The sequence below is a fragment of the Caloenas nicobarica genome, chromosome 1, assembly GCF_036013445.1.
Source record: "Caloenas nicobarica isolate bCalNic1 chromosome 1, bCalNic1.hap1, whole genome shotgun sequence".
In the NCBI taxonomy this organism is placed as follows: domain Eukaryota; kingdom Metazoa; phylum Chordata; class Aves; order Columbiformes; family Columbidae; genus Caloenas; species Caloenas nicobarica.
The window spans coordinates 96,977,873-97,122,051 of NC_088245.1; the positions used below are offsets into that span (position 1 = coordinate 96,977,873).

General features: G+C 38.6%; 1 protein-coding gene across 6 annotated transcripts; it reads right to left on the reverse strand.

Annotated features, from left to right (window-relative positions):
- Positions 1-251: 251 nt before the first annotated feature.
- Positions 252-118,208, reverse strand: HERC2 (HECT and RLD domain containing E3 ubiquitin protein ligase 2). 6 transcript variants are annotated; one of them, XM_065646229.1, is made up of 93 exons: positions 118,103-118,208; positions 117,160-117,276; positions 104,761-104,875; positions 97,648-97,785; positions 85,123-85,342; positions 83,367-83,467; positions 82,444-82,585; positions 81,568-81,678; positions 81,082-81,253; positions 80,314-80,487; positions 79,507-79,695; positions 78,690-78,841; positions 77,712-77,869; positions 77,110-77,223; positions 75,208-75,459; positions 74,071-74,264; positions 73,307-73,507; positions 72,432-72,660; positions 72,233-72,357; positions 70,798-70,976; positions 69,604-69,788; positions 69,081-69,236; positions 68,622-68,807; positions 67,330-67,500; positions 67,105-67,208; positions 66,840-66,990; positions 66,001-66,215; positions 64,808-64,940; positions 64,571-64,698; positions 64,250-64,445; positions 63,514-63,650; positions 62,813-62,986; positions 62,599-62,735; positions 62,366-62,517; positions 61,770-61,961; positions 60,736-60,923; positions 60,041-60,233; positions 59,243-59,425; positions 58,479-58,663; positions 56,690-56,837; positions 56,399-56,595; positions 55,933-56,163; positions 55,121-55,256; positions 54,345-54,488; positions 52,743-52,885; positions 52,262-52,529; positions 51,962-52,104; positions 50,459-50,557; positions 50,195-50,363; positions 49,956-50,081; positions 49,078-49,186; positions 48,801-48,940; positions 46,943-47,133; positions 44,981-45,086; positions 44,719-44,810; positions 43,965-44,140; positions 43,359-43,470; positions 42,403-42,484; positions 42,161-42,304; positions 41,468-41,558; positions 39,830-40,007; positions 39,301-39,382; positions 39,047-39,218; positions 36,964-37,108; positions 36,029-36,254; positions 34,955-35,126; positions 34,197-34,383; positions 33,279-33,419; positions 32,744-32,935; positions 29,926-30,079; positions 29,126-29,233; positions 27,844-27,975; positions 27,185-27,343; positions 26,975-27,093; positions 26,466-26,591; positions 25,418-25,573; positions 25,155-25,270; positions 24,831-25,029; positions 23,356-23,570; positions 22,446-22,623; positions 20,645-20,806; positions 19,363-19,454; positions 18,347-18,486; positions 17,131-17,318; positions 16,274-16,471; positions 14,290-14,373; positions 6,833-6,974; positions 5,766-5,960; positions 5,551-5,663; positions 4,510-4,700; positions 2,565-2,670; positions 1,817-2,029; positions 252-1,225 (listed from the first exon to the last, which is right to left on the reverse strand). In XM_065646229.1, the coding sequence occupies exons 2-93, from the start codon at positions 117,229-117,231 to the stop codon at positions 953-955; spliced, it is 14,505 nt and encodes a 4,834-aa protein (XP_065502301.1). In that variant the 5' UTR covers positions 117,232-117,276; positions 118,103-118,208; the 3' UTR covers positions 252-952. The 6 variants fall into 6 exon arrangements, with proteins under 6 accessions (XP_065502301.1, XP_065502293.1, XP_065502319.1 ...); XM_065646221.1 differs by having other exon boundaries at positions 82,429-82,585; XM_065646247.1 differs by lacking the exon at positions 118,103-118,208 and adding an exon at positions 117,803-118,006 and having other exon boundaries at positions 82,429-82,585.
- Positions 118,209-144,179: the final 25,971 nt, after the last annotated feature.

Sequence of the window (144,179 nt, forward strand, 5' to 3'; positions counted from 1 at the left end):
AGGAACAACTGCATAAAATAGGTGTACCTAATCACTACCATTCACATGTTGTGTAGACTTGCTCCGAGTTTACTACAGCTCATGCTCTGTCTACCACACCTACCACAGCTACATGTTGGTGGAGCAGCACGAGCAACATTTGGTCAAGAGGTGAAAATTGCAGAAACATTTCTCAGTAGAGCCACTGCAACGTTCATCCCATATAACAGCTGCATTACCACTAAAAACTACATTTTTTTTTCTGTGGTAGAACTTTTATTCGGAGGGAAATTATAACTTTTGCATTTACATGGCACAAATTATATACAGTACACTTTCCATGATAAGAATTATGATGCTGTTCACAGAAAGGTATCAAATTTGAGATAAATAATGCAGAAGCTAAAATATACAAACCAGGGGTGGAGGTGAAACTATTGACCATTTTTATTATCTATAGAATTTCAAGGAATAATGTTAATTCAATGTTCAAAAATTTTTAACAAACTTCTAGTAAAGTTAATTGAAATATTTATAATACTATTCAGTGGTTGCACAGTATTTCCAATATACAATCAAGAAGATGCACAGAACACAACACTTAATATGAAAAAAAATCTATTGCACCCACAATTTAAAAGGTTTCACCGCCTTTTGGATGCTGCACTACCATATTTATATAAACATTTACAACACTTCAGTAAACACAAAGGTTCTAAATGTAGTGCAGCATTACGGGGGGCCACTTTCAGCTCTTAAAATAAATGTTACATGCCCATACACTGTGCCATTTATTCTAAGACAATGGTTTAAGCTGTAACCCTTAATTCCTACTGTGAGTAGCAAACACGCTTTCCCCATGTTCGGAAGATTACCATCCTCTATTTCCTCAGACCTAAACTGTCCTTGGCTTCATTGTCGTTTTGGCTTTTTGCCTCAGTGCTTGTGACAACTATCCCTTATACTGTTTTTTTTAATGTCCTGTTAAGTAGTCCTGCGTAGAATCTGAAGCAAAAGAATCTGCATCTTCATTATCAGAATCATCACTGCTGTCATCAGCCGCTGGCTCCCCTGTCAGCGCTATCCGGGCATAATCGTCAGTGTCTATAGACTTGCAGAAGTGAATGGCGTACTTCAGTTTTTCCTCTAGCACTTGCTTACAGGAATACCTGGGCAGCTTCAGGAGAAAGAAGCAAGTGTATGACTCAGGAAGGAAGTGGTCTGGAGGATTGTATTTATCCAATACCTGTTGAAAACAAAAAGCATCATATTTTTCATTCACTGTCCAAACTACAAATAAATATCAGAATAATACTTGAGAAATTTTTTAACAGCATGTTAGATTTGTCATTCCAATGTTGAAGTATTTTAAAAGCACAAGGGAAAGACCAAATGCATTTTCCCTACACTAAGTAAATAGATAAAAACAGACGTATGTGAACTACTTTGACTACAAATATGTGGTTGGGAACAATCTAAAAAAACATCGTGTTACTTCAGCGAATATCAACATATGATTTGAAGATTGTGTTTTTTTAATTTAGCTGAAATGACGACTGAGCAAAATGCTTAATAAATGCCAGAAAAAGCAGTTGATGACTGACAGTAGAAAACAACCAAAATCCAGAGAAGCAAATGGCTGGGAAATGAAATGAATATCCACTTGCTCAAATCAAGAGAAAAAAAGATTTAAACACATTACAGGTCTCTGTTGCGCTGTTGAATCTACAATGTAATGTTGCATAAACAGTTTAATGAAATCAGCTGTTCTCTTGTTATATCATGCTACTACTTCTCCACTACCATATTTCTAAAATAAAAATCCCACACCCCTCACCTGAATAACGAAGTCCCTCCCTCTGAAGTCTGCGATCGTCCTGGGCAGCCTCGTTCTGCCCCACACAAACCGCAGGAAGAGCGACCGCTCCGTGTTGGAGAAGGACTCCATCACTTCCCAGAACCACTGTATCAAGGAAGCAGTTGGCTCAATGCCTTTGTAAGTTGCTACAGATTTCAGAAGGTGAAGTGGAATATCTGGGCTTCCACATACCTGAAAAAGAAAATACAGTGATATGCTACAGAAATCTGATCAAGTCAATTACAGGTGATTTGTTCCCTCCGTTCTGATAAAATATTTAATCAGCTTTTACACCGACAAAATGAACATTCAAGTATTTCAAGTGCTGTGCATAGTCTTCTATTACAATAATACTAAATATACGTCTTCCCATCGGGGAACAATAATGAACCTTCTTTCACGTTCCTGAATAACAAAGAATTAAACATTTTACTTGGGACGAATATCTCTAATTCGCCTCCTATGTCCCTGTTTTGTAGGGGGTTCTTTGGCTTTGTTTATTTCTTCCAGAAATAATTCATTACATCACTGCTCAGCTATATCAAAATAACCTTATTAACACCAAGGGGGCAATTAAACATTTTCTAGTCTTTCTTTGGACAAAATGTTTGCGATCACAGAGCGAGCACTGTAAATAGTGTTTAACACGAATTTTGTATTGTAAGATGTAAGTGCAGAATCTCACTCCAAGTCAGTCTGACAGAGGTAGCAAAACAGAAACTGGTACCATAGTTTCCAGTTCATATCCTGTAAAGAGCGAAAGCAGAGGGACTGGAACAACACGGGCCATCCCCTCACGAACTGCTGCAACTTGTTCATCAAATTCATGAAGTCTGCAGAGACAAATATTCAGAGTTTCTATGAAGGCCATTTCTAGCAATTATTTCTAGCAATTACTATAATATCAAGGAAACTCTAAGCAATTCTCCTGAAGTCCCCAGCTATGTGCCAAGGAACATTAATAAACATTTATCGCACAAGATACTTATACCAGTTTCTACAGCAATTGCACAGCCAGCTCAATAAGGAGAGATGCCTCCCAATGTTTAGGATATTTTATTTCTAGTATTATTCCTGTGCTGTGCCTGGCAAGAACAAACCAATACCCCGTTTGGAAAGAACATGCCCTTGGGAAAGGAATGTCTGTGCTTTGAAACTCTGCTGTCAAACATTCCCAGTAGTAGACAGACATTATGGTAAAAAAAAAAAAGGGGGGGGGGGGTCTGAAATAAAACATGATGTCTGAAGACAGGAGTTACTGTATTTCAAGACAGACACAGATAAGTCTAACACTTTGCTGCTTCTGCTGCCACCCCTGATTTGCGTTTTGCATCTTTTCCCCTGTCAAATCACATCTGAGATGTTTTACAGAGTTCTCCAGAGCAAAGATTCGTATAATTGACAAGTCCTGTCCTCAGGCTTGTCATTGCCAAAATAAACAAAGATGTCAGGACAAACTTAGTCTCATGTGTCCACTTTTTCACATGTATTCTCTTCAGGTGCTAGTTTTTCTCTTAAGGGCTTCATATAAATAAAAAAACTTCATACTTAATCTAACCATTTAAATGGTTCTCCCAAAGGACTTTTAACTGTAAAATGCTTTATAACTGGCGAGGGAACAAAACAATTTCTTCAAAGGAATGTAACATTTTATATAGACATACCATTTATCCATTTCATATGAAATTTTTGCTGTCAAAAATAGGTTTAAGTATGAGTTCATAACCATTTATACAAAACAAACAAACGACCAACCCCACAAAAACCAAACCACCACCACCGACTGTAATTCAAGTAGTTGTTGGCAGACACTATAACTACAAACTAAGAGGCAAGTATATGGTGTATATGATACAGCCTTGCCCAAGCACCCTCTAAAACATTTAACCATGGCAGAAAGAATAAAACAACTAGGAATCACTTTCTTGTCCAAATTATCTAAATTTCCATCATTCAACAGGCACTAGGCTCACTGCATCACGTAACAACATATGGTTCCTTCTTAGATGTACATGTCTAGATTAGTTACCTAGGCATTTAAGCAACCAAAGGCCTGTCTTCTCAAATACTGAACAACTATTTCCCACTGATTTCAGTGCAATGTTCGGCTTTGGGCACCCGTGGGTGAATTTGCTTGTCTGCACACAGGTGTCGGACCTATTTTATGGTATTCAGGGAACGAATACTTCGGTTTGTATGTTCCAACTTAACTCTATCCCAGCCAAAACCAGGACAGAATATAATAAGAACTCATCTGGGACTGCTCTTGATTGCAACTGATGACACAGACAACTGTGGGAGCAGCAGTACTATAATACATCTAAGGTCTCTTCACAAAGAACCTAATGATCAAGCCTACTTCTTTATTGCATAGGAAGAACTACACAGACAGGGCATTTCTCCACCTGTTAAACTGGCTGCCAAAACTGCTCTGTCAGGACAGCTATTAAAATCCAGAGCCATACCTGCTAGTTTGTTTCCTGAAAATTAAGTTTAATCTTTTCTCCTTGGAGAGATTAAGAGAAATCAGAAAATCAACACTGTAATCACATGAAAATATTAAAATACTTATACATAGGAGATTGAGGTAGTATATTGTGTAAAAGCTTCTACATATTTGTAAAAGAAAATGCTTACTCATGTCAGTAATTTGAATGACTTATTCAACAAACCTGTAGTTTATTGCCATCCTCACGTATTCGGCTCTATTATCCAGCGTAATATGGGTGTACTTGGAACTCAACTGAATATCCTGACCACTTGCATTAGGCACCGTGAATGGGAGGCTCATAGCTTCAAACTCTTCTGAAGTAGCTTCGTTGTCTCGAATGTACATAAGCCCAGGAATAAAATCTTTATCAACCTTTTTAAAACAAGCCCGAGGTAAAGTCAGTTTACTAACACTATACAACAGCGTCTCTTGCATTCCAAAGGCAGTGCGTCATGTGTCATCTACCAAAAGCATTGTCAAATGTCTGACTATAACCCACCCAATTGAACTGCAAAGCCATAAGATACGTTAGTATTTTACACAAAATTTCATTATGCTGGGATGCATTTGCCAAGAAACTGTATTATATAAGAAAATTGACTTAGAGCTTAAACACATAATAACGCCTACAAAGTCCAGTGCTGGTTTCGGTACAAAAGGAATCTCCTTACTGACAAGAAAATAACTCAATGCCCTTACAGTAAGTACATTTCTACGTGATAGTATGTGAGAGGAAACTCTTCTCTGTACTGAAAACCTCTTCCTCCACATTTACTGAGCTCAGTAAAAAGAAATTTGTCATGTTTAGTATCTGGGCACAAACTATTTTCAGTAGTAGTTTGAACTCATTTTCTTTTCCTTCAAAACAGTGTAGGTGTGTGCACCCCATCAGTTACTGCATCTAGGCACAACACACAGTAACAGCTACAAAAAGGTCTCCTGGAAAGTAGGAGTTCGACCACAAACATTCATCTAGTCTAACCCATGGGAAGGTTTGAGAATGCTCTACAATTCAAATAGCTTATTTAACTACTTTTGAATGACTTACATTTACGGTTTTAACAGACACCGCAAGTCGTCCTTATATACCAGCTCAAAGTGGAAGAGGCCAGTCAAAATACAGGTATATAGAAACCAGGGAAGCCAATCACTGCAGAAAAACTTATGCTATAGTCTTCTTGTCTTCTGTAAGTTATATCCTACTCAGAAACTTCCCGCTTACCTCACTGAGATCAGCAATTGTTAGATTCATTCCTGCAAGCTGTTTCCATACTGGCTCAGCCAGGTTGAGGCTCAGAGGGCTGCCAGTCCGGATAGCAATGCCCAAAAGTACCCCTGTAAGTTAAAACATAATATTTTAAAATTTCTTTTTGTTAGATTCCCAATATTCTGATCATGTAACAGAAGTAGAATGGCACAATGTTGCTGAGAAATTACCAAGAAAACGAAACATGTTCATATGCAAGAGTGACTTGGCAGCAGGATTTAATAGGAAACAATCTCTGTTTGCTCCAGATTCATCTCGTCCATTTGGTGTCACAATTAACAGAGGGGTCAGCCCATTCTGAAGCTCCTCACACATTTCTGCTATTGATTCACTATAACCTCCACCGCAATCATCCACAGATTCACCTTGAAGAAGGAAAAAAAAAAAAAAGGCTCCAAGTTAAATGTTCTTCCAAAAATAAACGAAGTATTGAAATAAACTGTATTTCCTTCCACAGGGATGACTGAGTAAACAGCAGTTTCCTAAAAGCTACGCTGTCACATCTGTTCATATGAAAACCCTTCATGTTTTGCTTTATATTTCACAGAATCACAGAATGTTAGGGATTGGAAGGGACCTCAAAAGATCATCTAGTCCAATCCGCCTGCCGGAGCAGGAACACCAGTTCATTGTATTAGTATTAGTATTTAGCCAGTTCATTGTAAACTATATTATCCAGAAGATGATAGAACATATCACAGTGTCAAAAATGCTATTTTGCCAGAGTATAACTAACATTTTTGTGTTATACACTAATCAAAATACAATAGAGGTTGAAAGTCAAGGCACCGTGATTCCTAAGTGACATTTTAAAGTAGATACATTTTATATAGCTTGAATACAGTAGATAGAATGGCTCTTCAATCCAAAATATTTTTCACCAAAAAGCTCAAAGTAATACATGAATTGTAAAAACAGTCCTATCAGTAAAACCACCTAGCCAGGATTACTTGCCAGTTTGGACAGCTGAAAAACAGGTTTAGGTTTGGCAGGATGTTTGTTGTAAGCAAGAGTTGCCCCTGGTATTTGAGGACAGACACATTTCCACTAATCTTGAGGTTTCTTAAAAATTCATTTAAAAAGGCTTTTTTACCTAACATTTTAAGCACCCTCCTCTGCCTACACACATACATTGTTTTCCTATATGCCTGCCTTCCTTCAGGTATTCCAAAAAAGTAAATCTGAAGAAAATTGTAAAATTAAGTGTGAAACATATTGGGGTGGAGAATCCACTTACCAACAAACTTGACTTTCCAAACACGATGAGGAAGCAGAAGGCTGTCAGGGCTGAAGGAACTCATTTTAGCGCACATCTGTCCAAACACTGACTTTGTCCCATCAGGCCCAGCCAGTCCTCCTTTGCTCCTAGAACGTTTTACCTATTGAGTAAGCACATTTTAGAAGTCACTGTAAAAACATATTTCAGGTGGCATCGCTGTGCAGATCAGACAATAAGATCACTGTTTATAAAATACTAACATGTTTAGTGCAACATTTGCAGAGATACATAGTGTATCTTGTATATATGTGACATATACAGAGGTAGAACCAAATTTCAAATTACAGTACTACAGTATTTTTCAGTACCATGTAATATCCATCTCTACAGATATCACAGACTCCTATCACATATTCCAATCCTCTCCAGGAGGATGAAAGCACTTTAAATCTCAGGCTATTAGGAATGCAGAATTATTTCATAATCACATGATGGATGAGGTCAGAAGGCACCTCTGGAGGTCATCTGGTCCAACCTCCCTGTTCAAGCAGGGCCACCTAGAGACAGCTGCCCAGGACTGTGTTCAGACAGCTTTTGAATATCACCACGGATGGAGACTCCACAGTCTCCCTGGGCAACCTGTGCCAGTGCTGGGTCACCCTCACAGTGAAAAAGTGTTTCCCAATGGTCAGAGGAAACCTTCTGTGTTTCTGTTTGTGCCCATTGCACAAATATACATTAGTGAGGTGCCCCTTGAGCTGCTTCTTCTCCAGGCCCTTCACTGGACCCTCTCCAGTATGTCCATGTCTCTCTTGTACTGAGTAGCCCAGAACTAGGCAGTATTCCAGGTGTGGCCTCAACATGCTGAGCTGAGGGGAAGGCTCACCTCCCTTGACCTGCTGGCAACACTCCTCCTAATGCAGCCCAGGACACTAATTAACCTTCTTTGTGGCAAGAGCACGTTGGTGGCTCATGTTCAACTTGGTGTCCACCAGGACCCCCAGGTTCTTTTCTGCAAAGCCGCTTTCCAATTGGGTGACCCCCAGTATGTATTGGTTCACGGGTTTGTTCCTCCCCAGGTGCAGGACTTTGCACTTCTGGTTGAACTCAATGAGATTCCTGTCAGCCTGCTCTCTCCAGCCTGTTGAGGTCCCTCTGTATGGCAGCATGACACTCTGGTGTATCAGCCACCCCTCCCAGTTTTGTATCATCAGCAAACTTGCCAAGGGTACACCGTGCCCCATCATCTAGATCATTAACAAAGATTGTTGACCAGGACTGGACCCAGTATTGAACCATGGGGTACACCACTAGTTAATGGCCAAACAACTAGACTTCATGCCTTTGATCACCACCCTCCGGACCCAGCTGTTCATCCAGTTTTCAAACCATTTCACTGTTTGTTCATCCAGCCCATACTTTGTCAGCTTGTTTCTTGATATAAAAACAGGACATACCTACACACTATGGAGAGTTATTGGCTCCAGGATAGGCTACACTGCAACTTCTCCAAGAGGTCCTATCTCTGCGACACAGCTGTTTACCTGTCAGTGACTACTACGATTATCACCATGTGTAAGCAATGCAAAATCCAGCACTTCTGTTACAGAAGAAATTTTTCAACTAATGCTTGGATTGGTACAAACATGAAAAACAGTATCTGGTTATGCAGATGCTTCCACTACATGTCCTGACCTGACAATGCTGAAAGACTGTTCTATATCATTCCTATGACCTAACATAGTTACAGCTACTAGAGACAATCTTAGTTCAAACACGGTTGACCACAATCATGGTGGTAATTTTTTTAAATGAGACTAAAAATTTGGAGGTTGATTAGACCTTAGTGATTTTACTGTTAGAGCTGGAAACATGCAAAACCAATAGGTGTGTTCACTGCAGCTAGAGAGAATGATTCTTACCACTTCAGCTAACAACTCTGTGGGCTTCCTTCACGAGATAAGGAATTTTACATTCCCCCAACCACAAAAAGCTTACTTTAAATTCAAACAGTTCATTGTTTATCTGTCTCTACTCAGCATTATATCTGTCCAGCTTTAATGGAAACTGGAAAGACAGAAGGGTAGCAATGATAAAATTTGTTGATAAAAGAAGTTTTCTTCCCCTGTTCCTGAAGAAGCAGCCAATTCCTTAGTAAATTCATTTTTTTCTGGATTGCAATCCACTTAGCTAATGCATCCTATCTCTACTCATACATTCGATTGTCAAATCTGGGTAAGTTTTTCATTCATAAGACAGATCAGAGGCTGTGGTGTTGGCCATAAAACTGCATACCTGTTTTTCTTATATTCATTAATGATAATATTTAAATATGTATCTATGGTACTTACTAGGAGCCTCTAAAAATGAGTAAACACTACTAAAATACATGTGTGTACACAACACACCCAGAGTGATGTGTTTCTTAGGCACCTACAGAAAAAGTGTATCTTAGGATTTGATGAAGATCCATAAGAAATGGCATACAAGGAAAATCTCACATGTTTTCCTGCAAAAGGTACACACAAAGTTGCTAAGAATACAAAAAGCATTTTGCCAGTATAGAGAAGAAAGAAATGGAAAGCACACAGAAGGCTGGAGAAACCCAAGGTATTTTTTTCCCACCTCGGTGTTCTGCAATTTGTATTCGCAACCTGCCCTGACTGCAAAGAGACTCCTACAGTGCACATAGCTCTACCAATATCCAGAGACTGTTCATTCAGAAATAACCCAGACTCATCCCACTGATCTGTATTTGGTCCCACTCCAAGGTACAGTGCATCTCAAAATGCAGTTGTTCTGATGCTGCATGCTTCTGACACTTTGGATAAAACATCCACCAGATTTCTTTCAGGTTTTATTGAAAGGCTGACACACTCAAGTCCTCCTCATGTGTAAGATATTCAGTGTCAACACAAGTTGGTTTTAATTCAATGGATTTCTAAGAAATTTGGATGCCCAGAAATTTCTAAGTTGAGAAATCACTGAGTCTTATCTTAAAAAGAGGAAAGCATGATTAGAAGGTCTGCGAAAGCAGTAATTAATTCACTGTTTTTTCAAACCCCAGACCTAAAACACAAATTAATCAAGTGACAATAAAAATGCAAGCAATCCTGCCTGAACTGAATAGGATGGCATGCACATTTGCTATTACACAATTAATTTAGTATTTATTTACAAGCAACACAGAATTTTCATGTAATCTGAGCATTTAGATGCAGGAATGGTTACAATCTGACTGTTAACAAAGCAATGTACCACAAAGGATTATTGGCATTTCTGCCAGTACCTTAATACATTGCTTGCTGACAAAGACAGATGCCCACATTAAAATTTATTAGGTCATTAGCAAAGAATAAAACACTTCGCTGAAAAATGGCAAAAAAAGAATCATACAAATGTGTTTAGGCCACAATCCACCACAGATGTTTTAGGTTTTTAGTGCACATGCCTAGAACACAGCTGTTGCTCATGTGTACAAATCATCCCCTTTAGAGACACAGTAAGTATTCCATGAAAGCTATTTTACTGAATAGGGTCAGATATAACCCTCATTAAATACACACCTTATTAAACACAGATAATGCAGCATTTCAAGTTTTTAAAATACATTTCCAGCCTTCTTGCTGATAACTTTCTAGCATAAAACAAGTTACTATGTTGGTTAGAACCCAAGAAGGATTTTCATAAAACAGTCTGCCATCAGAAGATATCACCTCCTGGAAAACCAACTTGTCTTGGACCAGAGAGAAACGCAGTTGCTCAAAAGCAGCATACAGTGAATTGTGGATGAATTGAGTCCAGGAACTTGCCTCAGTGAATAATCACTTACTGGGAGGAGAACCATTGCAACAAAGGGGCAGAGGCACTCAAGTCAATCTGTAATCTGGTTAAAGCATGTTGAAGTAAGAAAGACCAAAATTTAAGTTCTTACTCTGAATCTGAAGAACAAAACTTTGTCTCAAGCAGCCTGAGAGGACCCACTGAAATACTGGCAATCCTGTGGGAACTCTCTCCAACCCACTAAAACCTGGGAGAAATGCAGTACATAAAGGCATGTACTCAGAGCCTAATAAAGAAGTTTACAAAAAGTTGACAGCTTATTAGCTGGAATCAGCTAAGAAAGAAATATGTACATAGAAATATGTACCTAGAAGACAGATCCATGAAGAAAACAAATACGGTTCAAAGATATGCCAGGAAATGCATCTCCAGAAGAGGCAGAGAAGTATCAGTGTGATAGCTACAAGAGCTCAGCCACAGTCTCACCTGTACCTTGAGGTTTCAGTTATCTATGCTCAGACTGAAATGCTACAAAAAAAATACTGTATAAAAAGTTGAAGATTAGAGAAAGACTATTCTACACAAGCAGACAAAAACAGCTCTGCCTGATCAGTGTAGGAAAAATGAAGGCTGTCATAAAATGAGTGTTCTTCAAAAGCACATTTGATAAGGCAGAAGACAATAACCAGGAAGGAGTAATGTTATTTAAACTGAAGTATAAGACTCATAAAAGAACAAATAATTAATTCATTGATATGCTGTGCCTACTTTAAGATCAGATAATTTTTAATCATCATGCTAGTAAGATTTAATACACATTTAATAAGGAGCTCTAGTGAGGAGGAAGAAACTGTTCTTAAAGTGGGGTTTTGTATATCCATAAGCGTGCCATTCCTCTCATGACAGTAGAGATCATTGAACCAGGAGATCCTTTGCAATATTACATTCCTGAAAGTAGACATTCTCCTTAATAACTGAAAGTTGCTTCCCTTTTAAGAGGAAGAAATTCCTTTCAACTGTTGTGATAATCTCTTTCATCCAAAGGCAAGATACAATTTAACAGCATGAATGTGTTTGCCTATAGGTCATAACACACTGTCCATTTGACACCACATGAGCTACACTGGTACTTAAGTACTAGGTAAATCTGACCTGCTAGTAAGAGGGTCAGTAAGCAAACTTGAGCACTGGAGTCCTGTCTAGACATGTCACTGTTCACTTTCTGGGTCAGTCTTCGACTGCTTCCATTACACCTTTCCAGAACAAGGCCCAGGTGCTGTTTTGGAACATTTAGTGATCATTCCAAAAAAGTTATATGGATAAAACCTTCATTAAATTTGCTTTCTTCTGTCCTACGCAGACTTCCAACAGTGTCCCAGACTATCTCTGTGCATTCAAGCTTGTCCTCATACTACACCTTAAACCATAAAATGTCTACCCTCAATTTTACGCTACAGAAATACCAGGCTGGCACTTGGGTGAGTTGCAGTTACAGCCATGACGTTATTTCACACACCTTGAGCTAGAAAACTACATAAAACTACCGTGTCCTACTATCACAAGGCTCCCAACAGAAAAGATCCAGGGCCAAGTAGCTTGTAAGGTGAATGTGATCTATTCTACAGGAATCTGGTCCATGTAAAACTTGACCACAGGACAAACGAGTGACGTTTGGCTTGCTTTTACACCACAAGTTAGACAGCTGTTATGTCCAGTCCTGGTACTTCCAAAGAAACCACTGAACAAAAAGTTAATCTGAGGAAATATTTTTAAAAACAAATCAGTATCTGGAAAACAACTTTAAGCTAAAAACTCATCTGTTTATTTTATACCAGGGAAGATGAAGTGAAATGACTGCACCATATAATCTGCAAACTATAAGAAGAGTCTTGTGAAAGGTAAGGGATCATAAAGCCTAGCTGCAGTTAAACTCAACTGCAAATAAGATTTAAGTTCTTAACACTGACAATTAGCTGTTTGAGACTATGTAAAGCAGTTTCAATTCTTCAATTAAATATTATAAAGGATTGCACAGTTTAAGAATCTGCACTTTCATTCTCTGCAAAAGCTAACTGAAGAAATTGGGACCCATGCTTGGTACTGTGTAATCAGGCCAGATCAAGAATGTGGTCTTTTTCAGCCTTCATTTAGCTAAACCTAGGACCGACTTGTGTTACAGCAATATTTCATTTTCCCCAGAAGCTATGAAGAAGGGAAGCCCTGCAGCTACCAGTTCTTTTATAGATTTCAAGACAGATTCAAGTAATGAACAGGAATACAAGAAAAAGCCTATCTTAATTAAATGAGCCCTGAACCTATTCACTAGTTCCCTGCTCTAAAGTTAAATACGTGCACTGTTTTACTGGATTTTCTGAATTCACACACACGCACACAAAATAATGAGAAAACCTGTGGCACTCTCTTCAGCTTCAACTTCCCAAATAATAAACTAAAGCAACACATTTTAATCAAAGAGTCATGGAACAGTTTGGGTTGGAAGGGACCTTAAAGATCATCTAGTCCCAAATCCCCTGCTAGGGGCAGGGACACCTTTCACCAGACCAGGTTGCTCAAAGCCCTGTCCAGCCTGGCCCTGAAAACTACCAGGGATTTTGGGCATCCACAGCTTCTCTGGGCAGCCTCATCATCCTCATGGTGAAGAATTTCTTCTTTAGATCTAATCTAAATCTACCCTCTTTTGGATTAAAGCCATTACCCCCTGTCCTATCACTACACACCCTTGTAAAAAGTCTCTCTCCAGCTTTCTTAGGAGCCCCCTTCAAGTGCTGGAAGGCTGCTGTAAGCTCTCCCCAGAGACCTAACATTACCACAAGAAATGTTAAGTGCCCATAGGAAATTGCAAAGAAGAAAAAACAGGGTCCAGCCACAACAGGATGTGCTTCTGTTCACTAATTAGTCGAAATTTTCACAATTTTTCCATTCTAGCCTTAGAAAGAGTAGGTTTTCTTACTTTTTACAATAAAGAAAAAAACCCACCACTAAAGGAAATAAATGCATGAGGACTCTTTAAGACCAGGCTTCAGTCTATTTAAAGGAAAACAATGTTTTACTATTCTATGTTACAGAAATATCTATGGAAAAAACACATAAGGCACAACATTACATTTTCTAACATCAATGATAAGGAAAAAAACCCTTTTGTATCAAACAGTTCTGCGATCAATATGACCACATGACCGCATGACCAGTAAAAGATAAGACCTTATCAGCCTGATTTTTATTACATTCAAGGACTTTTTTTTTTTCCTTGCCCTTTTGCTTTTCCTTCACGTGGTCTGTTACGAAAGCAACAGCTGAATAATTCATGTGACCATTTGGAAAGGTAAGAAAGGCATCAGAATCACTACTCTCAAGTTATCTAATGTAGCAAGTTTTGAAAAGGTGGTCCTTTGTTAAACAGGACATACTTTGCTCATTAGAGCCTAAATCATTCACTTAATATTTCAAGAAGTGTCTCCCTCCCCCAAACAACTACAGTGTGGATGAAAACATACTGAAAAGAAAATGAGCAGCCGTTCCTGCATTCACTTCTTCATTGTTTGATTCTCTGATAAAAATCCAACTCTTCAGTACTCAGATACCAAACAGCTGAAACATAAAGGGACTTGACAAATGTATAGGACTGTGGACTAAACATACAGATAGTAAAATCAAAACTTGAGCTTAAGTACCTGTATTCTGTTGAGCTCTACGACTGGCCCATGCTGACGATCTCTCACCATAGTTGCTTGCACAACTTTTCTGAAAGCTGCCTCCTAAAAAAGGAAAACACAAAAAAAATCCAGATAGTGGCAAAACCACAAGCAAATAAGCAAGCTGCACATATTTCACAGATAAAATAGATACTTAGTTCAAATAAGGAAAAGAAAGACTCTTCAGCAGAATAGAGAAACTGATCCTGCAACACTATCCTTCAGCAACCTCCTTCTGAGTGTATCACAAAACACTACAAAAGGCATAACACTTCTGAGTCTGTCTTTAGAAGAAATGGAAATAAGTAAGTATCAAATACTTTTGAAATACTAAAAATAAACAAAACCAACAGAAGATAAAGCTGTGAGGCGTTAGTTAAGGATCATGTTATTTGTGCTAATACAACCCAACTCTGAAACAGATGGGATACTAAAAAAGTAAAGAAAGTCTCTCCTATGTCACTCAAAATCAGGGCTTGAAAAGTTGTACTGCACCCAGATTCAGTTATCACTAAGCGACCAACATGCCACTGAGCACAGGTATAAATTAATTTATAACAGAATAATATATGTATATGAAGAATAATTACTGTCAGAGAAAAACAAGCAAAAAAGCCAAAGATGAGACTATCTTGCTATGGAAGACCATGAATAAACAACAAATAAAAATAAATTTAAAAATAAGACTTTTCATGCAAATTCAAGTGTCTGAGGTTCTCTCACTAAATGTTTGAATCAAATGTTACACTGTCAGTTTCAAGCAAGCTTTAAAAAGGTTTTTAAGTCTTTAGAATCTCTGAAGGTAAGCCTGATTTAAATGCCTAGATATGAATACAGCATCGCAACTTCTGGTGTCTCTGCTGAATGCTTTTGACATAAAATATGCCTGATACCACATTTTGTCTTGTATCTGAAGCCTTTCTGTAACTGTTATGCAGACTCTTAATTATGCAAAATGTGCCTCCTGCGCACCCGTTCCTATACTTAACATAATATACCTATCAATAACGCTGACATATAGGAGTGTAATGAACAGAATAGCTAGGATTTCTTTCCTTTTTTTCCAGTTTAGGTTTTGATGAAAAGTGTGCAGTCTTCTCTTGGTCTGTGAAGCATGTATTCTGCTGGATTGCTTTACTAAACTATTTTACTGGAGTCTAGAGAAACCTTGAGACAACACATGCTAAGGAGCCTAGTTACAGGCCATGTGTCTCATTTAAGGACACAGAACAGCACTGCAAAGGGAAACTTAACTGCTTCTCTTTCCAAATGTGTCTCCCAGCAGACTTTGTCTGTTTATATAAGGTTATCATTTTTGTTAGACAAGTTACTATGACAGTGAGAAAATTCAGATCCAAAACTGATGATCATACTGAAGGCAAGTAATGTTTTTAAAGGCTTTCCACATCTGAAGCTTTGAATAAGCGTTACAGCCTCTAAGCATTATAATTATCTGGATTTTCTCATGACTGAGTTTACTTAAAACTATAAAAATCCACTTCCTTTACTGATTTGAAATTGGACTCCTCTGTATTCTGTCTTCACTTTTAGCCCAGTCTAAAACAAGTCTGTACCTGCGCAGAGCTTTAGATCGACTAGTATACCTGATCACAACAACTAAAACAGGAAAAGCAGACAATGACCATTTCATATCTATCTTACTTTTTTTTTCCAGGATACCATCTACTGAATACTCCACAATTCAGCTATACTACAAACTGAAGATTTACAGCATACAGTTATTTTAGGATGAACACACAGCAAAACTATGATGAAGAACTGAGGAAAACAATAAAAATAACACGTTCACAAAAAGAAGTTTGCATAATCAGAATGCAAATATTTGATATACAACTTACAGAACAAATTGAGATACATAGCTCTGTTTTCTTCAGAAACAGTTTAAACAGTACATTTCACTTACAGCTACAAATCATTCCCTTAAAAACATTCTGATAAATACCTTTCCCTGCGATATCAGAATTCCCCGTAATGTGTCAAAACCAATTGAGGGTCCTTGGCCAGTTTCATCAAGTCTTCCTTCAAGATCAAACATTGGAATGCACGGACAGAAGAGTTCAGAAATGTGATGCAGCAGCAGAAGCCTATTTCTCAATGAAATGATGGGAATTTCCTGTAGATGATTGTACTCCATAGGAACCTATAATAAGGCAATGATATCCAAATGCAATTTAGAATTATTATATACTTTATTTTATTAAATAGAATAACCATTTATAAGATTTGTAGGTAAATTTGTATTAGAAATTCAGATATTTGCTTATTCGCACTGTCAAAACTTAATTCATGGAGTTCAGCTGTTTATAAAAAAATACTAATAGTATCCATCTCAACCGAAACAAGTATTAGAAACATGACATTGAGACTACTCTTGCTAGTCCTTATTTTACAATTCTCTTTATTCATGAACAGACACATTTTACATCCCATCATCACTACTCTCAGGCATTACAGCTGAAAAAATATTCAAAAACTAAACTTCTCAACATAAAGCAAGCAATGAAGAACTCCCTTGGAAGACATGATTTTCATAGCTGGAATCCAGAATTAAAATTCCTGCCAATTTGCAAACTGATTTACTGTTCTGCATTGGATTAACACTGAATGAAGAGTCTTTCTCACCTCAGAAAATCTGAATCCTTCTTTGGAAACATGGAAGTAAAGCAAAGTAACTCAAAGCCAAATCAAAGCACACTGAGCGTATGCAGGGATTTAGAAAGGAAATAGGCCTACTGAAAGATCAGCAATACACATACTAAGTATGTTTAAAATATGAATGCAATAAGCCAGAAATATTACCTGTGTAGGGAGCTTGCCAGCATTAGCAGGTTTACTGGTTGACCAAGCTAACGTATGTGCTGAGCCACATGCTACTCTGTTGATCTTTTTACCCTGAAGTGCTGCAACCAAGCGTGGTCTCTGGATAGCATTAGTTGTTCCATCTCCAAGCTGCCCTTCGTCATTATCTCCCCATGTATACACTTCCCCTAAACCAACAAAAATAATTAATTGTTCTGAAGCTAAGACAGAAACTTTTTGTGCCCCGCCCTTTTTTTAAAAATCAGGATTTATAAATCATTTAACCAAAGGAGGCCTTGGACAGTAATTAAGATTTTTAGGACTGACGGCCATCCTGAAATCCACTATCTAATGCAGATAAATCTTGAACAACACAGTTAAGCCATGGTCTATGTCAAGCAGCTAGGGTAAGATGCATTTATTTCCTCACAATTTGTATAACCTTAAAAGTTCTTTTCCAGCACAGGAGGAAATGGTGGATCAGAAGAATAACAGGTACACCAGAAACAGCATATATTTGATAGTTTCATAGCAAAAAAAGCTGATATTGAAACAAAAAATAATTAGAAAAGGCTTGACATCTCGTATAAGAAAGATCCTGTAATAGGTTGTATTACTAGCCAGGACATTAAAATGGCTGCTTACTGCTGCAAGATAATTGGAAAATACTTTTAAAATAGCAATCTCACTTCTGAGCATTCATTATCTGCAGCTATATCCTATTTCAATAGCACCTATAACACATTCAGTTATTGTGCAGACTTGTTAATCAGATGTGGGAGTCTGCTACGAAGAATATTGAGCATCTCAACCTGCTCGGTAAGAAGCAATATTGTTTATGCAGTGCTTCATTTAGCAAGTTAAACACCTCAGCAGGATCAGAAGACCCTGTAAAAAAGAAAAAGCCAAATCCACTCATTCTACTGCTTGACCTATCTATAATTACTTTTAGAGCTATATATTTTGCTCTGACCATCAGCGTTTATGAAGCTTAAAGTCTCTATTTTTTTGAAAACCTTCAGCTGGTTTTATGTGATCATTTTAAATCAATGACATGCTTGCTGCTCAAGAAATATGCAACATCTGTAAACACAAAATATGTCCACGCACATAAGAGGATCATTTTTAGTAAGGACAACCTAGCAAAAACTGACTATAAGGTTTCCTTTTTCTTAATTCAGTACTGAGAACTAAGTAAATTATTTGATTTTTATACCATCTTCAGTGCAGCACACACAGTGCAAAGACCCAGTAGCAATAGCGATGACTTTCTTTCCTTGCAGTCCCTGCACTTGTCGTGGTCTTCTAACATGGTCATCAGATCCGTGGCCTAGCCGATGATAATCTCCTTTGCCCCTGCATAGAGAAGGTAAAACATTTCAAAACTGTGTTTTAATCGTGGAAAAAATGGAATGACAGACTGTGTCTGACATTTGGCCTGGAGATGTATTTATAAACAGTTCAATACCAAAATATTCTCTATATATTCAACATTATTCATCACTAGCTCGTATGACATGGATGTGATTCTGCTGATATAGTAAAAGTTCTTAAACCTCCAATATGCTGTTCCTACTCATTCTGTGTTGGTCCTTTTACCACTTTTGCAGAGAGTTGTTTGTTTTTTTCCTATTAAAATGGTAAAGTATCCCAAGCATTCATCTGCAAAAACAGTACATTTACTGAACACAGACAATGAAACTTTGTACAGTTTAGGGATCTCCCTAATGCTGTACAAACGAGGGGGAAGAAGGATGCTGGGAAGATATTTTTAGTCTTTTTAGACACTTCAGTCTAGTAGTTTAAATCAAAAATTTGGAATGGCATAGGAAGATTAAAGCAATGAACTTATATCAAATTTTGGACTACAGCCACCATAAGCTAGACACAATTTTGCTAACATACGAGAATGCTATTTATCCTCTCATCTTCCACCCTGCATGACACTTCAGGCTTACACTTTTATTGACCTTGGAACTTGTGCATCTTATAGTGGTCAATGCCTGGAATGACAACTCCATGCTTAGGTTTCCAAGACGAAATACTTCGATTCTTCACGCAAATAGCACTACAAGATGTTCCTCAAAGTAGTAGATTTTATTACTAATCAAGACACAGGAGCTCAAGTTTTTGATGGCGGGGCAAATCAAAACTGTGAAGGCAGTATACTGCTAGTACCTATTGTAGACAGGCTTACATCTAACACTGTCAAAATTAATACAAAATACTTGCCATGTATATACTGCTCCAGATTTTGTAAGAGCCACAGAAAATTGTGATCCACATTCGACTTTAACCACTCCAAGGCCTGTGAGGGAATCAATCTAGGAAAATAATATAAAATGAAATTGAAGTTAATTAAGGAGGTTCTAGTTTCATAGACTGCACTGTCTTAAGTAAAATATAATGTGCAAGTGTGTGTCTATATGTATATTTAGAAATTAAAATGCGTATGTAGATCATTTAGCAGAATGCTACTCCTTTCATCTTTCTACATTTTACTACTTAAACATTAAAAAGAAGCTCAGATTTGGTAAACTGTTGAAGATCACCTCTAGTATGTTTCGCCAATAGTAACTGAGCAACTGCTCCTTAACAGAAAGGGTAAGGCTCTGTCTTCAAATTCTCAACATCAATCATCCCTGGTTCGTATGACATGGATGTGATTCTCCCAACACAGTAAAAACGTTTAAACCTCCAGTACACTCTTCCTATTTATTCTGTGTAGGTCATTATGCCACTTTAGCATCAATCCTATGAGACTGATGATCGATGAAACGCGAACAAACTACTTTCATATTGTGTTACATCATGTAATAAAAAACTGATATTTGGGATAGGCTGGTAGACTTTGTCCATTTGGAAACAGAACTGGGACACCTGTATCCAGGTAATAAAGTGTGATTCTGGACTAAGAATCTAAAATCCACTGCGTATACCTATACACAGTGACACGCTTCTCAAACACAAACAATGCTCATCTTTATAACAAGTGCTGTAATTCAAATTAGATGGCTACATGGATTTCATTTGTAACATATGAAGAAATTCCAAGTCAACCATGGGATTTCATTTGTAACATATAAATAAATTCCAGGTCAACCATGCATTCACCTGCAAGGTTTAATATAAAGTAAGATTATTTTTCAATCACTGAACATCCCTTTCTGGAATTAAGGTATGACTTCAGCAGTATTATGGAAATGTATTAACGTATGGAAATATGAAGATTTCTTGGCAAAATCTAACATTTTGACAGGAACCAAAATTAAAATTATAAATATTGCTGGAACTAGCAATGTTCTCCAAAGAAAAAAACCTTCAAGTGCAACTTTAAGAATCAGCACAAAATTTAAAGACTCATTGTAGCCTGAAAAGTTCTTTCTCAACAACAATCAGAAGGATCCTGATGTCCTAGGATGGGTGGAAGTTTGCAAATATTGACAGATCTGTCTTCAGCATTCTCCATCAACCTCATGGTTTCTAAAACAATGAAAAAATTACATTCGAATACCTTCATTGGTACTTTACAGCCGTCACTGCCTCCTCTCCCAAGTTTTCCATAATCTCCATCACCCCAGGACCAGACTGTATCATCATCAGTCAGGCACAATGTCTGTGCGTCTCCGCTGCCACAGGCTATGTCAATCACACGGTAGCCCTGGAGAGCTTCCACCTGTAAAGACATCGCCCATTTTTGTTCACAATAAAAGACTCAGTCATTCAGTTTCAGAAGAGACGACAAACCCAACTTGGCAAGGCGCTTCAGTGGAACTACAACTCTGAAAGACCACAGGAACAAGTCAAAGGGCTTTGTTCTTTTCAAACCAGAAAAATGAAAACTAACTATTCATTTTAAATACTGGATTATTCTTTTCAGTTGGTGAACTAGTTAAATCTTTTTGACCTAAAGAGTCAGGGAAAACAATTCATACGAAACACCTAAGGTTATTAAAGGCTCTATTCTGTTAAAATAATTTCAGTTTCTCTGGGTGAGTACTGTATACAGTAAGTCTTATTTTCAAATAGTCTTCTACTAGTTTACGATTTTCTAGTACTTGCATCATAATCTGATTTTAATCAACATCTTTTGAAATGCTGCCATCTAGTGATGAAGTATGGTGTTTGGATTTAAAAAGTAAAAGGATGGTGACCCGCATGTATCGCACCCTCTCCATCCTCACCCCTACTTGAAATAGATTGCAGGTTGCACAATCCATCATCCAAAGCATCAGGAAACTTCACATACTTCAACTCATCTACAGATTATCTATGCTCATACTAACCAAGAACAGGGAATGGGGAAAGATGTATAGACCTAGGTAGACCTTGTTTTTTGGACGGCAGGGAAACGAGAACAACTGGAGACAGGTGACAGAGTACCAGAATTGACTAAGAATGTATGATACCTCATCCCACAAATTCAAGCACTGAAAAGAGTTAATGTTTGCACAGAGCTACAAATAAAAATAACAAGCTAGCATTCAGTTTGATTCAACTAATGTAATCTTTGCTGTATTTTCAGCAAGAGAAAACAGATAGCAAAATGCGTTCTCATTTGAAAGGCCAGGCAGTCTTCTTAAGAGCACTATTCTAACTTTAGGCTCTTACAGTCTAGTTGACAGGAATACAACAGTCTGAATTACAACTTGTCAGCTAATCAGTATACTCATTCTTTCCATATTCAGTACTGTCCAGGTTCTCAGATTTACCACTTAAGAATCAAATGGGAACAACTATCTTCATAAATAATTGCTTAACTCAAATTTCTTTAGCAAATAGCAATTAAATGCTCCATAATTACTTAGGTGTTCTTACTAACTTAGTATATACTTCAGCAACATCTCAGGGTTCAATCACGGGAATTAAGAGTATAATTACTGTGTCAGGAAATAAACAGCAGTTTGCAAGTGACTAAGGGGCTATCACAGTCATCACTCTTATATTTTCCAGGACGTGAACAATGAGGGAACCCAGGAGACAAGGAGCTCCTTTGGTACTTTTCGGTGCAAACTACTCTCGTGAAGGGGTGGAATTTACTTCCTGGCAGGTGGAGTGTTTGACTTGGGGTTTTCTTTTAATCTTCTCTAAGACGAATTCCTTAAAAACTGTTTAGTGACCTCCAGCAAAGTTTTACAGCTCCACTTTTCGCTTTATTCCTCCAATCCATTCCTGTTTTCTAAAGCAACTGTTCATTTCTTACAAACACATGCCACCACTTTGCCGCTGCATTCTTAACACGCAGAAATGCAAAAAGTTATGAATCAGAAGGGAAGAACAGGACAAAGGCTGTAAAAACTCCAAAGGTTTCTTACCAGTTTAGGTTTTAGCTGGTCCTCACTATCTCCATGGCCCAGGCGTCCGTATCTTCCCTTACCCCACGTGAAAAGGTCTCCTGCAGCTGTAATGCAGGCGCTGTGGGCTCCCCCAGCCGCAACGTCAACCACTTCTATGCCTCTCAGAGATTCAATTACACGGGGACGATCACAAGGGCTGAAAAGAAAATATTTGCCTTGACAAAACTTTTAGAGGAGACCATTCACATTCACCAGTCTATGGAGCAAGGTTTGTAAAATGACTACAAGGACATGTAAAATAACTGAGTATTTGCTTTTGCTCCAGCTTAATGTCCTAAAGATATATGTTTAATTAGTCATCTAGAAATGTTTTAGAGGCCTGTAAAAGCTTGAAGTATTTTACTGGACTTTATACTACAGCATTACAGGTAAGCTGAAACTACAAAACCACTTCCATTAAAATCTACCCATTTACCCTGGAAAGATCAGTCCAATTTAAGATACATTATGAAAATTTCTAGCATAAAATGCAGTGTTGCATCCCATGGACTTTTTCTTTTTGGATTCAAACATTGTTATCTTAAACACAACAGAACTTTTCCTTTAATACAGGCAGCAATGCATATGGAGATCAGAAGCAGAATGGCAGTTCTGCTCCCTAAAGTTCAAGACAGATCTCAAAGGAAAGCCACTGGACTTCAGCATCCATAGATGTGTTAGAACACAAAATCTAATTACAGAAATGAGAGTAACTGTTTATCTGAAAAATATTTTGTGGTTCTCCAACTTAAAAATGTATATTTCCACATCACTACTTGACACTAATTTCTCCATGTAGGCAGTGCTCATGCAACGTTTCAAATACATAGCAACTATAATAAGTAGCCATTAATAGGTTTTAAAAACAGTATTTCAAAGTGTTATTTACCTTCTGTTTCCGTGACCAAGTTTACCATCTTCTGCTTCACCCCAAGAATAAACTTCTCCCTCAGAAGACAACGCCAAACAGTGCTTTCCTCCTGAGTTCACTGCAACTTTCTTTATAAACACATGTTGAATGGATTCCAGTAAAGTTGGAGTAGAAACTGACTCTGTTCCTCCAATTCCAAGCCTACCACCTGCTCCATATCCAGTGGCATAAAGCTTTAAAATGAAGATTAACATTATTTTTTTTTCTCTTGAATAACATGCACTAGACCTATAGAGAAGAATTCTTAATGAATGTATACTAGAATAGTGTTAAAGGAAAGCCTGAGAAACCAGTGTCTTGCATACCTCTATACCCTCTTCCGGAAAATAAGAAGTATTTTGAAATATTTCACATAAAAACAAGTGAAAATATGGCTACATATAAGTCAATGAGATACTTCATTTTCAACTCTTAAGGCTGGCTTTGTAAAAGTATCAAGAAATCACAGCTCTGTGTGATGAAGTTACAGAATCATTTATCACTTGTAGGTTTCTTTCAAGCAGCACTATTCCAGTTTTCTTTCTTCTGTGGAATATACACACCTGAACTCAGTTTCTTCTTCCTCTCCCATCCCATAAATACAGTTTTAAGTACTGCTTTTCACTCTCCCTTCATCTGAAAGTAATTTCTCTCAACAGAATGATGCCAACCAAGATCATTAATCTGTCCCTTATCCTTCTGTGGCTCATTAAGAAGGATGATACTGACTGCTGAGGACAAAAATCATTAAAGTATCTCACTACATGAAATGTAAATTACAAAAAGTTCTAGCTAAAATTCTCAATTACATTCTTTACACAGAGCCGCCATCTGTATAAAAATAAGGACTTTTTCCAATTTGTGAACTTATTTTTTTCTCCTGTACCTTGCACTAAACCTCTGCACGGTGCTCCTTTTCTCTCAGGATTTCAGCATCTGCTAATTAGATCCTGCAATATCTAACTTACAGGCATTTAGCCAACTGTGAACAATCTGAGATTCCAATTACACCTCTCCCCTGTTTGAGAGACATCATCACCGTAACATTTTACTGTCTGTCCTGTTTTATGAGACTGTGAGCATGCTACGTGTATTCAGCTTTGTTTTCCCAAATCTGATCTCAGTTTTGAAATGAGAACTAAAATACATATGTAGTTCCATGCATTTAATGGTACAGTACACTGAATTTTTAGACTGTACTGGTAGAGTTGGTATAGTTCTGTTTCTTTAAAAAACAAAACCAACCAATAGTAGTAGTAGTAGTAGTAGTAGTAGTAATAATAATAATAATAATAATAATAATAATAATAATAATAATAATAATAATAATAATAATAATAATAAATCCGTGCTATGCACATTATTTTTCGTTAAGCCGAATCCATTTTGACTGAGAATGAAATATTTCAAGGGAGTCTAACAAACAACTATGCAATTATGTGTTGTATCCTTACTTTCCCATCAGCAGTCACTGCAAACAGAGTCTGTTCACCACCGATTAACTGCACTGGTCTAAGTGTAGCAAGAGCTTCACATGGAGTTGGGACTTTGACTTTTGCCCCTTCAATCCCACCAAGTTGTCCTCTGTGGTTATGACCCCAACCATAAATCGTGCCACTGCCTCCAGCTGAAAGTGTCCAATCATCAGGCCGTCTGCGGAAAATGCAAAACAAACAAAATTTTAAAAGAGCTTTTAAGAAATCACAAAAAATGCATTTTATGAATGTAGAACAACGCAGCATCACAAGACCAAACCAATAACAGTTGAAAGAAATAACCTATTCATCCACTGGACAAGCTGCTCATCCTGTTCTCTCTTAAAGACATCATGGCACTCATGAAGAACATCCATATTTTCATTATCTGCCATTAATTCTCGGATTTTCTTTGCCACCTGTAAAATATTTTGAATTAAACAACATTATTCAAACTACCAGTTCCTTGTACCACAGTTGGCATAAAATACTTCAAACTCAGTATATCTTTTTAAATGAAACACTTTTGTATGTTCCATAAACCATTTAAAATATTCCTGCAGTACCTCATCAAGGAAAAGGCGAGGTAACGGTGTCCTTTTATCAAGAGCCACAGCAACCCTGGATGCCATACAGTATCTCCTGAACCAGGCCCATTTGTGGGTCTCTGCACAGCAAGGAAGAGTGTCCAACTCCAGATCACAAGCAAGAGCCACAAGCACCTGCAGATAATCAAAAAACATTTCAGACATGTATCAAAAATGTATAATAAAACGTAATACACTTTTCATGTAGCTGAACAACTCATAGACCAGTAAGGCCTAACATAGTCTCAAAGACATGTAAAGTGCAAGGGACATTAAAAGCCATCTTCATTACTGTAATTGATGGGGCAGCATCTAATGTACCCACAGTATTTCACGTGGTTATGTATCTAATTTCCTTTTTTGATCAAGAAATTTTCACAACCCACCTGTGATAAACACTCCTAGATTAATTAACTTTTCTATACCAAATGCCACGTGCCGAACTTTTAACCTTCCATTTCTAAAATCAACTTGCAATTTGATTCAATTTCAAATCGATGTTACTGATGGAAGATTGTGAACAAAGGATGTCTTCTTCTCTGTATGAATTTTTACATATTTTAAGAATTTATTTTCCTTAATATAGATAAGTCCTCTTAGTTTAACTTTTACTACATACGAGGCTTTTTCAGCCTTTTATTCTTGTTACTCTTCTCTAGACTTCCTCAGTTTGTTTCTTTTGACTTTGAGGTACAGGGTCCAAAACTGAACAGTCTTCCTTTCAAGACATTCTTATTTGTTCCAACTAGATGTAAACAAAACCTTCAAAGTATTTAAATAAATAAAAATACACAACACCGCTATCAGGACAACTCAGAAATCACTTATCAAAAAGTGTAGTCTACTGTACTTCCAAGATATTTTTCTGACATACCTATCTTTGCCTAGCTAGGTACTCCTTTTGGAAGTAATATTCTGATTTTGTCAGAAAATGTTTCTAATATAGGACTAGGTGACCTTACCACATCTCACAAAAAAAAGCGCCAGAACTACGCTAATCAATTATTTACTGATTGTACCCCATTACCTTAAAGAAAGGGCTGTGGAGCAATTGTTTGCCACCTCTCACAATGGGGTCTTCGTAGTCAAACTGTCGCTGCAAAGCTTCTGGAAGACCTTTAACCAAAGCGGCTAAAGCGCTCCCTGTGAAACTCTAGAGAAACCACAGAACTAGAAAAGTTAGTCTTACTGTATGTATTTTAAAAAGTACATTACTTAGATGACCATGACAAAACTTAATTAACTTCCCAAACTGCAGTTAGCTATGTGAAGTATCATTTACATCTATTTCCTAATACAAAAGTATTTCTATCACTTTTTGGCAATTCCAAAATGACATCCACACATTATTGGAATTTTTCTCTAAAATGGAGTACCTTCGCAGACTTGCAGACCTGTGCAAGAAAACTAATCATTTGCACATTTCTTTTTTTACCATTAATAACAAAAATGTTGTACTCCAGGGCTAGCATTTTAATGCTTCACATACATCTTAGTATGAAAAACGTGAAGAGGGGAGCACCACTGCCTTCTTACCAAAGCTCGTGTTTCTCCATCGTTATCCCCTAGAATCCGGTTGATGTTAATAGACTGGCCAAACTCTGATGTGAGCAGTTTTCGTAGCCTCTGCAAGGCCCACATTCTGTGGCCAGCAGCTAAGGAAATGTAAGCACACAAAGAACGTGATTACTTAAAACAATCATTTTAGCTTCAAACAAACCAACTTCAGTTTAAGACAACACCTACCTAAGGCACTCAGTTGAGCACAAGCTGCAAGAGAAGCTGCCAAGCGAGGAACTATACTCCTGTTAGAGGCAAAATTCAGGCGAAAATCCAACAAACACGTAACCAAATCCATTGAGGGACATGAAAGAATGCAACGATCTGAGAGAAGGTCTTTAGGGCCTGCAAGAAACAAAAAGCAAAAACAATAAAACAAAAAGTGGGGAAGATTTAACCTCAGACTAGAATAAGAACAGAACATAGGCAGGATTTAGCTGACGAAACACAGCAGTCTAGAGTACCTGTCTGCATCTGCATTGGTCCATTCCACCTCCCTTTGAAGGGACTGGAAGAAAGACGCACTTTCATAACATAATTCACCTAATTCCAAAATAGATGCATTACAAAAAAAAAAAATTTAAAAAAATCAGATTAAACGTGCCTCAAAAGTATCCTCTCTTCACTGATGAAGAGGAAAAACAGAGTGATCACAAAATATTTTAATCTCTTCCCTATGTACAAGCACACCTCTCAGGACTTTATTGAAAATGTTTTCTTAGTAGGAATGAAAATGTACTATTGAACTTGGGCATGTAAATATCTTGCAATAAATGCAACTGTAATAAACAGACGTGTAAATCTACTCTCTCATCCTTCTGTAAACACCATATATGATACCTTACCTGCAGCTGGCATGATAGGGTAAACAGTGAATCGCCATCCCCATCCATTCACAGAGCCATCACTGATGAACTTCCACTTCAGTTCATCGCCTGGAATTCGCAACTCACTCGACCAATCTGACCACTCACGACCTGTTACAGTAGGTAATATGAACATATTCATTACACTGTTTGAGCCAATGCCAGCCCCTGATCAATAGAAACTTTTCTCCATGGTTGTATATTATAAACATCACATAAACGTATTCAAGAACAAGAAAAAAAGCTATGTCAAGCACACGAACATTAACTATAAGGATGTTACACTAACGCAACTTAAGTCTTAAACAGTTCGATTCACACTGCTAACAGATACCCTCACTACTTTTAATAGCACATTCAAAAGACAGCTATGAGATCTTACTGAAATCCATTGTCCTACTTTCAAATTATCTTTTGATATAACAAAAAAGCATAACAACATATACATTAAATTAAGCTTTACAGCTTTTTCCAACCAGAAATCCAATCAGAAATATCTCAATAATGAGACACATGTGCATCTGAAACAGTCTGGAGAAAATTAGTCAACAGTAAAAGCCCAGAAATGTTAAGCACAGGCAGTAACTACCAAGACTCTTGCACATGATGCAATCTATGAGTAGTACAATGTAAAATTTGATGAGATTAAAAACATTCCTCTAAAAATCTACTGCAAATTAATAGTGCTTGAAACTTAAATCAGAGATAACAGGATAAAAGATGGGAAGACTTCTTGGAGTGTCACGTACATAGGCCAGAGTACAGAACAGAAAGAGAGAGCCTAGATAATATTTTGGGCATTCGACAGCAGAAGAGCATTTGTCTTGACTGTATGAAAGCTCAAATTTCTCTAAGTATTACCCAAAAAAGAAAAAAAAAAAAAAAGGCTAGCAAAAGAAGTATCCTTTTCCGATTGTGTTCCAGTTTGCTAAAATGTACTTTGGTTATACAGAAATTCACACGTGTTGGCAGGAGTGCTAAACACTGATTCATTACACTCTAACTGCTCTTAACAAGAGCACGACAACATGCTCTTCTGATAGATTCTTTATATTCAAAGATGCAAGATCACTCTTACATGTCTGTGCCTAGACCCTACATCTTTTTTAGGTTAAAACAGAATATCAATTTACATAGATTTTCCTCTTCTTTTCTTGGCATATCCCTCACAGTAAATCAGTCACAGACAAGTGGTACGTTTTATTCAGCACTTAGCAGTAAATCACACAAAACATTTTTGAAAAGCACTAGTTCTCATAACCTGATCGGACGGAAACAATTCTGTTGACACCATCCATTATGGTGAGTGGATCGTGCCGCCGCTCTGTAGAACACTGGCGATCAAATTCTACCCTCAGTCCCTCAGCACCTAAACAGCAACAAAGAATTTACACACTTCTACTGCGCAATCAATGCCATGAACAAATGCAGTATTTTAGAAATCCACATGAAATCAAACACAGTTGTCTGGAAGCCATAGCGCTCATTAATAAAGATAACTTCCTTTGGTTTAATGACATTATTTGTCTGTAATTTCCTCTCTTTGAAAGGCTTACATTGTAGCAAGCTCATGTGAGTAAAGGCTAGCAGACAGAAGACTATATTCAGAACATTCCCGACTAAAGTTGCAACAGACAAAAAATGTCTATTTACAGTGAAGGCAAATAGCTCTTTGTTGCCTGTACCTTTTTTTAAGTACTAGGTAACTTAGTGAAGGAAGCACAAAATGAAAAGGCAGCATTAAAACAAATTATTTCCCTAATACTAAAGACAGGTGTTCAATTACTGACCCTGAAAAAGACTCAGTCCTTCTCAGCTTCACAACTGAACAGAAAACAGCAAGGATATACAGCTGCACTCACAGCCAGCAAACCCAAAAATGTGCATTTCACAGGATCAAGATGCTCATGCAGTAAGTGTTTTAACAAGTAACTTCTTATAGCAAGAGGACATGTAACATTGCTTTAGAAGTTCAATAGACAGTTTTGCAAGCTAAGGAAAAATTTTGTGCATGCAGGCTTGAAAAATTAACTGAATTTTAGTACCACAAGAATTCCATACCTGGTATTTTAACTGTGCCACTAGAAGACGTATCATCAGTATATGGATGGCTGCTTTCTACCACAACCGGTTGTGAAGAGAGGCGACCACTTTGTGAATCAGTTGCCACATCTTCTAGTTCAGTAACACACAGCTCCAACAACATATCAGCAACCTAAGAAAAAAAAAACATACACTTTACGAAAAGTTTGATTAGTCCAAGAAATCCAAGCCAGCTACCACTCTTCCCAAATTTAAAATAAATAAATAAATAGATCACTTGGTTTTGGAATTCTGATTCAGAAACAATCATATTCATTCAAAAGTACTTTTTTCGGTGGTGTTAAAGCTAGAAAAACTCCTAAAAGCCAAACAATTTAAGTTTGCAGTAAGTACTTAAACTGTGAAGCATAGGCTGAGAGCTTAATGAAAGGTGTGAGTCTCCCACTGTAGTCCGCCTTGGTGCAGCCCCACTTCAAGCACCATGTGCAGTTCTGGGCTCCACAATTTAAGTAGGGTGTGAAGGTCCTTGAATGCCTCCAGAGGAGGCAACAAAGCTGGTGAAAGGGCTGGAAGGCAAGTCCTGGGAGGAGCAGCTGAGGACTCTGGGCTTGTCTAGTTCAGAGAGCAGGAGGCTGAGGGGCGACCTCATGGCTCTGCAGCTCTGAGGAGGGGAAGAGGAGAGGGAGGTGCTGAGCTCTGCTCCCCGGGATCCAGTGATGGGACCCGTGGGAATGGCTCGAAGCTGCATCAGGGGACATTTAGACTGAACATGAGGAAGCATTTCTTCTCTGAGAAGATGGTCAAACACTGGAACAGGCTTCCTAGAGATGTGGTCAATGCCCCAAGCCTGTCAGTGTTCAAGACATATTTACACAAGGTCCTTAATAATATGCTGTAACTTTTGGTCAGCTCTGAAGTGGTCAGGCAGTTGGACTAGATGATCGTTGTAGGTCCCTTCTCACTGATATGGTCTATTCTATTCTAAATGTTTAAACAATACATAATACTGCAAAGCATTTTTAGAGAGAAAATTCCAATAGTACCCATTTTTAAAGAGCAGTTTCAAATAAAAATTCTGACTCTGGAGGTAAAATAACTAAGCAAAAAAATCACCACCAACAACAAAAAAAACCCCAAACAAACCACAACAAACACCCACAAAGTTGTTCAGCTACTCACTATTAATGCTAGAAGCAAAAAAACCAGACATAAAGTTTAAGTGTATATATAGTGTGCATCTAATTGTTATGGGAGGGGTGTATACCCAGAACATGGGTATACACAACCAATTAATGTAAGGAGTTTGAAAACTGGGGTGGGAGCAAGTAATAATTTGAGAAATGCCACTGAAATGCCTCTACACGAATAGCATCAACTAGGCTCTCTCACAATCCTAGTTTACTTGGACACAGACACCATAAGATTTCATTGTTTAAAACTGAAGCTGTTCTTGTCATTTATAGCATTAATAAATAAAATTTCTCTCAATTCAATGCGTACTCCTTAGCAAAGTCATTATGCATCCTTCTGGTCACTGAAGCCAAGTTTTATAAAAGAACACAAAAATCAGCTTTGTATAATCACTTCCAATGTTTCAAATCAGTCTTTAAGCAGTGCAAAGCCATAAATTAACTACATCATATGATTATATCAAAAGAAATGCACTGTTACTCACTGGAAAAAAAATATTCAAAGGGTAAAACTACAAGAAACATTAGGCAACTTTCAATACATTATTATAGGCAGATATTATATAAATAATTTGTGATTGGTAATATTCTTTCATACAGCTGTTGGTAACCAGTATTATAGCATTTTGACTTGTTTGTCAGTTGTCCCAAAAAACTCCACACCCATGGACACTTTGTAAATAGTTACAAAGTTCAGCGCATCAAAATTAAGAAAAATTACTATATTGTTAACAACATACTAACAGCATTTTTAGCTAACAATAATGACTGCATTAATTGGAGAAATGAACTCGGATGCAAAACAAAACCAGCATGGAAGTTTTTAAACTAACATTCCACTGATCCAGGAAATAGGGCTTAGTTTAATTCAGCTTCATTCCAACAAACAAAGCCACTTGTCCAATATATAGATACAGTTCATTAAGCTTCTATTTTAATGTCTAACTGCATCATGACAAATCAAGGAAATTGTCTATTACTGACATTTGTAGCACATGCATGTATTCATGTAACAGAATCATAGAATCATTTTGGTTGGAAGAGACCCTCAGGATCACTGAGTCCAACCGTAACCTAACTCTAGCACTAAACCATGTCCCTAAGAACCTTGTCTATATCTGTTTTAAACACCTCCAGGGCTGGTGACTCCACGACTTCCCTGGGCAGCCTGTTCCAATGCCTGACAACCCTTTCCGTGAAGAATTTCTTCCTCATATCCAATCTAAACCTTCCGTGGTGCAACTCGAAGGCCATTTCCAGTTGTCCTGTCACTTGCTACGTGGGAGAAGAGCCCAACACCCATCTCACTACAACCTCCTTTCAGGTAGTTGCAGAGAGCGATAAAGTCTCCCCTCAGCCTCCTTTTCTCCAGGCTAAACAGCCCCAGTTCCCTCAGCCGCTCCTCATTAGACTTGTGCTCCAGACTCCTCAGCAGCTTCGCCACCCTCCTCTGCACTCTCTCTAGTACTTCAATATCCATCTTATGATGAGGGCATCATTAAGGCTCACAAGCATTTAAGTTCAACTCGAATTTTTTTTTATTAAGTTTCTCAGTATGTTGAACAGCACTTCAAAAACAAGAAAATAGCCTAGTAAGCTACTACTAAGAAGGACGTAGTTAAAATGCAAGAGTAACAAAAGCTGACCTGTGGGTAAGCTGTGCCCATACCAGACAGAACAGCCGAAAGAACGTCTCTTCCCTTTTCGCCTGCTCGGTTGGACACAGCGAGCTTTAGCAGGTCAACCATGACTCGTGTGTCGTCTGGTACCAACAGACTCGTAAACTCATCCAAGTACTGCGGTTCTGGGCCAGATACTTTACTCTGACTTTCTACATCCTACAAAACAAATGGAAGAAATATTTAGGCAGTGAAGATGAAAGGAGTATCTCACTGAATCTGAACAAGTTAACTTGTCTGAAGAAGTTTAGAGGTAGTTTAAAACACAGTTCATAAATCTGGGATTATATGGCCCCATAATTAACCTACATTTCTCAAGTGAAAAAGTTCTTCTAAAACTTTAACTTCAGAAAAAAAAAATCCATTTGTCTTTGGATAGATTTTCAAAATGCGATCATATCCAGAATAACTTTAAAAGCATTAAAAAAAAAAAAAAAGGCAAAACTGCTTGATATAAGCATGGTAAGGACTTCATTTTTAAGGAAGGTATTAACAACATTACTTCTTTGGTTTTTGTCATGGTTTCTGCGATGATACTGGCAGCTCCAGGATCGTCTGTGACTGGAATGAAAGGACGGGAAGAGGCAGCAGCAGCTGAGGGAGTTACAGCAGACGGTGTCACAGCATCTTCAGAAGAAACAACCTAACCAAAACAAATAATAATTAACAAAAGCTGCAGCAAGATACTGTAAAACCTTTAAGAATCTAGTTATTTATTAGAAGGACTTATGTTCAAAGACAGAAGCAATGTAGCAACAGACATAAATTGAAAGCGAATAGATTCGCTCGTTGTACTTTTAGCTTCTATTTTTTGTTCCTTGGCAAACCAGCCAACACCTCGCTCAATGCCAGCTGCTACAAAACCATACAATAAAACATCAGTGCCTGCAGAAAAGCCTACAATGTACAAGATAAGCCCTAACAACGCATGTCAAATTAATAGTCTGTTAAAGGAAAAGATCTCTTCAGTAGCAAGCCTTTTTTCTGCTTCTGTTTGCAGTAGAGAATCAACATAATAGAATTCCATTCAGGTCCTCCTGTGTACATTAGTTGATATAAGTTCACAATTACATATCTTTAAATAACTGTCAAATTTTCGCTTAGACATGACTTTTTTTATTTAAAGATCACTCCTGTAAAATGAATTTCATACCTGGTCAAATGGTTAATATTTTCTTGTTAATTCTAAAATACTATTAGAAATCACCACAATTGCATTTAAATGACACAGTGCATTTTGAAAGTTCAAAACTGATTTCACACTAAAACTTCAGTTTTTCCAAATCTAAAACACGCAGAGTACCCACTCCTAACATTAGAGCAAAGAACTGTTTAATCTCTGCTATTATCAGACTAAACAGGACAGCATTTTTCAGCTTTACTGTTAAATACTGACGGAAAAATTCACTCGACCCTTTACCTCCCCTCTCCTGTCCTGCCATGGGTTTGGGCTCAGCCTCTCTTCTATATCTCCTCCAAGCACACAGTCATCTCCATTGGCAGGGCTTCCTGCAGAAGCAGCATCTGATGGGGGGGCTGGTGATGAAGAGGGACATTCTACTGGTGCAATCATACTTGCAGGCATCAATGCGCCAACAACTGCATCCCTGAAATAATTCAGGACAGATTAACATAAAGCTAATTATACTCCCTTGTTGAACTTAGAAAAAATATGCTAGCTTGTCTTAATAAAATAAGGAAAGGTTTCCAAGCTCTGAAATGAGAGACTAGTTTTATCTCCATTCTCCTTTGGGCCTGATGCTTAAATATGGTGTTTTAAGGCCACTATTTTACATGAGTTCCTCTTCATAAACTTTAGCACAAATACTCTGTTCTCTACCAACAAGGAGGGCACTATAAAGTTTTGTTGTTCTTTCCACCCTGGCCTCCACTGCTTCCTCCATGTCATCTATCGTGATTTACTTACACTCCTTTTACGTGATTTACTTGAGCATTCCTAAATAAACATTTTTTCCCCCCAGGCACTGGGAGCTTTTGTAAAGAAAACGTTAACAGCATAAAGCTAAAATCAATATAAAAAAAAATTAAATTGAGCTTAGGCCTATCCTGAAGAGTCCATATTTGTGAAACAATTTCTAGCTGAATCAGAAGACCCTACTAGATAGTAAGTTATGTCATGTTTCACTCTGCAAAAGACAGGAAAGTTTGTGTGCCTACCTGGCATACATGATTTGTAATGCCATCAGTATATGAGATAACGCCTGCTGCTTGGCAACATTCCCATCAAGCGACAGGAGAATCTTTGCAAGGGAAGGGCGATTCGGCTTGGAACTGTTTGCCCCACTAATTTTGTTACTGGCAGCAGAAGAATCTGCATCTGAAGGAACACCTGGAATGAGGGGGAAAAAAGGCGAGAGCTTTTTTTAATGGTGTAATACATAACTGGAACTGATTTATCTAATTTTTTGTTTAGTCAGAAAGATGACTGTAAACTACAGTAGATTCTTAAACTGCAGTGTCTACAGTTACAACATTAAAGTCAATACTGAGGCTTTGGAGCAAAGGCTTTCATAAAATAGTGTTCCTCCTTGTTACTTACTCAGGAAGATTAAAGTAACACAGAGATTAATATTTTTGTGATCAGCATCTAAAACAAGTTTTACTTACACAGAAGTTTCTCAAATAACAAGAATATTAGGTAGTCTTAAAAATACTAATCAAATAATCTATATATATAGTTCTTGCTCTTTTTTAATTACGTTGCCTCATTCACGAAGGCTTAATTAGCAAAATGTTCAGTGCTTTTATATTCAACACAAAAAACCTCCTGTTTTGCCTCCCTAATTCTTAAGTCACCTTAGAAACAAAAGGTTAACAGTAGCATCAAGAATTATAGCAAGTGGTAACATGTAAGACCACCAATACTACAGTAGCATCCATCTACAATTACCTTCATAAAGCTCTATCCCATATTAAATACAAAGTCTTCAGGGCATTTCATAAAGCATGTTGCATTTTAATTTCCTGAAGCACAACAGAAGTTCAAACTAATGATACTTCTGATTAAAGTCCTTTACAACTTCTACTTTCAGGCAGAGATTTTGTTGGGATTTTTGTAGAGGTGTGTATGTTTCCTGTTGGGTTTTTTGTGGTGTTTTTTTTAAAAGACAGTTTTCTTTTTGCGCTCTTCTGTCACCTATTAAACTATACACACAACTAACTCTCTAATGGGATTAAACACAAAACAAAACAAAAAAAAACAAACAACAATGTAAGGCAATAAATACCAACCAAGATAAGATGCACCTAAAGGGTCCCTCGCTGTCTGGAAAAGCACTGGCTCATGAACAGCTGGTGTAGCTACATCCACTGTTGTCCACGCTACACTGTGGGAAGACCCACAAGCAACCCGGGTGATTTTCTGGCCTTCCAAGCCCTGGACGAGAGTGGGCTTTCTATTGACTGTAGTAGTTCCATTGCCTTGTTGCCCATGGTCATTGTCACCCCAAGCGTAAACCTGCCAGTAAACATTTCCACACATTACTTTGCTTCATGAGTTGCTTCATTTAATTGTTTTCTTAAAAATTCCAACAAAGGAATCTTAGCCATTTGTATTTTTAATCTAGGACACTTTAGAGAACCTATTGCTGGCACTTTTTCTTTTTCCCCTGTTAAATAATGCAGGCATTATCATACTTTAAAAGAAAAAAAAACAATAAAAAAATCAAAGCAGCACTTTATCCGATGATTCATAAATTACTGCCAATTCAGAAATCATATGTTGACTCATAAATTATTCAATGGTCACAGTGAACAGTAAGTCAGTAAGTTAGAAGAATTAGGTGCATAGTATTTACACTGGGGAACTGAATCAATACCAGGTAATGATAATGCTGGATCACAGGAGAAATACCTGTCCAGAATACTATGACTGCTCTTGCATTTCAAGAGTGAGAAGCAGGAAATTGATCATGAGATAATAAACAAACTAGAAAATATTTAAAAAGCTACTATGATAACATTTAAACTCCAATAATAACATGAAAGCTAATAAATTTTAAATTACAATCATGCTTATATTTATTCAGGACTCTAAAAAGCAAATAAATACCAATAGAAATTTTTATTCCATTTTATCAGCACCGATGCTATGGCACTCTTCTTCCTCAGCAGTTTAGTTTATTCCTTTCTGGATCAAGGAAAAAGGTGGGTGATGCCCAACGTACCTGTCCTGTGTCAGTGACCGCTAGACAATGGAGTGCACCTACAGCCACGTGCACGATCTTTTTACCCCTCAGTCCTTCCACAACTTGTGGCTTTCGTACATGTACATCTGTGCCGTGGCCCAGCCTGAAGTAGTCACCTTTACCCCTGTAACAGATAGTAAATGTAAAATTCAAAACAATTATATTGTTTACACATTCCTCTGTCAATGCAGCTTCCTAAATGAAAACGCTTCGTTTATCACTGGGATTAAACACAAGCACCAACTAGTAATTCTTCAAATCTGAATCACAAAGGCCTAAAAATGAGGATAACCACAGTTCTGCGACCCTGTAACTTCTCACCTTAGTAAAGAACAGATATCATTATGACTATTTTTTGTACATAGTGCAACTGTGATTACACTGAATATCCTGTTGCAGAAACACTGCAATTATAAATACTTACAAAATTGATGTGTTTTGATAGACTTGGACAGATTTATATGACTTAGGATAAACCTAACAGTAACAGACCCTCTGACAAGTTAACTCACATGAAAAAAGATATGTGAACTAACATGTTTTCCGAAATGAATTTTTCCACACTGTTGCAAGCCTCAGTGTAGGTTTTCAAGTCTCTATGGCTTAAATTCTTCAAAAATTGTTATACACAAACCACACTAAAAGTATACCATATGCAAAAGTAATGTAAACATCTTAAAATGCCTCTAAGAATGTCAGTAAAGAAGAAAAACAAACAAACAAAAAAACCCTGAGATTTCTTCCACTGTGTTTTTAGCAACTATTCGCTCAGTTCTGCGGCTCACCCCAGCAACACCAATTTTTCTGAAGAAAGGTTATATTACGCTGGAGGTGAACGTGATATATGCAATGCTATTGCCTAAAGTTTTAACAGAAGCTGCGATGTTTCCCTCAATCCAGTGCAAATACAAGAAGAGTAAAAGTTTAGAAGCGACGCAGCCATGCACAGCTGAAACAGCTCAAATAAGTCTCCTTGAAGACTTGTAATGTCATGAAATAGCTATAGATTTTATGACTAGATGTAACAGTGTAAAGACAAACTGGGGGAAGGAAGGAATAAGCAAGAATTTCGCCGAGTTCTTAAAGACTGCCAGATTCCCTTTCCTCTTAGTCCTTTTGTCACTACAAAAAAAAGAATTTAAAAGATGGGTGAAAGTGAGAGAGAGATACAGTTTCTTGTGGCCACTCTGAGAAATGACATCTCTGCCAAAATCTCATCTCCCTTTTTCAAATAGAAGTAACTTATAAAACCAGAAGTTTTGTGGATTTCTTTTCATATCATTCATCAATTGCTGACAAATAATACAACAAAAATGACCATTTTAAGACTTCTTAGCTTTGATATACATCAAACAGGTCATAGTCCTATTATACAAGGATAGGGTAAGACTTTGATCTTGTTAGAGCTCTGAAGCTGATGTGCCACACAGCAAGTTCTCAAATTTTACAGAAAGGTTTATAAACTCAAAAAACCACGTTTGTGTTCAAAACAAAGCAGAAGCAAGCAGACAGAAGAAAAATAAAACAGGTTTCTGAATAGCTCTCAGTGATCATTCTCATACCAGCTGTTGTTTTGAGGCATCATTACTGACAACTCAGTGGCCCTCTGAGCCTGTGTTTCCAAGGAAGTTCTTCCCATCTCTTCTGCATTTTAGCTTACTTCCCTATCTACTACATCCTTACTCTCCATCTCTGCTTCAGCTGTAGGTTACATACTCTGAACTATAATTCTCAGGTTCTCTTTTTCCCACTCCACTCCAAAGTCTTGAATTAACATTCCTTCCCACACCCCATTGCTCCAAAGAGAGGGAATGATCCTCCCCCTCCTCCACTGATTCAGTAAGACCCCGGCACCCTAACAGAGTACCATACACAACTGAGCGTGCCACAAGACACAGTGTTAGAGTAATTGAAAAGATCAAAGCTTGTCTGAAGAGCTGCCAGTTTAAAAGATAAAGCACATAAATAAGGCACAGATTCAAGTTAAGATAGTCAAGCAGTAATAAATACAACACATACTTAGCAATTGCTTTGTTAATGCTTTCTGGCAGATGTAACGTACCATGTCCACACCACTCCCGACTTGGTCAGTGCCAACGAGAACTGTGCACCACACTCGATCTGACAAACGCCTTGGCCGTTCAGCCTTTCAATGTTCTGAGGAATGTTGCATCCTTCACTTCCTCCTCGGCCCAGTTTTCCAAAATCACCATCACCCCAAGAAAACACCAAACCTAACAAACACCAAATGGCAGGTCAAACGACAATCACAGTACTCCTATGCGCTACAAACCTTCTCGAACAAGATATTCCTACCTTCATCTGTCAGAGCAAGAGTCTGAGCATCTCTGCTTCCACAAGCAACCTGAATGACTCTGTGACCCAGGAGCACTTTAACCTACAAACCAGAAAAAGTGAGAAAGGTGTTTCAAAAAAATTATGTTTTAAAACTTCACAGACATTTTCAAGCTCTTATGACTGATCTTGCTTATTGTGCCCAGCCTGAGCACACCATTTAGCAAAGGATTATCAAGCCTTGCTCACTCAGGACCCAATATTGCTTCATGACAGTGGCAGCTTCCAGCTGTGTATCAGTCGATGCAGACACGAATGTTCAAAACGGCACAAGCCATTCCACACCACTTCCCAAGAAAAAGAGACTGGATCTTTTTGGCCTTTCTGAAACAGCTTGCCTATTATTAGAGGTATGTGTACCAAAATCTAATTTAGATCACTCCAAAAGGATGTCTTCATGCTTTCATGAGTTTTGTCTTTACTTTAGCTTTATCATTTATTAAACTAACAAACACATTCACATTTCAGAGACAAGAAACATTTCTTTTACCATCTTAGGCTTCAGCTGTGTGGTATTATCTCCATGTCCCAGCCTTCCATATTCTCCAAGACCCCACGTATACAGTTCACCACTGGAGGTAATGGCAGCACTGTGGGAGCTGCCACAAGCAATATCACGGATGCGTTTGGTTTTCAACGCTTCTATCAGTCTGGGTTTATCACAGTTCCTACAGAAAATGAATAAAGAATTCATTGCAATAATTATGAAAGAGTTGCACAATATACTCCAATCTTCACAATACAAAAAACTTTGTGTAATAGCTAACAGTAACCTAAAGATAAAATAAGATGCAATGTTATTATTATTACAAGACACACACTTTAGTAGCACCATAAATCTAAAGTTTACACTATTTTAACATATTTTGAAGTTTGTTTGAAGAAATATTTTATGCATATACTGCAAAACTCAGGTGACAAAGCCAAAATACCAAAGTGATGAATCAATTAAAAAGTGTATAAAACAAAGTGAAAACTGATATCCTGCCATTGCCCAAAGTTGAGCGATTTGTTAGAAGTATTTCTTCACTCCGTGGACACAGAGACAGACAGTAAGATTAAGAGGTGACACTCCCATCCCAACTTTGCTCTTTACGAGAGAGAAATTAGAACTGGAATTTACTGTTAGGCTTCCATGACAGCACTGGAAACTTCTTCTATTTATATGGTTAGAATATTCTCTAAATAGAGGGAAGAGTTTCAACTCAAGTTTTTCTAATATTGACTGTGTATCAGAGCCACTATTAATGTTTTATAAAATTATGCATGGCCTCTGGAAAATCTGCTCCTGTGAAATGCCGGAGAGTTCCAAGTCTCACTTTTAATAAAATTACAGGAAACACGAGGCAGTTGAACAATAAACAATAGTGCTCTAATCTGGACTTCCCTTTTCATTATCTGAAACACATACCCCTATGAATGCCCAGCTGAGTTGGGCACTGTAATTTTTTGTGTATTCTGAGCAGATCTTCAAAATATATCAGAATGACAAACAAAGATTTCCCCATGGGCTATGTTTATCTTTTTTTTCTTTCAAAGGATTATTCTGTGGTGCATACAAAGAAAAATCCTGAGAATTCAAATTTTCCTCAAAACTGTCATGTGAAGGATTAAACTACGTATTACTGAAAAGCGTAAGAAATGTATTTCTGGCTAACAAGTTTGTGAACAGAAGTCTAAAGAAAAGGGCTGCAAAATACTCTTTGAGGCTTGCAGTATGAACTGTTACAGCTCAAGAATGTAAAACTGGTACAGTTTTACACCTCAAGGCTCCTCTGTACACCTTACCTTATAAAAGTAACCAAAAGCTCTAATGTCCAGAAATGTGCCATTTCAATGACATTCAAAAATACTATTCCATGACAGTCAAAAATACTCTTAAAGACTCTATCCACTGTATTTCCATGTATTACATTAATTGAACCCCTCCTTTTTAAATGACTGAAGACCACTACAAACGCTGCACCATAAATTGACATATACTGCTGAAAAAATACTTTCACGACACAATTTTGTATTCCCATTGTATTAAAAATCCTGTCATTGTCAACAGAGGTGGTCAGCTAATGTTATAACATGCAATACAAATGTTCTCTTAATGAAATACAGACAAATTTGGTATCCTTACATTCGACTGAAGTGACCAAGTTTTCCATCATCTCCTTCGCCCCATGAAAATACCTTTCCATCAACAGTTAATGCCATAGCATGCCGGCCACCTAAAAGTGTAAATATAAATCTAAATTCTCAAGCTTTCAAGCAGGCAGCAGGTCCAGCAAAAATCTCAGAAATTTGACACTATTGTACTTCTACAATATTATTGCATCGTCTTTTCAGCCCAATACATATTACTTATTTTGAGTTTTTATGTGACTTAATTTAAAACACAAAACTTTTGACAGAGTAGGTTTCCTGGCACACTAAAAAAAAAAAAAAACAAAAAAAAACCAAAAAACCACTCAATTTGCTATTTTCAATGCTGCAGGAAAAAGAAAAAATAAATGTACCATTTAGCGATATCCAAAAACGAAAACACATTCTTTGGAACAGACTGAAAAACTGTTCGGGAGTTACCATATTTAACTTCCAGCAAGTAAGAAACTGCATATGGTCTAAATTCACAGATTTTAACAACAGAACCATTAGATTCAATCTGACATTTTATGCAACAGGCAGAATTTCATAACTTCTATTTATTTAAAAAAACTTTTTTAAAATTGAATATGCTTAGGGCATCACAACACCCAAGAAAATTGCAAACCAACTCTTTTCAGGCTTAATATGTTATGTTTATGAATATAAGAACAGCAATAGTCAGTACCTGAGTGAACAGCCACCTTCTTTACCACATAGTTACTGAGAGCTGTAATCTGGCGGGGAATAGGCACAGTTCCACTAGATATTCCTAAGCCCAGCCTTCCATTTGTGGCTTCTCCACAGGCATATACTTTACCCTCTACAGTCACTGAAGTGAAGAAGCAAGAGTTTGAAACACCATTAATGGTTCACAACTAGAAATTTGTTTCTGCTCTTAAATAATTATATTTATTTAAAACATGTTACCTGCAAAAAGGCTTTTGGACCCTCCAGCTACTTGTACGACGTTCAAAGCAGATAGGGTTTCAGAAAAGGAAGGAACCTTTATCTAGAGTGGACAGGGAATATGACAATACACTTTAAAGTTTTATGCTTTCAAAAGAAGAGCTATTCTTAAGTGATAAACCAGTCAATCTAACAGGTACTTTTTTTTTTTCCCCAAATACATGAAACTCCCTGTATTATTCAGATGAAGCAAGAATGAACTGAAATCTGCATTTCTGCACTGAGGCCTTGATGGCTTTACATACCGAAAAAATACAGGACAGAGAAGACAGTAATGGTTAACTTTTTGTTTCTTGAAAGGCATTCTACGTATACAATATTATATTTTATTTACAACATGAATTAAAGAAATGCTCTCTTAATATACTTTTCAGATTAATTATACCTTAAATTGATTAAACATTTGTCATGTATCTCCCATCTTGCATTGTATTAAAAATTATGTATAAATTGCTGCACAGAGGGCCGAAATTCCTCTCAAATTACACTGAATTCTAATCAAGTTACACCAATCAAAAGATCAGAATTCAACTTTTTTTTCTGCTTACTGCACCAGCTCCAGGTACAAGACATACATAGAAAAGTTCAAAATCTTAATTTCATGCACATAAACTCAAAAGGAACAAAATACGCATAGTGCTGCACATTTTTAGAACAATTAGTTCACTATCATCTAAAACAAATGGTTAAATGGCTTTTAAAAATCAAACTGGATTTCAGCGTAACAACCAATTTTCCACCCGGCAGACATCCATGTCTTAACAGTAAAAAGCCATTAAAACCTACTCTTCATAGCTCTTGATAATAAACTTTAAAATTCTGAATAAATTTGAATTAATTTTGAGTTGTACAAGACTTGCACATTTTATTTTTAGCTCTGTCTGTTTTGTTCTGTAGTGTGAAAACAACAAACATACCTTGGAACCTTTTAGCCCTCCCAACTGGTCTTTGTCATTCAGTCCCCAAACAAAAACTTTGGTTCTTATTGTAGCTGCCGATTCAAGCCCAGCTGCCTTCTTTCTAACAAGACTGAACATACAGAGGAAAAAAAAAAACAGTCAGGTTAGCAACCTGCATACTATATAGCACAGGCACCTTTTTACTCTATTTATTGATTTCACATTTTGGAACAGTTTCAGTATTCAGATTACACCACCACAGTTAAGTGGTGGCTGTAACAAATAAAAACCAAAAAACCCAGAATGTTTTGCTGAGCAGTGGTAAATATACACACGCCACACACGAAATATAAACACATCAAGTTTTTAGCTAGGCTTCAAACTCCAAGTATACTGCAGAAGCAGAAGAGTTGTACAAAATGCTACCACCTCACCAGTGTGACAGTCTTAAAGAAGTTATTTGTTAACAAATGACCTACTTACAATTCTGACAAACTAAGATGCTGATTTCTCTTTACTACCATCCAACCTAATTAAGTTGCTGATCTTACAAGAATCTCCTGATTAGAATATATAGACACTGCAGTTCTTTATGATTTCCCCCCCACTCCTGCAGTTTCCTACCTGCCGGTGTTGGCTTTATCATCATCCTCTTCCTCGTTATCAGAAGCAAGGAAAGGGACTGCAGCCAAATCTTCATCCTCTGCACGTATACGTCCCAGTATGCTGAGGCCGTGTATCTTGCAATCAATGCCAGAGCTTCTGCATTGCTTGATTGCAACCTCAATATACCTGTGGTACTAAGAAGAAAAAACTGAATTGCCACCTTTTGGGTCTTATGTAACTTTATAAAATATAGGAAAGAATTAGAACTTCTGCTTCACTTTGTCACCCTAACAAAATGAATCCTAACTTAAATTATTTGGCTTTTCAGCCCTATATAATTCACACTTTAAGATAAACACATGGCCTCATTAATTTCAGATTGTTTTCACTTCCAATTTTCTAAAAATTCATTATGCGCTCCTCCTTGCTGTTACTGAAAAAGATCAGAACTACTATTCAAAATAAGCTTTATCACTCACCAAAATTATCCCCAAATTTAAGGTTATTGAGGTGTCTTTTTGGTTCATTTGGTCTTTTTTTCACCAAAAAAACCTAAAATATCTTTACTACTAAGGCTAGTATAGAGTTTGCTGTGATTATGATAAAATTTATCAGGAAAATTAACTTTACTAAACTCCGAGAAATAGTGCTAAATTAGAAGAAAAAGTAAATAACATGCTTTAATAATCACAACAGGGCTCCTCAGTCTTCTCTTGCAGCAAAATATTTTTCTTTTGCATACAAGAGTAATTCTCACACAAACTTCACTTACTTCCGTACAATCACTGAGAAGAGGCACTGTGGTGTCTGTAGGATTTATATTGATTGTCTTTAGCTCTATAAGGTTATTTAAGGAATTCCCCCCTAGAAAACAAAACATGGAAAGAAAAATATTTTAAGATACGGTGTTTGTTTCATAAACAGGTACTGTGCACATTAAACAGATGACTACGTTAACTGAAACCAGAAAAATATCTATCATTGAATGTACAAAAAAAAGTATTTTTCAGACTTCTCAGAGAACACACACATACCTGAAACTACCACTAAAGAGGGCATGTAACTGCTGTCTGCAGGGTCCACTATCATCTTTAGTCTGTGAACAAGAACATCTGGAAAAATCTCCAAGCGAATCCAGTGCTAGGGAAAACACACAGGATTTCATTTTCAGACAGTATTGATAGGACTACCGTACAGTTAACAAGAATAAAATGTGTGCTGATTTTGGAAAAAGCATGAAAAACACTTATGAACAGCACACAACAGCTGCAATGCATGGGAACTGGCCAAAGGAAAATGACCTTGTGAACTTCTTACCTGTTCAACCTCCAAATACAAGAGAAAGAGATGCAGCAGATTATTTATTTCACCCGAGAGCAACGTCATCGAGAAGATGGAGAAAGCACAATACCATAGTGAGGTCAAGAAATGGGACATAATGTAAATCTTTGACTGGTTACAGTCTGTAGTCGACCCAAAGAAAAGGTACTTGGGGATACACATTCTCAACATGGTCATCAACAGAACATCAAAACACACTGAACAGAAGTCTTGCCACAAATCCCAGTGCCTAGGCTGGCCACAAAGCAGTGCTGTGGGCAAATAAAAACTGGCAACCACAAACTAAGGAACAACACTTAGATGTTTTTATAAACTATCTGGGCACAGAAGTTGAATGTACATTGAGCAAGTTTGCTGATTACACTAAACTAGGAAGAGCTGTGGACTCCCTTGAGGGTAAAGAGACCTTACAGGGAGAATCTGGATAGACTAGAGAGCTGGGCAATCACCAACCATATGAAATTTAACAAGAGCAAATGCTGGATTCTTCACTTGGGATGGGGTAATCCTGCTCATACATACAAAGTGGGGGACGAGAGGCTGGAGAGCAACCCTGAGGAAACAGACCTGAGGGTCTGGGTTGATGGCAAGTTGCACATGAGCCAACAGTGTGCCCTGGCAGCCAAGAGGGCCACCCGTGTCATGGCTGCATCAAGCACAGCATTGCCAGCCGGGCAGGGAGGTGATTGTCCCGCTCTGCTCTGCACTGGTGCAGCCTCACCTGAAGCACTGTGTGCAGTTCTGGGCACCTCAATATAAGAAAGATGTCAAACTACTAAAGTGTGTACAGAGGAGGGCAACCAAGATGGTGAAAGGTCTCGAGGGCAAGACTTATAAGGTCACTTGGTTTGTTCAGTTTGGAGAACAGAAGGCTGAAGGGCGACCTCATCACCACCTACACCTTCCTCAAAGGGGGCAGTGGAGGGGGAGGTGCTGATCTCCTCTCTGTGATGACCAATGATAGGACAAGAGGAAATGGAATGAGGCTACATCAGGAGAAATTCAGATCAGACATTGGGGAAGGATTTTTCACTCAGAGGGTGGACAGTCACTGGAACAGGCTCCCCAGGGAAGTGGTCACAGCACTAAGCCTATCAGAGTTCAAGGAGTGTCTAGAAGACATTCTTAGTCATATGATTTAGTTTTAGGTAGTCCTGTGAGCAGCAGGGAGTTGGACTTGATCCTTATGGGTCCCCGTTTCCACTTGAGATATTGTATGATTCTATGCAACTAAGGGAGTTCATGGAGGCAGTTTTAGCTAGTAAGAACATAGATGGTTTTTGTATTGCAAAGTACATTTTATATTTTACCTAAGTAAAATATAATCAATGTGTCTGTTAAGAACAACTGCCACCAGTTATTATTCTACTGAAAAGGTAATTGAAACCATATAACCAACCACAGAATAGACTACCCTGTATTCCAAAAATCACACAAGTTCCTTATGATTCACATAAAATAATTAGAAAGATGAAGCAAAACTTAAAAAAATAGGCATATTTACTATGAAGACACAGTTTTGTACTTCAGATGCCTGTTTTTACTACTCTTCTATCTTACACAAAGGTAACAGACAAATATATTTCACCAAGGTAAGTACTTATCCTCTTAAGAAGAAAGTATGCCAGAATCAACCAGTTGTGGCTTACAGTTACCTTTCCTTGTGAGCCAGAAGACTGCCAGCACTGCTCACTACCATCAATGAGACGTGAAGCTTGATTCACGGAGGATGAGACATTCAGATTCTTAACTATTCTTGACCAATCATCCAGTAACATTCCCCGCTGGCTGCTGTGCCGTCTCTTCAGCTGCTTTCCAGAACGTCCACAAAACACCGGAGACTGACCTGCAGGGTTAAATGAAATGTTAAGCATGTACCTCTCAAAGAAAATTGCTTTTATTAAAACCATCAGCAATGTGAAAGGAAATATAACAAAGATTTCAAGTATCTAGTCTAAAAGTTGACTACAGAAGCACATCACATAGGTACGGTAATACTACTCATGCTTGAAGGGCATAACTCAAGATTTATTTTTTTTCTTAAAGCAGTTTCAAGCATTTTACCTGACTGCAAGTTGTCACACCTGTCACTTGGGATAGTCGCACTTTCTATTCTTACACTTATAATTGATTTGTACCAACAAATGAAGCATAATTTAATAAAAAATAAACATTAAAAAAGTAAGGAAAATTACTCTCTTCAGGAACATAAGACACTAAGACTAATTCCTAAAACTGAATGATAAAACATTACAGGGGCATGAGAACCTTAAACTGACAAAATCCTTAAAAGACTAACATTCTTGACAAAGTAGCCACTTCAAAGGGTCCTTCCTTTTGAAATTCAAATCAAAATTTACAATGATATATACTTCAAAATAAAGGCCCACAGCACATTAATTTTGTACACAACCAAAGCATAGAAAAACATGCAACTAACCCTCGAAAGAAATCACTTCTAGAAACAGCCATGGCTAAGTTACAGCACTCAAAACTTCCCAATATTGTTCAAGAACGAGGTGGTTTAATGAGTTGTTGATTTCCTCCCTGCAAAACCTCACTTCTACTTCCCTTCACTGATCTTTGTAGCTTCTACGAAGCCTGACTAAAAGCCTCTACCCTATCCAGGGCAACAGGAAGGATTACAGATTCACACCATATTAGCAGTACAGCCATATTAACTGATTTATTAATGGAAAGTCTTTCTTGCCCTTCGGACAAACCATCATATAGACACAATGCATGTTCATGATTCCTAGTAGGGAATCAGTTTTACTCATTTTCCAAATGAATTAATCTGGCTACATGTAAATATGAAGAGGTTTATTCCAGAAGTCAGCACCATCTTGCAAATACTAGGGATCACACTGATTTTTAGACAGGTGGAAAGAAGAGGGGGGGAAGCTAGTGTCAAGTAAGTTTTGCATAATGATGCAAAACCCAAAAGTTTTGGACTTAAAATGGCTGCACCTGTTCTTGCCGTAAAAACAAGAAGTTCTGATTACGAGCCTTTCAAAAGGCTTCCCTGTCCTACCTCACCTCTTTGGAGTCTCCACATCCTGGGGAAAAAAGAGGCAACAGCCATTACACATCAACAGGCAAAACTGTTGAAGAGCAATTCAGGTGTGAGAAGGTATCTTATGTATTTCAAGCTGCACTTGCAGTCACCAGGATTCCATCCAACTACATTTAGACTGATAGCAAAAGGCAGGTGGATTAAAGAACTGTATGTTCTACTCTTGGTACAGCTGAAAACTCAGTTCTGACAAAGAGTTACTGTCAAGTAGTCGCATTTTTTCAACTTTATCACTATGAAGAAAGCTTAAAGGTTGTTGTTTTGGTGTAGTCCAATTGTAGCATTGCTATGATCTCCTAAAAATGTTTTGTTGTCTAGAGGGTCAGTAGGAACATTAATTTCATTATGTTAAGGAGCCAAAATTTAAGACTTATTTTAAAAAACAAACTAAAAGCATTTAAAATTAATCTAAGAAACACTTAGATCCTGAAACGTACCTGGTTCATTTATTCTGCCAAAAGTATGTCGGGTGTTATGCTTCCTGGTTTTAAAACAGGTCTCACAAAAGTCAAAATCATCACAGTTTCTGCATTTGAATCTAGGCCCGTTGATAGGAAACATCTGACAGCCATCACACCTGATTTCACAAAGGAATGACAAGTAAATATACTCGTGGTACATCTTAATTGTAACACAAGTCAAGATAATGGAATCAAGACGATAAAGCTAAAGGATAACCCATATACATTAAGAAAAATATAGATCATCACTTACGTGACTCCAGGGTGAATGCTGGGGACCAGTTCCATTTCCGACAACAAGCCAGTCCAATGAGACTGCTGAGGAAAGTCTACAATGACATCTTTTCCATTGGCACTAAAAGCTGTGACAAAAATATGCAGAAAATACAACACGTTGCAAATCTCTATAAAAGGAAGCAGAAAGCGTCCAGTGCAACAACAAAGCAGAAACACATAATAAAAGTGATTTTCAAAAGGCATCTTTTATTTTAATTGAACTATGTATTAACCTAATCAGATAACATGAAATGAGGCAGAGGGAAGGGCAGTTCTAAAGAATTTTTAAAGATATATATTTATTCTATTTAAATTCCTTCACTCTGAATTTTTCTTTTATTTTTTAAGAACAGTTCCCAAAGAAAGAGAGTACTTCTAAGTACAAGGACAGTATGACCAAAATCTGTACCTCTTCACAGAATCTATGCCTGACAGATTACTTCTGTAACATCGCTTACAGCTTGACACTAGTGCATCCTAGTTTCTCCTCCCTTCCATAAGAAGTCTTCAAGTCAGATTTGCTTCTTAAAAACCATTTGTGGTTCATCTCAAGTATAAATGAGAACTACTACAGGAAGCTGCACAGATTCTTTGAGATCTTTACTGTATGTGAATGGAGTGGCTCAAATAGCAGATGAACACACTAATGAAATGGGCTGTCATGGAGTACACGTCTATAAAATCATCACAGACATCAAATGCATTCTACGCTCTCTTATCATCACACAATATTCCACAAAACAGTGTGAATTCCAAGTGTGTCTAGAAGATTCTCTCCTCAAACACCGCAGAAAGCCTACGTGATTTCCAGTTTTATTACTTCCCCACACCCCATTTTGAACATACACACATTACCTTTGACAACTCCCACGCTTCGGTGAGTAACTGATCCCCATTTGTATTTGGGTGTGGTAACAGAGCTTTTCACACGCACTTTGTCACCTATCTTGATATGAGAGGCAGAACTCTGCGGTGGGAATCCTGGCAGTTGCAAGAATAAATGCACGGTGAGTGGGTTTTCACCCCCCCAAAAATAAATCTCCCTTAGTGTATCATTCAGTTTTTCATTAAAAAGCAGTTAGCAGTGAACTTACCTAAAAGTTCAACATGGATATATCTGACCCAGTAAGTACCACCCTTTTGTTGCCAATCACACTGTACGTTCAGGTCATGCAATCCATCTCGATCTAATTTAATAACTTTGCCTACATCTCCTTCACAAACCTCCTCATAGGTTCTGCAGCACCTAACCATCATCCCCACCTAGGGAAAAAGGAGAATTGGATGTCATAACTATGCAAAGACTTTTGTACCAGGAGGAGAATAGTTTCAATATAGCTTTTCGTCATCATGCTTACCTGAATATTCTCCCTCACATATACAGCATAGTCATCATTACTTAGGAAATCAGCTCGTTTCTTATAGGTCTGACTCTCTGTTACAACAGCACCGCTTGACTGGAAAAAAATCCAAAATAAACACGTAACAGTTACAAAATTTGTTTTCAAGTCAGATGAATAAAATCATTAGCAGAGAGTGAAGACAACCCAGCCAAAAAAAACCATATAATATCCAAATTGCATGCCAAAATGAGAAAACAAAAATCTGCAACAGGTCAACTGACTATAGGCTAACATTCATGATCTACTTCACTTTAAACTAAAGTTTAGTTTCCAAAATGACTTGCCAAGAAATGTAGCTGCAAATTTTCAAAATGTATGAAACAAGCTGCAAGTTGCTTTCATGAAATCTGCTTGCCAAAGAAAATCAAAACAAAGACGATTTGTAAGTAATCTACTTAGTCTTCAGATCACATATTCACATTCTACTGCCTAGGCTACTTGTCTGGAGAGGAAAACAACAAAAACACAGTGGTGAATGCTAATTTTCTGCCTAAAGTATACTATTAATTTTTCTGTTCTGTAATACAATGGGATTTTGAGTATTCCCTTAGAAAAACAGGCTGGTGAAAAAGATAAGATTGTAGCTATCAGAAATCATTCCTTTGAATACTTGATTAACTGAAAAAAAAATTAAGAGAATTATTGCATCCCAGCTGTAGTGAGAACTTTCAGAAAACTTTGTCTTGTTTAGAGCATTAATTTTTTTTTTCCCCATTTGAGGCCAATATATAGTGCAGTTTCTCACTGCAATATTGATAATGATATCAGAACTCGATGTCAAGTTAATTTCCTTCAAAATATAATGCATTTCTTTCAATTACAAAATCTCATATGTGCCAGAAAACTCAACATAACTCCTTAACAAATAAATAGAAATACAGATTTCATTTCATTTTATTGGCAAATCCTTACTGAAACAGCTCCTGGAAGCTAACAGAAGCTTAATATAAATTCACGTTAAAGCCATCACACTCAGTAGGCATTGTAAAGGTTATTTTATCACCAATAAGTGAAAATAGTTTTTATGATTTTCGTGATTTGCTTACTAATTCCTCAGTCACTCCTTGTAGCTAACATACTTTTGTTTTTCAAACCAATGGAAGGAAGGCAGGGGAAAAAAGTTTAAAAAAAAGAGTCCTTTACAAATATTACACTATAATATTGACTATTTTAGATGAAACCAAGACCAACTATCAGGGATACTTACAGCTATGACTAGTGAAACATCTACCTGTATTCTACTCTCCTCCTGTACTACTCATACATAAATATTTATAGATTATTCTTGAGTTCTTTCATGACATGCCTTAACAAGATACCGCAAACGTGGTCCTGGTTACAGTCTTGAAAGCTTGGGTGAGCAGAATGGCTTTATACTCTAACCAAGTTTGCAAAAGGAAAGAGTTACAAAATTTCAGCCAGCTAGCATGATGTAGGTTTTAGTAAGTTGATTCTTACCACAGGGCAAGCAGCTTCAGCTTCCTCCACTTCCTCCGCTATTTCCTCATCCGAATATTCATCAGAGAGAGTATCAGCATCAGAGAGATCCGTAATTTGAACATCAGGGTGATCCAACAACCAGCCAACCAAGGCTTCCACTCCTAATACAGAAAACAAACTTTGTCTCTACGGGATTCTCTGACATTCTTAAGATAGTATCCAAAAAGCAAATAACAATTGCATCCTTGGAAGTAGCATTTAATCTGCTCGCGACTTTCCTTCTTCTTCTAACATCATTAATTTAACTAAATGAAATACCTGGTAATCCAGAAGCACTTCCAGAGGACCCAGACAGAGATTTTAGAGCAAATTCTATGTTCTTCCTAGGAAATCCCATTTCCATAAGCTGAACTACAATGGGGAGGGGTGGAATTGGAGACTGTTTGCGCTTCTTCACTTTTGTGGGTCGGATATGTTGCACTGTGACGGGTGTTGTAGCTTCACTAGAGCTGCAGTCTTCAAACACTGGAGTTGAAGGATGTGTGGACTCTACAGCCAGATACTGGCACACTGCCAAAGCAGCAGCCTAAATGAGAACAAATAAATCAGCCCCAGTACAGCAAGCATATTTAGTATGTTTTGTGCATTTGTGTGCCTGAAATGAAAGGTTATTTGCCAAAAAAGGGTTCGGTGTCAGGTTTTTTTATTTAAACGTCTAGATTAACAAGTTTCAACTGGAACGTGAATTACAAACACTTATTTTATTAGGTTACTTATTAGTGGAAAACACAGACTTTACCTCAAGCTCTTGTTTATCAAATATTGCTTTCACGGGTGATGGCTGTGTAGCAGCTGTCAAAAGCTGCTGTAAAAGAATCATGGGAGGCTGAGGTCCTTCAGGAGACATATCTCCTATGTCGGGAGAGGCAACCGCTCCATCCTCTTGAAAAAAAAACATTATTTTAACCAAAATCATGTAATATAAGTCAATCAGGAGACTTATTCTGAGGCCTACTGGTTGATCAAATACATCATTTCTCACATATTTCTTCTCCACAGGAATCATGCATTTAAGACTAAATCATGTGTGCCACAATCTCCATACAAAAAAGTAAATGAGAAATTTGTAGGTAAACAACGATTTTACTAAAATACACCTAGAACATGTCTGGCAGAAACTGCTCAGAAGACAGTAAAACTGCACAAAGACCTTCTCAGTTCACCTTGTTATAGTAAGATTATTATACAGAGGTCCTTCCAGGATAAAACACTTTATAAAGACAACCAACAATCTCATTGATCCCCAAAACCATGGTGCATACTTTCTGGATTGAGTCATTTTCCTCTCTAATATCCCTCTTGGGAGGAGCTCCCTATAGGTATTCACTGCCCCTTCAAAAGACTATATCTTTTTTGAACCAACTGGCTCATGATTCTGAAACTTTTATATTTGATTTGGTATTCTCACTGGCATAAGTGTTCATGTTTCCTAGGTATTTACTGTGGCTATCTCAGGAAAGTATCCTCACTCTTCGTTTAATTCCAACAAAAGGAAGTTCCCATATTTGGAACAGTAAGAGAACAGTTAATAGTCCTCATGTACTTAATGCTGTTTGGGTTAAAAAAAAAAAGTTGAGTGTTTCGTTTTTTCCCCTTAAAAACTGATGGTAAAAGTAAAACCATGTCCTATTCTTGGGAAAAAAACCTGATGATTCTGTTGACTTAAAATTTGGCAACTGACAAAAAAAACCCAGAAATATACAAATAAACCAAATATATTAATATATTTAAAGACTATGTATGTGTGTGTGTACATACGTATATATTTTAAGACTTCATAAATGCCCAAAGACTTAATATAAACTATAAGGGCATCAATAGCTATCCTGAAAGCTGACAGATCTATTTTCTTTATCTTGAAACATAGAAGGAAAGTATTTAGAGAATGAATTCAAATTATTAAAACTAAAATTCCTTAAACTTCTTTTAAGATTATTCTTAAGACACTGAATCCCGGTACTTGTTTCGCTGGAAACTGCAAAACATTCAAAGTAAAAGGAACAGCCAACTGAGAACTCATAGTTTAAGTTCTAAAACAGAAAAAGAAACCACTGCAAAAAAACCCACAAGTTTTTTTCAAATTACTTACAAAGTTTACTAACTATAGAAGACTTACAAATTTAGCTAACTCCAATATTTCAAGCTTCAAACACTTGATCCACTTAGTCTTCAAACCTGAGTTAAAAAGTCAAAATGCTTTTAATATATAAAGATAAAACATTCCTGAATTTTAATTTTTAGTTGTCGGAAGGCAAATCTAATTTCTAGCCTCCAACTGCCACTAGCAAGAGTTATAGTCACATACTCTACCATCTGAACAAACAGTAGCATTTCGGAATACCTGAAGGATTTATTGTACACTCCTGAACAGCTGGCTGAGACAGGATCTGCCTTAGTGTATCCTGGTGAGAAAGTAGAGCTCGGCCTGCTTTCAGTATATACAGCTTTAATTGCTGGCATCGCAGCAGATCCAAATCCACTTGACCTATCAGAAATATTAAGCAGCAATTAATGATAGAAATATATTATGCTAAAGAAAGGCTATTATTCATACAACCTCAGCCCAAAACCAGTTCACATCTTATCTCACTGTGTGAAAGCTTCTGAAATACTGATGGTTTGAAGTAGCTCGAACAGCACCTGGATAAAAAGTCCACATACATTCTATGACCCACGATATTAAAAACACCGCCTTCCTAGTTTTCACACCCTAGGCAATCACATAGATGATATATAGCACAGTAAGTGCAGTTAACGTGTTACATGCATCCAATATTTTAAACTATTCAGTAAGAAAAGTCCAGACTCAAACCTTATTTACATTTTCTCGAAATAAAAATGGCATTCCACTTACAGCGCAGAGCAATTAATCTCCTAGCTAAACTTGTCTCATAAGTGCCTACTAGTCAGTGTTGACTAAGAAAAAATTGTAAAGTTCCAGAAAACCCCTTTTCTTATATACATATATCCAGCTATTTAAAAGTAAAACAAAACCAAATGACAACCACAAAACAAACACACACCACAAAAACCAAAACAAACCAACCAAGCAAAACAAATAAAACCCCAAAAACACACACACAAAAAACCCCCACAAACACACAACAACAACTGTACCTGAAAGACCCTGATTGGGAGACTTCATTCTTTGTTTTTCTACTTTACTTCCAGCTAGATTTACTAACTGAGCCCAAATGGATAGCATAGGTTCACTGAAAGGCAAGTTGTTCACATTGAAAGCCACAACTGGAAGCTAGACAGTGCAGGAAGAAAAAGAAAACAAAAAACATACGGATAAGCATTTTCCAAAATTTTACAAAATCATTCAAAAGTTTCAATGGTTACTAACTGAAGAAGAGTAAGAATAGCATTTGTCTTCTTGCTCCTGACCAGGAACAACTGGAGAGGATTTCTATTCCCTGCGTAGCTCCTAAGCCTGTATTTGTATCACACAGTTGCAGGTCTACTTGGTGAAAAAGCCAGAGTTGGAGCAAGGAAGAGCTGCAGTCCCTGAAACAGACCAGGCACTTTGACTGTGCTTTCACTAAATCCATATTAACCAACTTGAGATTAAGATTCAAATAAAAACACCCAAGCTTTTCTACATGAGTTAGCAAATCAAGTTAAACACAAATAAATAAGCTCCTCTCACGTAAGAGCTACAAATCACACTGCTGTGACTTGGGATTTTACGTCAAGTCAAAGGACTTCAGCTCAAATCCCTTCTCCTTTCACCTCCTCAACAAATGAGGATGGGCATTAGAGGCCCTATAGAGGTTTGTGTGAGCATCACTTTAGATTTGCATTCAGAGCATTGTATTTGTTAAATATCAGTGTTTTCATCCCATGAAGAACAAACATTTTCTTTGCATATCAGAGCATTTAAACATATCCTTCCCTGTCTTAAAGCCTCAATGAAATTAACTTACTGGTTTTAGCTGATTCAGAGGGCACACTCTACACGTTCGCATGTCATAGAACTGGACAGTGATTTTTCCTTTGGGGGTGATGCGTGTCACTGTGCCTTCTCCAAATTCATCGTGAACTACTTGTCCACCCAGTCTCAAGCGACTGTCTATGCCCCCAATCACCGCTAACACGGCCATGAGGCCTCCCACCTCTGGGTTCTCAGTGTCAGGAAAGTAGTCATCCAACATGGCCTAACAAAGAACAATAAAATTAACTGTAGGGAGAAAACATATACTTCTATCTGCATTGAAATACAAAGTTAATCACGCATACTTCAATTTAAAAATTACAACACATAAATACACATATATAAATACAAAAATGGTTTCAAAATTAGGCTTAATATTGTTTACAAGTATTTAATATTTATAATTGCAAAAGAAATATTGCTATAAAAATGAGCTTATTTTAAAACGTGGAAACTACCCCTTCTGACTGTTTTCCTGCAAAGATGTGGGTGATGGAGGTTAGCTGAGAGTTGATGTACTTGTTTATGAGTCCATTCCACTGGCTGAGCGAATGGAGCGTCCTCAGCAGTGCCACTATCTCTTCTGCTAATGTACTACTGTGAGTGGCAGTTAGAGATGCTTGGGGCCTGGCCTTTCTCCTCCTCAGAGTAGATTCTAGAAAGACAAAGCAATTGCACAACAGTTGACACTTTAACACATACATTTTCTATACCCGAAAATAAGACACTTGATGGGAAAATTCCTCTACCTCTGAGTAGTGGGATATCTGAAGAGCAAGTACTAAGCAGGCTGCCTAAAAATCCAAACAGTTTTTCCACAAGAAACTTCATATCTCTTGACCTTTCAGTTTTATCCCAAGATGGAAGTACTGCTTTCAATAAATGTACAGCAAGGATCTAAAGAGAGAACAAAACTTGCGTTATTCCATTTTAGGGCACCAAATATTAAAGAAATTCTCAAACATATAAAGTATAGAAGAAAGACATTTTAAAGGTCAGCGTTCCTTTGTAGTTCTTTCTAAAATGCTGATTTCTTTACAGCTGTGGAAATTACAGTGCTACTGATGTTCTGTTCAGCTTGCTAAGAAATATTCTTTAAAATGTTGTGCCAGTTCAAAGTCAGTAACAATTTTGTTGGCACATTATATTAGTGAATCCAATCTTTTCAATACTCAAGACATGAGACAAACACACTCTGGGAAACAGTGCAAATGACTAAAACACATCAGAAAAATAGGAATACAGAACGGGAAGGATTGTTCAAGATTCCAGCCTCAGAACTGAGTCCTAAGATGCATTTCAGAATGGATGTTTCCAAGTGTTCTGCAATGAAGGTAGGATAATTAAAAATCACAAGATACAAAGCTGAATGATATAAGAAGGCAAAAAGCAACCACGGTGACACCCAAAAGTAGTTACATGAAACTAAGGCCTCCAATAGAGTACAGGAGGAACAGGCCGGCAGCTCCACACTGAGACACTCAGCGCAGGACTGACGAGGAGCAGGGGAAGGCGCAAGTGCTGCCATATCAGAGAGCAGGTAGGGTGGCACATTCTGAACAGGAACATTTCAGGTTTTGAGCTTCCTCATCTTCCACCCAGAAAACCAATACAATAAAAACAACCAATAACGGTGAAAAGATCTCTCTTGTAAACCTCTGTCAATAACACGTCTTGCTAAAACTTCAAGGTCTCCTCTTTTTCTTGTTATTAATTTAGATGCCGGCACATGAGGAATGCGCATTTCTCTCCAGTATTCCCTGAACAACACAGATGACTTTAATGCACTAAGTCCCACATGATGACAGAAGTCTCATCATATTAAATATAAATTTGCTGGAAGATCACACAGGAATGCACAGGCCTTTACGATACAAGGCTTTAGTTAAAAACTGTTGATGTTTTATCAGGGAAAAGATTAAGATCTTTTTATCCCTGATCCTTAAAACTTGGAAGAGTTATTCGATAATAAGGTTGCTTTTCAATCTCATGAAAAAGGCACTATAAGATGCCGAGGAAAGCAATAAAAAAGGGAAAAGGAGAAATGGGACAAGAGAAACACAACACCAAAATAATATAAAGATGCAGCTTCTTAAGAGAGACTGTAATTAAAACAATAATAACAGTTCACTGTGGAAGGAGTGACAGTAGATAATACACGATTTGGTAACTTTAAAACAAAATTGCACATTTTTCCTAACTATCTTTTTGTTATTCTTTTCTTTATTCAACGTCTAGGAAATATTAAATGGGAGTTTCCAGAACATCTTTGTGCAACACTTTTGACCTCTCTGTACAAAACTTTCAGGTTTTCAACAGAACAAGGAAGTCTGTAGTGTCCTGAAGGGTGAAAAACTCACAGCTGTGTATTTAAAATAATGAATCCTAAATATAAGAAGGTGTTATCTTTTCTCCAACTAATTAAAGAATGATTTAAGAACATCTGGTTTTTAAAATACTTTTTTTTTTTCTTTTTAAGACAGCTAAAGTCTACTAAATTCATTGCCTATCAAAGTAATTTGGAAATACACACATTACCTGTCTCTGTAGTGAAGCAGCAGTGAAAGATTCATGCCCCTCAACAATTTTCATTAGCAAAGTTATCCACTGAGATGTACTAAGAGTGCTGCACATCTGAGGCATGAGTGCTATACTTCGAATGAATCCCAACGTGCACCAACTCCTATGCTGTTCCTTATAAACTAATTTATTTGGCAAGGAAGCTAAAAACAAAAAGATATATACATGTAACAGTTGACTTTTTCACCAGCTACATATTTCTCTATACACTACACAGGGCTTTTCTGGACAAATCATAACACTGAGCTACTCCACTGTCTTTACGTGAACTATTAACTTCAATTTTAGAGCCTGTAATTAATTTTATTAAATATGCCTTTAAAACAATTCTCACCCTTATCCTGTTTCCTCATTTCAAAGTAGTTACCAGCATTAGTTCTGAAATTACAAAGCAGCTATGGAAATGAATATGACATACCCAGTCAATACTGTTCTCCCCAAAAAGACTGCTAACAAATTCATTATCTAAGCTGACCATACACATCTTGATGCTCCTTATCTCATGCATTTCTCCCGCTTTTACTGCTTATGTTCTAAGAATGCTCAAGATCACTTATGTTGCTTTTGCTAACACTTCAGATTTTAAAAGCACTGAAAGTGCATTTTCTAGCCTTTGGCCTTAAAGGATTAGACACTAATACCAAAATATTTACAAAGTTACAAGACAACAAAGCACAAAACAGCAGCACACAGCTGAATCAGACTGTTTCTACATAACGTACCTGATTTATCTATTGTTCCACTCTCCACAAGCATACGGAGTAGGCCACACAACGTCCTAGTAGCATCACTTTGCATGACTTCAGCATGGATGCCAGCAGAGAGACACAGTGTCTGCAACAGGTTCACGGTACTTGTCAGCATCATGGAAGTGGGGTGGAGGTTCCTTTCAACTTGTTCTGCTTCTGAAGGGAGACACAAAAGCCAAAGGAATACATTAATACTGAGATAATCTAGTTCACAAAGAATTCTGAAACAAACATGATCCAAGAAATTTGTTGTAAATATTTTCTCTAAGATGATTTCACATGAAGAAAATTCCTTATTTCCAACTGCAAGAACAAAACATAAACCAGATATTTTGTGCAGATATTTTCAAGTTTTTCTCAGCAGTACACAAAAGAAATTCCAAATGCAGTGCAAAGAATAGGGAAGCAGTGTGACTAGATGTATAATTAGACCACTAAAAAAACCACATTTTAGAATGGCATTAACATATGTTAAAATGTACACCTCCTGGTATCTTTAACTAAAACTATTTCAGCTAGATAATACTGTTTTCTTTGGCCCATTTGCAACAAATGTGATACTGTCCTTTCTATCCTCCCTTCTCACAGTAAAGCTACCTTAAGAAAGATTCTGGTTAGAAATGTACACCTATTGAATTAATCTTCTTTGATGAAGCATTTTCTCCTGTGAAAGAAACTTTCTCATATTACAAGAGATCAATTTTGGAATTCAACTAAAAGCCTGCCTCCAGTTCTACCAAAAAAATTGGTTTGTTTTGGTTTTTTTTTTACCGGAATCATCCTCAGTGTCCGAATCCTCTGTTGTGGGCTGCGTTGCCGGCGGTGGCTCAGCTAGTTTGAGATCATATTTTCCCTCCTTCCCCATTCTGTAGGAATTTGTACTTCCGGTGTCCCACTGCACTCTGATCCAGCCATCTTCTCCCAACTCTCCAATCACACGACCCAAACCTGGAGGGGGTCCATCCTGACAGAAGAGAAGCTCAAGTTACACGATCAACAACACTAATTCATATCCAAAGTTCATAAAATGATAATGCATTTGCTCCTCTTTGCTGCTAACCTAATGGTTAGGTAGTAAACATTCAATAATATTTCAAAATTCTGCATAAAATTGGAAAGCATTTCACAATCTTCAAAAGAAATCACCCCAGTGAACTGCAGCACCCAAGTTTAGATCTATTTTACTATGTAGTACATAAGTGCTGTAAGTGCCAACTAGTTGGAAGTGTATAATATTGTAGCAAATAAGTGATCCAATTTCCCGTTAAATCGTGAGTCAGAACAGTCTCACTAAAAAAGAATTTTCATCCCCCATAATGAAGACAAACAAATAATTGATGTATTTTATGTTAATTCTCCAAGTCTTTGAAATGTAAAATGACCTTCAAAGTTTGAGCATAAAATTCACAGACAGTCCACTGAACAGAGATTTTAACACACCCAAATCTGTACGAAAGAAGTTGTACCTGATCACCCCATTTCCAGTCTACCCCTCTCACCACTCTGGTACCAATTTTCATCATGGCTGCCAGCTCTGGTCCAGAAACAGGGAGCTGAACAGGCGTTGTTTCCTTTCTTGACTCTTCTAGGACTGTGGCAGAAGCTCCACAAGAAGAGGCAATCATATCTTCTTCAATGTTGTCAGAACTAGGTCCTGAAGAGGTAAAAACACGAAAAAAATTAAAACCAGCTATAAGTTTTTCTACGTACCTTTGTCACACTCAAAACTTTAAGGCACACATCTTTTGCAACATAAAAGCAATAACAAATAGGACAGCTGACTTAACAGGTGATAGAGTCAGATGAGCTTTTAGGAAACTAGGATAAAATGGTTTTCAATGCACAGGGCTTTAAATACTTAGTTTTGAACAAAAATAAGTGAAAAATAATAGGGACATTATAATGATGAGTCCAGTGGCTAAATGGTTTTACTAAAAGAATGCTTTTGGAAAAACTTCTTATGAGCACTCTGGTTAAGTACAAGTTACGAGAACAAACATTTGCTGTTATCTAAGAAAAACAAGAAAGAAAAAGCAGGAGAACGTGAATCACAGCAAAAAACATCACAGAGCTTCTTATAACAGAACAAAGGAAGACTACAGCTTAAAAATGCAGACTGGGAAGAGTTTTAATACGTAGAACATGTGAAACTGAATGAGTATGGAGTTGGCAGCTCAATGTTTTCATTTAAAATTTTCCATTTTTAATTTATTTGTAATGTTTCCACCAAAACTACACTATCACTCCTGAATTCTAGCGAAGGATAGCCTAAGCAAAGGCTTAGGAGAAAAATTATTAAAGAATAAAGGCTACAGTCAACTTCTTTCTCACTCATGCTTGAAGACATGGGTTTTGTATTGAGGGTAAAGGTGAATAGCATTAAGTACCATCTTTAAGCAGCGAAGTCATTCTATATTTTGGGTACAACAACAATTAAAACACACAGGAGATTTACAAAACATGTGCTTTCTTCCAAACAAGAAAGCAGAAGATCCCATACCTATCAGCCGCAGTGCTGTTTGCGTCAATGCCAGCATGCCAGAGTTCAGGAGGAGGCTCAAGGTATTGGCACCGTGCTGCAGTGTCAACATGTTGAGCATGACCAACAGAAAGCGTGCTTGTGGAATAGTCCCCAGGCTTGGTCCTGCTGGATTCTCATTAGTAATTGTTTGAAGTGGAACAGGCTGCACACCTAATCCACAAGTAATAAAAATAACAAAGTCAGTTCACACTGGCGAGCTGCAATAAAATAGGTTCTAGATTTGTTCAATGGTTTAAAATATTTTTTATTCCCTGCTAGGCTTTAAGAACTTACATGCTCAAGTCCCCAGAAACTTTTTAATGGGAAATGTTACTAAAGAGTAATCAATGACCTGTTGCTAGGACATCAGCAAGATTCTCTTAAACACCAAAAAGTGAGGTTAGGGAGGATCACGATGAGAGGGTAAAATGATACATGGATGGACAGAAAGTCAAAGTATTTCTCAGCACAAACCAAGGGAATTGATTTTAGGATCCCAATTACTGAGAACTTTAAAAAATGCAATAATTTAAAACAGTTTTGTCCCGAGCCAACAGCAACAAAATGAGGTTCACCTAGTTCTTTAAATTTTGCATTAGCATCTAGCAAGATGTTCCGGACATTCTGAATAGCCCATGCATACAACTTTCCAAAAGTTACTTCTAGCAGCATTCTGTTAAACGGTGGGATCAGATCAACATCCTTCAAGCAGTCGGTAAGAGGTTCCCTTCATAAAAAAACAACAACACAAATAAGTATTTCTTTCTTACCGAAGAACTATGGAAGCAAAAACAACAAAAAGTTTTACCCTATATTGGCTCCTTCTGGAATAAGCCTCTGCCACCCACAGAACATTGCGTACTGGACAGACGGGAGCAAAAAATTTTTTGCTGCTAATTTCAGAATAGTATCTATGCCCTCCAGACGAACTTCTGCTCTTTCCAACTGCAAAAGAGAAAAAAAAAAATTGTCATACCTATGTAAACTTCTAATACACGCCAGCCCATTTTATTCCATTTTACCTGTTTTAATAAACATTTTCTCATTTTTTCTACATCCACTGGCTCTTCTTTAAGTGCAAATTCAACAATGGTATTGAGGAGGGCAGACTGTGGATACAAGCCTTGGACATTTTGCTTCAGCCATTTGTATTTGTGGACACCTGTAACTGTACTCAAAAGTGGTTGCCACTTATCCTACAAAACAGGAAGGCAGTATGTTAAAACATATTTTAAATTACTGAAAATATATTCTTTCATGTAAAAACATGTCCAAATTTAAAATACTAAGAGGGAACAAAAAAGGAAGCTTCTTCAAAGCCAGGAAAGAGCTTGGTATTATTCGTAATTCATTACCTTATTTAAAATTACTACATAAAATTTCAAATGTATTAATATTCAAAAAATACGTAGTAACTCATCACAACCTTTTATTTTGAAATGAAGCTTTATCTGAACACTTCTAAGATTACCAATAATCTAAAAATTAAAGAAGGTACCTTTACATATTCTAAATATGCAGTACACAAGCTTATTTTTAAAAATTATTCCATTATTCTTATTATTAAGAATTATTCACCAAAACAATGCACCATACTCCATTATATATCTCAAACACCATTACCAGACTATTACATGTCAAGTTACAGCAATCCTGCTTTAGCTAATATTTTTTCCTCTTGTTATTCTTATTCACAAGGTTGATTCCAAATCTAATATCCTACCTTGGGCGATTTGATCGGTATGGGCCTTTTATCTATAGGCACAGGACTGTGAGGTACTACACAGGATTCTTCTAAATCACCCTCTTCGTTTCCAATTTTGGGTTCTTCCACATCAGCAGATTCAGATTTTTTTGGCACTAGAAAGAAAAAAAATCATTATTTCATGTAATCTGATAACATTTTACAGTGTCACACTTTTAAGTTTTCATGATAACCTAAGCACACAGAACTCTTAAGATCTGCCTGTAATAAAATGGAAATGTACTTTTGGTGAACTCTATGTCCAATTATTATCAAATTAGCTCTAGTAGAATCTCAATATGCTTTTATCTTTAAAGACCAATCTCAAAAGCACTTTGAGGTTTGTCCATCACATTATTTCCAGTTAAACAGTTCTTTGACTACACTGCTTAATAAAACATATGTTTTTAGTAAGATGCCACTTCTAGTTAAACTTTATTAAAACTAGTTCAGAAGGACTGATATTGATGGATCATTTTTAATACGCTGGAAGACAAAGCAGCACATCTCACCTGAACTTGACCTTCTTGTCTGCCTGTTCTTGCTGTAGGAACTGACATGTAACCATTCATTTAGAAAACCTTGTGAAAATGCAGCAGAAGGCAAATGGCTTTGATGCTTTAGCTAATGAGAGTCTCAACTACAGAGCAACAGACCTCGAAATGAGATTGATTTTCATTGTTTCAAAGAAAATAAAATATTAATGCTGCCTTACCTCTTTTTTTCCTTTTTTCTCTAATTATTTTCTGAGCTACCCTCCTCCATCGGGGCAAGGAACTCATAAGTTTAAATTTAGACATTATAGAGAGATCATTGCAAACTGCAGGACGTAATTCATTGAATAAGAATCTCAAACGTTCAATGACAGGAGCACAAACTTCCTTGTAAGAACGTCCTTGCTCTTGATGAGTCTAGAAAAGGCATTGAAAGATGAGGTTACTCTTTAATATATAATAAAATGAACAATATATAACTTCTTAATTAAAACTTCAAATGAAAAATAATCTGAACTTCAGCAAGTAAGAAAGAGCCTTACCTTAATCAGTGAGCATTTTGCTTGGTAGACAACACGACACACATCCACAACAGACTTTGGTAAGGTTTTGTGCTTTACTTGGTCAACTCCAAGGGCACCAGGATGAACAAGAGACAGTGCTACATGACCTAAATGGGAAAAGACAAACTCTGAATACGCATTTCCAAAATCATCCATAGCAGAGTTAAAACTGGTCCAAAACATATTCTTGGTCAGCTACACCACAAGCCTACCTACCCAAATCTTCATGTTTCAGAAGACAGCACAATAACAAACGTCCCACTTCTTCCACAGGATGCTCAGGAGGGAATGTGATTGGTGTTGTTAAGTGACACTGTTTACAGTATCTCTCTATTTGACACAAGAAGTCCTACAAAAACACACAACAGCCTCTATTCAACTTTGGGTTTAAATGTAATGAAAAGACCCAAAATACTGCAGCCAGCATTTAAATAATACTGAATAACCTCTACAATCTGAACTAACATTCGGAAGTGAGATACACGATGCAGTATGTGCTATTTAATACACAACGATTACGAACCAACACCACAAAGAATGCCCCGTATCATTCCTCTTGTATGAAAAGCAACAGGGTTCATGGAACAAAGCTACTACTGCTTTTATCTCTTCCTGAAATAGCCAGGTCACCTCACACAATTTTTAATTGTCTTCTCCTGACTCGTCATTACTGCTATCCTATCATCCCAAGGACTTCTTTGGGTTTTTTTGGTGTTTGTTTGTTTGGGGTTTTTTTGTTTGGTTTTTGGGTTTTCTGATTGGTTGGTCGGTTGGGGGTTTTGTTGTTGTTTTTTGTTTGGTTGGTTGTTTGAGGTTTTTTTTTTTGTTTGGGGGTGGGGTTTTTTTGGTGGGGGGGCTGTTTTGGGGGGGTTTGTTTTGATAAAGCAGCTGAACTCAAAGGGTTATAATATCTGAAGGTATTACAGAAGCCAGCGATCAACATAAATCTTAGGGGTTTTCATAATATCCATAATTCCAACTGGGTGAAACCTGAAACTCAAGGCACAAATGGGCTTTAAGACAGAGGCATCCATGCACCTACCCAAAAAAATACATTTACGCTTTAACAGAGAAAACTCCATCTTAGTTCAACCAGAAGTGAACACGGCCTGTCAATACTAGTAAAACTTGACAGGGAAAGTAATGCATTTTTTATTTTTCTGGTTAGCACACATTTAAATTTTTTAGTTCACCCGCTCAAAAATTCAAAAGAAAAAACTGTATGTGAAATACACAAAGTTTATCCATTAGTAGGACTCAACCACTCCTTTCACAAAAAGTAATTCTGAAATAACTTTTTCAATTGTTTTGTTGTAACTTTCGGAGAATTTCAATGAACAAAACTGTTTCAGGCTGCCACTGTCACCCTTCAGCAACAATTTTTGTGAACATAACTACTGAGGGCTTACCTTCACAGTGTGATCCTGAATATTATTATCTGCAATAGCTTGGAGAAAAGGTTGTGAATGGTCACTCAAAGTTAATCGATGTGTATATAGTTTTGATTTATTTGGGGTAGTATTACCAGGTGAACTGCAATGATCTTCATCTTTTTCCTCATTGTAACTGTAATGAATCTGACTAGTTTGCAAGCCTCCAGAAAAGATAGACGACTTCAACCATTCTAAAAGGAAGAAAATGCAAATGTATATTCCAATGAAAGACTAAGCTATCAAGACTCAAACAATTCCCTCAAATAAAATACATACACAGCTTCAAACAAGGTTTAGCAGCTCTTCCATTTGCTGAAACTTTTTCACAGGAAAAAAATAGCATTTTGCAAATAAGAAGCAGTAAAGTAACATGGTAATCATCATCTGTTTAGAGATAAGAGGGCCTTAGCCATTTTTATGTGATTAATACTGAATTATACTCTATTCACCAAATTACGACACCCAACAAGACAGAATCCAACAGCAGATGTTTCAGGCATTCTTAACTGAACACAAATGAGTGAGATAACTGGGCTATGCATAGTTTCCTTTCTCTTTCAATATTCTATCTTGTATATTACAAAATTCTGGATACTTAACTGTTCAAAGTTATCTAATCCCCATTTAAATCTTGCTAAATTATTGGACCTTGTTGAATGCAGTAATTAATGTTAAGAATAATGAACTTCTTCAGAAGACAGCAAAACTAAGGAGGTGCAAGATTTCCAAGATAATTTATTCCACCTGTGTCTTTTTCTTGCATACTTCAAGAAGTATTTATCCCTTAATTAAATTCAAAATGAAGTTCTGCTTACTGGCACATTCAACTTCCAGAGGAGAGAGTGGTGTGCTCATTGCCAGGTAGGAAGCATGGAGTCCAAGGAGAAGACCCAAATTCCTTTCTGTATCTATTAGAGGTGATGACAAAGTACTGATATCTGGTGTTGTAATCACTTCCTGGTCAGGCTAGTTAAAAGAAATAGGAATTGAAAGCTAGAACTGAGCTCCAACAAGAATTTTGAAAGCAAAGCAATACTTTACTTTAGAAAGCGTATATCCGTTAATACATGACATTTTTACCTCCATATACTGGCCCACACAGAAGGCATGCATTGACTCTCGTGTGTCTTCAAACTGCAAAGCAGCTTCCAAAGCAACAACTGGGTCCTCACCTGCAAACTGAGCTAATGAAAGAATGAGGTGATCAGTATAATATCTAAAACCTTGCTTATGCCATCTAGTTTTGAAACAGAATTAATCTGTATCTGTAGTTCAGATTAATTTAATTCAGATGCTGACTCTCACCAAGTATGCTATTGCCAGTTAAAGACTGGGTTTGGAAGTCCTTTATATCATACACCTTCCCATCAATCACTGTCCAAAATCCTCCATCCTTGTTGTGGTTCTCTAGATCCGCTTTACGTATAAGTGTCACCTCTTCATTATTTCTGCAACTCTGGCCAGTAAAAAATGAACCTACAGGTAATAAAACAGAACACTGAATTTAACAACAGAAAACCAGAAAGTTAAGTTTTTTCTGAACATTCTTTTAATAGTTGCCTAAGCAAATTCTTCACTTCTACTCAAAGGTCACTTGTCTTTCGATATGCTCAAAAGTCAAAATGGCTATTTATATGCTCCTGTCCACATATTACACAACTAAACTGGCTGTATGCTGTATTCTTTTATGCAATAATCTCCAATGTCACACTGTCAAAGACCTAGCATTGCCCAACTACACAGCTGTTTTGTTTGGAGGTGCAGCAGAACCACCAATGTTCTGGCAAATCACTGCTCTAGTCAGTTCTCCCTCAAAATTACTTTGGTCTTATTACATGTGTGCCTGCAAGGCATTGGTTGTATATTTAATTTCAGTCTAAATCATTTTTTTTTAATAAAAGAAGCAAGGTTACATACAACTTGTGACTCTTCCAATTTACGTATCAGTGACCTGTTTCAAACTAAAGGTATTTTCATCCAGGCAAGAAAGATCAAAGTAATGTTCGCACACATGAGCCTTCATCTCAGTTTGCTCTATTAGACCAGTAACTCAATTTTCACATGGTTTTTCTCTCACCCCAAGACACTACTGTCTAGCAGTGTGACCTTTAGCCAAACATGTTTCATTCCTCCCTCCACCAGTAAAATGCTCACAGTCAGAAATGCAAATTTTCTGTTTCCTTTCACCCCAGACACAGCCCACAAAGTTCCCTGGAAAAAGAAAACTTCCTTATTTCAAAGCTTTTGCATCATTCTCCCTTTATGTTACGGATAGAATTTAGTAACAAAGCACGTAGATGTACTACTCATGTTTTCACTGCAACTTTTCACACTCAAAATGCAAAATGATGTGAACTACTTCTTGAAAAAGCTGCATCTCTAATCTGCTTAACCCTACCTCTACACATAACTTCCAAAGAATTTACTGACAGAAGTAAATACTGCCATATAACCACCATATGAACTGGTTTATAAAAAATTGTACTATAAAGTAGAACTCCCTTCCTGAAAGTAGTTCGTGAATAGTCAACTATTTTTGTATAGCTACTTTATGAAAACATAAATAAAAAAATAGTCCAGATGCTACTAGTACATACCCATTATTCCTGGCCATGCTAAATCCTCATTGTCATCCCTTTCCTTTCCGGGAGCTAAATGATTAAATCTGTCTAGATGTTCTAACAAGCCAGCCAACAGAGGGATGGCACCAGCTTCCTGCATTAACCCAGCATTTTTACTGAGGAGTAGCACTATAGAAACCACCAATTCTGGAAGAAGAATGCCTGAAACACAGAAAACACAGAAGACATTCAGATTTAATTCAAGACCTACGTTTATAGCATCACAGAAGTAAATCACAAAACAACGCATTCTGCCTTCTATTACCACTTTAGTACAAAGCTCTTGCTTTTGCCATCAAATTTGCCCTCCTCCTTTCCTATCAATTGGAAGATTAAATTGACTCTTTTTTAGTTATTTAGAACTTTCAAGAACATCTACAACATAACTCTATAATTTCCTGGAAGGGGTGGAAAGGAGGGCAAAGCAAAACCTACCTGTTAAATCTCCATCCACAACACGAGATACTTCTGCAAAATGCCTGTGACTAGTAGAAGCAATGCTGGTTGCCACAGGAAGGATATCACCAATGTGCGTGCACAGCAGAGCAGTGTATTTCTTCAGTAACGAGCCAACGCCTAAGAGGTCTGGACCTGCATAAAAAGCAGGAAGAGAACAGAAAACCATCACATAGCCATATTTAAGAAACAGATCTCAAAAGCTGCCAACATCTGAAATGCAGCCACTCAGTACTAGCACTGAATTAAGAAGCCCTATCTTTTTAAAAGTTTATTAAAAAAAAATGTGTTATCTAGATCCTGTTGCCTTCCAAAAAGAAATTTTCCTTTACAGAAAACAATTTAAAGAAAACAGTTTCAAACACTTTTCAGACAGACTCTGCAATTAAGCTGATAAATGAGACAAGAGGATAAATTAAAATAAGAAACTGCTGTCCTGTAAAAAAGGTATTACAGAAATACTTGTGGGAGGTGGGGCTTATTTTTTTTTACAATAACTTACTGTATGTATTAGGGACCTGCCCAACACAATCTCCTGGGTAAAGTTTACTAACAAGAAGACGTTGAAAACGGAGCAACAGGTCTAGAGAAGCAGATCTCTCTTTGTTATAATGTTCTTGGTCCATGCAGGAAGAAATGCGACGAGCAACATCTTTTAGTTTGGCTATTGTCTGCGAAGCGATGTTCCTAATTGATATAAAAGTATTATAAAGTACTTAAAGGGGGCTGATAATAAAGATAGTACACAGAAATAGAGCTAAGCTTTTGCCAAAATTCACACAAATATATAGGAAACCTATGCAAAGTTCCTTCATAGGATGTTCCCTTGTTTGCACCATAGTACCCAAAAAGTCAATGTTTTTTTATTATAGAGGCATTTTGTTTAACAGGATTCATAAAATACATCAGTTTATTTCTCATCATCACTCACTACAACAAAAATAGCCTGACAATTTTAACTGAAAGGCTGCAATGAAAGTCATGACACTGTAGTACAAAAGAGTCTCAGTACTGATTAAATTACATGGTTACTATCGCAAGTAAGTGAAAAAGCACAATAATTTTTTTCTTCGTAATCTCGTAATTACTTCCTGCTACACATGCTACATATTAAATACTGCTGTAGCTGCCAAAGCAGCTTTGTTCTCAGCACCCTATCAATCACACATTCACAATTCTCAGTGTCAAAAATTTAAAGTTCAGGTTTCTCCTCCACTTACAGCCCCAGCTACAGTCTCCTTGAGGTAAAATATTCAGTTCTGAATAAACAGGGCAAAACATTCAGTTATAAATAAACTTATGCTGATTCTCATACTTTGTAAGCACAGGCTTCTGAATAGTTGTCCTATAGCTGTTAAACAGACTTTCATAGTACAAGAAGCAGTATCAAAATAAAAACAACCAAAACCATCAAAACCTTGCTTTTAACAAGGCGATAAGTCTTTCTAAAATCAAGTTATTAAATATAGAATTTTGCTCCTTAGCAAACATAAAATAGCGAAAGTATAAACAAGGTAGGAGAACGTTCAATATTTTGAATTCTGAGGAGTTAAAATGCTACCAGGAGACTACTTATTTGCTAATCAAAATTAGTCATCCTTTAGCTGACTAGTTCATAAAACACCTAAACAGATCTTCTGTACAAAAAAAAAAAAAAAAAAAAAAAAAAAAAAAAAGACGAATTCAAAGCAATTACCTTAGTAACTGCTGAATTAGCTGAACTAATGGTAAACTTTGTTTTCCTGCAGATTCATAGATTCCAGTATTAATAAGGTCTTTGTCCAATGGAGTCCTGCTCCTATGAAGGGTTGATGCATTTGCTTCTTGTTCATCAATTTCTTTTTCTTTCTGTGCTTCTTTTTTTGCTTCAATATCCTAAAAAGTAAATCAAGTTAAAGAACATACACAAACTGCCACTGGGATTAGGAAACATTCTACTAACAAGTATTGATGATAACAAGATCAAGTTATTTTTACCTATGTCAGAAATGAAACAATTCCTCCCAGACAAATGTGTCTTGTATATTCAATAACAACCACATAAGTACATTTTTTTAAACAATTATAATATAAAAAGCAGGGGAGGATGAAAGTAAACAGGAGTAGAACAACTCTAAATTCAATTTCCATTCCTGTAAACCAAGTTAAAAATTGATCTCTGTTCTATGTATGTTTAAACATGCCAGTATCTGATGCACAGTTCACAACCAAAGACATGTTTATTCTGTATTTTAAAAGTAACAAATCCAGGCCACTAAAGAAGAACTTGCGTTAGATTTGCCACTGAGCAATACTCATAGAGAACTCCACTCAGGTTTTAGACAATGGAAATTAACCTGCGCAGTGCTGCCACCTTTCAGCATCTATCTGAACTTGGCTCAGGCATCTCTGACCTCTGCTATAATGTAAATGTGCCCTGGGAGACCTGGTTAAGAAACAAGAGGTCCTGAATGTCTTTAAAGACAACAGAAAATGCTAATGCTAGATTGTGCATTAAAGTAAAACTTAATACATGCATTTCCTCTGCATCATAAACCTCTCCACTTACCAACATCGGAGGAGAACCAAGAAGATGATGTACTATGAAGAATTAAATAAACAAAGAGGCAAGGAAAAAGCACATTTTTGTTTTCACAGACATAATTTAAGGCAGTCTGTGCAGAGGTTGTGCCATCTCCAAGAGGCTAATAGAGAAAATAGTATATACGGGATGTTTCTTTCACCCTTTGTCGAACTAGTCACCATCTGCTGAACATTCAAAACAGTCTGAAACTGAACCTATGGAAACCTGAGATGCTGCAAAGAATTCATTCCTCTTGAATTCCTAAGTAATATGGCTGAAATTTCTGCTGGAGAGATATGGGTGACATCAAAGGAGTGAAGAACTCAAGAATCCCACAGAACGGTACAAAGCACTTTGTATGGTCCTATTACACAAATTTACGGAAAAGTTTGTTACCATTGTTAAAATCATCGCACTGGGCAACAAAAAGAAATGCTCTGCTAAAAAGGAGAATATGATTCCTTCTTCCCTACAAACACTGGCTCAAGTTTCAGGTCTTCAGAAAACACTTGATACATCTTGTTATTCTGTTTATAACATACAAAACTACAAAGCTTCTGAAACATACCTGAATTTCTGCAGTAATCGCAGCATTTAGTGCAGACTCTAAGCCTCCATCAGCCATCAAGCTGCCCACCAAGAGGTCAATCATAAATCTACGGCCTGGACTTACACTCATTTCATTTCCTGAAACTAAGAATGGAAGAAGCTGTTAGTGAACAAGAAATGTAAGCACAAAACAAAGAGCTTTAGATCTCAGGACCAACCTGCACTGGGTAAGAGCGCCGAGAGAGCCCTGGCCCGTTCTTCTGCCGTCGGCAGCAACACAGACCAGCCGCTCTGCAGCACCGCCTGGGCGGCCGACTGCACCGTGTTCAGAACACCAGCGTTGCTTGCTAACATCACCACTGTCTGCTTCAGGCTGTTGAGCAGGATACTGCCCAAACCTAAGCTGAGGCATTCCGGATCCACCTGATGACTAATGGCAGCATGAAGCTGAAAAAAGAAAGGCGGGGAAAAAAAAGGCAAATTTGAATTAAGAAGAGATGTCAGCTTGGGGGAAAAAAAAAAAATAATAAAAAGTCCATCCTGGCGCAACGAAGTTCACTGATCGAGATACAAAGGGAAAAGCAAGCTTGCCCAATCACATACTTTATTTAAATTAATAGCCAAAGATTATGAACTATATTTACCTATATCCCCTAAATCTCTGAACCATAAATAACCTAAAGAATAACCTAAACTGATTCTACTTCGCTACAGCATGCTAGGAAAAGCAGCATATCTTCAATGAATGTCAGATACCTTCTAAAGAGGACATTCACTCTTAAAAACGCTATTTAGAATTCTTAGAAATGTTCAAAATCTCTGAGTGTATGGACTTACTCCGTGAGTATATAAGGCTTAATCCATCTACGTTTATTCCAATAGTTCATTTTTAACGAGATGCAAAAGCTGTCCAGAAGAAAAAAACCAACCACTAGCTGCCAAATTGCAAAGAGTGGAAAGTAATATTGTACTTACCTCATTTTTTAAATCAATAAAAATGTTTTAAAGCACATTAAGTCCACTATTTTCATCCGAGCAATTTACTGAAACATTTAGTTCAATGACTGCTCAATGTGTGAGGAACTGAAGGTACCTGAAGCCTTAGAAGGTTTAATGTTGCCACAGCCATACACTCCTTTTCCTGAGGAGGGGGCCAGTCAGAGGATCCATCCATTCCCTCTGTCACTTGCCTCAGTAAAAGGTCTAGCTGCTCAAACGTCATGGGGCACACATCCACCACAAAAGGCACCCGCAAGCCTATTGACCATTCGGAACATGATGACCAAGCAAAACTCTATAAATGGAAACAATATAAAGAGTCCAACAGTTATCTCCCAAATACAAGATTACACTGACTAGAGATAGAAGTGTAAAGCTAACATCTGCTTTCCAACAGTAATAGAAAATGCAGAAATAATATCAAGAACATCGATTGAAGAGAACCCTCCACTTGCATCCTTGTAAACATACATAAAACCCTACCAATCCTGGAAAATAACTCTCTTATCACATTTTCCAAGGCGCTGTTACGCTAGACCAGATACCTCACTATCTTTGCTGCAGGAAACATTCTGTTTGACAACTCTTCTTGACAATTGCTGTTCCAGATACAAGCAAAACTGACAAATAGCTGCTTCTCAGAATATCCAACAGAGGGCGGCTAGTCATCCTGTTTTGGCAGAGGAATTCCACAAGATTTTTTTTTTTTTCCCCAAGCTTTCATTTATTCAGAATAAGAAATAAGAACAAGAGTAATCACACAAGCAGAGAAAAAAATGGACTGGGATTTGTGTATAGAACTAGTCTCAGTGAGAGACAAACACAAATCGCAATTAACAATTCAAAAATAAAACTTACCTGAGCAGGCCCACAAGCAATTCCAACAATATGCTTTGTGTCTAATCCTGGGAGAGCTGCAGGCTCTGGTTTGGTGACACGCAAAGTATCAAAATGTTGACACTGATCATTGCTTCCCCAGCTATGCACTTCACTATCTTCAGTCAGTGCTAAACAATGGGTAGATCCAGCTGCTACATCAATCACTTTTTTTCCTGATAGGAAAGTCAGATATTGAAAATGTAACTTAAAGATTACAAACAGTAACAGAAAAATATCAGAGGTAAGGAAAACTGTGCTAATTACAACCATACTTAACTATGAACCAATTATGGATGTCAAGAGTCTCACCTTTGCCTTAGTAGTGAATTGGAAGAGTACAGCAAAAGAAAAACCAAGGAAAGATTTAAAGATTCTTAAGAGACAGCTTAAGTACAAAAGTCTGCAAGTTCAAAAAAAAAAAAAAAAAAAATCTTCTTTTGTATACCTTCTACTTAGATACTTTCTCAGGACAGGTTTATTGAAAGATTTGCCCATCTATTAAGAGAGACTGTAAAGTTATATTGTAGTCATTAGTTCAGAAGTTACTTTCAATTAGATCATCCATCATATATGAACGACAACTTTAGATAAAACAGAGCAATAAAAGATGTTTCTTCCTCATCTTCCCCTACAAAACCTCAGGTTTCTCACAAATGCAAGAAACAACCTTCACTCTCTTACAAACTCATCAAAAGTACCGGCAGAAACACAACTTGAACAACATTACTTGTTGCCTGTGACTTTTATTTATTCCATTCACATGCCTTAATCTAAGCATATATATATATAAAATATACATTTATTTGCATGACAAAGTAAAAATATGTATTTTAAATAAGCATTTTTGTGAATCAAGCAGTGAGAACAAAGAGAACACAAGACTGGTAGCATTTAAAGTGGTCATAACAAAGCGGCTCTAAGTTTGCTAGAATTCTAAAGGTAAAAATGCAGAAGTGATGGGAAACATGCACGATTACCTTTTTCAATGCGACAAGCATAAAATATGACAGAGTACATGGTACCATAATTCTTAAAGTTGAGATCATTAGTGTCTGGTAAAAAGACTTCAACAACAGCAAAAAAGAACTCTGGAACATTTCCAGCTCTGATAATTACCTTTCAAGCCTTCCAGCAGTTTGGGATATCGAACATGCTCTTCTGTTCCATGCCCAAGTCTCTGATTGTCACCTTTTCCCCAGGTGTAGACCTGGCCATCTTTGGTTAAAGCAATAGAAAACTGGCTCCCGCAGCGCACTTTCACAATGTCCAGATCTTGAAGTTTTTCTATCAGCTTGGGAGTCTTGCAACCATCACTGCCTCCTCTTCCCAGTTTTCCATAATCTCCATCACCCCAAGACCACACTTGGCCTTTAAATCAAGGGATATAAAACAAAAAATATTGCATTGCTTTTTCATGTAATTAAGTTGACTGTTTTGACAAGCAAGTTCTTAAAAAATCTGAGATTCTATAATAAGCACAATTTTCAAATTGCAATTTAAGAATAGCAGTTATGAATTAATTTCTAATTGTTCATGAAATTAAGGAAGAAAAATACTTGAAAAGTTTTCATGTTGATAAAACTAAACATAAAAAGGGTAACATAACATGCACTGAAAATTCAGTGTATAGAAAGTCCTTCTTAAAAACATATGAAGTACAGAATTTACTGCAAATCAAGCCTGTAGTATGATCTTCAGTAAAAAACTGTCTTCTTTTATCATAAGGTGTTCTTTTATTATAAGGTGTTATTTATAAGAACTTGCAAAATCTTTTTCCACATCAAATGGCCAAATTGTAGGTGAAACCTGTTTTCTCATTTTCAGTTCTTGTCATTCAACCACTTCACAAAATGAATTTGTAAGGGCCATTGTCCATCACATTCTTTTGAAATACACCACTAAATCTAAGCCCTGATGTAGGAAATCAGAAATAGTCAAGTCATTTTGCATCTGCACTAAACAAAACTATGGTTCAAGAATGGTAAATCCATGCATGTCCAAAAGTAAAGTCTGTTTCACACTCTGATACGTTTCTGTTCCATGTGTGTATAAGCCAGTCTCTAACGTACTCTGATAAGCAAGGGAAGCATGCAAGGAGATAAAGAGGGAAGGAAAAAAACCCAAAACAAAACACCACACAAAACAAAACCCCACAAAACAAAACAAAAAAACCCCTCACCACCCTGGGTTTCCATGTCCTGGATAAGCAAATCTTTCAGCTTTTAAATACAGCACATCACCATAACCAGCTATATTTCAGAGGAAAAACTAGCTTCCAGGAACTATCTGCTAAGGGATGACTTTGAGGCTTAACCTCACATAGTGAAATTCAGGTTTTGAGTCTGTCTCATGCCAGGCACCTCACTCAGGGACGTTGGGAAGCAGAATTTCAATACGGCCTCTCTTTGGCACCTCCCATAGGTTAACATGGGCAACTCACCTACCCAAAATTCTGGCTGTTGTGACAACATGAGTTATTTGCACTTATACAATAATGCATAAAATTTAGACACGTATGTACATATACGTAGTATTTTGTGCATATAGGATACACTTACATGAGTATTTTAAATATATATATACACATACTATAAACAGAAATACATATTTGCATATTCATAATTAATATATCTAATACATAATGCATAAAATTTAAAATGCATACAACTATATATAATGCATAAAATGTAAACATGTATGTACATATATGTAGTATTTTGTGCGTATATGATACATTTACATGGATATTTTAAATATATATACACACAACATAAACAGAAATACATATTTGCATATTCATAATTAATATATCAAATATCTATGCAGGGAAATATATCTGCATACATTATATGCAAAATGCATAAATGCACATATATATTCCCCCAAAAGGAATTTCAGCTAAAAATTCTTACAGAATTGAAGCCACTAGAAATAATCATATCTGCAGTATAAATATCTTCAGAATGAAAGGAAGAAAAGGTAAGCTTACTTAAAGTGTTGTTATATTTTGCTACTCACCATTTTCGGTAACTGCCAGAGTCTGAGCATCTCCACTCCCACAGGACACATCAATAACTTTGAGCCCTTTCAGCCCTGTGACCAGCATTGGGATGGTCTGATCTTCACTGGAACCTTCAAAACAAAGTAGTTCTGTGAGAAGCAAAACCAAGAAGGCCTGGTATGGTTTGGTTTTGTTTGTGTGGTTTTTTTGGCTGGTTGTTTTTTTGCTTGTTTGGTTTTGTTTTGTTTCTTAAGTTGCTTTTGAGTGTTTTGTTGGGTAAGGGGGGGTATTGGTTTGGTTCAGTTTTCAGATTTGAGCATCACGATTGAGCTGCCACATGATTTCTTAGGTATCTAATCCGGATTTAACCCATGAGGTAGTCTTTGCTTCACAAGGAAGAGAGAACAGCACAGACTATTCTCCATCTAATTGCTTATTTTCACATACCTCACTGAAATGTAATGGTTTTGAGACAACCCCTCCCGTAATTATTTCAATTTATGTGAAACCACATATGGTTCTCAAATCAGCTTTAGGTAAGTTGGATAAAAGATCACTGGAGACAGGCACTAAACAATTCTTTAACAAACAACTTACTTCAAGATATCAAATAACATACCGTGACCAAGCCTGCCATAGTTTCCTCGTCCCCATGTATACAGCTCTCCTTCAGCAGTAATAGCTGCACTATAGGTGCTTCCACATGCAATATGAACAACATGTTTCCCAGCTTGCTTTCCAGATAAAGCAGATATCATCTTCGGTTCCTCCAGAGGACTATTTAAAGAGAAGGTGACATATTTCACAAAAGGTGATCCGATGACTAGATAACAAAAGATCTGACATACTTGCTAGAAAACAACTGCTGCAATTCTATCTGCAAACTTTATTACTAGTCTGAATGATCAAGATATAAATAGTCTATAAACCAAAAATTAAGTTCAGATTGCTCAACAACATACAAACCCCTGAAGTCCGCCAACTATGATTTCTACTTCCAATTAAATTAATGCATAGTTTTTAAAAAGTATTTGTCTACTATAAAAAAAATTATCTTTAATTATGATATCTGAACAATTAATTTCATGACATTGTTAACCCTTGTGTAGTAACTCCCTTGCTTTATACAGAATTCAGAACTGAGGGAAGACACTTAAAACCTCTAAAATACACTGATGTACACCCCTTACAGAATGCCCCTGTAGAAAACTGCCCTTACACAAAAGCAGGACAGTAATGTTGCTGTTTAACACAGGGGAAAAAAAGGAATGATATATGCAACACGACTACATAGGAAATGATGACCCCACTCCAACATTTGAATCGATGTTTCTAAAGAAAATGTGTTGTGGATTCATAAAACCATGAATAGAAGGCCTAATAACAGTGCAACCACTACTACACAAGTATTTCAGAAAGAAGCATTAATACAGAACTGGGAATACTACAGGCAGATAGAACATGCAGGAAGAATGCAATTTCTGTTCAATAATAGAGACAAGTGTCAAATACTGAATGTGCTTGTTTAAACAACTAAATAGTTTTTACTACGAATTGAGAACACTGCCAAACAAATATGATTATTTTTATTACGTACACCGTATCTCCATGGCCTAGTCTTCCACCATCTCCACAACCCCAAGAGAAAACTTCACCATTTGCTGACAAAGCAAGATAGTGATGTCCATCTGAATGTGCTGCTATCTTCACAATATTTCTGGAAGCTAGACTCTGCACCAGTTGTGGCCCCTGCGAATCAAATGACAGCGATATACTTACAAAAACTGCTCATATTTTCCATCACTTGCTAATATGCAGAATAACTAGATACAGTTTTCCCAAGGCTTTACCAAAACAGTACACTCAAATCAACAAGGTGAAGGCATAAAGAAAAAAAAAAAAAAAGGTCAAATCTACGATTCAAGTCTGACAAAAATAATGCTTTGAAGTTATTTTGCTTTCATCCTGTTAAGGCCTTCAGTATATACGAAAATGGTGTTTATCTTAACATTACAGGCAATTTTAATGGCAAACATTTCTGTCACGGTATAGTTTTGTTTGAGAAACTAAACAGTTCAGGCATAGTGTTACATCACTGAAGTAAAATCCATTTCATATCTGCCAATTTCTACCGTTGTTACCAAGGTCAGCATAGTAACAAAAGCAATTAGCATCGTATTCATAACCTCTAGCCCAATAGAAATTACAGAAACCAGATGCATTTCATCAAATCAATAAAAGAGATCAAAACCTATTTCTGAAAGTTCAAAACCAACAACATAGAAGCTCACAAAAAAATCAGCATGTCTCCATCTACTCTTCCAAGATGGTGTAAACAGTTAAAGGGGCAGACTATGCTATGAAGTAATAGAGAAGAGAACGCATTTTTAAAAACATATAAAAAAAACTCTCACCAGAGTATCACTGTTGTACGCTTGTGTATAAACTCGTCCATTCCTAGATAATATTAGAAAACGCTTCTCTGCACAGGCAACCTGCACAACGCCAAGATTGGCAAGTCCTTCACATTGAATTGGACCACTCACATTAGCATAGTATTTCCAACCTATTAAGCCCCAAGCAATGACCTCTTGTAGAGATCCCTAGAAAAAAAGAAATTCTTTAAGTATTAATTTTGAAGTATGCAACTTAATAAAATGCATAGAGCAAATTACTTTTTAAAACTTTATATGTCAAATATACTCAAATCTGTAACAGTCATTACTGCCAGTAGTTAATAAAGCTTACCCATTAGAAAATATCAAAAATAAAGACTTGTATGCATGATATTCAGTTTAGTCTGGTACTAAATAAGCTATAAATATCTATTTCAAGTGTTCTGAGATTTTTCAAGTTGGGAAGTTTAAAAAAATTTTTAAAAAAAGTAAATGTTAATACATCAGCTTTCCAACATTTATAAAGTCTGGTCTAGAGCATTTCCTCTGATAAACACAGGGAACAGCTCAAAACATGGCAGAATTAGCCACAGTGTGATAAGAACAAATGGTTCATAAACCAAAGAATTGTACTCCAAGGCTAACTGAAAGAATGCTCATGAAATAAAAGATACCCAGGTAAGACAGGTTTAAGCAACTCAATCTTACCTTGTGAAAATCAAAATAAAACGTGAAGTATCTTAGGAGTTGTTTTCTTTCCAAATTGAAAATCAGTTACACTTCTAGGAAAAGTACCTTACTAAATTTGATGTTGCAAACAGTTACCTTATGTGACGTAGGAGAGCTACACTGTGGAGGCATACAGGGGGTGGCCAGACGATCTAAATGGGCCATGATCACTACAGCTGTTTGTCTCAGATCAATTGCCAGCTCATTGTCCTGTGGTAAAGTCAGATACCTTAGAAAACTTTCATTTGGACTCAGAGGGTAGGTCAGGAGCTAAAGAAGAAAAAAGAGCAGTCAGAAAAATATTCAAGGTATTTCTATGCCACTACACATACAGATACACAATCTATTTTAGGCATGCTGAGTGCCTGCACAAGTTTAAGAGAAACCAAATTAACTCTACACATCCTTTTTCTTACAGTAGGGGAAAATTCCAAACATGTATATTGAGAAAATATAGTAAAATTAGAAATAGAAAGTTACAAGCATAATGGAACTGAGTTTTACTATCTTTTATCAACCTCAATAATAGTCACTAAGAATCATAGTTAAACTAACTTCAAACACAACTAAATAAAAGCCACCCAAATATATAGAAAAGTTAACTGGTCGCATCTCTAAGTTAATTATCACAAAAGCACTAACTCTGAAACACAATGCTTACCTCTAACCATACTATCACATTCCTCCTCCTACCTCAAGAAATTCAAATGTATGCATGAAAACCAAACAACAGTGGCGTATATACGTATTACATGGAAAACACTACTGTCAATTTTGTTCAGATAATTTTATAATTATTTTAGTCAGTCAAGTGAAATTTGATACCAGCACAACGCTCCTTTCAAATAATCCAAAGGTAACTACCTGGATCTCTTCCTCAGTATTGGGCACGTCTTTATTACATATTATACTTTGAAATCTTTGCAGCAAAGGTAGAAGGGGTGCACTCGTTCCCTGTGCAGATCGCTCATTATCTGTTTCCCTCGTTCCATTATCCCAAAGTTGAAGCAACAACATAACTGCAGACAACATTTGGCTGAAAGACAAAGTTTACATCTTCTATTAACAAGCATTCCTAAAAACATTGGTTTAGGTGATCCATACAATTCACTTTCCACATTTTCAAGTTTAGCGATGTCAGATGCCATGGCTTTCCATTTTAAACAGATCATCAAAATATCAAAAATGGATTTTGAAATCTAGCTAACATCTTGATTGCCACTGCATTACAGAAGAGGTTCACATGCTTTAAATCACAATTATTATGTTAAGCCCAAACCCACGAAAACTGACGACATGCACTGCTCAGGCCATTCCACGGTTAAAAACCAGAGTGCTCGTGCTGCTTACCTCAGTGTACCCCTCTGCACCGCCAGCTCTAGCAATATGGCAAGCGCCAAGTGCTGGTCCTGTAACGGAATGTTGCCTGGCCCTTTGGTACTGGGAGCTCCATGCACATCTCTATTTGAAGTCAAAAAAAATACATTAACTAAGAAGTAATCAGAGACAATACATATTTCCTTACCAAAAGCATCTGCAGCACATCAAGAACTGCTAAATTTACAGAAAAAATAATCAAATTGGTGCTGAAAGCTGACCCAAGCTTCACTATCTACTCTATAGCTCTATTAAACATGATGAGAACACGAAAAACATTTTTCACAGGTGAAATTCAAATATTCTTTATGATAGTCACTGTAAGGGTGGAGTTTGAGTATTCAAAAGACAATCTCTGGAATATTGTAAAAGGGTAACTTTAAGCCTCTTTAAATAACAGGGAAAAATCAGAGGAGTGTCCAAGTCCAATATGAATGTATTTTCCCTCATATATATGGAAGTCTGCATTATTTTACTATACTATGTACAATTAAGTGTACAAATATCTTGTATTACCAAAGCACTCTTCATGCAGATCCAGTTTACACTAGTGAAACACTATTTCAGTCTGCATGTAGTCTATTAAGTCTACGTGCAGTGATTCAGAACACTCAAATTCAGATTTTTCTTAAACAGTTAAAAGTAATTAAATCATATTTAAAGAGCATCATTTCAACAGTTCACATATTATTTCTTGTTTGTGTAACAATAATAGAAAAAGAAAGTAATCTTTTTAATTTTCCATAAACTATTATGTTTATAACATCAGCTGCTAAGAGATTCAAGTTTGCCATTTAACAGCTACTTCAGCAATACTCAAAAAAAGAAACTTACCCAGTCACAACAGACCTTAGGAATTTAGTAGCTCTTTCTACCACTTCCAGCCATACAGAAGACACAGTCCCTTCATCAAAAAGGGATGCCTCTGGTAGAGCTCGTAGTGCATCAAGTGATTCCTGTAACAATTCACTGCACAGATCTGCATCTTCACCTAAGGAACACAGTAATACTAGTTACACTCCCATCTTTACGGAAGTTACACAAATTTTTGCATACGATGTTTTGTGGATTTTTTTTTAACTTCGAGATTACAAGTTACTTAATAATATGCAGAGAGTTCTCAATTTTCACACAAAAATTTTGACTGTAAGACTTCTGAAGACCTATTTGCGTGACAAAAAATACATTCAGAAGGGTAACAACTCTTAAACCAGCTCATCCCACTGTGTATCTGCTGAGAAAATCAGAGGAAGACCTAGGGCTGGCCAGTCAAAGAGCAAGCCAAACAGCTGCTCTCTGAACAAACAGCACAGACCAAGACAAACAGGTGGGTTAAGGTGGCATAGATGACAATTCTGCCAATCTCTGCAATTTGACAATCACTGACAAGTACACAACCTAATCACAAGTTTCACACTACTGCTCCAAACTCCTTTTCTAAGCTGCTGCTGTCGTGTAGTAATGTATTTGATCAAACCTATATCTCGCTTTTCTGAAATCTGGCATTAAAAATACGTTCCTCTTCATGAAATCCCAATTTCCTTCCTAAACATAAAAGCACCCCAGCACAACGCATTATTGATATGGGCTCGGATGCCTTCCATCAGCAACGGTATTGTTGGGCATAATACCCCATAAACATCAAACACAATTACACAAATCTAACATTTATAAATGTATAGCTCTATGCAAATATTTAAGACACACACATATTTTAATGAATTGTGTCTTCTAATGAAAAATATAGGCAATATGCCACGGAGTAGACCTACCTGACCTCCAGGCTCTACGAAGGAACGCAAATGCAAATGAAAGTGCTGCTCGGGATCCAACTCGTGCAAGTCCTTCTACACCTTTGCCTACAGGTCTTGGGCTAAATAAAATTACATATGCATTGTGTCAATATAATATATACAATAAATATATATATTCATATTAGTTTGTATATTTGACAAGTTTATAATTTAGCTATAGGCATGCATATATAATTACACAATTTTTATTTCTAAGGAATTCTAATTGTCTCTTGAGAATGAAGGTGATCAACATCAGAATGTCAACAACCAAAATTCAATTTCAGGTGCTTCAAAGAACAATCAATTCAACCTCCAACAACAAAAAGCTTCGCAGAAAAAATAAACTAGACTGGTATAATTGACTGCCATCAGAAAGGTGCCTATGGTTACTCAGAGTGAAATTATGATGGTGTATTCAAAATACACAGATGAAAGATACTTCATGTACTCATTTACTCAGGAAGTTTATACTTCTAGTTAATTTGGACTGCATAAACTACACTTATAGGCTATTTTTAAATGAATCTTCAACTACTGGTAATTAGTTCCATCAGTTTTGTCATTCCTTATCTTTCCATTCAAGTGTCAACGTTACAAATCTCTCTTTGCAGCTTCTGTATTGGCATGTGTAAGGAACAGAGATAGCTTGAACTTTTCTTAATACTCACTGGACTCGCATATGTTTCTGTTACATTTTCTTTTTACGCAAACAAACACATTAACTTAAGCTTTCCTTAGTACTGAAGGACAGGCTTTCTCTCAGAAAGACACCAACAGTCCGGTTTTCTTTTTAATCTCACATCAAAAGAAAGTGAGCTGCTTAGGACATTTTCAAGAGAGAAAAAATTTTAACTGGCATTTTTAGCAGCCTGATAACGTAAATATATCAGTGCTCATTTTAATCAGAACTGAAAAAAAAAAAAAAATAACAAACAAAACCCCACCAACTTACAGAGAACAGACTACTCAGAGAAAGATGTCATTGTCAGAACTCCAATCCCATAATACCTAGTCATGATATCTACTTACTGTCTCCTTTCATTTTTTAAGCTAGAGACTAACCTAAAAATTTCCCTGGTTGAATTGCTTGTTCAGTCAGACAGTAACCTTGTTTGGCTACTGAATAGCTTCTTTAATGCCTCCATCTGGTAGATTTTCTCTATTTTTAGGTCAACAAGCTATCTAGACATGGTAAGTAATCAGACAATTGCTTATTCAGTTATTTCTCTGGAAACAGTTTCATATGAAATGTACAATTACAGCATTTCTCACCCAACCTAAGGAAAACTATGTTCAGCCTTCATGTATTTGTATTTTTAAATCCGTTATGTGCCTTAACTGAGCAAATATTGACCAAAAAAAATATTAATGTTATTAGAACTATGTAACCTACATCAGCACCCTTTCTGAAATAGGCTTGTCCATACATTCTAGCTAAGTAGAACAAAAGGAATATCTCAATAAAACTATGCTTGCAGCTCAAAGAATAATATCTACAGCAATATATTACAATAAACACCCACCAGTATGAACAGAGACACTATAAGCAAGCACCAGCCAAGGAGGAAAACTGTGGCAGATAACACCATCTAAAACCATTTTAAGAAATAAAAAGAGGTTTTTGACTGCTAATGTTTCATGAGGAAGAAATCACATTAAGCTCTCACATATAGGTTGATAACCTTTCAATGACTTCCCTAATACATTAACTTGTTTGTGCATGTGTTGTTACCTTTTCTTATCCACAGCAGGCAGAGGAATATTACTGCTTTTCCACTTAACTTTGACATTCTCCTGAAGAACTGTCCTGTTCAACGCAATGAAATATCGTTCCAGGATAACTAGCCTCTGCTTTAGCCTCATAGCTGAAAGAGCTGTTGTAGCAGTTTGTGTGGCTAGAGTTTGCTGTTCCTTCACTAGTACATGAAGGCACTCCTTCAATTCATTCACATCTGAGAATCAGAGAAAAATATCATTTTATGAGTGTTCATCCTTGTCATAAACAGTATCAAGAAAAATCAAAGACAAACTGAAAACTGTGAACTGACCAGAAGTCTGAACCTCAAAACCCAATGAAACTCCTTGTTTCCATATTTAATGTGCAAATTTCTTATCCACGGTATAACATAATCACAATCATACTTAACACGTGTTTTGACAAAGGTTATCATCAAAACTGGTTTTGTGCGAATACATCTAAACCTTCATATTTCATGTCTGAAATTAAAACATCACGGGAAATATTTATGCGTCTCAAAAAACCAAGCTAGACAGCAAATTCTTATCAAGAGCAGGCATCAGAGAGAGACTTTTGTGCAGGCAACAACCTTGCAAGTCCCCACTAGGATATGCTTTCATTTTACACAGATACACATTAACTTAAGTTTCTCAGAAATTACAAAACTACTCTCAGAAGCTCTAGAATCACTGCCAAGAGCTGCTAAGCTTCTGAAACAAATTATGTCAAATAATGTTTTCAAGTACAATTAGCAAATAAAATATTTGACTTGTGTACCACGACCAGAGAATTAATTCTTCATCGACCAGAAGCAGCAGTCAACAGTCCCAAGTTCCAGTAATCTAATAATGGATGGTAACAAGTACAGTGCCAAAAAGAAAGAAAGAAAGAAAAAAACACTTTAAAATAAAAACTTGGAAATTGTGTATTTTTACATTTCCTGTAGCTTTAATTACTAAGAAAAACATCAACAACGTGCGTTTTCAGAAGGCTTCTTTTCTGTCCCTTTATTAAGAGCCTGATCACCGGGACACCATGCTCTGCTTTGCACCAAATTACTGTACTCATCCCTAAACAATCACATTTGTCACCCGGCTGCTACACAGAAGTATCTTTGTTTTAACTGACACCTGACTAAAAAGTAGGAAAAAAAACATACCAACACCACACACACCCCCAACACATTTTTTGGAACAGCTGCCTCCAAGCTACAGAAATTCAGACAGACTTACGGTAGTCTCTAGAGTTGAAAATTGTATCTAATGAGGCATAACGTGTTTTTTGCAACCATGACTGTATAAAGTATTTCAAACTTTTGTCCCCACTCTGCAAGGCACCTTTGCGTACCCAGCAGAGAACTGAAGTGGCCTTCTCTGCCACCAGATCACATTGCACAGTCACTTATCGTTTGTTGTCAGCCATCACCCCAGCCTGTTTTCAACATTGCGACTCACATTTCATGATTTCTTAACATGTTAGATTCCTTTCCCTGAGGCAATTTACATCCTTCCACCTGACTATGAGGAACAACTTTTTAATCCATCCTTACTCGTTGAAAAAATAAGTGTTCCTTGCAGTCTAGACCTTAAAAAAAAACTAGACAAAAGCAATAGCAGCTATTATACACACTCATATCTTGACTCAAACGCAACAAGAAATACGACAAAAAAGCCACACCGTACTTAATATCAGGTCTACAAAATTCCCTAAAGAACTCTACAGCACAGTCACGTATCAACAAGTTACATAGATACAGCTACTTCGGATCACAATGTAAAGTACCACATAAATAAAACAGAATCCTGCCAAAGGCACGTTTCATTTGTTTGGTTTGGCTTTTACAATGTCCTTTAACATTATGGCCATATAGAAGTTTACTCGGAAGGTTTAATGGATGACTGACTGTATCAGTACCCAGTCTGTAGCTTCAGTATACCTCCAGGCTGATTGAACTAAAATCTTGTTTCATTAAATACTACAACTTTGAGTGAAAAATCTCAGTTGTGAGGTGTTAACATTACTCACAATAGCAAAGTAAAAACTTCTACAAAATATAAACTACATGTTCTGAGGTTGCTGCTGTTATCTTAGGTGTGCTGTAACCTTTACTTTGTAAGGAAGAATACAAAACCCATCTTGCAGCACATGGCTTCTGCATTTCAGTATCATAACAGAACACGGTCAAGACCGACATGCCAATTTCACTATCCCTCTAAACAAACCATCAGAAGAGATAAAAATCAGGTTGTTCGGGGGTTTTTTGTGGGGTTTTGGTGTTAGTGGGGTTTTGGTGTTGTTTTGCTTTTGCTTTTTTTCTTGTTTTTGTTTTTCCTTCCCTTCCTGAACACTAAAGCCCTCTCAAACTCTAAATACCACCAGGAAATGACAATGAAGTAAGAAATGACCATGCTGTCCACTTCACGGAGAGGCTTTTCTGAACATTGTTCTTTTTTGCAACTGATTTCATTCTGCAGATTCATTCCCCGCACATTCCTCTCATGTATCTATAGGAAAAGTAAAGAAATAGTCAAACAGGGCACTTTAATTAACGCTTATATTTGGGGAAGAGAGTCTATGTTTGGTGCTACAGAAACCAAGCACTAGTTGCCAGACTCAGCAGAGTCCATGGAGTAACACAGAGCTACAGCATTCACCATTCCTTCCTGGCTGGCAAGTTCTCTAAATGTGGACACCCTCTAAAGTTATTTCTGTGAGCTGAAGAGTGAGATGAAAAAGCCCTTCATTTCAAAATTACACACTTAAACATGTCATTGGGACTACTGGAAAAAAAACAGTACAGGCAGAGGCCACCTACCATCCTCCAGCAACTACTTTACAAGGAAGTTCATAGAATGTCCTGAGTTGGAAGGGATCCGCAAGGAACATCAAGTCCAACTCCTGTCCCTGCACAGGACAACCCCACAGTTCACACCATGTGTCTGAGGCCTTGTCCAGTCTCTGCTTGAACACTGTCAGGCCTGGGGCCGTGACACCTCCCTGGGGAGCCTGTTCCAGTGTCCACCACCCTCTGGGGGAAGAACCTTTTCCTCATGTCCAACCCGAACCTCCTCTGGCACATCTTCCTGCCATTCCCTGGGGTTCTGTCACTGGTCACCAGAGAGAAGAGCTCAGCGCCTGCCCCTCCTCCTCCCCTTGTGAGGCAGCTGCAGCCCCATGAGGTCTCCCCTCAGGCTCCTCTTCTCCAGGCTGAACAAACCCCGTGACTTTACCGCTTCTCACATGGCTTCCCCTCCAAACCCTTCACCAACTTCGTGTCCCCCTTCTGGACACTCTCCAGTAGCTTTATACCCTTTTTATCCTGTGGTGCCCAGAACTGCACAGAGTGCTCCAGGTGAGAGTTTCCCTGGAAGTCTACCACTGCGTACCTTCCAATCCACTTCCAATCAACTACAGTACCACTGTTACCAGCACCCCAGACATTCTGATGCAATAGGCGACACAAACTACCATACCAACTTTGAATGCATAGAAAACAGAATCCTATGGAAACACATGCAACAAGTGCACATCAAGCACCACCAGCTGTAAAGGCCATTGTATACATTCACAATACTGTGTCTGTGCAGGAAAAAAAACCACAGTTTCATAACAGGACTTACAAAATTAATTCCTATTGATTCAGCAATACATACTGAGGGTAACCTGCAAGATACTCAACATCCTACTCAGTGATCTGATAGGACAACCAGCTCATTTGATAAAAAAAACCAACACTATTGTAGGTTTTAAATACCTCAAAGGTTCAATTCCCTTATACAAAAACATTCCACAGTTCCACAGGCCACGCAATGTTTCATAAAACAAAACTTCACAATAGTGCTTTCTGAAGTAAGGGATTTTAAAAGTAAGTTATTTTGCTTTCCTGTCAACAAATAAAACAAAATCTAATTAAGACAATACAAGAGGTAGAAAATTAATCCATTGAATTCTGTCTTCAGCTTTTTATGAAGAAAAAGGGCTGGAAATAATTCAGTTCTTAAGTGATTAGCCCCCAAAATCACACAGACTTTATATTCAAAAACCAGTAATACGAAGAACTGTTCAGTTACAATATACTATTTTTAAATATTTAAACCTTGCATGCAAAAATATTTTTTCTTACATAAAATACAATTTAGCTTCACCAAGATCCAAGCCACATAAAAATAACCTGCATGAAGCATAAGCTTAAATTTACTGAATTTAGTTGTAATAAAACTACTTCCTCCTTCTCACCTTGCCTTCACAATCTCAAATGGCTACAATTTTAGGAAGGCTTCCTATGAAAATTAAATAATGCCACTCTTACAATATTTTATAGGTACTTCTTTAATATTGCAAGAATGCAGAAGAAAGTTCACATGCAAACTGCAGTAAACACTGGAACAGGTTATAGTAGCCCTATAACTCAGACATCTCAAAACTGAGCCAACGACTGTCTTATTAGAAGTAAAATTATTTTAAAGCAAAACACATCTATACACTACTTTAAATCTTCTCTTATTCTCTAAGTAAATTAATCTTTACAAAAACTCAGTCCATCTTTAGAAAGATTTAAATATATCCGGGAGTCAACCCAGTGACATTGATTTCAGTAAACCCTCAAGACCGAACACCGTTTATTACCGAGGAACTAAATACACTAATGAGAGAATAGCTTATTAATAGTAACGATTCGAATTTCATCTGAGAAGGTTACAAGGAACTCTTTAAACAAAACTGTTCATATGCCACTACACCAGCCCTTGATGCTAACCATCCCCTAAAAATGGTTTGCTTTGTCAGTTATTTTATGAAGGGTAAAGACATGTTATTTACCTAATCCATACCTACAATATTAAGTTTAAGTCATACCATACAAGTTTAAACTCTCAAGCTACCATTAGCAGAATAGTTGTTAACTGACAACTACAGTCAGATATATTTCTGGCTGCACTAGAGATAAGTAAGGGTTTACCATCTTCTATTAAAATTTTTTATCACATCATTCTCCACCCACAACAACTAACATAACCACACACCTTCACTTCTTATAATAACTCCTCCTGCCAGAGATGCTCTGCATTAGAAGGAAAAATACTGGTAATGCTTAACACAGATTATTTGGCAGAACAGGGTTAAGAAGTGACACGTTATTTAGGTATGTCAGCAAAACTGAAGGGCAGGAAAAACAAGCAGCTGAAGACAGTAACTTCTTAAACCATCTTAGCCACAGCCTGGACACTAACCTGACAGGAGTCCAACGCAGAAAGCCTGTCCCAAGGCACGTTTGCTCCTGATTTAGCAGCTCAAAGAAAAATTAACACACTATGACAAAGTGACCTGCTTAGTGGGTGAAAGAAAGACTGTGGATGCTGTGTACCTAGACTTCAGTACTTTGACACCGTATCCCACAGCATTCTCCTGGAGAAGCTGGCAGCTCATGGCCTGGATGGGTGTACCCTGCGATGGATAAAGAACTGGCTGAAGGGTCGGGCCCAAAGAGTTGTGGTGAACAGAGCCAAATCCAGTTGGCGGCCGGTCATGAGTGGTGTTCCCCAGGGCTCAATATTGGGGCCAGTTCTGTTTAATATCATTATCAATGAGCTGGACGAGGGGATTGAGTGCACTCGTAGTAAGTTTGCAGATGACACCAAGTTGGCAGGAATGCTGATCTGCTGGAGGGTAGAAAGGCCACACAGAGGGATCTGGACCAGCTGGATCAATGGGCTGAGGCCAATTGTATGAGGTTCAACAGGCCAAGTGCTGGGTCCTGCCCTTGGGTCACAACAACCCCAGGCTGCGCTACAGGCGCAGGAAAGAGTGGCTGGAAAGCTGCATGGAGGAAAAGGACCTGGTGGTGTTGGTCAGCATTCAGCTGAACATGAGTCAGCAGTGTCTTGAGGTGGCCAAAAAAGCCAACAGCATCCTGGCTTGTATCGGGAATAGTGTGGCCAGCAGGACTAGAGAAGTGATCAGCCCCCTGTACTCAGCACTGGTGGGGCCCCACCTCGAATCCTGTGTTCAGTTTTGTGCCCCTCACTACAAGAAAGACATTGAGGTGCTGCAGAGAAGGGCAACGAAGCTGCTGAGGGGTCTGGAGCACCAAGTCTGATGAGGAACAGCTGAGGGAACTGGGGCTGTTCAGCCTGGAGAAAAGGAGGCTGAGGGGAGACCTGATCGCTGTCTACAACTACCTGAAAGGAGGTTGTAGCATGGAGGGGGTTGGTCTCTTCTCCCAAGTAACAAGTGATAGGACAAAACAAGATGGCCTGAAGTTGCTCGAGGAAGGGTCAGATTGGATATTAGGAGAAATTTCTACACGGAAAGTGTTGTCAGGAATTGGAACAGGCTGCCCAGGAAAGTGGTTGAGTCACCATCCCTGGAGGTGATTAAAAGATGTATAGATGAGGTTCTTAAGGACATGGTTTAGTGACAGTATTAGGTTATGGTTGGACCTTATGATCTTAAGGGTCTCTTCCAACCAAAATAATTCCATGATTCTAAATTATTTCTTTATGCTTATTTCATTAGCTCTTGTATGGCACAACATAGGCTACTAATGAGTAAACTAAAGGCCTTGAAAATGCCAATATCAAACTGAAAAGTTTCAATGACTTCGGTTGAGTCACAAGCTTTAGTAAAGGCAAATATAGATGTTACGGTGTGGAGAGATTTCAGATCTAAAAATGCAAAACATATTTCAAACAGAATTTGCCAATAATCTACTGTTATAATGAGTACACATTCCTGTCAGCAGCAGAACTAATTTCCTAGAAATTTTCCTGTTTTGTCTCCTCTTTCCCCTTCCACTATGTGGTATTTCCACTGGACAATGGGCAGACAGAGAATGCAGTTGGCTTGGCTTACAGGCATCTAATGGCCCTGCAAGCCACTCCCACAGAATGAATGGATTCAAAAGTTAGAGCAAAAAACAAAAATGCAATCACATTCACATAATTTATTTCAGAAACAAAGCTAAAAATGTTCCCAAAGTTATTTTATACCAACAAATAATATAACTCCTGAACGGAGTTTAGCTTTTAGCTTCCTTCTGTCTGCTCCCCTATTCAAAAGATGTCCATCGGCAGAACTCACCTTATTAGTATTCAGCAGGTGAAATAATCAGCAGTTGCATGTACATTCAGAATGCCTCTCATTATGTCGCTGGGTACTTAATTTTCAAAGTTTTATATTGTAAGGAATACTTATTTAAATCGATGCTCGAATACTCATGCACAGAAGAAAATAGCAAGAACTGAGCCTTGTGTGCATGTGAAAAATAAACACACACGTAAACATACCCCTTTAAGAGCATAAACAGCAACCCAACAGACACTCAGAGCTGGACAACAGCTTTCAAGTTGGGGGTGAGGGGGAGAAGGATGTGAGTTAAAAATCTGTTCCAAGTGGTAAGAAAGCCAAAGTGAAACAGGGATGAAGGAGTTCTGAGAAGTGAAATGTAAAAGAGAGCAGGTCAAATTTCATCCCTTGACTGAACCATTCTTTTATCAGCATTTCTAAACCTAAACTTGAAAGTATTATCAAGAAGTTTTATTAAAGTAGAAAATGTTACTATAAAGGAAGTTAAAACCAGGGGTTTTTTTCAACGCCACGACTGCTTTTAATTATTTTTGTGCACAGTTCAGATTTAGGTATAATTGTCTAACTAATAGCCCTTACAAGGCCCTTAGATGAGATTTCTGCATGTCTCCTCTCTCACTAAGCAAACACAGAAAGATTCGACTGTTGTTGGTAGTGACATGTATCTCAACTTCTCATGGCATTCACATGGGTAATTTTAACCTGCCCCCTTAGGTATTGCTTCTAAAGCATTTCTTAGTGCAATCAGCTACATAACAATATTTGAAAAACAAGATGCAGCACTGTCTGCAAACAAGTTCTCACTCATACATGAAGAAATCCCAGAAATGTTACATCATGACACTGATTTACCTGCATAATGGCTTAATTCACTGCTAATATAAAGCAGATCCAACTACACAAGAAAATAATATTCCCACTTCAACTGTTGATTGCTTATTCATTTAAGGATATTTCCATTAAGATTATTTCCTCATTTATTTTGTCCTACAAGGGAAACAGAACAGTAGCATTCCTACTGAAACTTCAAGTAGAAAGTAGCATTTTCTAGTCAGATAGTTGTTAAGGTGAATTTAAAGTAACTGTCTGTAGGTATACAATATTTGCTATCTTAAACACATGAAATGAGACCAAATTACAGTGAGTTTGAATCATAAGCTATTTAACAGTTTTTGAAGTTAACCTTTTAAACACAGTTGCTGCATCAGTTGAGCTGTTTCTGTTTTTTCAAGAAATAAAATTTACCTGAACTCAACCAAAAAAAAAAAAAAAAGAACAGGACTCATCTCTAAGTGAAAGCTGCTCTTTTGAACCAAAGTCAAAAATACTGAAATCTCTCAGATTGTATATCTACAAAGACATGGTGTATTGAAGACATTTCTAAACACCTAATAGTGATATATATTAAATGTTAAGGGTTAGAACCCTTGACATTCATAGATGCATATATGGAACACATCAGAGACTATGAATAAATAGCCGATACACACTTAAGAGTAATAACAACAGCAAGTCCCACAGAAACCTGTGTAAGCTCCTCTGCTGTTGCATGCATGCATAAATTGTGTGGAAATTGAGACAAATATTTAGGTCATTAAGTCTGTTGGTACTACACTAGAAACAATGACAGCCAACTGCAAAAATGTGCAGGCAATTAAGTGAGCAAAAAAACAGCAGATGTACATTTATGAGCAAGTGAAACAAAATTCCAGTTTTCCCTGTTAAAGGGGCTCCAAACAACCTTCCACTCAGGAACGAGATCTTGGCACTACAGCAGGGTAGTTCCAAGAAGAAATTGCTCCACCGTACAACAGTAGCTGGATAAACAGGGTATCAAGACAGACAGAATGAAAACCAGAGATCATGATGGCACTTCATGAAACCCATGAGGTACTCAGAGCTGAAGTAGTACATACAGTTCCCAAGCTACAATCCTTGGCATAAAAATATAGAAAAACAATCAAATAAACAAAAACCACAGAAGAAAGAACTAAGAGTTTGGAATAGCTTCTGTATACAAATAAGTTGCATGAAATAAGATCTTCGGTGAGGGAAAGAAACAACTGGGGGGTGATTATGATAGAATTTTTAAAACACAATAAAACCCACCCCACTGGTGTTGAGGAAGACAAGTAAGGAACATCCACTCACTACCTCTCTCAGTATAAGAACAACATGGCATTAGATGAATCCAACAGATGCCAAAATGAAATCAAGGACTAGGAGGAGATAACATTCATGTGATAAACAGCTGAATTACAAAGCTCTTTGCTACGTATAGCTGTGGATGCTAAAAGTTCAGAATGTTCAAAAGAGACTAGACAAATTAATAGGAAAAAAAAAATCAACATCAAAAGTATTAAAGACAGTATGCCTTGCACACATATGCTCCAGAAAAATAAAAGGGTGTGGGGAAACCCAAACACGCATTCACATTCCCCCATACCACCACCTCTGGCTCAAAGCCTATAGGCTTCAGATAACGTGTCATAAACACTGGACCTAATTATTCACTTGGCTACTGTTATATACGCTGTTGCAGTCAGGACATTGGACTAGACTGTCCTTTGGTCTGACTCAATATAGACAACCTTAAGTATATCATGACTAAGGAAAAGAAGCCAAAGAAAATTAAATACTGATCTATTTTCTGTAAGGTTTGATCAAGCACTTCAAAGGGTTTCCTCTTTTTCTCCCGTATCCAGGGCTGAACACCTGGACTTCTCTCCCAACCATGTAAGAGACTAAAAACCAAATATTTTCAGGAAACTTCTGAAAGTAATAAAACAAGACTTCTAGGAAGAACCAGAAGACCTGGTAAAAGAACATACAACCTGGCAGGAATAGGATAGGGGGAAGATGTTTTAAAGAGGTACTCATGTCAAAAATGACGCCTCAATAGTACAACACTGACATCAGTTAATAGCTGAATATGAAATGGATGAACACTGAGGTGCAAGAGAGAAGGAAAATCACCTTCGAGTCAAATAATGACTTGTCCGTGTATTTATTACTATCTTACACATTTTTACAGTACTTGGCATAATAAGACCATTCCCAAAAAAAGCTATGACCTCTTTGCCCTGTTCTGGCAGAGCAGTGATCTCAGCATAAATTAGAACTAGGAAAAGCATTTTGCTTCTCTGAACTTGTGCCAGGATAACAAAACTGTGAGGGGGGAGGGCAGTGTCAAAAAGTACTGCTTCTCAACACATTTTATGAGCAAGGGTTTTTGTATGCTCTCAAAATTTCTCAGCCCTCATGGGGGAGGGATGTCACAAGACCCACTGACCTGGATTAACCTGTTGAAGTTCAATCCTCCACACTTCTTGGTAAAATAAGATTGTATTACAGCACTTCTGAAACATAGATATACACTGTCTAATGTCTAGATACTATTTTCATAATGTACGGCTGTAAATCACTAAACTCAGTAGAAATAGTTCACAGTATTGCCCTGAAACACACTTGAAATTCCTCTTTAGTTCTTTTTGTAAAATAACTCCAAGGTCACATCTCCAAATTAATACCTTACTTAAAAAGGAATACAAAACATAAATGAAAACATAGTAAGTCTTTAATTCTTACTTGATCAGGAACAATATATGTAAGAAACAATTCTCCTTTTGAAAAGTTCCTTCATGCTTTCAACGGGCAAATGTTCTAAAGTTCATTTTATTTTTATGAAGGATGACAGAAAAAAAGCTTAAAACAGTTTTCCTCATTTTATAAGACACTTATATAGAATATAAAAATTGAAGTGATTCTCTGTATTTTTTTCAAAATTGATTACCAAGACAAAAAACTAGGATGATCCAAAAGGCAGCTGTTAGCTATACTTCTGACAAATACAAAACAAAAAGTTACCTACAGTCGTGAACAAAATCCACCTGCTAACATTTCTATAAATAAACTGCAATTGTGTTTGTAATACTGTTTAAGGATTTTTATGTCACAGCTAGGCTATGCAAGCTTCAAGCACAAACAGCAACAGAGTCCAAGGAACACACATTTATTAGATAAATTCTTCATAAGTGATTTCTAGAATAAGTATCCATGTGTGTGCCAATATACCATAGTATATATAAGCACTAAAAGTAAATACAAGAGAGTAAGTTATTTATTTCTGAAAACTCCAAACACACACACACACATCCCTTTATTTCTAAATTGTTTTTTCAATTTGTAATAAATAATTGGAGGGTGAACTTAAAGGCCAAGTCTTCTCCCAAACACCTTGGTCAGGTGGAAGAAATTTGGTAAGATACTTGGCATTTAGATTAGCATTTTATAAACCAGTTTTATTTTACTCTCAGCAAACACTAAATAAAAATATAAAACAAAATTAATATGACCTTCATCTCAACATTTCTTCACCACATGCAATTCTTCCTCCCCCTTCCACTGTAGTGGCAATTCTTTTCATTCCTCCTACACTGCAAAATTTTGTCCTGCTACTAGAGTGACAGCAAGTCCATCTGTCCTCCTGTCCTTACGCAAAGGGGGCAAGCTGGCTGGCACAGAGCAGAGTACAGAAAACCGGCAGCTGACCTGTGCCAAACCGAACCAAAGAGCTTTCCTAGCACACAGGGCCACACAGATGCTGATTCCAGTGCTGAAGAGACAATACTTTTCCCATGGATCTACACATTCTTCTGGGTGAGGGGAATGCAAAAGCAGCACAACAGATATCTCCATAGTTCATACATGCCAACATGTGAATCAGGTAATATCATGCACCAACCAGAACTGTAAAACAAGCCACTGAAGTGGAGCTTCTTCTGATCTGCTATTTTTGAACATGGACAATTTTAGACAATGAATTGCTGCTCTGCAACAATAACAGCCATGAATTTCAACTGGCTTCGATATCAAAACGAGTATTTTATAGAGCCACACATGAAGATGTGAACACACAAACCATTTTTCCACTGCCGTCATAGGTGAGATTACTGTCAGCAAAGGTCAGGACAGACAGTTAATTGAACTAACCTTCTTCCCATGATTCACTCAAACTTATCCACCAGACCATGAAATCAAAAAGAAAAATCACCTACTAAACCTTTATTGCCTGTAGAAAATTCAGGCTTCAGAAACCAAGCAATTTCTTTTTAGCGTGTGCAACTGGAAAGAAATATTCTGAAGGCATTTCACTGTAATAACTGCATTTGTTCCAAGTCAGTTTATCATCCCTTTGAGCAGCATGAAAGGTGCAAATTGGCTCTTCAAGTCACAAGTCTAATTAAATCTGAAAGTAATTATAGTAAATGTATAACTTGAATCACAGCTAAACACTTATCCAACTTATTCCGCTAACCTAACAGATGCATCTGTCAGCAAGTACATTTGATCCAATTCCTTCCTGATGCTACAAAAGTAGCGATCAATATAGAATACATAATGCTTCACTGAGAATGACCAAAACAACTGTAATACCTGGTTGTTTGCCCCACACCCAACTCTCAACAATCGATTTGGCCCTGTAAGTGGGCGGCGGAGTCTCTTCTTCATCTTTCTTTTCTTTGTCATTCTGCTCTTCTTTCTTCGATGCAGTTTGGCATTCAGTGCTATCATCTAATGAAAAAAAGGGAGGGGAAAAAAAGACCAGTTAGGCTTCTTCCTCCTTGAATTCAGTTCTATTAACAGATTAGATGTGTAAAGGTGAAATGCCTAGCCCACAAGTTTGCAGCAATATTGTCTATCATGAAGATTACAGGGTGGGAGAAGTAGTGCAGCATGTTAACTCACAGATGTTAGGTCTCGTGTTACATTTCATAAGACAGTGACCTTAGAATCCAGAAATCACTGGTGTAACCTCCTAGGGAGGATGAACATTTAACATCAATACCGTCATGTAAGACTTGCAAAGGATCACAAAGAATGGACTTTAAGTCAGATTTTGCTCCCAACTATCCGCATTTCTGCAGTATTTACTTGTTTTCATACTCCATTTCCAACACAGAAAAAAAGATAGCAATTGCCTTAATTTCAAAATCAAGGAGAGTTATATATTGGCATTTACGCTAATTTTATGCAGCAGTACTTCAACATCTGTAACGTATCTAGCATCTTAGTAATTACCAGCAAGTAACGAAAATAATACCACCACTTTCTGCCCAAGCAACAGAAAAGCATTTGCAATCCTTTTGAGATTACTTTCATAAAGACGAAACACAGAAATTAAGCCACTTATCTCTGTAATCAAAGTCTGCCTGAAAGTCCCAATTTTCTAAACACGGTAGAACTAGACAGCTGGAAATATCTTGTATTCACATTGGGGATATGGATTTCCATATCCATAACTCCAGCCAGTTCAATGTACAAGATTGTCTTGCAATTAAGGGCCACGTTGGCAACTGTTTTCTTCACCCTGACCTTGTCTAAAAATATCCCCAAAAATTTCTCAAGTCCAGCATTTGTAACTTGCCCATGAAGAGTTTAGTTCCAGCCATTTTCACCAGGCTCTTTAAAATGACTGCTCCTCTATTCCTGCCTGCCAACCTAGTCCACAGACATTCCAACACCAAATGTCGCAGCCACGACAAGCCAGAGAAGCATTAGAATTTTGTCTTTTTTCCTGTCTCACCCCCTACACACCAAATTTATATACATTTGTACCAGCATATTTCAGAAGACAATAAAAAGCAAGAGGTTTAGAGCTTCAGCCGGACAGAGGACATCTGATTGCAGTCTATCCCAGACTCACCACAACCCCACCTAGAATAGAACAGAATGGTTTAGGTTGGAAAAGACCTTCAAGATCATCAAGTTCAACCATTAACCTAGAACTGCCAAATCCACCTCTAAACCATGTCCCTAAGAACCTCATCTACATGTCTTTTAAACATCTCCAGGGATGGTGACTCTGCCACCTCCCTGGGCAGCCTGTTCCATGCCTGACAGCCCTTTCTGTGAAGAAATTTTTCCTAATATCCAAGCTAAACCTCCCCTGGCACAACTTGAGGCCATTTACTCTCGTCCTATCACTTGTTACTTGGGAGAAGAGACCAACCCCCTCCATGCTACAACCTCCTTTCAGGTAGTTGCAGACAGCGATCAGGTCTCCCCTCAGCCTCCTTTTCTCCAGGCTGAACAGCCCCAGCTCCCTCAGCTGCTCCTCATCAGACTTGTGCTCATCAGCTTTGTTGCCCTTCTCTGCACTCTCTCCTGCACCTCAATGTCTTTCTTGTAGTAGGAGGCCCAAAACTGAACACAGGATTCGAGGTGGGGCCTCACCAGTGCTGAGTACAGGGGGACAATAACTTCTCTAGTCCTGCTGGCCACACTATTTCCGATACAAGCCAGGATGCTGTTGGCCTTTTTGGCCACCTGGGCACACTGCTGGCTCGTGTTCAGCCGGCTGCAAATCAACATCCCCAGGTCCTTTTCCTCCATGCAGCTTTCCAGCCACTCTTCCCTGAGCCTGTAGCGCTGCCTGGGGTTGTTGTGACCCAAGGGCAGGACCCAGCACTTGGCCTGTTGAACCTCATATGATTGGCCTCAGCCCATCAATCTTTGTTTTGCACTTAGAGATCGAAAGGTCTCCTTACCTTAGACCATACAAAATACACCTATCGCAATGTACAAAAACATTCAACTATTCTTTCCATCTGATCTGAAAAAAAGTAAATGCCTAATCTGGGGGTAAATGGATCTGTGACTGCCTCTGTTAAAAATCTGTTATGCTGTAGACAATAGCATCTCCCAAAATAAACTATTTAAGGTGCCTTAATTATACAAGTTTTAATTTAAAGTCAGCTTATAACACACGCTACTGCTCAGGAGGTGGCAGATGAAGACTGAAGGAGAACAGGAAAAAAGGAGACATAACTTCAGCATGCATGCTACAGCTGAGACTGTAGGCTAAGGAAGGGATAGCAAAGGTCACTTGAGAACAGGAAAAAGCAGTTTGGAAACCCCACTTTTAAATGGAAATCATAAAGAGTATAATTGCTTCTCTCAAACACAAAGGAACAGCCAATAGTCCAGCAGCCACCAGCATGATAACACGTCTGAAACATGACTGCATTTAGCTGTTTCATTCTGAGGCACAAGCAAACAATATTAAAGGCAAAGATTCCACTATAGAGTTAAAGCAGTGACTAAAGACCCTGTTAAGCCCCAGTAGTTTAGAATATTACCATAGTAACACCATAACCTCACTGCTTCTCCACTCACCCACACATCTAGAAATGCACTCCACAGTTAGTTAGTGGGTAGAAGGGTGCTGTGCCAAGACACTATGTTTCACAGGCAGCTCTAAGAGAACTTGATGCTTTTTCACAGAACCTTGGCAAAGGATGACAACAAAGGCTACGGACTGAGACATTTTGGCCAGCTCCTCACTGCAAAAAGAGAAGGTCTCAATCCAGTCAGGAACTTAAGTTTCGTACCGTATAAAAACAACCTTGACACACAAATCCACAAGAAGGATTTTTTTTTTTCTATTGCCTGCGTGAACAGAAAAAGGAAGCAATGAGTGAAGTGGGAAGTAGCTGAGCTAAAAAAAAAAAAAAAAAAAAAAATTACTAAAAGCCCATGTCAAATTATTCCACCAAGGCTTCTCAATTTTCATTATACTTGCAAAAAAAATACTTGCACCATAAGGGACAAAGCTGATATCAGTCTAGGCTGAAAGCAATGACCCAGACATCATTATTGTGGAAGCTCAGTTATGTTTAAAAAGGGAATCCCAAAGATCTTTCAGAAAGCAGAGCATGGAGGAAGAAATCTTGAGTGAAGCCAGAACAGGTCAAAAAACCAACTAATAGGTCAGTTTTCAAAACAACGCACGCAAAAACACGGTGCAGTGTGACAACCTGTTTTAACTTGATCTTTCTCAGACTCAAGTGTGAATATTGTAGTAGGGGAAAACAACCACGTACCATTTCCCTGAAAGAACTTGCTCTTAACTATGTTTTGGTTTACAGCCTTAATCCTCCACGCTGAGGTAGGTATGCTTATAGTCAGTCAAAACTGAGCAACTGAAGTAACCATCCTCAATTAGAAGTTAGCTCCATCTCGCACAGCAATAGCCTAATCCAGTATAAACACAGGATAAAAAGGAAGTAACTGAAGGTGGAACTTACATTTCATACGCAATTAAGAAAATAACTGACACTGCATAATCGCCTCCGGCATCTGTTACAGTATGATCTTGTGCTGCTCTTAAATGTCAATGAACTGATATACTTAGGAATCCCTCAGCAGAGAGAAAAAGCCTGCCAGAGTTTCCCAACAGATGTTAACATTCGCCAGACAAAAAGCTATGAGCTGTGCTTTAGGCAAGGGCTGTATTTTACAACCACTCAGAAACAGTATGTGGTAATCCCAGATCCAGGAAATATTCCAGCTGCAATACAAAATAATAATTTGCTCTCTGTCAAAGAGCTTTTCTTTATTTATCTATAAAAACATATATAGATATGAACTGATTGTCATTTGTTAAGAAAGGATGCATGCCTAACCATTTGCAAACCACGTTTGCACAGCTTTGCAGGTCTAGCAGTCCAGAAGATAGAAGACTCATTTCCTAACCCTAATCAGAAATAAAGCTTCTTTTCTTCCCTGGTATGCTATTTTTTTTAAACGTATTCTTTTAAATTTTCTGTTGAATATGCAATAAAGCATTTTATACTTATGAAGTCAAACTGTCCAACAGGGTGACTACAAACTTCCCTCTGTCCTGCAAAGAGAGTACAATAATCCACAGCTGAGTACTGAACACCTGAGCCCCTGCGTACAGCCAATATAGCTGGGTTGGGGGAAGCAGAAAAAGAGGGGAGGAAAGAGGCACTTATCACTTCTAACAAGTTCTTTTGTACACAAGAAAGGAGGCTCAAAACAGGAGCCAGTCTATATGCCTGCTCACTACTACAGTTTGATACATATGTGGTCTGAACACTAGCACCCATAAACAATTCCCACATACTGTTTACTCTTATCATAAAGATTTGGTTTCTGCCCACCTTTCTGTAATCTTGTGGCATTTGGACTTTATTATCTATGTGCAGGTGCACCACTGAGTGAAGCTTGTGGATTCAATGGCACTAGGCTGACAAGGGTCCAACTTTCAGGAAAGGAGGAAAAGAAAAGAAGAGGAAGCCCATGGTGTTTATCAAAGGCAGGACAGAGGCATGAAGTTGATGATTTTATATGCCTGCCCTGGAACTTAAACCCCACAAAAAAAACAAGAGACCTGCATAATGCATAGTTGGCTCATATGTCTTAAGAAATTACAGCAATTATTTTCTATCTTAAAAATTTATTAAGAAAAACATTACTTAATACTTGGATATTTTCAGTAGATAGCTTCTAGTAGCTGCGAGATGTGCCAGGGTGGTTTAGGTTGGACATCAGGAAAAGGTTCTTCCCCCAGAGGGTGGTGGACACTGGAACAGGCTCCCCAGGGAGGTGTCACGGCCCCAACCCTGACAGTGTTCAAGCAGAGACTGGACAAGGCTCTCAGACACATGGTGTGAACTATGGGGTTCTCATATGCAGGGACAGCAGTTGGACTCGATGATCCTTGTGTGTCACTCAGGACATTCTATGTTTCTATACTAGATATTAATCTGATCCAAATTTCCTGAGGGCAGCCTGATTATCTTTTAAGTATATGCTATGCAGCAAGTGCACCTGTATCTGGACATCACTACTGCCACAGCTGTGTCCTCAGATGACACTTGGAAACATGCAAATACACTCTGCTGAACACATTTATCAAACACGTTCTTCTGAAAGCACCAAGGAGAAAAAACAAAGAGGTTATTCTCAACCAAATGTTCTCGCTAACAGTGGAAAAAAAATACACTATTTGCATATTCTTCCTAGAGAGAAAAGAAGTGCTTTTTGCTATCAATAGTGTGTTCTTCCAGTTTCTTGCCACGGCTGATATCCCCTGAAAGAATGAAATGCCTCTTCTGAGCAGCTCAGTCAACATCAGAGAGCTACAGCACTAGTGAAGAAAAAGCAGTTGCAACGGATGAGCACAAAGCAAAAGTGCTGAAAATAGGCTAAATAAAAAGTTCTACTTACAGCAATGTCTCTTCTTTATCTCCAAATTAGTCAATATAGCAGCAGAATCTCAATACTGAGACTAAAATATATTGCTTTTAATATAAATCTTAATATAAACCTCATTACTAGTAGGTACCTTTACCTCGCCTCTTGAACTACATTTCTAGTTCACTTACACAAAAAAAAGTAACTGCCAACAGACTGAAATACTCTAGATTTTAATTTCATGGAACTCAATTTGAGCTGAAAGTTCAGAGGTGCAAACTCACCACCAATTTTTCTGGTTCCAAGACTCACTACTGCGCAATGGAATCAAATATACAATGTGATGAACACTGACCAAAAATAGCTTTAGCTAACCTTTTCTTCTCAAAGCTCAAGTTTAGTAAGCAAGATGTCTATATTTTACCACTCCTGCAGGCCAGTACAACACCATTTATGAAGGCTAACTTCACTGAAAGGTAATTTGTACATTAATTCCAAGAGTTAAGAGCCTGAAAAAGCTATATTCAAACTTCTAAATTACTGTAGCTTCTCAAGAAGCAGGTGTTTTAGCAGTACCTATGTAGATGAAGATAAAAACCCCAGTTGTGAAAAGGAACAGATGCAATCTGTGCTATATAATACCTACAATACCTACCCAACAGTACAGCACAGTAAGTAATACGCTGAAATAATAGCTCTCCTAGACAGAGTCTCTTTTATTTGAGGGTCACATGAATTACCAGCAAAACCTATCCGACCATTTGGTGAGCCCATTTCAAGCAGATTAGGAAACATAAACCTTTTCCTTCTTTGACCAAGTTAGTCTGTTCAATGAGGAGTCAAATGAGCACCACAATCAGCAGAAGAAAAAAGGGCAAGTGCAGAATCACTCCATTTTGGCAAAATCCATCACAAAACAAAACCCACAAAATCCAGATCCGCCACCAAAATAATCTCTCTAAATAGATGCATTCTGCCGCTGTTTGAAGGATTAGCGGTGTCTGAACTACTCTCAAGTACACTAGAAGATCAAAAAAAAAAGCACTACATTCTCAGTCAAATTGTGGACAGTTTTTTAGCTGACCTTTTAGTCACTTTGTTAAGATTGTAAACAAAATTAGAAATAGCAGTATCAGCTCTGCCCCATTCCTCAGTCCACTTCCCTTAAACAAAGGCTTCAACTGTAAACAGACTAAGCATACCAAACAAAAGGACACTGCCAAGCCTCTCTCATAATAACATGCCTAGTTATGAAGTTTAATTTCAAAAGGCTAGAACAGATTTAAGCCTTCATTTGGAGGCTTAAGGTTGGAACAGATTTAAGCCTTTATTTGAAGGCTTAAGGCTATCTTTCTGTACACTTTTGAGAAATCAGTTTCAATTGTATTTAATTCAAAACATGAACGCCAGCAAATTGTATAGAAAGGTGGCGATAAACCAAGTTTTGCGACAGCATGAAAAATCAATTCCATTTTAATCAGCAAGATTTAAAAAAAAAAAAAAAATCTGTTTAATAAAAAATAATAATAAGTTAAATATCCATACCTTTTCTTGGAGGTAGTTCACTACTTTGTGTTAACTCTGTTCCAGGATATACAATCTCCCCATCTTTCACCATTTCATTCCACAAGCCACATAGTCCATCTCGTGTAAAAGCAAGCTGTTAAAATCAATACATTATATATAGTTACACACAACAATTTTCTCTCCAGCCAACTCAAACTAACATTTAAAATACATCAGATTTTATATTTTGCCCCAGAAAACACATGTATCACTTTACTGGTATATTCAGAGTGTGACTGCGTGTGTCATAGGGATTTAAATGATCTTCAGGATCTCTGATTCTCTAAAAGCTCAAAACAGTAACTTTTAAATAGGTTCAAATATAGCAAGATGCACTTTATTTCAGTGAAAAATTCTCATTAAAAGCACGGCTTTGGTCACCTTAGAACTATCCACACATTCAAGATAACATCATAAAATAATCTGGGGGGGCATGGGTGGGGGTGTTCTTTCTGCCTTCAGGAAAGCTTTCTAAAGAAAGTCAAGTTGCACAAAGTGACAAAACAAGAAAGCATGAAGAAAGTCACCACAGTCCCCTCTCCAAACCAGCAACTGAAGAGCTGAGCACTCAATCGGAACACACGACATCAAGGCACAGATTCATAAACTTATGTAGCCAGTTTAAACTGGTGCTGCTGTGCAAAGCATCTCTGACAGCCCCCCCTCTTCTTCCAGCTGCTACAACGCCTCCTCTAGCACGCAGACTAATGTACGTGTGTGATCATCTGCTGAACCAGATTATGGAGCACATCAAGACTAAAACCAGCTGTGCCTGGGGGAAGAGCGAGGGGCCGCCTCAGCCTCAGGTCAGGTCAGTTCCCAACACACTATGTGTGCAACGGGATAAATGCTCCCATTGGAACAAATGGCAGAGCTGTGCTAGCTAGAAGCGCTCATGAAAGCACCGGCTGTAACACGAGTCGCCTAATGATTTATCAGTTTGGACCTCCCTCAAAGAAATCTAACGACCATGGCTTGTCTTCTATTGCCATTGTTCTCTGCTTCGTAAAACGCTGCAAAGCAGGTGTCAACATCCCAAGCGAATTCCGTAATAATCAGGCTATAATTCGCAACCATACAGCATAAGGGAGGAGGGGAGGACATGAACCTGAAAAACAGAATACCTTTAGCATATCGAAGTGGTGCCGTGGAGACATTAAAAAAAAAAAAAAGAAAGAAAAAAAAGGAAAAAAATAAAAACTGCTGAAGGCTTATTTAGAAGCATCTTTGTGTTATGTAACTCCTATTCAAATCCAAAGTGTTTTGAGTACCACAAAGATGTCACTTACACAACTGCTGTAAAATATCTACCGTTATACACAGAAGTCCACTTATACTTTATTTTGAACTATTTGCTAAAGATATTTTAATGATTAAAAATTGCATATTTTAAGAGTTACAACCACCAGCAGGGAAGTCATTTGCTGATCTAGCTAACTTCAGTTAAGGTGAAGAACTAAAGACAAGTTGCATGTTTTGACACCACTGTAACACACTGAATTACAGAATCACAGAATCACAGAATGTTAGGGATTGGAAGGGACCTCGAAAGATCATCTAGTCCAATCCCCCTGCCGGAACAGGAACACCTAGATGAGGTTACACAGGAAGGCGTCCAGGCGGGTTTTGAATGTCTCCAGAGAAGGAGACTCCACAACCTCCCTGGGCAGCCTGTTCCAGTGTTCCGTCACCCTCACTGAGAAGAAGTTTCTTCTCAAATTTAAGTGGAACCTCTTGTGTTCCAGTTTCTACCCACTGCCCCTTGTCCTATCATTGGTTGTCACTGAGAAGAGCCTGGTTCCATCCTCGTGACACCCACCCTTTATATATTTATAAACATTGGTAAGGTCACCCCTCAGTCTCCTCTTCTCCCAGCTAAAGAGACCCAGCTCCCTCAGCCTTTCCTCATAAGGGAGATGCTCCACTCCCTTCATCATCTTTGTGGCCCTGCGCTGGACTCTCTCCAGCAGTTCCCTGTCCTTCTTGAACTAAGGGGCCCAGAACTGGACACAATATTCCAGATGAGGTCTCACCAGGGCAGAGTAGAGGGGAAGGAGAACCTCTCTCGACCTACTAACCACCCCGCTTCTAATACACCCCAGGATGCCATTGGCCTTCTTGGCCACAAGGGCACAGGGCTGGCTCATGGTCATCCTGCTGTCCACCAGGACCCCCAGGTCCCTTTCCCCTACACTGCTCTCTAATAGGTCATTCCCCAACCTGTACTGGAACCTGGGGTTGTTCCCGCCCAGATGCAAGACTCTACATTTTCCCTTGTTATATTTCATTAAACTTTTCCCCGCCCAACTCTCTAGCCTGTCCAGATCTCGCTGGATGGCAGCACAGCCCTCTGGCGTGTCAGCCACTCCTCCCAGCTTGGTGTCATCAGCAAACTTGCTGATAGTGCACTCAATTCCCTCATCCAAGTCGTTGATGAATATATTGAACAGTATTGGTCCCAGAACTGACCCTTGAGGCACTCCACTAGATACAGGCCTCCAACCAGACTCCGCCCCATTGATCACAACTCTCTGGCTTCTCTCCTTCAGCCAGTTTGCAGTCCACCTCACTACCCGATCGTCCAGTCCACACTTCCTCAGTTTTGCCGTGAGGATGCTGTGGGAGACGGTGTCAAATGCTTTGCTGAAGTCAAGGTAGACCACATCCACTGCTCTGCCATCATCAATCCACCTTGTTACGTCTTCATAAAAGGCTATGAGGTTGGTCAAACACGACTTCCCCTTGGTGAAGCCATGTTGACTGTCCCTGATGACCCTCTTATCCTTGATATGTCTTAAGATGGCACCAAGGATAAGGTGTTCCATTTACCATGTTAGTTTCCTGACTTCATGTTGCATACTTCAGAAATTCAGTCCAACACATATCAATGATTTCAATCCTTTTTCTTTCAGCATAAAGTATGAGCTGACACACTGTACATATTTGTCACTTGCTATTTCTTGACCTCAGGAAAATGAGAACGAAAAGAATTGCACAGCGTGAGCTAGACATTATTCAATTTATCTGTGATTTATCAGTTGTATAGCACCAGAATTACACTGCGACCATGCTGTACTGAAACGTATGGTCCCTGGTCTTCAGAGTAGACAGCATGTAAAGCTTTTGCAAAGATTCCACATTCTGCTAAAAGCTTTACGTTTGACTTTATTTTAAAAAAATTGGAATAGTCTGAAGTAAAGTAGTATTTCAACAATGGAAAAAAAAAATTCACCACTGACTAAATTTCTTACACTGTTCTCAGTCTATAAATATTTCAAAAATAAATGGCATTCACTTTCTCCATTAGATGTGGTCACATACTTTACTGAGACACTTAAGAAATTGATTTTTCACTATTTTTTTTCTTGCAAAAATAACTAAACGCAATTGTTTCACTATTTTTTGGCTTTTTTGTCATGAGAGTTTGTTGGGTTGGGGTTTTTTGTTGTTGTTGGTTGTTTTTTGTTGTAAACATTCACCTGTTGAATGCTAGCCTCGGCTGAAATACAAACTTGAAAAATAGTGAGACAACCCTCCACATAGGTAGCATAATAAATTATGGTTTTCACAAAGTTAAGAATTTTGTCTGACAAATTGTCTTTTCATACATTTCATTTTATATTCTCAGATCACCTTGGTATGGAAAACCATTCTTACAACGCTTAAGCTTACAATCTAAAGGCGTACAGGCTTTGAATTCAAAGTTCTTCAGAACATGGTATTTCAGAAGACTTACTATTTTTGTAAGCATTGCTGTAGAGTCAAGAATTGTTTTCTCCATTTTAACCTTTAATACTTTCACATGGCACAAAGTTCACTCAAGTCTTCGAAGCAACTAAAAAAGTAAACAAAGTTTCTTCTGCCTTGGGTTTGGTGTTCAAATTCTTATCAGTCATTTTCTTGGTATGTTGCATAAAGATAGAGCAACCACCAAGATTATAGGTCAGAGAGAGTTCCCCCACTCCTTCTCCAAGTATCTCATGTGGAAACGTACACCATAAGCAGCCTTCAGATAAACAATTTTGCTTTTATTCAAGTTGTAGTTCACATTTTGCCAGTGGTATATGTGTTGAGGGAGGGGGAAAAAAACGACACGTTTGAAAGTAAAGGAACACTGGAGGTTTTTTGTAGCAATAATCAAAGCAACCAACTGAAGGGGTAATTAAGAAACAGTATTTACTACCAATTCATCTGTCATAACTGAGGGCAACTCAATTCCAACTGTAACAAGTTCACAAATTATCTACTCAATGTTCAGCAGACATATTAAAGAGTGTGAATTGCCAATGCAACAGCCAAAAGTGAAAAAAGTCTGAGTTTTATAATTATAAATTATTCAAGCAATTTTATTTTCATAATCCCAAAATTCTAAAACCATAACAGAAGATTCACAACTCCCTTTAAGAGAAATATTTCACTTAACCAGCAGAAACAAGGAGGAGTAGCTGGTACACCAGAGAGTAGTGTTGCCATTCAGAGGGGCCTTGACAGGCTGGAGAAATGGGCTGACAGGAACCTCATGAAGTTCACCGAGGAGAAGTGTGAAGTCCTGCACCTGGAGAGGAACAATGCCAGGCACCAGTACATGCTGTGGGTCACCCAGCTAGAAAGCAGCTTTGCAGAAATGAACCTGGGGATCCTGGTGTACACCAAGTTGAACATAAGCCACCAATGTGCCCTTGCCATGAAAAAGGTTAATGAGTGTCTTGGGCTGCGTTAGGAGTGTGGCCAGCACGTCGAGGTAGATGATCTTTCCCCTCTACTCAGCACAGGTGAAGCCACATCTGGAATACTGGGTCCAGTTCCAGGTTCCCCCGTACAAGAGACATGGACATACTGGAGAGAGTCCAACAAAGGGCCATGAAGACGATTAAGAGACTGGAACATCTCTCCTATGAGGAAATGCTGAGAGAGCTGGGACTGTTCAGCCTCAAGAAGGTAAGGCTTCGGGAGAAAATCATCAATGTATATAAACATCTGAAGAGAAAGGTGTAAAGAAGATTGAGCCAAGCCTTGCTCAGTGGTGCCCAGTGGCAGGACCCGAGGCAACGGGCACAAATTGAAACACAGGAGGCTCCCTCTGACCATCATGAAACACTTTTTCCACTGTGAGGGTGACCCAGCATTGGCACAGGTTGCCCAGGGAGGCTGTGGAGTCTCCCATCTTGGAGATATTCAAAAGCCATTTGGACATGGACCTTGACAACTGGCTCTAAAGGACGCTGCTTGAGCAGGGGGGTTGGACCTGATAACCAAACTCCAGAAGTGCCTTCCAGCCTCATCCATTTGTGATTCTGTGAAACTAGCAGCTGAAGATAACAGTAAGTCCACTGTTTAGTAGAATAGCCAAGTATCTGCATTGACTACACAATCCTGCTTTTCTTTCTAATAATTTTGTAACTTCATTTGTGAATGTTTAATGGGATGAACATGATGAACTCAGTAAGCTTACAAATAAAGAATAATTAAGTTTTCACTGAACTTTTGCAACTGGCAACAGTGTCAGAGATGTACACTCTGTAAAAACCCCACAAGGACCCAAGTCCCTCCTTGCCCCACCACCTACACACTGCCTTCCCAAGACTGTGACATCAGCAGTCCATCACCACTATCCATTCCTTTACAACCTTGATCCATGTTCTTAATCCTCCTACTCATTCCACCAAATCAAGTGTCATTTCCCATGCCCAAAATCTCCCTTGTTCTTCCCGTGGCATCTCCTTACCTCCTCTCTGGTAATATCACAGCCACATATCCTCATCTCCAAAGCACCTCACCTTCACAAACTCCAAGCCACTTCCACCATTTGTCACACATTCTCATCCCCAGACAACGTCTTTATCTCTGCACTTGTAAGGCATGTATCTCACCAAGTTCACACTTCCCACATAAGACCTCAGTCTCAGTCCTGCTCACATATCCCAAGCCAAAAAAGCAAGGGCCTAAAGCAGACTTCAAACTGAACTTCTACTCTACCGTAAACTGGACAGCCCCTACTCTAATCTTTTGCTAATCTTATCTCTGCAGTTAAACTGTACTTAATCAAATGTTATACTGGACAGAAAAAAGTCAAAGTGATATCCAGTTTGGTCGCTGGCATATGCTGCCACCATCCTCCAGCGAGCTGGCAGTGAAACTCCTGTCCATTCCCATTAACTCCAGAGAATAGGGCATTGGTATTAACATTTCCTTACATTTCAAGAAAATTAAATCTTGCAACCACAACTGAATAAGCTTCTGGGACTTCTCAAAGCACCACTAGGTGCTTTTAGTAAGTTATTTTATGAATAATCAGCAGCTGTGATTTTGTTCTAAAGTCAACTGTTTAAGTCAGACAAAGCTTACACCATGTGGTACACCAGATCGTATTCCTGAGGTGGTTTTGTAAACTTTCCTGCAGAAAGCACAGAAGCCTCCATACAAGCTAACTCGAACTCAAGAAAAATGAAGCCAGGAAAAGAAAATTACACAAAAGGATGAGGGTAGATTCAGGTAGGATTCCCAATTATATAACTGCACTGGAAATCCAAGAAAGAAACTTCATAATCACAAAATGTCAATATGGATTTAAAATATAAGCTACTTAAATAATCTTCACCTCATAATTGCCAGCAGGGGGGAGGGGGAGAGAATCTGTTCTTCCATTCGGTTATTTCTGCATTAGCCATTGGCTGTGTTTTAAAGACTACATTAAAAAACAATTTTCTTCAGAAATAGATTTTAAAAAACAAAACGCTTCCAGCCCACTAATGTGAAGAAAATCACAGAACAGTAAGTCCTTTCCCAAGCCTCTCTGTTGCTTTTGCTTTTTTAAATCCATTCAATTTATGTTTCCTTTTTCATTGTCATGGTTGTCTTGAGTATTTTGTCTCAGCTTCCTTCCTTCCCTGCTGAAGCATGCCCTGAAACCACAGCTGCTTATCACACCTACGCAAAGCACAGTGAAACATCATTAGGTCTAAACGTACTCCTCTGAAGTTCTGATAGCAAAGACAGAAAGTTCAGTGGCCCCACATTACTTCAACAGATCTGGTGTTAAACTAGAAGTGTTCCCATAATAACACACTATCAGTCTTCCATTTGTTGCAAAACGTTTTTGAGTTAATGGTCATATACAGAGAAAAACTATGCAATCCCCTCAAACTTAGAAGAGAAATTCTCTTTCTCCATTTGCGGAACAGTAGTTCTGTTTGAGCCCAAATATTTGCATAAACATTAAATTTAATTTCTCTAACCTATAACTCCGCATAATCTGTTTTAGACATCTTATGGGGAAATTGGATGTCATTGCTGACTCTTTCACAAGTTAATCATGGAATGCGATATTAACAGGCAGACTGTATTATTTAACATTGTATACTGCAAAAGTATACTAGAATAATTTAAAATACAATTCCCACGCTATTATTTCTAGCTGAATCGCTCAGCCTAGAGAAGAAAAGGCTCCAGGGAGACCTTATTGTGGCCTTTCAGTACTTAAAAGGGGCCTACAAGAAAGACGGGGACAGACTTTTAGCAGGGCTTGTTACAACAGGACAAGGGGCAATGGTTTTAAACTAAAAGAGGGGAGATTCAGGTCAGACATGAGGAAGAAATTTTTTACGCTGAGGGTGGTGAAACACTGGCCCAGGCTGCCCAGAGAGGTGGCAGATGCCCCATCCCTGGAGACGTTCCAGGCCAGGCTGGACGGGGCTCTGAGCAACCCGATCTAGTTGAAGATGTCCCTGCTCATTGCGGGGGGTTGGACGAGATGACCTTTGAAGGTCCCTTCCAACCCAAACCGTTCTATAATTCTATATGGTCCTCACCCCTCCCTATGGAAATCACTTATTTTGGAGGGACAGCATTAGTTCATTTTTTAAATACTTTAAAAAACCCTATTGCAAACTTCACTTACTTTGAAAATGTGTAAGTTGTCATGTGCAGTTTTCTATAAAAACTTCCACGTGAGCCCTTCATTTCTTTAGATCAGAAAACCACATCAAGAAAATTAACACAAAATGAACAGAGAAAGTAACTTACACTAACTTCTTGACTTTAATAAGCAAGACATTATTTATTTAGACATTGATCTAGATGCTAGAAGAGTGGGATTTTCATGAAAATCGAAATGCTGAATTTAACTTTGAAGGGAACGTAAAAACATTTCAGACCAATGCAACTCTTACAGGTGGCTGTTTCATTTAAAAAGATCACTCATCTCTGTGGCAAAAGCAGATGACAGAATAGCCTGCCACCCATCAACTCCATGAAAATTGATGAAAATCCATCTTATTCCTCTTGTAGACAGCTCTTGCACCTTGACTGTCGCCTAAAGTTTTTCACCTCTAACTCCTGCTATTAAGCACAAGAGTTCTCCACAGGATCGAAAAATCAGCAGACCAATAAACGCCACTCGAACAGACACATGCATCCCATTAGCTGACAGCAATTCTAGTTTTTCGTTATTCAGCCAGCACTAATTGAAGTTGTCTGCATAAGGTTCTAAATTAGTAGTAGAGTACATGTATTTAACTGGAATTATATTAAACACGGTTTGATTCAGCAAACTGGGTACCTAGGTTTAAGTAAACAATTTTCATCTTCCCTTCTGTTTGTATATTTTTTAAACTTTTTTTTTAAAAAAAAAGGATGTCTTCCTCAGAAATGTCTTTTAAAACATATCTCATTACATATAGATTTTGCTATAAATGTGACAGTTTCTACTAGTAATGGGCATGAATAGGTAGGTGGTTGTAAATTTATTAATTCTAATTTTTTAAAAAATGGAAATTTAAGAGTGATACCCTAACTTTTCTAGCACCTATGATAAACATGACCCATGAAAAAGTGGCCTGTACTAAAATCCATCTGTTTTACAACTTCACAGGATTATTTTATTGATGGTGATGTTATACACATATTGATATATGTAATATGACAACATACTGCATACTGTACTACTGATGTTACCTGATATTGTGCTGTCCTAAATTTTCAGCTGCTATACAGCTTGTGCTTTTTCAGACAACGTAGAATATCTTAATTTCACTCCACCAGGGAATTTAGGTTTTTAATAAAACAAATGTTTCTAATCAGTTCAAAATTATAATAGCAGCTGTAAATCATATAATAATAGGTCAGTTAATTACAAAGTTAGTAAAAAGTCATGGAATAGTTATGGGGTGCACTTGGGTCTTTGTAAAGCAATTTGGCTTCCTCTAATAATATTGATTAGTTTCAGACAAGTTAATATAAGCAAAAAATATATTGTCAAGATATTAACATTTCACGGCACTTCAGTCAATCCTGCAGGCTAGAGGTGCAACGCTATTACAAAAGGTCTTCTGTCTTTGATATTCTCCTAAGAACAGTAATAATAACAGACAAAGCCAGGCTGATGTAGCTTAACAGTAACATCCCAAAACTGAATAAGAACATTTACATTTGGCCTGAATGTCGGCTGGAACAGTGACGCATGCAGGTGATCAAACACGATCCATGCTAAAATCCACGTCATTCTTTTCTTATTCTATTAATACAGCTATATTATAGACTTAGTAATGCACATAGTATTATAATATCATGTATTACATTATTAATGCAACATCGTCTTGAGCTAAAGCAAAAAAGAATTTGATGATTTTCAGAGAGATTTCACTGGCTTAATCCCCAATAACTGCTACAGCCACCAAGTCTAAAGAACAAACTCGCTGGCAACAGTGACCAAGAAAAAAAATGAAAAAAGCAAGTCAGACTTCGGAGACTACCAGCCCACTGAATGAAACATTTCACTTTCAATTCTAGCTATACTTCCCATGTTTTCCAGCAGCAAAGAACTTCATTTAAAAACAAAAAAAAGATAGTTTTAAAGACTAATCAATCTCTGTACATCTCCTATGGTAAGAATTACCCACTGTAACTCAGTTTCTTCCTCCAAGAACTTTCACCAACCCACTCTTGCACTGCTGTACAGTGAAAAGCTAAAAATGCAGATTCAAAGTGAAGAATTTCAAGGTCCAATTCCAAAGAACAATTTGTAGTCAGCTTGATTAATTCACATAAATTAGTGTGTCTTTCTTCCAACCTCTCCTAGGGAGTATGCTCATCTTTTCAATTCCTGCTGACAGTCTCTGGAGGACCAATAAGGCCCTTCTACAGTTAGCCATTAAAAACAAGAGTAAGAAATCAGCATATTCAGTACACATAGAACTTAAACTGATAGGATTTATACCTATTTCACATGCAGCTAGGTCATGCTAGTCCACCAGTAGCTAAAATAGTCAATCACGCAACAGAAAAATTCTCCAAAGCCCAAAACCCCTTTCCTTGACAAAGACATTTGCCATTTAATACACTAAAAAGGAGCAATTCAAGATTCACACATACATTTTTTTAAAATACTGAACACATACATCCAGACAGAGTTCTGTGATAAGAACCCCTGTAATACCAAAAACAGTTAACCCAATAAGAAAATTATATTATACCCAGGAGGCCTGGCTAACCTTCAGATACCAGAGAAGTGATGTTTGTCTCTAACAGATCACAAATGATCACTGTTCTCTTCTTTCATTAATCTCATTATTTTGACTACAGCATGATTGGAAGAAAACAAAGGGAGCACCCTGGCAATTAGAGTCTAACTTGCTATTACTCATAAAGAACACTTAGTTATAAGAGAGCTTATTCGTAGACATTTGTTATAAATTAAGATTTTTATTATTAAAAGGAATTATTATAACACATTAACTACACAACAGTCTTATAAAAGACAAATATTTCATTGCATTTATACACAATCAGCTGAAAATAATCCTTAAAGTTTGGATGGTAACTGAAACCTTCCTGTCAAAAGTTTACATAAACAGAAAAAAAATGGATGTAGAAAAAAGGCACTACAGACAAGAAGAAAAATCTCACAAATCACATGAACACTCACATTTTTCAACCCATATAATACAGAAGAAATATAGGCAATGCATAATCAGCAGCTGTTACAAAGAAAGATTGCCACTTTTTCAGCGAAAATTTTCCTCTATTCTACAATCGTTGAAGCAACATGTTTGTAACCTAGAATCCAGCCTCCAGCAAATACAAAAATATTTATGTTTTTCTTAATATGCTTATCTTCAAATTGTTTTCTACTATATTTATTTACTACATTAGCCAAAATATCTAACTTTGGATCCAAAATTTTAGTTTGGTAAGAATAAAAGATGCAAATAGAACTAATCTACCCAGATCATACCCCTGTCATTTTATAGCATTTACACACAACACCTACTAAATAATGTAACCTCTGAGGCTATATCTGACACTTCTGATCCCAATTTAGTGTGTTTGATGTAAAATATTGGAGAAAGGCTACTTTTGAATCACAGCTGCATGGGGAACAAAACCTTGTCTAACCACAAGAAGAGCTGAACTCAACCATGCAGACTATCAGCATGTAATTCTGGGTGAAGCCACTCAGGATGCAATCTTTAATTTTATCATTATTATTAATCTGTAAGAAAGGAATAACACTGGCTGGCCCATCCCAGCAAGTAATTCAGAGTTTTGAGAAGGAACTAGGAAAAGTTATTTAAAGCAAGGTATGTATATGGAACATCCAGGGGAAAGACGACGGACAAGACCAGGACTGACTCTAGTTAACCATTTCATCTGAAACAAGTGTAACTGACCCAGATCACTCCACTTCTCTATATTTTCCACTTAATTTTCAGACCTGAATTGGGAAAACGTTATAGTATCATCATCGCTGTATGATGCAACTCTGATAAATGAACAGATATCTTCTAAAACAAAAAAAACCTTTCACCAAACGCTGGCACATTTCAACAAAGACCAGTTCCATTTCAACCACATATCTTTAACAAGAAATTAACCCCCTTCAAAAAAGGACAAAATTTAAAGGAAGCCTACACGTGTTACACAAACAACTACAGTAAAAACTAATCTGAATTCTTCAAAATACAAATTGGATTTCCATCGCCTTTCACTTCAGTTCTCCTGTGCTTTAAAGCTGCTAGCTCATATGCAGACAAGTTTAGCAACAGCCTAAATGATGAATTTGGATTTCGATAATAGCAGTAATGCTACATACTCGTCTATGTGCCTTGACACTCTGCAAAGATAACATATATATGTAGTCCAGCTTGCTTCTAAGCAGAAGGGACTGGGCTGACAATTCAGATCTATTTGCAACTAAAAATAAGTTAGTGTTTCTTCAAGATCAGGTTTGGATCAGCGTACTCAAAAAAAAAACCCACACCAACCTATACATCTATCTCAAGAGTGATGCTGCAGTCTTCTGTTTGTCAGCTATTTAGAGTAAAAGCATCCTTGATCTGCACCTGAAAGGTCACAGTGCAATACAACTACCCAACTCCTTACCTGTAAGTCTGTCTTCAACCATTTGGAGTCAAACCTAGCTTGAGCAGCCAGACAAAAAGACTCAGAAGACATGTTTCCTTCTCCGGCCTTCCCTCCAGGCTGGCTGAGCAGCCCAACCTGCCAGAGAGTGAGAAAAAAATAACAACAGTCTAGCGCACGAAATAAACCACACAAGGTTATTTCTGTTCAGGCCAGGATGGCGTCCACTTGATCTTTAAAAATTCACCGTGATATATGGACCTCCCCTCAATCACATCCCCCAAAATCGCACAGGAGCACGCACTAAGAGCGCTACTGGAACCCCCCAAGCCCCCGGCTCCCCGTCCGCAGCACCCCCGCGGCCGGCACCCTCCCTCCCGCCGCGCCGAGCTCCGGCAGCGGCCTAACGCCGCCCCTCGGCCCCACGAGTGGTGCATGAAATAAATAATTGATCGCGGATTACGCAAGCCGCAGCCCAACATAAAGCGATTACCGGGGTCACCCGTTCCACCCCACACATCCCCCCCACCCCGGCGGCAGCCGAGGCCCGGGGGGTCCCGCCCTGGCCGCACGATCCCCTCTCCCAGGAGCACCCCGCCTCCTCCCGCCCTCACGGCCCCGCTGTCACCGCCCGTTACGGCCACCAGCCGCGGCTTTAACCCACCTCGGCTGGCCCGGGGGGAAAGAGCCGCGGGGCGGGGGCAGCTCGGACGCCTGAGGGGTCGCTGCACACGGCCCGGGGGGCTGCGCTGCGCCGCCCCGCCCCTCCCGCGGGGCTCCCCGGTTTGGGGGGCGGGGGTGGAGGTCCCTTCCCGGTGCCGCTAGAGCGAGGCGGAGCGCACTGGCGCCCACCGACCCGCCACTGCGGCCCGCTCCACGGGGCGGGGACGGATTGGGGGGGGTGCCCCTCCCCGCCGAGCCAGATGGAGGCGTCGCAGCGCGCCCCAGGCTCCCCGGCACTCACCGGCCGAGACGGCGACGATGACGGCGACGATGACGGCGGCGACTCCTCGCTCGTTACCTCGTTCTACCGCCGCCCGCTCGGCCCCCGGTAATCCTCGTCCCTCCGCCTACCCCCCCCCACCCCGCCGGCAGAGCCGGTCGCTCCCTCCCCCGGTACTGGAGACGGGAGAAACTCGGCCAATTCGCGGCTCAGCCCCCCCCGCCTCACTACGCCAGCAAAGCTCTGAGCCAATCAGAAGAGGAGGGGGAGGCGGGACATCCTGTCCCGGAGGGGGCAACGACGCAAGGCGGGGGTGGGCCCGGCCTGAGTCACACATGCGTCTGAACTCGATAGTAACGGAAAACGAAGTCTCCCCTTAGGTAGGATGCAGAGATTAAAAAAAAAAAAAAAAAAAAAAAGAAAGTCTGAGGTTGTGGGTTGGTTTTTTTTTTTTTAAGTCGCTTTTGAGACCATCTGTAAACTATACTGTTAAGTTAGAGGAAGAAATGTTTTACACTGAGGGTGGTGAAACACTGGCCCAGGCTGCCCAGAGAGGTGGCAGATGCCCCATCCCTGGAGACATTCCAGGCCAGGCTGGATGGGGCTCTGAGCAACCTCATCAAGTTGAAGATGTCCGTGCTCATTGCAGAGGGGTGGACTAGATGACCTTTGAAGGTCCCTTCCAACCCAATCCATTCTATGATTCTATGATAAGTTCACTTCTAAAAAAAAAGAAGGCAGCTTTTAAATATTTTGGATGCTGGGGAAGAAATGGGGAACTTGCTCATGGCAGGTGGTGAGGGGAGGCTGGAGGCAAATGGAGTGAGCCTGTCACGCAGGGGAGAACCTGCACCAGGGCAAATAATCAGGCCTCGGCATAAGTTTGTTGAGGAAGATTAAATATATCAGTAGTATGAGATTAAAATTAACCAAAAGTAAACTTCCTCACAATACTTAAGACTACAGTTCAGGGCAGCTAGGGAATTAGGAAGGCAGGAGCAAGGCTTGGCAGATGGGACCATGACTGGCTTTGGCCAACATGAAGTCAGAGACTGAATGTCAATGAAATTCTAACAGAACTGTGACCGTTTGCTGGCATTTAGGCAAAGGTACACAACATTTTGTTATTATTATTTAAGAAGCAGTGTAATAAAACACAGTTAATTTGATTATTCTGGGTTCATTTTCAAAGTAAAAAGTGCAACCATGACCTAACCACGTAGACTATTGCTCACCAAAAACCTCTCTTGGATCAAGATACAGTAGTCTCTTTGAGTAAAATACCGCACAAAATTTCTGAAGTGTCTGCAAATTTATATGAAAAGATAGAAATACCCGATTTCCTCAAGTTACTCCCTGAAACTTTAAAATAACAAATCTTCAAAACCAGAAGTAGTTTCCCTTGAAAAATCTGCCCAAATGCCTACATGTCAGAAGATTTAGTTTTAACATGAGAGTACTGAAAGTTTTGTCATGGAATCTTACAAACATAGAACTGGGTTGGAAGATACCTTCATGTATATCATGTTGTGTCTATTCTGACTAGTCCGTGGCTAAGCAAGAGCTACGACAGCAGGATGGGAAATACTTTAGTCTCTTCTTACCTGGTAGACTGGAAATATAAGAAAGTAACACTGGAACAGGTTGCCTAGAGAAGCTGTGGATGTCCCGGCATGGGAAGTGGTCAATGCTAGGCAGGGCTTTAAGCAACCTGATCTAGTTGGAGATGTCCCTGGTTATGGTCAGGAGGTTGGACTAGGTGATCTTTGAAGGTCCCTTGCAACGCAAACCATTCCATGATTTCCTGGAGATAGCTATATTGTCCTATTCCAAGCAGGAATACGAACCACTTTGCAATGTATGGAGTTCAAACTAGAAGAATTAGTAAAACCTGGTTGAAACCACAGTGCCCGCTGATTGTGCCTACTGCTTGCTTAAGTGATGTGCAAATCAGATCTAAATGAGATAATTTGCATATGCAGCATTCACTGCCATTTTTTGTTTCGCTCTCCAGGAGGAATATCTTCAGACAATCTGCATTTATTTCAGAGAGTTTTCTTTTATTAAATAACAAATGGCAATAGCTTTTTGCTGGAACTCTTGATGTGAATAATTTGAAGAATGCATAACTACCTAACTTGTTAGACTTGAATCACTGGCCCAGTTAGCAGGTAGGCACTCACTTCAACAAAACTCAAAACGTATTTGGGTGCTGTTACCATGGAAATTAAAAGCTAGAGATACTTCTGAAGAATTTATTGATTATTTTGTATTTCCAGATTTAGATTCTGCTTCTGATTAATATTTTTGTTTGCATTTGAAATGCACTGTAATAGCATGGTGCAATCTCAAATGGCATTCTCATTTATAAAAATACGTACCCACCAAATTTTCCAGAGAGAAAAGTATGTTTGGTAGTACAACATGAAAAGTATTTTGAGAACATTATTAAAAATAATTTTATTTTTACAAATAATCAGAAAAATCAATGACTCTGGTACCTGAAGTTTGTCTCTTTACAGAGTATTTGCAGTATTAAGTCCATCAATAAGTGTTGTTTCACTTCAGACTGGCCAAGGTCATGAACGTAATGTACAGGTCTGACAGACTTTGGAAGGCAAGTTCAAGCCAAACAGTGTTACCACTCCAATCCTTGTGCTCCACTCTTCTGATGCAAATTTCTGCCTCAAAGCAGGCTTATGTGACCCTGCAAATCAGTTCTCCAGCCGTCATCCTTTGTGCCCCACCTTGCTGAAGTAACCTGCTTTACACCCAAGAAAATCATTGCGTGGATCTAATGACCCTGCCTTAGAGACACCAACACCCGCAGGAGCTGCAGGGCAGACTGCTTGTCAAGTGGAAGTGACTTTAGCGCCCTGCTTTCACTGCAAGTCTGCCAAAACCCTCGCACGTCTTTCTTGCTTCCTCCAGAGAAACTGCTGGGCATGGAAAAATTTTGTTTCATGGACAGACACGGTCAATGATTTACATGTATCTGCTTCCAGGCTGTGTGCACAAGCGCAGGCACGTCACAAGAAGAGCCAGAGGCCACAAATGCATTTGCAAAGAGCAAGTTTTAATTTTAGTTACCTCTCTACTGGGGGATCTCCGAAGTCGCACCTAGGCTCCCATGCAGAGGTAACACAAGCGGGGTTGCAGGCGCTGCAGCAATCCAGCCCTTGTAGAAGATCACTGTGCCTGCTGAGCTCACCTGTATTTCAAGGCTCCAAGCAGGTGCAGCCCCTCGCTCTTTCTCACAACAAAGCAGGAATCTCAGACATAGTGATAAGGTGTTTTAGAGTTTCTCACAGGCCTGTGTTATCTAACAGAGAGGTTCTACTCATCAAGCACATAAGGGCAGTAAAACAATTACTGTGCTTTTTCTGCAGACAGCTACAAATCACTTGAGTGTATTTGCATTTAACTAACCTCCTCGCCAACCTTCCGATATATTCCCATACACAGGCATATGGTCAAATCATTATTATTATAGATTAAAGCAAAAAGTAAATGCATCAGAATGAAAGGCACACTAAACCCAAGGGGTCACATTTTCTGGTCCACCTCTTAGAACACCCACAAACAATACAGAGTGCTCTACAAATGTCTGGCTCTGGGCAGGAGACCTCTCTTTTGCTGTAAATGTGGCGGAGAAGCCATACCAGCTTCTACAAGAGAAGAGGCACTGCAGAGGTGTGGGATGTAGTGGAAAATAAGGATGGTGGTGCACTGCGTAGGGTCTGTGTAAACCGTGAAAGGCTGAAGAACGTAGGGTGGGTAGCATAAAGGGTGACCTCCCTTCGCCTCCGTGCAGGACCAGTTCACAGCACTGTCAGGCAAGCCTGAGGAGATGGGGAAGAACAGACACTAAGTGAATAAAAACTATCGCAGTAATCTAAAGAACAGGCAGAAGGAAGAGAAGTATCTTTGGACAATCTGGACAGCACTGTATTTCTTTTTATTTCATTTGTGACAATGGGATCATAAAGATTTACGGGACCAGTCTCAAAAGTGGAGGCAATTGCATTCTCAAGTAATTAAATCCCAAACCTTAAGAGCTAATGAACAAATGGTGAGAATGAACTTTTTTTTTTAATCAAAAAGGCCCAAAAATAAGCAAGTATATGTTTACATAAGAATAGTATCTAGTCCTACCTGCAGGCCTTCTAGGTATAAGCGTGAAATATTTACTAATTAATAATTATTTTAAACATGCAAGCTGTAGAGAATCCATTCTAGTTATAACAGCAGTGGAATGAGGCACATTTTTTTCTCTCATTAGTGAATATCAGTAATTGTTATGCATGTGAATGGGACACAAAACCATCTCTGTAAGAGCAGTGCCTAACTGTTCACTGCAAGACAATGTGTTTTTTGTTTGCAATTTTTTTCAAGAGCCATTTGTGTTGAGCTCTCCCACTGAGTTTGGAAGCCTTTGTGTGTTGCTAACCACAAAATGCAAATTCCAGTCCACTCTGGGCTTAAAACAAGTCTCAAATAATTTTTTGGCTTATTTCTCAGTGATGAAGTCTTTCCCAAAGAAAGTGAGAAAGTTCTACGATTAGCCTTTATTATTTTAATACTCTTTGAACTGAACTTTTGGCCAAAATTTCAGTTTTATACAATTAAAAGCTCGTAATGAGGCCCATTATTTCTTTATTAGATTATCTGCAAAGAATGCCATCAGGTCAAATTGGTCAATACATATTATTATGCCACACCAGTGCTTTCTACAAGGGGAAGACAGGACTGAGTAACTACATAAGAGGATTCTCCTCCTTCCCACACACACTGGTATTTCTAAATAGTCACAATGACACTTTCTACTAGCCACTTTTATTACTGAATACATATTATTTACGTAAGCAGAAGAACGACCAAATGAAAGAAGCGGCTTCTGTGTTCAAAAACCCAAGCCTCTTGCAACCAATATCCTAACCCTCTTTCCTCATTCCTCCTCAGGACAACGAAACAAGCTCATCTGTCTCCATGCATGTCTTTCCTCCCCTTCAGTGGTAACAGCCCTGCTACTTCTCACCTTTTTCTCTAGTCTGTCTCTGGTCTAACCATATCCTTCACTTCATCCACACCTCCAAGATGATTTCACTCCTACCTTTACTGCACAGCGATACATACTTGTTTTATTTGAGAAACTGTATTGTTCCTCCATTAAATAAAATTAGGTTAACCCCTCCTTTCATCTTTTTTTTACCCTGGTTTTAAATGATGAATATTGCTTACACCCAGAATTTCAACAAGTTCTTCTCCTGTGACAATTTTTGTTTGCTAAAACAGTCTGGTGTGAATCACAGTGTATCATACAGCTGACAGGGCTCAATGGCAGAGGTGGTGTTGGAAAAGCAATTCAGAGTACAGAGAACTGGAAAAAAAAAAAAAGAATGTGACAAGCTGTCACAATAAAGCTACAATTTCCACAGGTAGCTAATTAGAATCCATTGTTAATTACATTTTCCATAGTTAATTATTTTTAAAATTGGGATGAATGCTGTCCTTGTTAAAGCAAGCAGTAGCGTTTCCCTTGACTTCCTCAAGCTCAGAAATTCAGCCTCATAAGTCCTTTATTTTATTCGTGTGATGCCAACTGCACTAGTTTTTAGTCTCCCATAAAAACACAATCCCAAAAGCTTGCTTTCCAGGTTATGTCTTCTATTACAGAGAAGAAAAGTTGTTTTGCTTCCCCCAGGCTAGCCCGTGTTTCTGTCCAGCAAGTCTCTCACTTTACAGCCCAAACCAGTCTGATCTGATTTCATCCTACATATCTGAACTCAACAACAATAATGAATTCTCTGTGGCTGTTCCTGTTATTTCTTCAAATTATCAGTTCAAAATAATCACTTCATAAAATATCCGAGATGGATGTTGTGCTCTGACTTGCGAAGTAGCTTTGGAAATGCCAGCTTGAGTATGCTCACTAGACAGATCTTTGTGAGACTTTGAAAATAAACACTACATAAATATTCAGGTATCCATTACAGACCTGTTGAAATTAAATTACTTGGTATACAGTAAGGGTTATAACAGAAATTCAGTAGGAAAATATATATGTTCCATATACTAAAAAATAGCAACCTCCATAAGCTCGCTGTAATTTTCAAATTAAATACAATTATGAAATTAAGCAGAAAATGCTTGCATTTAAGAGGCCTTTTCAATTACAGGCATATTCTGTAAAAGATTTGTTAATAATGCCATCTAAAGATATATCACAGTACTAAGCTATGTTCATAAAACTGTTCACCTGCAAATATTCGATTTGCAAAATGGTCAAGATATAACTTTAAAATCCACCCAAACATCAAGGCAATGCTAAGGGTAGTAAAATCAACATGATGTTTCACTGGAAATTGAAATATATCTTCACTATTATACTAACTTATCTATTGAGGGCAGAATGATTCTGTGTTATCATAATACCATGCAAATAGATTATCATTATTTGAAGATATTCTATCTGACAAGACGCTAGTTGCCTAGTTAAATATTTACAAATTAACCCATCAGTGGGCACTGCAACATGCTTCCCAATCACTGAACATGATGGAGAGGTGTTTAGTAGGCACTTTGAGGAGCAAGAACATTTTGATTTTTGAGTTTAGGCAAATAAATAAAAATATTGCATTTTTTCCCTAAATTATTATGCAAAGTGTAGCTCATTGCAGAAGACTTAGAAACAAAATGGAAATGATTTGGCAAAATGAGAAAAGCCTTAAATCCATTAGATCTCTTAAAATTAAAAAAAAAAAAAAAAAATCTGTGCTCTTTAGTTTGGGTAGGTGGATGGGGTAGGATGAAACCTGTCTAGAGAGAGGGGAACAGGATCCTTTAGCCAATAATCAAAGCATGACAAAAATGATGCTAATTTTACTTCTTTCCATTTAGAAGCTACCAAGTATTGAGTTTCTCCTAATGCCTGGAAGGTCGCCAAAAACACTTTAGCTTTTATACATTGCTTAATATATAGGGAAACACTTTGTGAATGCTGATAGGATTCTTTACTCATTTAAGCAGGAAAGGAAGCAGTATTTCTATAAAGGCTTTGTTAACCTAGAGCCATATGGTATCCTTTCATACAAAAATGCTTCATAAGGAAAAAAAACTTCACTCCAAAAAAAAAGTTAGAACATGTTGGACTTATGCCATTAGCAGTGGAATAGAAAGGTCAAGGGCAGGTTGGTCAAAGTATTATACAAGTCCAGAGATAGTGGCTGGGGCAGGGAGAGGAGGAAAGGGAATCAAGACAAATTTTTAGGTCTGTCCTTAATATGCAAAATGAATACCAGCCCAAAACAGCAATGGTCTGCTTGGCTTATGAATCAGGCAACTGTCCACAGCTCTCTTCCCACAGATGTGTAAAAGCAGTTGTAGAGAATCTCTGCCATGTTTCTCCAATATGCCCATTTATAAAGGGAGTTTTTTGTGCTGCTTCTGTTTTGCCAGTCCCCACCCCACTTAAAACCATTTCAGAAACTGTTTTATCCTCAAGGGAGGCTCGCGTGATATTTCAGACATGCTAATGTCTATTGCACCCTTAAAGTTTGGGGAGGGTATGAGAACAACGTTATTGGCCTAAAATGAAGTAATTTGTTCAAACAGGAAGGAAAACACTCTAGCAAGACAATGTGTGCTTCAGCTTGTCCTGGCACTTGTCTACTGTTGATTTTGTGGTATGTTCGCTGCAAGCACAATAAACTGTTGAAACCAATAGCATTCACACCTGTTATCTGTTCTGCTTTCAGTACAAGATAATTAACACCACTAAATACTATATAGCAGTTGGATGCTTCTTTTAATGCTTTCTTCAGAGCCGTATTTTTGTGTCACCTCTCAACCAGATCACAGATTTGTCTCTATGCCATGTCATTTCAACAAATCAGTTATCGCTATTTTTGAAAAATTAGACCTTGAATATATTTTTCATCTTGTTCATAATCCTTTGAAGAAAATTGGAGTCTGGGAAATTGCAACATTGGGAAATAAGCTGCTATGAACCTTCTCTTCCATACTAATTTCAAATTACTGCTGCATTTATAGACAGTATATAAGATTTTAACAAACACTTATGAAACCTTTGCTATAAGGTTGACTGCTCCACTATGATAGAAGGCTGTGATGTCTGTGCTGTGGTGGTAAGACTCCGACTTTATCACAAAGTTCAGGGTCCTTCTACAGTATCCTTGCCACTTACACAATGGGCCCTAGTAATTTCATGTACTTTTGGTTCTGTATACACATGCATTTTAAAACAGTAGATGCATGTCTTCTTCCACCAACACATGGAGAGTCAGATTCCTGCTCCTACATCTGTCCCAGATGGACTCTGACTTTCAACGTAATACATTTGAGACAGCAGTGTTTTTTAAAGTTTTGAGCCTGTGTCGCTCCTACCATCAACCCTCTCGATTACTGGTGTCATTTTACATTCTTTTCAGTTGTTTCTTGATTCTCATCTCTCTCCGATGTTGTTATTTATTAGCATAGCCTCAAGAGGACCTGACAAAATCTGAGCTGGCTTTAACGCTAATATACTACATTTGAAAACAGAGCCAAGAGGTAAATCTAGTTCTACTGCCTGTTACATTTATAATGGACTAGTTCTGATGCTGACATTAATGAAGTTGTTTATTAATATGTTACTAGTGAACAACATTTCATAGGTTAAAAGATCCTTTTATGTTTATCAGTTACACAAATCATAAAAGCTTCCTTCCTGGTTTGAGGACTGGCAGCTCCAATCCCATTTGAAATCTGCAGTTATATTTACTTCTTGACTGGGTAATGCAACTGCAGGCACAAAGTTTGATATAGAGTAAATCAGATATAACTGATTTACAGTGGTATAAACTAGATGTAATTGGAGGGGTGTCACCAGGTTTATGAATCTAAAATATAAAAATATCAGAAATAATCCTCTAGAAATATACTATTTTTATTATAATCAGTGACCCTCAATTCACCTCCCACTTACACTGTTGTAGAATACAGGTAGGATTCATTTTGGCTGGTATCATCCATTCTAAGCTAGTCCTTTGGACTACCTCTAGTGTTAGTCAGGAGGTACAGGCACCTCAAATGCAACTCATTGCCCCCTAAAGCAGGGTGGAGGAATTGTGCTTGTAAACACAGGCATCTCCCCACTCCCTGCACAGTAAAGAAAGTGAATTCTACAGCAGTGATCTTATGAAAAATATGCAATACTTTGTTTAAAAAAAGGAAGGAAGGTCACAGGACTCTGATCTCATTTCTAAAATCAATTCTGATAATAAGTTGGCTCCATTCACTCCAGTTATATTAGTCCCGTTACGTTATGTTAGAGCTCACTTACTCTCAGGAAACTACGAACTGGAATTGGTTCGCATTGTATATGTCATTTTGACAGTAGAATTCTCTGTTCAGAAAATGCTAGTTCAAAATTGTCACTACAACTTCCCTGAAGTATCAGAATAGTTTTGCAGCAGAGAACTATGCTACCCAAGTTTAAACAAATTTCATTAACCTAAGCCACCCCAGCAAAAATAACAACACGAAAGCAATGTTTCTTGTCATATTAAGTTTTCATTGTTTAATAGTAAAGAACAAGCTAGGATAAAGTACCTCACATGTACATAAAAACTAACCTAGAAAGAATTCCAAAATATAAGATGACAATATATTTATAAAAACAGTTACTCAATCCACTTGGGAACCTCCTAGAGAAAAAGCGCATTCTTTAAGCCTATAGCCACAGACCATCTATTTTCTCAGACCTTCAGCCAGCCTGAGTTTCACAAGGAAGTACCTTTTACTGAAGGCTCTGCTACAGTGAGATTCTTCTCTAACGCTGATTCTCCAGCACTTAGGAGACACTCCAGAAGCCTCCATTTTACAAGTTGTGTTAGCACATTCTGACATTTAACCCTGGTGTGAAACCGTGCTGGATTGGGGTGTCAGAGCAGATTGTTCTCTGGAGTCATCCTGCTTTCTTACTTTTTCAGTCTTTAGATGCAAAAGGAGGCTGCAAGCAGAGGCTTACGATGTCTATTTTCATTATTCATTAACTGGTTAATTAACAGTAATTTACTTTTATCTTTACTTCTGGGTATCAGATACAGGAACAATTCAGACCACAGTCCAAGAAGCCCATTAGGTTCTTTTAGGCCCTTTTACAAAGTTTAGGGAGTTCCTCCACCGTGTAATGCAGTGAAGTCACTAGAAGCAGCAACACTCCACAAAGCAGAGTAGATGAGATAAAGCTTGACTATAATGGAGTTAAGGCAAATTACATTGGAAACAAAAGGGAAGAGCTAAAAAGGCCTGTGCATGCAAATATTGCTTGACATCAACCAGCTCATGCCCTAATTTTTCACCTTTTACAGATTGTTTGTATATTAGAGACAATGTTGAAGTAATATCCTCACCACCATGTTAATCCCTTACCTGTATAGTAAGGTAGGAGATGCTGCACATATTTGGCCATATGTATTCTGGCAGATTTTTCATATACTCAGAAATTAGTGTAAGTTTTAATCAATTATCTTCAACATTTTGAATACGCATATTTCACATCTGATTTTAGCATCTTTTGCTGCTCTGTGCAAGAGTCACACACTGTCTTAGCTGTGAGCTGGCTTCCCTGACAGCGGCAAATGGAGCCAAAATTAGCCAGCACCTTAGCTCTTTGTAAGATCAGTGACAGACAGACCTCCAACTAACAAACGTGTTGTAAGTGGCTTCACAGATGATACTCTGAGTGGCCAAAACGACATATGGGCCAATGTTCTGCAGACACACATTTATACAAGACAGCCACTATTTCAGTAGCAAACACATCACTGATTCCTCTGCATGTAACAAAGGCTTGCGACCGCTGACCCTGGTCAAGTGCCATTTTAGTAGCAATGAGGGCATCGATATAGCTATAATATTTCACTGCTCTAATACAAAAAGGAAATCATTTTAGTCTCAGTTCTTCTATAGCTGCGTCTGTATTACTAGACTACATTTTGGTACATTGGATGTATTTTAGATTACAGTGATCACAAAGACAGACAATTTGGATAGACTCTAAGTGATGCTTTGCCTTACTTCACTGACAGGTAGTGCCTGATATTAAATCTACATTACAGTCTTATTAGATTAGTTTAGCTGGAAAGGGCTTCTACTGGGCTAAATTAAGTTAGAGTTTGACCCTTAAAGCATTAAATGTCCATCATGTAAATGCAATAGAAATTAACACCTCACTAATCTTAGCATGTCTAAAATATTACTACAACAAAATAAAGAATAATAAGAATGGAAAAACTACAAAACAAGTACTCTGCCAATGAAAACTCTTTGCATGTATTAATTCAGCTCTGCTGTTTAGCTTTTCAGAGTAGTTTCAGAACCACACTAGCAATAGAGAGTAAATATGATTTTATACTGTAAGACATTGTTGCCTGTCATGCAAATATTACATTTAAATTTAGCTCTCAGCAACATCCCATATATTTCTTTAACACACTCGTCCTGGACGTGAAGAAATGACAAATGGCGTACAGTTAGTCTCCACTAACAACCCAACTGTTAAATAAAGTAACAAACAATCCATTTTTTCACTGATCAGTGCCATTTATAATGAAAGCATCTTGCAAAGCCATCTTAAGTACTTAACAGAATTCGTCCTCTTCATTAAAGGTTACAGCTCTTGAGCAGTGCTGATTTTCTGTGTTTCACTCAAAACTATTAGCATGCCATACAGACCACATAAGCTTTACTATTTTCATTACTATAATGTATAGTAATCTGTTGCGGACTTCGATTATAATATATCCACCTTTTTTTTTTATTTGGTGCAATTCTGAAATAAATTTATATTTCTGACTTCTATGTATGTTATGGGCATTAATGTCAACATTTATTTTGAAATATATTCAAAAGCCAAAGTATTACTTGAGGGCATGTTATAACCAACAAGGTTTCCTTAACCAACAGGTTGAGGAAAGTACAGAAGAGCAGCCCCAGTACAGTGATCATAGGAAGGGCACTAAAGGAAAACGGAATATTGGAACTGTACAGCACAGGCCAAAACTTCTGAAGGAAAAGCAGGTTGTTAGCCATCTGCTTGACCACTATCCACTTGGATGAGATGTTGTAGACTCTGCCTTCACAAGTCACATCATTCAAACTCTGCAAACATTTTCTGTACTGCTGTGTCACAGCTAAGTCTGGAAGAATTTTGTTGTTGCATATTTTGAACAGAACGTCTCATAAATTACTTAGTTTGCTAAAAATATTCACCAGGGTTTACAGTATACTGCATAAGCAGATGGATGACCTCCAGAGTACTTTGACAAAAATCAATTAAAAATTTCTGAGTTTCAGCAACCAGATGGCTGAAGCTGAGACCACAGCTGGACTGCTGAAAGTTTTAAGCAAACCCTGTTATCTCAGTGGGTAAAAACATTACAAGAAAAATCTCAGATGATCTCAATGAACTCAAAAAACCCCTCTCCTCTTCCAGAATAGCCTTATTGGAGTAAAGGATCAACGCTTGGGAGAAGAGCCAGAGATTTATGCAGCCATTGCATTTGAAACTGTACAACAATTAGGGTTAACAGCTTTGCATTTTTTGGAAATCATCCACTTCACCATACTCAGGACATTGTGGAGATCAAGGACAGAAGAAGGTGATTTTTACCTGCCCTGTGATTATTGGACAGCAGAAAGATTTTAGGAGCTGCAGCACTGGCTGGCTGCCTTAGAGATAATTAGATTCTTATTTTCAGTACTCTACCCTTATATTTAGAGGTGGAATTACACTGCAGCACTTAAAAATATATACCAAATAAATATACATTGCAAAAGGCCTGTTGATTTCTAGGATACCTGAGATACTTCCCATCATGATGAAAACAGGATATTTCTACTATAACACAGACGCATTGCTGAGCTTCAAGCAGGCAAGAGTTACAGTGACGAGGACCCATTTAAGTGGTTGATTCAATGCCTTTCTTGTACAAGAGCTCTTCTGCCTCTCCATGCAAAAAGAGCAGCTGAAATGCTCACCTTGTATGCTTTTATTAGAAAGAGCCATGGCCATAAGTTTCCTGGAATTCAAATACAGCCACTTTTGCCTCTCTGTCCAAGGCCTGCTTATGTAATTTAAGGAATGCTGGACTAGCCCAAGCCCCAGCTCAGAGACCATGTTGCATGATGCAGCTGAGTCTGTCAAGAGCGAAGACCCAACAGCCTGGAGTATGACCAACAGGCTGAATAAACACCACGTGAGAGCAGCCCGGAAGACTCATGTTTTGGGGGGCTGAGTGTTCATTCACACAGTGGGAGAGGTTCTGGGGGCAGTGGGCTTCTCTGCAGCAGAGAAGGGAGACACTTGCCAGCAATTCAGGGCAGCTGTGAGGCAGCCAGAATACTAGGAGGTGGGATTGGGCAACTGGGATGCTGTAGTCCATGAGAACAAGGCTACTGAAAATGGTGGAGCAGGAAGGAATAACGTGAACCAAGAGATGGCAATGAACTACTGGCCTTAGAACCAGAAAAGCCTAATGGTGCAGATTCGAACAGGAGGAGAAAATACTTCAGTGCAATTAAGAACCAAGAAAAGGAAACTGTGGCTGTCATTACTGTACTGCCTGCTTGAAGGTGAACAAGGGTTCTTCTTCACTAAATGTTTTCTGATCAGCTCCCGTAGTTTTGCGTTATTACCTTCCAGATCTTAAACAAATGTAACTTCTACAACTTGCTCATGCATAAAATTGTAGACCCTTACTTCAGAATCATTACATCATCCAGCCCATTTTTCAGTATAGCATAGGCTGTAAAATTTCATGCTTTGGGGATCAAACATGGATGGCATAAAATATGTACCCAGCCTACGCGTGAAACCATCAAGAGGAAAAGGTCTATCAGGAGATGGCGTGTATCCTCCCCACCTCCTCGGGGTTTGGCTGCTTGGACTCCAGGCTGATCTGTATTGCAGCTGTCCAGCCTTGAATCAGAAGAGCCAGCCTTGGTAGTAGGTCACTCCTCTCAAAAGGTGCTTTTAAGGTGAGACTCTTGCCCTTGTTCTCTACCTAAACTACACGGCAGATCCACCATGTCTGGCACGTACCCAGATGATCCAAACCCTGATTTGCTGTCTTGGCTTCTAGGTTTGACCTCGCACCGGGCTCACCACTGTGACTTGTCCAGTGATCTGGACCGTTGGATGGACCTGGTTACGCTCACTCTACTCTCAGACAGCACCCTTGTCAGCAAGGTCACTGCTTCTACCTGCCCTTCTGTCACACCTGTGTCCCCTTCCTTTGCAGGGCAGATCATGGTTGGTGGCCCCTGACCAGATCTTTTATTGCTTCTCTTGGGAGTTTGGCCCAGCAGATCATCACCACTACTAAACAAAATCAAAGAAATACATCCCTTTCTAACTCATTCTTGCTTCTTTTCCCACCAAACCAAAGAACATCAATACCCCCTCACCATGAAGGAAGGGATTATATGTTTTGATCAATCACCCTTTGATAGCCTGTTGAGATTTAAAGTAAGTTCTTGAAGTTGTGAACTCTCAGACATTTTCTCTCTCTCAAATAATTTACAAACTTTTCCTACATTACTGGCTTTTCAACATGCTTTTAAAACATCATGAGCAGAGCTACATGTCCTACTTCAGTGTACTGTATACAGTACATCATACAGAGATCCTATTCTATGTCACGTTACCTGCTTCCATAAGTTCTATTTGCTCTGCCATCTCAGGATCGCACATTCAGGTGCTTGTCCACTGAGATGCCCAATCCTATTCACAGCAAACTGCTTTCGAGGATACACTTCCTCTTCTTCCTCACCTCCCACCCCCTTCTGCAAGTGGTAATTTGCCTTCCTTGTTTTTTGGGCGAATTTGACAATACCCAAATTATGTGACAATGCAGGCTTCTCTGCATGATGAGAGCCAGGCACTCTTCCTGTTCCTGTATCATCTGCAAGTTTCACTATCTGCACCTTGGGGATAGTGCAGAGCCTCACTGGAGCATGTCTATTCAGTGATTCCATAATGACAGTTATGTTAGTGTATATTCGTGATCTTGGTATCACTCGGTTACACCGCAGTTGTTTCATCCGATATGTACTCGCCTAGTGCTGTACAAAACTAATTTCCAGTCAAAACATGTCTAATGTTCCTAAGAAAGTTATGTCTATTAAAGATATACAATTACTTTTATCAAATTTGTCATCTCAGCAAAGACAAAGATCTGTTTTGCTTAACAAGGAAGCTTTCCAAACCTCCCTACATTGATCCTTTCCCGCTCTTTTGTAGTGTAATGCTATATCAGTTTTTCCCCTGTTATTTTGCCTACGATCAATGCCAATCCAACAAACCTAATTATCCAAAAAGGGTAGGTGAGATGTCCTAAGCCTGGACCAACATTAATACCCCTTTTTTCTTTAATTTTCACAGTATTCCCAGACATATTAGCATAAGCACCACAGAGATCACCTCAAATATCTCTGCGGGAAGTTACTTAGAACTGCTGATTCCAAAGTGGAAAGGCGATCGCAAAGACAGCCTAATTCCATGTGGTTTGGCTCCTGAAAGACAAGAACAGGGATTTTAATGATGCAGTGATGCCAGAGGAACACTGGAGAGGGCCTACAGCATGATGGGACACACTGTGCTGTTGGCTGGAACTGCTCAGATAGGCTCTACATAGTTGAAAGACTGAAGTCTTCAGCCCCAAAGTGCTGAATGTACAAAGCCCATAAGACAATGACTTCAGATAATGGTTATGTACCTCATGTCTGTGCCACCAACAGGCTGACAGCACAGGGCTTGGGCGCAGAGTCTTCAAAACCTATGGGAAGGAAACTGCCACAGAATGTACCCCATTTCCTGCATAGTTATTACACAAGGACAAACGGCTTGTGTGGTATGGTGAAGAGATCTGGGGGTAACTCGCAAGAGTTTTTTCTTCTTCTTCATGCCAGAGAAGATGGAAGCGATGCTGCTGCATTAGGCCTTGATCCACAGCATAGCAGGAAAGTACCTTGTCTGCTGGATAGAGATGGGCTTCATAGTCATCCACACCTGACTCAGATTTATACTCTTAATCACAATGAAAAATAGGTTTAAATTTTTCTTCTTAATGTCAGAGGCTCAGCCTATTCCCTCTGCCCATCATCCTTCCAGAATCCCTTCCACTTTATCAAAATATCCACACATTTATGCTTCAGACTGATTTATTTCTTAATATTTGTTTCAGCTTCTTTAAACTACCAATGCCAGTATCAGCTGTCTCTCCAAGGAAATGAATTTAAGTCATATTCCATCTTGTCCTCCTGGTTTTATTTCTCTATCATGCTTTTCAGGAATACATATTCATTTGGGACTGTTTTGAGATCTCAGTGCTCCTTTAGTTTAAATCAAGCTATTGCTCATCTTTTCTTTGTCTCTTAACTGCAGCTATTCCTGCAACCGCCTTTAAGAGTTAATCCAAAAAGAAGAACAATTGCAAAATTCACATTGAACATTGTCCTAATGTTTGTTAGCCTCAGCCTAAAATCTTAATTTATAGTAGATGAAGTATTCTTAATTACTGTCAGAATTATCTTGAGACTCTGGACTGGGAGATGGCTGGATCCACTCTTCATATGAAAGCCAAAAAAGCTTGAGGTCTTGCCTGCTCCTCCGCTGGCTGTCTGGCAGCATAAGATGTCTCTGATAGTGACAAATATTTGTCCCAAAACCACTCCGGAGCTGACTGGCCAACCTTTTTTTCCCAGAAGGGGTCTCAGAAAGGAAAGGCACCTGGTTCTGTGACTTGAGGAAGCTCATAGGCTTTAGCAGAGCGGGGAGCAGTACATGGCCCACATTAATCCCAGCCCAGCTGTCGCCCAGGGGACCTCTCGTTCACAGTTCACGCTCCTTAATTTTACAGTTGTTGCTGTAATGCAGCACATTTTCAGCAGCATCAGACACTGCCCCTGCTTCATCACACTCGAGATCGAGCCAAGAAATGTAATTATTCATTTATATGTAGCATACCACTGCGAGCAGGAAAACAAATTATTCAGTGCCTCTGTCATCATTAGTCTTAATAAAATTGTTGGATGAGTACATTTTTACCTCCATGCTCTCAGACACGACCAGCTCCTTTTCCAGTCCAAAAAAAGAAAATCATTTGTCTAGGGGGGAAAAAAAAAAAAATCAACTTCTGTTTGTACTTGGAATTTGAGGGGAAAAAAGGAATTCTACAAGTGGAACAATCATTTCTCCCTTCTTACTTCATGTCTCAGGTCCACCTAGGTCTCGTTTCCAAGTCACCTACTCACACGATAATTTCACAGGAACTGGATTTTGGGGGGGAAGACTATTTGTGAGGAAAAAGGAAAGGACTCCTACCTGTGTTAGTGGGGATTATCCGCAAGGAAACCAGGGCTATTAGAGATGTGCTGGCTACTGCTTTCCAGTAAGAAGAAGCAAGGGCCGTAAGAGGCTGCCCTTGTAGGCAGCATGGTTCCCTCACATTGTGCTGTCCTCCATGCTGTGCTGTTTTTAGCTTCTGCTATAGATAGACCTTGCCACTCAAAGACGCGTCCATTTTCCTTAGCAGCATCTGGTTGTTTACTAAAAGCAAACTCCTGAAAATACTCCTTCTCCATAGGCAAGTGCTCCAGAAGATAATTCAGCTTTGACATTTACTGGCAGCAAGTAATCCTTGAGCCACGAGGGAGTGATTAATTGTCATCTAACCCTGTCTGCCTTTAGCCTCCAGTCCCCTTCCTGCTGCCTGTGCTCTGGGCTTCAGGGAAGGACCTGAAGGGAACCTGGGCAAGTGGGAATTCCCATTTGATGCTTCCTCTCCTTAAATCTTTCCCTTTAGGAAATTCAGGAAATTCGCTTTAGGCATAACAGGCTACACATATATGTGCATATAGGTTAATACTCTAAGGAAGCTTATGTATTTTCTCCTGTCTCAGTGTCTGATGCGTTAAAATTTTAAGCTTTAAAACTGTAACGATACAGATCTTCTCTTAAATTTTCTTTAAGGCAGAAATGGCATCACAGTAATATTGCATATGGTTAAATTCTCAGTATAGGAATCTGTATCAAAAAATATGACCCTCTAACTTTAACTTGGTCTCCCTTGGATTGAGACTAAGTTTGAGCTGAAGTGCATCATTCCAAAATTGAAAGAGAGAAGTGTTTGCCTAGCACACATCTTAACACTTGTGTGAAAGATTATATAGCTGATTATTTCTTTTACTGCGGACTAACCCATAAGCATCTTGCATATTAGTGAGCACTTACACACAGTGAGTGGTAGAATTGGGAACACTTCTTTCTATTTAAGATTACTCACAAAAGTACCAGTTAAGAGTGACAGGTACACAGCCTCTCCTTGAAACAGAGCAAAAGCCCCAGCAGGCAGCAGGCACTGTAAAGCCCTGAAGCTCTTTTAGTAGAGGAGCAAGCAGGTCCTTTGTTCTCCTCCAGACCTTTCCCTTCTCACGGATACACCTAAGGGTTTATGTCCTGTCTGAACTTCACGATGTTTGCAATGGTATAGCTTCACCAGTTACAACTTCCAGTGAATGGGAAAACCTTTGAATAAATCTTATTGATTTAAGCATTAGTAGGGTAGTTGAGCATAAAATAATTAACTTATGATGGCCTCTGTTCGCATGCAATGTAAATAACAAGCTGTAGGCTCCACTATCTTCAAATAAATGGCACCACTTGAAATAGAAGGGTAGGTACAAGTAGCGTTGTGTTTTGGTATGGAGATTCACAGGATTAGGAATGTTGAATGTCATGGCTGTAGGACCACACGCAGTCCTTCTGGAGGCCACACCTTTCTCCATGGCTCAGAAGACTGTAAGTCAGCCAAGAGCAGTGCTGGATTTCCCCCCTTCCTCCCTTTCTCCTCAAGTGAACATGCCAAAGGGCTTCTGTGTGAATCTTGTGTGTTGTAGTGAAGCAAGGCAACTGTAAATAAGGAAGCCTCAGATCTGCTTAAAAATGTGGCCTTTGAACAGTGGCGCCCTCCACCATTTCTCTGAAGTCTAAAAGGACCTCACGTTCAGTTTTTGTGCTAACCAAGCAGCAGAAGAACCTAGAGAAGAGTACGTGAAAACTCTCTTTACATAACCCCTGAAGCGTGGCTCTGGGCCTGCCGTCCGCAGAGACAGGCTCCCTGTTTCAACCAGAGTTCGTCTCCCCTCTCATACTCGTTCCCCTCTTGCTGACTCCCTTTCCCCCCACATTGCCAGTGAGTCCGTTCTGCTGGTCCTTCCACAGGAGCCGTGCTCCCTCCTGCTTCCCTGACACAAGGTCCAGCATGATCGAAGCTCAGCAGCTGGGGGGGAGGTACAAAGGCAGTTTTTCTCCCTGCTGCCCACTGACGTGAGTTTTTCATGGGTGTACGACATGCAATATTCCCATGTTGAAGCACAGGCGAGTGAAAAATAATTCTGTCACGGAGATACTACTCCATTTTCATACTGGTGTTTTCCGTTTTTGTAGCCACATAGCACGAGATTAAAGTATATCAAGACTCGTACAACAGCCAAAATCTTTCAGACACCTTTCCCCTCCTTTGTCGTAATGGAAGGGAGGAAACCTACGTGCTGGTGGAATTGGTGTATACGGGTACAGAAAACCATGTAGTACAGATGCGGCCGCTGGCCTAAGTAAGCTATTCTGAAATGCCTTACAGATTAAATTTTTCAGGGTTTGAGGTCATCTTTTAGGCCCAAAGGATTTTAAATGAGTTATCTCTCTGAAAGAAACTTTAAGTGTTCCTTTCACATAGGCATTTGAGAAGATATTTTTTGCATGTTTCATAAGAGCTGCGTGTGTGTTTGAGCTGCTGAGCTTTCTGACATCTTGCTGTTGAGTGAGCCATTATTTATAAAAATTGAGTTCAGTGAAGGGAATGGGACCCTGGGAATGAAGGGCTGTAGCTAACCTGGGAGCTGCAAGTGTTTGCCTGATGGTTGGCAGCTGATTGCTTATCTTAAGCATTAGATTTCTTTCACTAAGTGAATAGAAAATCATTTAAGGCATTAGAACATTTAAGGCATAGAAATATAGCACTGATGCTTCCCTCTCTAATAACCATCCTCTCCTCCAAAACGATGGCCTACTGCCCACGAATTTAGCGTAGTGCTGCTCTTCAGTGTAAGTTTAGGGTTTACCGGCCCATCCTCTCATTTCCCTGGTGAGAGAGCTCCACATTGTGGGAGGAACATTCATGGAGAGCAACAAAAATAAGGGATGCTGAAAAGAGAAAGCATTGCACAAATCTTACCCTGCTATTCCACTCATCTCTTTTTCATGAGGGGAGTGTCAGACAAAAACTCTAATCTCTCTTTCAAAGGAGGTAGACTTATGATAGCAACATCATTTTACTCCGCTCTTCCCAAGCGTGTCAACACCGTTAGAGAAATATACAGCACAGAAATGGGGAAATGCAGAGTGATCCCAGTTCAACCAGCTATTTACTTCAACCCAGCTAAGCTGAAGGTAAGTTTCGATGTCTTGGAATCATAGGCACAGATCAGCATCCAGAAACAACTAAATCTGAAGCCAGTAAATGTTTTCATCTTGCTAAAGCAATGATTTTTTTAGAAAATGCATGTACTAGAATTTTCTATGCTGTCATTTCATACCTATTTAGTTCTTTGATCCATTTTAGACATTAAAATCTAAACTGGCTTACTCTAAGGCACATGCTTACCTCCCTTATTTTTAAGAAAAGCTAATAAAGGAGGCACTGTCTACCAGTAAACTGAAGCGCGGGATATGAGAATCAGAATGCCGTGACCTTTGAAAATGAAGTTGCTCATTACCATGAAATTTTGTTTGTGTGCAGTGATTGGGTGACATTTTGTTGTGCCAATTTTGTGCCGGGCAAAAACTTTAATTTAAAAAAACAAACCTAATTCTTCTACCCTGTGACACCTTTTCTCTCGAGGCCAAAGTCTCCTGCCTCTGGGTGGCATACAATTTTTAATCTCAGAATCACTCTCTCTCATGACCATATGCTGATTTACCCATTTTCTATCTGGTTTTGAGTCTCACTTCTTTTGCAGTTGCCAGTCTAATCACCTTTTTTTCCTGCTCACGATCATTTCCCTCCCTTGCCATTGACAAGCCAACCATCGTCTTTTTCACTGCCCTTTAATCTTCTATGTTTATACTCCATCAAAACTCACTGAGCAATAACCCTCTGCCTCCTTCCCACTCTGACAAGGCAGCTTCGGCCCATCTCCTTGTCACTTCATGATGTGCTTAGATGCTGAAAAACAGCTACTAAGGCAGCATCTTACAACTAAGATGAACCTTTAATGAAAGAAAAGGCTTGTATGAGGACGGTTTACCTCTTAGGCTGCTTGAACCAGAAATTCGATAAAATGTTTTATCCCCAAACTTTTAAAGGCTGATATCTTTTAAACTATCCACAGATCAGTTGACTTTCACAGCTGTTTAGTTTAGTCTAATACTGTAGACTAGCAATCTACACAGGGACGGAGACCCCATCTTTCTTCTTGACGAGAAAACCATAGGGTCCCCAACAAGGAAGGCAGAAGGATGAACCCACATGCCAGATTGTCCTTGAGCTTCTCTGCTAATTCAGAATGACAAGGTATAGATGCGCCCACAGGGCACCTCTTTTCATGTCATCGTGTCAATCAGGCAGTCATATGGGCAATGTGGTGGTAGAGTTTCTACCAGCATAGTGGCTTTTCTCACCCCTTCTTTCTGTCTGCATTCTGCCTCTGGGATGAGGAGTGAGGCTGGAGGACACCTGCCTCTGTGGGCTCCTCCTCTAGGGGTAGTAAGGGGGGACATGGCAGGGCTCTTCCAAGGGACTTTGGCTCTTTGGGACACCTGTTGCTGCTGCTGCACATCTGGTGTCTGTTGAGTACGTCCCTGAGTAGGCAGTGAAGATTAGCTGCATCTGACTAATAAATTACTGTTTTGCACCAGGAGGTGCCAATCCATGATGATACCAGTAAGAAAGTCACTCAGACTTTGTAAAGTGTCCTATAACACTATAAAAATAGAGAATAGTGGAGATAATCTTATGTCCCTTTAAATGCTGGAAACCTCAAGTCATGCAGCATCGGATGGGCCTCTGATCCACATGGAGCACACTGTGCAGACCCTGTCCATGAGAAAAGTTACGCCATGTTGATCATTCAAGCTATTATGAGATTTTCTTACAAGAAAGCAACTCTATTCATCATTTCTACTGTCAAACAGAAAGGATGCTCACACAAGAACTTCTTGCTGCACTGTTAGATAGATGCAAGGACACAGAGGTGGTGTAACCACCGATACCAGGTGGGAGCTGTTGGAGTGAGCTGGCCGAGGTTGTCCTGCAGCCAAGGGGTATGTGCAGCACGGCACAAGCCTGAAGGCCAACCTGTACATGCAGCAAAGCACAGACCTGGGCCAGGTTGACTGTTATGTGGATCATCAAGCTCCTCAGTGTGCAATGGTCTGCTGGTCAGGACCACTACACCTTGCCCAATTCCAGTTGAATGGCTCAAGGACCTGAGGGACAGAGGTTGCTTTTGATGCAGGGGATGTGAAAGAAGCCTGATGGGCTGCTCTCTGCCTCTGCATGCCAACCACAGCTTCCTGCAGGCTTTTCAGGTCAGCCAGGGGAAGCAGGGGGAACCTCAAGGGCAAGAGCCTGTGTGCAGCCTGGGAGCCAGTGGATAAGCTGTTTGGGACAGACCCTGGCACACCCTGGGTGACAGGCTCCATGGTACTCAGCTCCAGGCTCTGGAAGACCTGAGGTAACTGCCAGTGAGCAGCGGGAGGAGATCTGCTCTAGAAGGGAAGGCAAGCCAGGAGCTGAGGGTGACCACAGTGCAGGCAGTGCCTTCACCAACAGGGCTTCTGAGCTGGGCAAGCAGGGCAGGGTGGTGAAGGAAAGGAGGTGGCAAAGGAAAGGTGACGAGTCAGGTCTGAGGTGAATCTTGGAGATGCAGACAACAGTTTAGGTATGTCAGGGACCCAGCCAGGAGCTCACACTGCTATGACAGAGCTTATATCCAGGCCCAAGCTTCAGTGGAGCTCCTGCATCAATGGGCAGAGTGTGGGTGGGGGTCCCAGCTGAGGCTGGTCAGGGCAAGTCATACCTGCCAGAGCCCTCGTGGTCCTGGCAACAACACAGTCCAGCTGTCCCACACGACAGTCAGTTGTTGAAGAAAATGACAGTTCCCTCCATCTGGACCCCTCAGTCATCTGACGTCTTCCAACTTCTCCAAGAAGCTGAGGACCTCTGCCTCATAGTAGCCTCGTTCCTGACTTCTGCTCATCTTGTACGTGTACAGTGATTCACAGCTTTATGATACAATATTGCTATATCAGCATATACTTTCTGTAGAGGGCCATATTAAGATTGCATGGGAAGGCTGAATTTGGGTGTTTCTTGTCTGAGCCAGTATATCAAACACACTTTGTGTTTAACTCACATGGGCCATCCAAACTGGCCAGACTAACCAACTATAAAAATACACATGCTACAGTTAAGTTGCTAATTCAGTTTGCAAGTATTTCTTATACTGAAGAAAAAGAGTTTCACAGTAAGGACTTTTTTCATTTTGTTCTAGCATATAGGTAGGAGGTCAAAGTTAATCATTACTGTTGCATAAAAGTTCAAGAAACTATCTTGATTTCCCATTTCTCTTACACTTCAGTGTAGGAGTCCTATTGTAGTAATATTTAAGTGTCTGACTAGAAAGGAGATAGAAAGCACAAAGTTTTACTCCTTCAAAAACATTAGTCATTGGAACATAGGTAAGCAACCAGAAAATACTTAGCAGAGTAGAACAGGAGGAGAGTTTGACACCACAAAAAAACAAAAAACAAAACAACACCAAACCAAACAAACAAAAACCAAGCAAACAACAACAAAAACAACAACCAAAAAAACCAAAACCAAACCAAAACAAAAAAAACAGCAGAAAGGGAACTCCAGAGAAGGAGAGGGACTCTGTCAACAAATAACAAGTAAAAATCAGCAACCAAAATGACAGTTTTCCTAGCTGTTAGGTTTTGTACGAATGATGCAGATTGTAGCACTTACCACGTGATGACAGGAGATAGACCTAAGGCTCCCTTTAATGGAGGGAGCAGCTCTGAGCACCATCCCAAAGGACACTGGGAGCTTACCAACAACAACGCACCGAAACACTTGCACCTAAGTCACTGCTTGGCAAGGCTGACAGGCTGAGCAACTACCTAGAAGGGCCAGAGAAGATGAGTGGATGCTACCTGCAATTTCTTCAGGGTGAGCATCTGTCCCCACAGGTTCCCTAGCTCTTCTCCTGGGAGTCAGCCAGGTACTAGCATGACTTGTCCTCTATAGAGATGTTTCCTGTGACAAAGGAGAAACCCTTGTCATCTATGCATACTGTGCCATTTGGGCATTCAAACGTTGTCATGCTATTTTGGGATGCAGAGAAATGCCGCTTTGTCCTCGGCAGTGTGGGAGAAGATGCACCGAGCCAGCAGTCCTCAGACTGCTGTTCTACATCCCCTTCGCTGGAAAAGCATTCTGGATTTGGGGTGCTCTTCCCACACAAAAGTTGCTTTTGGATGGGTGCAGGGGCAGTGCTGGCTGGAGAGCAGCAGGGGACATGGCAAGGAGGGGGCTGAGGAGGAGGTCCTGGCAGCCAGGCTGAGAAAGGAAGCAGAAGTCTGTGACTGTCGCAAGGCACAGAGCCAAAACAGTGCCCCTCAGAGGTGACACCAGGACCAGAGGCAAAAGGAGAAGAAGGCTTTTCCCAACAGCTCTCAAAATCCACGTAATGCCTCACCCATGCTTCTTGGTGCTGCCTGTCTCCTCACCCAGAGGGAACCTTTTAAGTATTTCTTCACCTCCTGGCTCTGTTCCCAGGCCATCTTCTTGCTTTCCTCCCTCTGCTGCTCATCCCTCAGCAGCTCCCCAGAGACAGGCCACCTTCCCTTGGTAGGAGATGTATTTCCCAGGTCCCTAATGCACCAACCGTTCTCAGTTTGAGAATAGCTGTGCTAATGCCATGTCCTCTCCGAAGATCATGAACAGTAGCACAGCCCAGGGTCCAATTAATCAATTAAGACGTGTGGTGTTACTGAAGAAAATTGTCGTCAGGCAGTGAGAAAGCCAGGCAAGACAAGGAAAGCACCAAAAAAAAAGAAGAGGGAAAAAAAAAGTGAAATTGTTGACTCATATTCGTCTCATATTTGTTATTAAATCAAGGCCTCAAGATAAAACCGCTAATGTGAAAGTTATAAAACTGAGAAAATAACAGAAGGTAGTTATAAGGGAATTGAGTGCACTATCAGCAAGTTTGCTGATGACACCAAGCTGGGAGGAGTGGCTGACACGCCAGAAGGCTGTGCTGCCATCCAGCGAGATCTGGACAGGCTAGAGAGTTGGGTGGGGAAAAATTTAATGAAATATAACAAGGGAAAATGTAGAGTCTTGCATCTGGGCAGGAACAACCCCAGGTTCCAGTACAGGTTGGGGAACGACCTGTTGGAGAGCAGTGTAGGGGAAAGGGACCTGGGGGTCCTGGTGGACAGCAGGATGACCATGAGCCAGCCCTGTGCCCTTGTGGCCAAGAAGGCCAATGGCATCCTGGGGTGTATTAGAAGAGGGGTGGTTAGTAGGTCGAGAGAGGTTTTCCTTCCCCTCTATTCTGCCCTGGTGAGATGGCATCTGGAATATTGTGTCCAGTTCTGGGCCCCTCAGTTCAAGAAGGACAGGGAACTGCTGGAGAGAGTCCAGCGCAGGGCCACAAAGATGATTAAGGGAGTGGAGCATCTCCCTTATGAGGAAAGGCTGAGGGAGCTGGGTCTCTTTAGCTTGGAGGAGACTGAGGGGTGACCTCATTAATGTTTATAAATATATAAAGGGTGGGTGTCACGAGGATGGAGCCAGGCTCTTCTCGGTGACAACCAACAGTAAGACAAGGGGTAATGGGTTCAAGCTGGAACACAAGAGGTTCCACTTAAATTTGAGAAGAAACTTCTTCTCAGTGAGGGTGACGGAACACTGGAACAGGCTGCCCAGGGAGGTTGTGGAGTCTCCTCTAGAGACATTCA

Bases quoted from the DNA above. Each gene is read 5' to 3' on its own strand.
- HERC2 (XM_065646221.1), bottom strand. From the start codon at position 117,231: ATGTCTTCTGAGTCTTTTTGTCTGGCTGCTCAAGCTAGGTTTGACTCC. The intron at 75,460-77,109 runs GTGAGTAGCAAA...CTTGATTTAAAG, and splicing joins TCTGGCAGTTACCGAAAATG to GCCAAGTGTGGTCTTGGGGT. The intron at 25,271-25,417 runs GTACTGCAGGAA...AATATTTTACAG, and splicing joins CTCGCCTTTTCCTTGATGAG to GTGGCAAAGAAAATCCGAGA.